The sequence below is a fragment of the Eleutherodactylus coqui genome, chromosome 5 (assembly GCF_035609145.1).
Source record: "Eleutherodactylus coqui strain aEleCoq1 chromosome 5, aEleCoq1.hap1, whole genome shotgun sequence".
NCBI lineage: Eukaryota > Metazoa > Chordata > Amphibia > Anura > Eleutherodactylidae > Eleutherodactylus > Eleutherodactylus coqui.
In genome coordinates, this window is record NC_089841.1 from 34,817,494 (window position 1) to 34,961,672 (window position 144,179).

Genomic DNA, 144,179 nt, shown 5'->3' on the forward strand with positions numbered 1-144,179 from the left:
GGGGCCCATCTGCTCTGTTAGGTGCAGACTGAACACTGAAGGTCTTCTACCCTGAACCCCAAGATGTCACCTCTACTCACCTGAAGCACAAGACAAGTCACAGCAATATGGCCAAAACCAGATAGATAAGCCACAGGAGAGACCGTCATGTCTGCTGTGAGGAGGCTGAAGCTCGGAGGGCATCGGACCCTCCAACAGGACAGCAATCCCCAGCAGACCTCAGAGCCCCCCAAGGCTCGGTGCCAGAAGACGTCCTGGAGGTTCTGGAGATCTTCTTATAACTCTGGAAGAGATGAGACTAATCGGAGCAGAAGTAGAGCTGCCAGCAGGAGGCGGAGAGAACCCCGAGGGGGCTTGTGTTACCCAAACCAGACTGATGCTCCCCTTAATTCAGGATTAAATAAAAGCCAAAGGTCCATCTGGTGCCGACCGACATATAAGGCCTCTTTACACATAACAATTATCGCTCAAAATTAGTTCAGTTGAATTCAGCGAATTTGAGCAATAATTGTTCAGTGTGAATGCGGGGTTAAAAAAAATTGCTAACTTGTTCACATTTTTTTAAGTTTATTTTTCTGTCAACTTTAAAAAAACCTCATTAGTAGAGATGAGCGAGTACCAAAGGTGCTCGTTACTCAAGTCAAGCTTTTCGTAATGCTTGAGAGCTCATTTCGAGTAACGAACCCCATTGAAGTAAATGGGAGACTCTAGCATTTTTCTAGGTAACCCATGCTCTGCATAGGGGAGGTTGTGTGAATCACCTGAAAACATCAAAAAGTCACGGAAACACCACAGAAACAGATAGGGGATGGCAGGGGCAGCATCTAAGGCTCCCGGGTCGCACTAATAAGCCAAATCGGGGGCAAGAGCCTGGCGTCACCCCCCTAACAATTTACTTGGGGCCGACCATAAGCAGCAAGGCACACGCGCTGGCACATCTTAGCTAAGCACCACACTAGGTACAATGAAGGCCAATCACCGCCTGCAGATGACACCGCTGCCTCTTCTCCTGGGTTACATACTGGCATTGCTGTCCAAGTCTCCGCACGAGCCTGCGTCCACAGTGCACACAAAATTTTCCCTGCGCAGCGTTCAGCTGCCCTCATACCACACGCTGGCTTGATAGCCACACCACCCTCATGTCTATTTATAAGTGCGTCTTGGATGGGGAGGAACCAGAGACACCCACTGCAGAGGGTTGGCAGGGCCTGGCAGCGACCCTCTTCAAAAGTGTGGGTGATAGCCCACAATGCTAATGAAAAATGATGATAGATTGACGTACGTCACAAAATTGTCAGGAGCCACAAACATTGGCATAAAGGGGACTCAGATGCCAGCACTTCTACACATCTCCACAATGCAGCAGCGCATACTAACACCAAAGATTGGTTTGAAGCAGGAGTTGTCGCAAAAGTAGCTACCACAGGTATACAGTGACCCTGTGAAAGTCTCATTAAATCAGCTCCAACGACTGGATGTACCATGAAGAAGTTCCACAGGCCAAACCTGGCACAATTGCATTCCCTTCCCCCCCAGGACCTCGGCCTCTGCCCCCACCTTCAACAATCATGGGCATAAAGTGGACTCGGATGCTAGTACTGCTGTGAACGTCTCATTAATTCAGTTACGCTTCTTCGGATGGGTCCAAATCAGTGTCTCAGATAACTGTGGTAACGCAAGAGCAAATACATGTCAACCAGCGCTGATCCCCAGACCCCAAGCAGGAGAGGGAGGTGGCATAATAAGCCCAAGAAACCGTGACCGAGGCAGGACCCACCATCCTATGTGTGGGAAGTACATGAGCGGGTCCAGGGTCAGGCTCGGTCCCAGCCCCTACCTTGTATGACCCAGCTGCACACCACGATGGGAAAGCCGACTGCACCCTACCCAAGTCATTCAGTGTATTTGTACCAGACAGCTGAACACCGCTATGGAAAACCTTTGTGCACCCACAGTATAGGCGAGCCCATGAAACCCAAGGCCAGTATTAAAAATGAAGAAATGAGAGTGCCCAAACATGGCAGAGCTTCACCCCGCCCAGGACTTCGGCCTCTGCCGACACTTCTGCCCAATTCATTCTGTTTATGTGCCAGACAGCTGAACACCGCAATGGAAAAGCCGAACCCCTGAAACATTTATGTAGCAAGAGTACAGGCGAACTCCTCAAACATTTCTGTAGCAAGTGTATCGGCGAACCCCTGAAAAATGCCTGTACCTACAGTATAGGTGAACCCCTCAAACCTTTATGTAGCAAGGGTATAGGTGAACCCCTGAAACATTTCTGTACCAAGAGTATAGGCAAACCCCTGAAACATAGGTGTACGAAGACTATAGGCAAACCCCTGAAACATTTGTGTACCAAGAGTATAGGCAAACCCCTGAAACATTTCTGTATCAAGCGTATAGGCGAACCCCTCAAACATTTCTGTAGCAAGCGTATAGGTGAAACCCTGAAACCTTTCTGTAGCAATAGTATAGGCGAACCCCTGAAACATTTCTGTAGCAAGAGTATAGGCGAAACCCTGAAACCTTGCTGTAAGTGTAAAGGCGAACCCCTGAAACATTTCTGTAGCAAGAGTATAGGCGAACTCCTCAAACATTTCTGTAGCAAGTGTATCGGCGAACCCCTTAAACATTTCTATACCCACAGTATAGGCGAACCTCTCAAACCTTTATGTAGCAAGTGTACAGGCGAACCCCTGAAACATTTGTGCACCAAGAGTATGGGCGAACCCCTGAAACATTGGTGTACCAAGAGTATAGGCGAAACCCTGAAACATTTGTGTACCAAGAGTATAGCTAAACCCCTAAAACATTGGTGTGCCAAGATTATAGGCAAACCCCTTAAAAATTGGTGTACCAAGAGTATAGGCGAACCCCTGAAACATTTCTGCAGCAAGAGTATAGGCGAAACCCTGAAACATTTCTGTACCAAGAGTATAGGCGAAACCCTGAAACATTTCTGTACCAAGAGTATAGGCGAACCGCTGAAACATTTCTGTAGGAAGCGTATGGGCAAACCCCCCAAACATTTCTGTAGCAAGAGTATAGGCGAAACCCTGAAACCTTTCTCTAGCAAGAGTATAGGTGAACTCCTTAAACATTTCTGTAGCAAGTGTATCGGCAAATCACTGAAAAATTTCTGTACCCACAGTATAGGCGAACCCCTCAAACCTTTATGTAGCAAGCGTATAGGCGAACCCCTGAAACATTTGTGTACCAAAAGTATAGGCGAACCCCTGAAACATTGGTGTACCAGGAGTATAGGCAAACCCCTGAAACATTGGTGTACCAAGAGTATAGGCAAACCCCTGAAACATTGGTGTACCAAGAGTATAGGCAAACCCCTGAAACATTGGTGTACCAAGAGTATGGGCGAACCCCTAAAACATTGGTGTACCAAGATTATTTTAGCGAACCCCTAAAAAATTTATGTACCAAGAGTATAGGTGAACCCCTGAAACATTGGTGTACCAAGAATATAGGCGAACCCCCTGAAACATTGGTGTACCAAGAGTATAGTTGAACACTTGAAACATTGGTGTACCAAGACTATAGGCGAACCCCTGAAACATTTCTGTAGCAAGAGTATAGGCGAAACCCTGAAACATTTCTGTACCAAGAGTATAGGCGAACCGCTGAAACATTTCTGTAGGAAGTGTATGGGCAAACCCCCCAAACATTTCTGTAGCAAGAGTATAGGCGAACCCCTGAAACATTTCTGTAGCAAGAGTATAGGCGAACCCCTGAAACATTTCTGTAGCAAGAGTATAGGCGAACTCCTCAAACATTTCTGTAGCAAGTGTATCGGCGAACCACTGAAAGATTTCTGTACCTACAGTATAGGCGAACCCCTCAAACCTTTATGTAGCAAGCGTATAGGCGAACCCCTGAAACATTTGTGTACCAAAAGTATAGGCGAACCCCTGAAACATTGGTGTACCAGGTGTATAGGCAAAGCCCCGGAAACATTGGTGTACCAAGAGTATAGGCAAACCCCTGAAACATTGGTGTACCAAGAGTATAGGCGAACCCCTGAAACATTGGTGTACCAAGAGTATAGGCGAACACCTGAAAAAAATTGTGTACCAAGAGTATAGGCGAACCCCTGAAACATTGGTGTACCAAGAGTATAGACGAATACTTGAAAAAATTTGTGTACCAAGAGTATAGGTGAACCCCTGAAACATTGGTGTACCAAGAGTATAGGCGAACACTAGAAAAAATTTGCTTACCAAGAGTATAGGCGAAGCCTGACAAAATTAGTTTGCGAAGAATATAGGCGACGGACTGAAAAATTGGTGTACCAAAAATATAAGTGTACCGCTAAAAAATTGGTTTACCCAGAGGGCAGGTGAAACCCATAAACATTTTTTAAGATAGAGCTCATTGTTGCTTAATTCGCAACAGAGCCTGGAGGCAGCCCTCCAAAAAAAATGGTTTTAACAGAGCCTTTTGGCCCGCAGAAAAATTGGCAGTTCAGCATGATTACATGCTGTTTTAAGAGGAGGAGGAGTAAGTTCCGAGAGGGATAGACCAAGCTACTTCTCCCCTTTTTTGGGCTGATAGAGGATGCATATTTCTCCTGTTGCAGCTAAAAAATCTTATGATCCGCTGCTTTCCACTGGTGGAGAAGAGAAGTCTGGGGAAATCCTGCATTTGTTCATCTTAATGAGTGTATGCATGTCGGTGCTGTCAGTTGACAGGCAGGTACGCTTATCCGTGATGATCCCCCCAGCAACACTAAACACCCTCTCTGATAACACGCTAGCGGCAGGGCAGGCCAGCACCTCCAGTGTGTACAGTGAAAGTTTGTGCCACGTGTCCAGCTTTCACACCCAATAGTTGTATGGAGCAGAGGGATCGCGGAGGACGGTGGTAAGATCAGCTATGTACTCCCTCACCATCTTTTTACAGTGCTCCCTCCGACTCAGCCTTGACTGGGGAGTGGTGACACAGTCTTGCTGGGGAGCCATAAAGCTGGCAAAGGCCTTGGAGAGTGTTCCCCTGCCTGCGCTGGACATGCTGCCTGATCCCCACGGCTCCCCTGCTAGTTGGCCCTCTGAACTACGTCTTCTATTGCTAGCGCTGGCAGATGGGAACATTAGCATCATTTTTCCCCCAGGGCCCTGTGGTATTACATCACTCTCGTACTCCTTTCCTCTTGGGAATGAGAGTGGAAAGGTTCTCCTTATACAGTGGGTCGAGAAGGGTGTACACCCAGTAATCCGTGTTGGCCAGAATGCATCTAACGTGAGGGTCCCGGGAAAGGCAGCCTAACATGAAGTCAGCCATGTCTGCCAGAATCCCAGTACACAATACATCGCTGTCCTTACTAGAAGGATGAATTTCATGATCCTCCTCCTCCTCCTCTTCAGCCCATACACGCTAAACAGATGAGAGGGAAGCACCATGGGTACCCTCTGCAATGTGGCCAGCAGTCTCTTTCCCCTCCTCCTCCTCCAAAATGCACTGAGATACAGACGTGAGGGTGATCTGGCTATAAAGCGACATACTGTCATCCCCCATCTCCTGTTCTAACCACAAAGTGTCAGCCTTAAAGCTTAGCAGCGAACTTCTCAGCAGGCAAAGCAGCGGGATGGTAACGCTAATAAAGACCGCATCGCCACTCACCATTTGTGTAGACTTCTCAAAGTTTCTGAGGACCTGGCAGATGTCGGCCATCCATGCCCACTCCTCTGTGAAGAACTGCGGAGTCTGACTACCACTCTGCCGTCCATGCTGCAGCTGGTATTCTACAATTGCTCTACGCTGCTCATAAACTCTGGCCAACATGTGCAGCGTAGAATTCCAGCGCGTGGGCACGTCGCACAGCAGTTGGTGCTCTGGCAGCTGAAAGCGATGTTGCAATGTCCTGGCTGCATCCGTGGTGGACTTGCGGAAATGTGCGCTCACGTGGCGCACCTTGCCGAGCAGGTCAGACAAGTGGGGGTAGTTTTTCAGAAACCGCTGAACCACCAGATTGAACATGTGGGGCAGGCATTGCACGTGTGTGAGGCTGCCAAGCTGCAGAGCCGCCACCAGGTTATGGCCATTGTCACACACGACCATGCCCGGTTGGAGAAAGCCAGAGATTGGTCTGCTTCGTCAGACCCTGTAACAGCTCGGGGTGGTGTGCCTCTTGTCTCCTAAGCTGATTAGTTTCAGTACGGCTTGCTGACACTTCCCCACCGCAGTGCTGCCGCACCGCGTGCTACCGACTGCTGGTGACGTGCCCACACTTCTTAATTGAGAGGTGGAGGTGGCAGAGGAGGAAGAGTGATAATACGACGGAGAAACCATCGCCGAGGTAGGACCCGCTATTCTCGGTGTGGGTAGCACATGAGCGGTCCCAGGCTCTGACTCGGTCCCAGCCTCCACCAAGTTCACCCAATGTGCCTTCAGGGAGATGTAGTGTCCCTGCCCGCCAGCACTTGTCCACGTGTCCATCGTTAAGTAGACCTTCGCAGTAACAGCGTTGGTGGGGGCACGGTTTATGTTGCGGGAGACGTGCTGGCGTAGGGCGGGGATGGCGCACCAGGAAAAATTGTAGTGGCTGGAGACCGCCACCGCCATCATGGTTTTGAAAGCCTCAGTTTCGACTAGCCTGTATGGCAGCATCTCCAGGCTTAGTAATTTTGCAATGTGCACGTTTAAAGATTGTGCATGCGTGTGGGTGGTGGCGTATTCCCGCTTTCACTCCAACACTTGTGTTAGTGACAGGTGAACGTTGTGCTAGGAGACATTGCTGGAGGCAATAGAGGACCATGGAGGTGAGGGTGTGGGTGCAGGCCAGGAGGCGCTCGTGCTTGCATCCCGAGAGGGGGATTGGATCTGTGTGCCAGGTTGTGGCACAAGGGAAGAGGCAGTGGTGTTACCCGGAGGCTATGAATGGCCTTCGTTCCACCTTGTGGGGTGCTTGGCCATCATACACCTACGCATGTTGGTGGTGGTGAGGCTGGTAGTGGTGGCTCCCGACTGATCTTAGTGCAGCACAGCACAGCTCACTAAAAAACATTCACACCTTTGAACACCTAGCCCTCTGCACGGAGGTATGCTGCAAGGAGGTGCTGTGGGAAACAGTTGGGGGATTATTTGCTCTGGCCCTGTCTCTCCCCCTGGCCACCCCACTGCCTCTTCCAGTGGCCCTGTCCTGCTGCTGCACTTGCCTCCCCCTCTGAAGCTTAGCAAGCCAGGTGGGGTCAGTCACCTCATCGTCCAGCAGCTCTTCCTCTGAATCCTCTGTCTGCTCCTCCCTTGGACTTACTGCCCTTAAAACAACCTCACTGACAAAGACAACTGTGTTTTATCCTCCTCTTCCACAAAAAGCTCTTGAGACAGTTGCCGGAAGTGCCCAGCCTCATCACCCGGACTCAGGGAAATTTCAAAATGTTGGGCATCGGTCACAAGAAACTCGGGTGAGGAACCGTTTTTTCCGACTTAGGGCAGGGACCCGAGAACAGTTCCTGGAAGTCTGCCTGCTCAGAATCTCTCCTTTTCCCGGAGTGACGAGGCTGGGAGGAAGGAGGAGCAGCAGCCATTGGATTCAGAGTTGCAGTCCCTAGGCCGGGAGTAGTGGACTGCGGAGAAGATTGTGTGGTCGACACATTGCTGGACGTGTTTTCTGCCATCCATGACAGGACCTGCTCACACTGCTCTGTTTGTAATAAAGGTCTACCACGTTGACCCGTAAATTATGATATGAAGCTAGGGAGCCTAGAAACTTGCCCCTCTCCTAATCCCGCAGCAGCCGGCTGTGATTCACCATGCCCAGAAACACGGCCTATGCCCACACCCTCACTTGGACGTCCGCATCCTCAACCCTTACCCCTACTCCTCATCATGGCGGATTAAGGATAGAGCAGGGGCCAAATAAGTTACCCCACTGTACAGCACTGACAACTGTGGCTTAATTCACCGTACGCAGAGACTTGTAGATAGCGGAGGCTCTATGCTGTGACTTGAAAAAATTAACCCGTTGTCTTGCGCTAATACCTAGGGGTAATTTACTGCTCGCAGAGACTTGTAGATAATAGAGGCTTTGTGGAGTGAGAGAAGACTCTAAAGCCAGTGGATAGTGCTGGTAACTGCGGCTATCTCAACCCCACCAAGAAAAGGGTATTGTGAGATGCTCTGCACAGTGGCAGAGCTGAAATACGTTGCAGTGGCCCAGGAAATATTACAGTTCTGTTTACCGGTGAGACCTGAATCTTTGACTTTTTAAAAAATGTATGCGCCGATTGCATTGCCGGAGGGTTGGGGGCACCCCACGGCCCCCCATGACAGCTCCATGTTGTCATCTACCTCTTGGCACTGACAGCATGGAGCTGTCATGTCCATAGGCCACGCGGTTTTAATTCCCACAGGAAGCTGGTTTTTACGTCCTCGGGGATAAAAAGCGCATTTAACTAGGATGTAGAAACATTATGGGCTGGTCACTAAGGGGTTAAAGGCCGTCTAACCCGAGTCTGCTTAATGTCCTTCTATTGGAGGAAAAACTAATATTCTTATAACTCCTCCCATTTCTAGTTTTTTTCCCCCACATTTAATAATATCAGGCTTTGAGTTCAGATTTTCATACTTTTTTTATTTTTCGATACATATTGAACTCTATTTGCATGTGAAATCATATTGCACAGAATGAGTCTTTATTATCTTTATTCCATCGTTGTTTTTAAAGTTTTTTTTTTTAAATTGAAAATTTTTTTATAGAATGTAAAAATAAGCAAAACAAAAAAACGTCACATTGGTTTACTATGTGAAGGGAAAACGCTTAAAAAGTACATATCGCATTTCCTGAAAATAAAGGGTTCAAAAAGTTGCATGTATCCCAAAATGCTTGCAATAAAAAAATACATACTGACCCCTAAAAAACAAGCCAGCACTAAGCTAAATTGATAGAAAAATAAAAATGTTCTAACATATTAATGCTAACTATTAGAGATGAGCGAGCGTACTCGGAAAAGCACTACTCGCTCGAGTAATTTGCTTTATCTGAGTATCGCTGTGCTCGTCCCTGAAGATTCGGGTGCCGCTGCGGCTGACAGGTGAGTCGCAGCGGGGAGCAGGGGAGAGCGGGCGGGAGAGAGGGAGAGAAAGATCTCCCCTCCGTTCCTCCCCGCTCTCCCCTGCAGCTCCCCGCTCCGTGCCGGCACCCGAATCTTTAGCCCCGAGCACAGCGATACTCGGATAAAGCCAATTACTCGAGCGAGTAGTGCTTTTCCGAGTACGCTCGCTCATCTCTACTAATTATCTTTAATGAGAAATGCTTTTATTGTACACAAGTATATAGGTTTCAGGACATAATAAACATCTGGTTATAGGCAGATCTTAACATCAGGTACATATAACCTCAGATGAAGAACACATGACAAATTACACCGAGTCATTAAGAGAACGTAGGGCAAAATGCAGAAGCAGTGTGTGAAAAATTAAAACCACCTTTACGGCTTCCATAGGAAGTAAGAGGGAAAGTAGCAACCAGATGCCAAATGCTCTTGAGTAGTTGACCCTATTCACCTAATTGTAAGACCTTCTAAAAACCAGATTTATTTTTCTTATCTCCATATAAATCTATAGAATCTAAAGAGGGCGTGGAGTGCCCAGTTTTTCCCAGGAATACATTATAGATATAGATAAAATAGATATAAAAACATCTCCATAAAAAAATGCAGCCTCCATGGCAATTAAAACTTTTTTCGTTATTACACCAGTTAAATGGGTGTGTCCTGACTTTTGCCTCACCCTATTTTTATATAACTCTAAACACATGGTATTGCAGTAACTGCACTCACCTGCAGAATGAAGACTACTCGTTAGTTATGTCACAGACAGAGGGCTTATTTACACGTCCGTATATCGGCCGGGTTTTCACGCCCGGCAGATATACGGTGTCTCTTTCTGCAGGGGGAGGAGCAGTGCACTGAGCATCCGCCCATTCTCCACCCCTATTTCCAATGGGATGGGGCGGAGTGAAACTCAGCTCCGCCCCCACCCCTCCTATTGCACTGCTCCCGGCTTGCCTCCTCTTCCTGCAGATAGAGACACCGTATATAGGCCGGGCGTGAAAACCCGGCCGATATACGGATGTGTGTTATCCGAGTATCTCCCCGCTCGTCCTGAAAGATTCGGGGAGCGCCGCGGAGCGGGGAGCTGCAGGGGAGAGCGGGGAGGAACGGAGGGGAGATCTCTCTCTCCTTCTCTCCCGCCCGCTCTCCCCTGCTCCCCGCCGCAACTCACCTGTCAGCAGCGGCGCTCCCCGAATCTTTCAGGACGAGCGGGGAGATACTCGGATAAAGCACATTACTCGGACGAGTAGTGCTTTACCGAGTACGTTCGCTCATCTCTAGAGAAGACCCTTCTGCGCGAGCGCGTCTAATCAGGAGATTAGACGCTGAAATTAGACGGCACCATGGAGACGGGGACGCCAGCAACGGAGCAGGTAAGTGAATAACTTCTGTATGGCTTATATTTAATGTACGATGCAATATTACAAAGTGCATTAATATGGCCATACAGAAGTGTATAAACCCACTTGCTATCGCGGGACAACCCCTTTAATGACCTTTAGTTAACATCCAATCGTAGCAGTTTTTGCTTGTTTTAGAGAATTTGCTAATCAGAGGAGTTTAACAAAAAAATAGTCACTTTTCTGTGTGAGTACTTGGATATTTAAAAACCGGTGATTTCCTAGTGAACATCAATAAGCCTTCTCTTCTGTGTGACCTTTTTGATGTTTAACAAGATTTGATTTCAGAGTAAAATGTTTCCCACATTCTGAACATGAAAATGGCTTTTCTCCTGTGTGACTTATCTGATGTATAACCAGATTTGCGTTGCTAGCAAAACCTTTGCCACAATCTGAACATGAAAATGGCTTCTCCCCTGTGTGAATTTTCTGGTGTGTTACAAGATTTGATTTGCTAGTAAGACATTTCCCACATTCTGAACATGAAAATGGCTTCTCCCCTGTGTGAATTTTCTGGTGTGTTACAAGATATGCTTTGCTAGTAAAACATTTGTCACAATCTGAACATGAAAATGGCTTCCGCCCTGTGTGAATTTTCTGGTGCGTTACAAAATTTGATTTGCTAGTAAAATATTTCCCACATTCTGAACATAAAAATGGCTTTTCTCCTGTGTGACTTCTCTGATGTATAACCAGATTTGCTTTATGAATAAAACATTTGCCACATTCTGAGCAAGAAAATGTCTTCTCCCCTGTGTGAATTCTCTGATGTATAACCAGATTTGCTTTGTGAGCAAAACCTTTGCCACAATCTGAACATGAAAATGGCTTCTCCCCTGTGTGAATTTTCTGGTGTGTTACAAGATTTGATTTGCTAGTAAAACCTTTGCCACAATCTGAACATGAAAATGGCTTCTCCCCTGTGTGAATTTTCTGATGCGTTACAAGATTTGATTTGCTAGTAAAATATTTCCCACATTCTGAACATAAAAATGGGTTTTCTCCTGTGTGAGTTCTCTGATGTGCAACAAGATTTGCTTTATGAATAAAACATTTGCCACATTCTGAGCAAGAAAATGGCTTCTCCCCTGTGTGACTTCTCTGATGTATAACAAGATTTGCTTTGATAGTAAAACACTTCCCACATTCTGAACATGAATACAGCTTCTCCCCTCTGTGAGCTCTTTGATGTTCTCCTCTTCTGTAACTTTTCTTCTGCTTAACAGTCTGTGATGGATCAGAAGATGGGGCCTGTATAAAAGCACTAGATGATGGATCTTTGCTATGAAGGGCTGAAGGTATATTTGGGATAATGGCAGGTTCTTCATATGCATCTTGTCTACCATTATCATCCAATTCAAAATCTACAGATATCAGACGTACCTCTGAGCTCCTGGTACTATCACCTGCCAAGTATAAAGCTGATTTTACCATTATTGAAGAAAAATGATATTGACATTTCTATATAAATTACAGGTCACATAGCAAAATGCAATTAGACAGAAATAAGCAATTAGATAACAATCTAACAGTTGACCTCAGAGAGAGGACCAGTAGATCTTGATGTTCTGACACCAAGGTGTTATCTTTCTCTCTCTCCACATCTCCATGACAACCAATGTGCAAGAGAACATTTCATTGGGAGAGTAATAGAGTTTACTTAGTTCTAAAATTGGGAAGATATTCTTATCTTAATAGTACTGACAGCAAACGATGAAGGAATCGGCCTCGTTCACATACATATATTATATATCAGGACTACAGATGGATTTTACACTCATCTATTTCAAAACATTTATTCTTCTAAATAATGGATACAATACATAAGATAATCGCGTCATTATTACGATGTGGTGCCCATAATTACACCCATATTATAGATGCCCATCATGTGTTAGCGCCTAGAACGGTATCACATGTCATCCACATTTAGCTTGTACTCTGGCTGAATGGGGGAACATCCAGCGGAAACTGACAGATCCCAGAGCTTATGAATCTACAGAACTATCTGCAGCCGCTGACCGAGGAGAATCGGTGACTCCTCTCTGCTGTATTTAGTGGTTACTACTCACCTGGGCGGTTACCTGTAGGAATCTCCTCTTCAAACTCCTCTTTGACCATCACAATTGTCTCTGTAGTATTAATATCAGTCAGATCTTCATCCTGATACAAAAGCTGTGAGACAAATATTGTAAAAGTCAGCAGACGGTTGGAGAAGTCATATGAAATGATCATTAATCATCATGAAAACCCCAAATGACCTGACCGGAGTAGTTATCTGAGCCACATAGCTGCAGGTCTAGAAGCCGGACATAGATATTAGATGACGGGTCAATGACCCCCCAGGAACCTCATACACATGTATATCTGGCATGGCTAGACACGCTGCATGTTGTCTCAGTGGAGGAGATCGGCGTCTACCAGATATATCCACTGTTTGTCTTGGGGGAAATGAAGGAGCAGATAGATATAAATCCAACCTGTTGGCTCCTTATTCCCACCACCAGTCTCCACCGCCAGAAAACTGGGAGAAGATCCAGACAACATGTAATGTCTCTGGTCAGCGGTAATCCTGTCATCTCCACCGGCCTCATCACACAAGGAGAAGACATCTAATAAGACTAAAGACAAGAGCTTCACAGCCTCCTACAGATCAGAGGGACATCTCCATCTACCTGATGGTCCTGTGGAAGAAGAGGACGGGGACATCTCTCTGGTGGGCTTCTCTTACTGGATGGAACTGGAGGAAACACAGACATACACTGAAGTCATTCTTTACATACAGATAATAAAGTCCCCGTGTATTTAGTCCTGTCTATTACCTGGTGATGGGAGCGGCTCCTTGTACAGATCCTTGTGTCCTTCTAAATACTCCCACTCCTCCATGGAGAAATAGACAGCAACATCCTGACACCTTATAGGAACCTGACAACACAATATACAGTCATTACCCAGAAGCCTCCAGTGCTGTTACTGTATAATGTCCCAGCATTCCCTGCACCATCACCTCTCCAGTCAGCAGCTCAATCATCTTCTTGGTGAGTTCTAGAATCTTCTGTACATTGATGCCCTCATGTATCAGGGGGTGAGGTGGGGGCCCCGTGATTGGGCTCAGGGGTCTTCCCCATCCATCACATATGGGGGTCCAACAGCCATCACTAGAGGTCTTCTTCACTACTGTGTAATCCTGTATATTGAGAGACATTGATTAATATCACTACAGACCAGGGGCGTAATTAAAGGCTCAGGGGCCCGGATGCAAAAAGTTCAGCTCTGCCCCACCCCAGTACCCATACCTAAACCATGCTGCATACAGCTGCAAAACAAATTTCCATACATGATCTGCCCCTTGGTGTAATCATTCCAAACATGACTCATTTCTTACACTATATGACAATTTGTTTGTAGCCCTGTAGGCCACTCTCAGACACACAGACCGCTTTTTACCGCTAACAGTGCAGCGTCCTGAGCACCATATTAACCTCGGTAGATCGCTCTGGTTGATTTTAATGGGGTTACTCAGACCTGAGCTGGAACGCACGTTTTTTAATGCTATGATTCTCAAAAGCTGTCTGTTCTATATTTGTGGCTTCACGTTTTTTAACGCACCTCCTCACCCATCACAATGATGGGGTGCATTAATAAACGCTGTTAAACACTGTACCACGAGTTCAAAAATCACCACAAAAGAAGCAAAAATCTTCCCCGCGCTCCAAGGGTTAAACCAAAAGATGAAGACCACAGGTCCGTAAATGACCAATACTATTTATTTTGCTACGCGTTTCAGCAACATATACAAACACATTAACAAAAATCTGTCTTATATACACACAAAATATAACACAGTCCTAAAACTGACCCGTGTGGTAGTCGCAGCGAACGCCATCAGAATGTCCGTCCTCCCTAGGGAGGTGATCCGATCATGTGACCTAGTCATGTGTCCATGATCACATGACTAGAATTCTCTACATGTGGAATGCATAATGCGTTCCACTCGCACTTCCTAAAACCATCTGCAATTAAGCCATATTTAACATATAACATATGGTAACTCCATCTGTATCAATCCACCTCATCAATATCAAAACGCTCATTAAACTATAGAAAAATAAGAATAATAAACTCATTTATATATTTTCTCATTAAAAAAATGTCTAGCTAATATCTCCTGTAAAATTTTTTGATTATTTTTTTAAAAATCTCAAACTATATATTTCTCCTTTTCCTCAAAAGGTTTTTGTATATAACTATATTTCAAAAATAATGACCATTATTCTTTATAATAAATTTTTTTTAAAAACTAAAACTGTTTTAGCTATATAAAGATACACACACACACACACACACACACACACACACACACACACACACACATATATATATATATATATATATAAAAGATATAAACAGATTTAATACCATTATTAAAATTACATTTTTTCTAAAACCTCATTCAGACCAGCTGGTATTGGTGTATTTAAGTCTAGAACATTTCTTTTCTTCTCAGTTGACTAATGGAATGGGACGGTATACGCTCTAGTGGAGTGACTTTGAGACATGTCGTCTGATGATTATGGACCTCCGAAAAATGACAGGATACACTATGTTTATTGACTTCCCTTCTAATATTAAACTTAAGGTGCATTCCCACGAATGTATATCGGCTCGTTTTCACGCCGAGCTGATATACGTTGTCCTCGTGTGCAGAGGGGGAGGATGGAAGAGCCAGGAGCAGGAACTGAGCTCCCGCCCCCTCTCTGCCTCCTCTCCACCCCTCTGCACTATTTTCAATGAAAGTAGGTGGGACGGGAGCGGGGCTAAGTTCCGAGAATTAGCCTCGACCCCATCCCACCTCTCCCCATTGCAAATAGTGCAGAGGGGTGGAGAGGAGGCAGAGAGGGGGCGGAGGCTCAGTTCCTGCTCCTGGCTCTTCCATCCCCCCCCCCCCCCCTGCAGAGAGAGAGACGACGTATATCGGCTCGGCGTGAAAACCGAGCCGATATACGTTCGTGTGAATGCACCCTTATGGCTACAAACCTGACCTCTAAGTACATTTTTTGACATATTTCAAGCCACAAGAGCATTCTAATAAATAAACAGCAAATGTAGTGTCACAGCTCAATCTCTATCTAGAGAAAATTGTTTTTTTCCTCCCCCCATTTCAATACATTTTCTATTCTATATAATATCCGGACGACATTTACAGTTTTTCTTCTTTCACTTAAATATCCCCGCCCCCAGATCACTACTATGTGTCATATTACTCTACAGCCAGGATGTTCTGTATCGTTTTATTTCTTCTAAACACTAATTTGGGATTCTTAAAACGGATTCAGTGAGGATCGGCTCATCACCCAAAATACTCCAATTCTTGGTAATAATTTTCCTAATTGGTGGCTACAAGACGTAGTGATAAAACACGGTCCCATATTTTTCACTTTATCCCTTTTTATGTCCCCTTTTCTCCATCATGCTTGGCCCTATTAATAGATACTTTCTCTCCTACTTCTTTTTCTTCTAATATTCTACCATAGGCGGAATCAATTAATTTTCTGGATATTTCTTTTCTAAAAAGCGCTTCTTCAGATCCTGGGCTTGATTTCTAAAATCTTCATCCCCAGAACAGTTCCTGCGTATTCTTTTTAATTGTCCAAATGGATTATTTATAGAGATGAGCGAGCGTACTCGGAAAAGCACTACTCGCTCGAGTAATGTGCTTTATCCGAGTATCGCTGTGCTCGGGTCTGAAGATTCGGGTGCCGCTGCGGCTGACAGGTGAGTCACAGCGGGGAGCAGGGGAGAGCGGGTGGGAGAGAGGGAGAGAAAGATCTCCCCTCCGTTCCTCCCCGCTCTCCCCTGCAGCTCCCCGCTCCGTGCCGGCACCCGAATCTTTAGGGACGAGCACAGCGATACTCGGATAAAGCACATTACTCGAGCGAGTAGTGCTTATCCAAGTACGCTCGCTCATCCCTAATTATTTACCTTCCAATGTCGCGCATGACAGCTATAGAAGTCAACATAACTGCTGCTATTGACCTTCTTAAAATGGGTTTTAGTGATCATTTTATGTGAATCATGACTAAGTTCCAGGTCCAGAAATACTATTTGGCTTGAATTAATATTATCAGTAAATCTAAGATTATAATTATTGCTATTAAAGGGGTTGTCCCGCAGAAACAAGTGGGGTTATACACTTCTGTATGGCCATATTAATGCACTTTGTAATATACATCGTGCATTAAATATTGGCCATACAGAAGTTATACACTTACCCCCTCTGGAGCTGGCGTCCCCGTCTCCATGGTGACGACTGAAGCCTTCTTCTCTGGTCGCTGCAACAGTCGGGCTTGCGCAAAGAAGAATCATCTCCTGGTGGCTCCGGGCTCACGAGCTGCGTCCTGGCTCCTCCCCCTTCTCAGCATCATCGCGTAGCCCCGCCCCCATCACGTGGTGCCGATCAGCCAATGAGGTGGCTGTAATCGGCAGTGGAGCTCAGACTGGAGAAGAACATCCATGGTGCACTATGGGAGAAGACCCGCAGTGCACCATGGGAGAAGACCAGCGGTGTACCTTGAGAAATGACGGCGGCCATCTTGGAAGAAGATTTTTATAACTTCATGAAACAGCTTCAAGGTGAGTAGAAACGCTCTAAAAAAACGATTTACATGGGTAGTTTGTGATGCTTGCTTAACATGGGGGACTGGGGTGTGAAAATGTTTTCGTTTTGGCCGTGGGACAACCCCTTTAAGTTCGCTAACCAAATTCCCTAATTCATCCTGGTTCCCTTCCCATATAATGATAATATCGTCAATAATCTCTTGTGACACTTGATTCTACTATCATTAAAAAACTCTTCTTCAAATGTACCCATATACAGGTTTGCGTACGCGGGGGTGAATTTCGCTCCCATCGCCGTTCCCTGTTGGTGAATTTCGCTCCCATCGCCGTTCCCTGTTGGTGAATTTCGCTCCCATCGCCGTTCCCTGTTGGTGAATTTCGCTCCCATCACCGTTTCCTGTTGCTGTTTATAGAATTTTTTATTGTAGGTAAAATATTTGTTCTTAAGAATGAACGATAAAGATTCCTTAATGAATGAAGCCTGGTTCTTGGGCATGAGAGGATCTTCATGAAGAATCTTTTCAATTGCCCCGATCCCTTTCTTGTGTGGGATGCTGGAATAAAGGGCCTTTAAATACACTAATACCAGCTGGTTCGGGTGAGGTTTTAGAGGAAATTAAATTTTAATGGTATTAAATCTGTTTTCATATAATATATATATTATATATTATACATATGTATCCATCTTTATATAGCTTAAATAGTTTTAGTTTTTAGAACAAAATTATTATAAAGAATAATGGTCATTATTCTTGAAATATAGTTATATATAAAAACATTTTGAGGAAAAGGAGAAATATATCGTTTGAGATTTTTTACAAAAATAATCAAAAAAATAATTCAAATTTTTTTTTTTACATAAATCCTATTTTATAGGAGACATTAGCAAGTTATTTTTTTAATGAGAAAAAAATATATATATGTTTATTATTCTTATTTTTCTATAGTTTAATGAGCGTTTTGATATTGATGAGGTGGATTGATACAGATGGAGTTACCATATGTTATATGTTAAATATGGCTTAATTGCAGATGGTTTTAGGAAGTGCGAGTGGAACGCATTATGCATTCCACATGTAGAGAATTCTAGTCATGTGATCATGGACACATGACTAGGTCACATGATCAGATCTCCTCCCTAGGGAGGGCGGACATTCTGATGGCGTTCGCTGCGACTACCACACGGGTCAGTTTTAGGACTGTGTTATATTTTGTGTGTATATAAGACAGATTTTTGTTAATGTGTTTGTATATGTTGCTTGAAAAAGGCATATTTTGAACGCTGAAACGCGTAGCAAAAGAAATAGTATTGGTAATTTACGGACCCGTGGTCTGTATTTTTTGGTTTAACCCTTGGAGCGCGGGGAAGATTTTTGCTTTTTTTGTGGTGATCTGTGTTAAGCCCTTGTTATCCAGTGTGCTTACCTTCCCATGCGGCTTCTTGAATTATCAGAGACCAAGGATTTAGGAGGATGAAAGGCAATCAAGCATACTAGGTGCCGGGGGATATTCCTGAGGGGGTAATATACTGAGCACCACGTGAGTGCTATTTATTACTTATTGGAGGCATACATTGGAGAATGATGTTTCCTATGATGAGGCGGTGATTTATGTCCCCTTTTGCTATTTCCATGAGTTCAAAAATGCAGCTTGAAACTGCTGCAAAAATGCCACGATATCGACCTGCGTTTTCTGGATGCATCTGTAAGTGGCCTTAGGGTGGTTCATGTTTATTGTTGTTCTTTTGAACCACAATTAAGAAAAACATCTAAGAAAAAACTGCATGCAGTATTCAGGCCTCATGTCCACGGGCAAAAGAAGAATTAAAATCCGCAGCGGATTTGAACTCTTCTCCCGCGCGCGGATCCGCACCCCATAGGGATGCATTGACCACCCGCGGGTAGATAAATACCCGCGGATGGTCAATAAAAGGGATTTTTAAAAAAATGGAGCATGAAAAAATCTGGACCATGCTCCAGTTTCGTGCGGGTCTCCGCGGGCTTCTAATTGAAGCCTATGGAAGCCGTCCGGATCCGCGGGAGACCTAAAATAGGAATTTAAAAGAATTTACTCATCCGGAGCGGACCGGGAAGGTCTTCTATTCCTCACGGCCTGATCTTTCTTGCTTCAGCTCGGCAGATGTGCCCGGCGCATGCGCGTGGCACGTCGGCGACGTGCCGCCGGCGTGACGAGTCCATCCGCTGGCCGAAAAAGAAGATCCGTCTGTGAGGAAGAGAAGACCTTCCCGGTCCGCTCCGGATGGGTAAATTCTTTTAAATTCCTATTTTCAGCGCTCATGTCCGCGGGGCAGGAGGGACCTGCTGCAGATTCTCCATGTAGAATCCATAGCGGGCCTGATTTTCCCCGTGGACATGAGGCCTTAAAGACCACATACGTTTTTAAGAAACTGCATACACTATTATAAACTGCATGTGTTTTTGATGCATTTTTTAATTGTGTGGAAAGTCTGCAATTGTATACAGTATATAAAGAGAGATGTATATCAGCAACAGATAGATAGATATGAGAGAGGGATAGATATGAGAAAGAGATAGATATGAGAGAGGGATAGATGTGAGAAAGAGAGATAGATGTGAGAAACAGAGATAGATGTGAGAAACAGAGATAGATGTGAGAAACAGAGATAGATGTGAGAAACAGAGATAGATGTGAGAAACAGAGAGATGGAGAGATAGATAGATAGATAGATAGATAGATAGATAGATAGATAGATAGATAGATAGATAGATAGATAGATAGATAGATAGATAGATAGATAGATAGATAGTGTAGTAGAGTGAGAGGTGAAGTGTGGGACGGAAGGTACATATCATGGAGACTACTAGCATCCGGGTTGTAAACCCAATCTGTTCCTCACTCCAGTACTGAGTTCCACCTTGCCCAGACAGGTGAGGTGTATAAATGGGTGCAGGTTGCAGTGTGAAGGGGGAGTTCAGAGCTGCCTGGTGTGAAAGACACAGACGCAAAGCAAGCTGAACTGGAGACACCACAACACACTGCAACTGAGGTTTGCTGGGCCTTTGCCACCCTGATTTAAGGACTTGTATGTTTTGCTTTGTTGGACTGTTGGCTTGAAGAAGGACGTTTTCTTCCTGTTTTCTGTTATCTGGAGATTACGAGTGCATTTATGTTATGTTCAGCCCGTAAATAAAGAAAAAAACGTGGACAATATTCTGGTTGTGGCCTCAAGTGTGTCCCCCTGCGTTGCTACAATAGACACATGCATACCCCGGGCCGGACCACTTCTCTGTGTGAGGAGAGCAGCAGGGCAGGCAGATGTGGCCGCTGTACACTGTGTATGCAGGAGCAGCAGGGTGATGACATCATCACCCCGCTCCTCTCACTCAGTACGATGTCTGCATCCCTTTTCCTTTTTTCAGCTTTCTCTCAGGCTAGTCGCACTGCTGGCTGCGTGTTTCGTGCGGTGCGGCTGACAGTGCAACCAGCCGGTAATGCACTGAATGTGCATTTGTATATGGCAGAAGGTGGCCTCTGGGCTCCCTCAGCGCAGAGTCTTGGTCACCACTGTGACTCTTAACAGTATGCCGATGCTACAGACATTTCTAGATTCCATCACCTCTCCAGTGACATAATTTGCTTTTACCATAGATTAGAATGATGTAATGTGACATCATCAGAATCGCTCACCTCTCCAGTAAGCTGGAAGAGTATCTCTAGGGTGACTCTTAATACACTTTCTGCCATCTTCTTTCTGTCTTCCTCCATCATTAATGAATCAATCATGTAGGGTCCTGAATGGAGAAAATATAAACAAATATAAAAACCACAAAAACCAACAACATAAAAATACATTTACTGGTGATAATAATAGGAAACATTTAACCACTTACGGACATGGCCTTTTATTTCGCTTTCGTTTTTTCCTCCCCCCCTTTTAAAAAAATTGTAACTCCTTTATTTATTCATCGACGTCGCTGTATGAGGGCTTGTTTTTTGCAGGACGAGTTGTAGTTTTCAATGCTTTTATTTAATGTACCATATAATATACTGAAAAACTGTAAAAAAAATCTAAGTGTAGTAAAAGGGAAAAAAAAAATGACATTCCAACATTTTTCGGTGCGTCTTGTTTCTACGGCAACAAAAATGACATGATAATTTAATCATACGGGTCAGTACAATTAATATGATACAAAACTTTTTTTTTTTTGGCCATACTAGTTTTATTGGTTTTCACATATTGTACATTTAATTTTTTTAAATTATTTTCTGCCGTCATCTTCTGCGCCCAATAACATTTTTATTTTTTCCATAGTTGTGTGAGGGCTCATTTTTTGCAGGACATCCTGTAGTTTCTGTTGGTACTATTTTGTAATACATACGACTTTTTAATAGCTTTTTATTTCATTGTTTCTTGGAGACACGATGACCAAAAAAAAGCATTTCTGGTGTTATTTTTTTTTCTGATGACGTTCACCGTGCGGGGTAAATAAGGCATTAATTTGATAGATCAGACTTTTATGCAGCGATACCAAATATGTATTTTTAATTTATGATTTAGATTCCTTTATTATAAATATGGCAAAACGGTGGTGATTTAAACTTTAATTGCTTTTTTTTTCTACAATTAGTAAAACTTTATTGATCTTGTTTTTACTTTATCTTTAGTCCCCATAGGGGACAACAACCTGCCATAGCCTTACATCATACTGCGTTCGCCAGGCAGTCTATCAGGCTATCCTATGGGGACAGCTTCATGGGCATTCTGCCATGACACCTGTACAGCTCCCTGCAATCTCACAATTGACAGCGGCATTTAAAGGGTTAGCAGCTTTAATCAGCTGGCTGTCAGAAACAGCCGGCACCCGGGAGATGGGAGATTGCCACACGATGTTCTGCCATACATACCCCAATGCTTAAGAACATAAATGTTTTCCCTGCAGCGGGAAGGAGTTATCCCAATACTTAAAATTACTTACAAACCCCTGTGTACTTCCTGGTTGCTGCTGACCAGGACATGTGACTGCTGCAGCCAATCACTGACTATAAAAGCTCACTGCTGTGGCCAGTGATTGGCTGCCACAGTCACATGTCCTGGTCAGCAGCAACCAAGGATGATAGAATGATAGTTAAGCACATTATGGGAAAACCCCTTTAAGTAGGTATTAAAGGGAACCTATTAGGAGTTTTATGAAGCCTGAAATATATGCAACAAAAAACCTCCCTTTTCCATCCTAAGGGTGCCTGCCGACCCACTAGCGATATTTTTTTTTTGCGCTGTGAGAGCGAGCAAAAATACACGTCTTACTGCGCATAGAAAACTCTGCGATTTCACTAAATGCTTTCAATGGGGCCGGCAGCAGCAACACCAGCCCCATTGAAAACATAATGAGTATTCGCAGGCTTCTGCCACAGCTATGGCAGAGGTTTCCTTCATCTCGGCGGTCACTGTGGGGATGAAGGAGTCCTCTATCACAGCTGTGGCAGAAGTCCAGGATGCTATCCCATTGATTTCAATGGGATCAGCGCTGCTGCGGCCCCATTGAAAGCAGTGGTTTTTCAGGCAACCCCCGCAACAATAATTTTTGTGGAATGGCTTGAAAATCATCCCTAGCTGAAAATCACCTCTCTCTGCAAATCATCCTTGGCTGGTGAAAAAAAGAAAAACTATTTACTTACCTCTCCGCCGCTCTGGCGCTTCCTCCGGCTGGCTCCCCGGGACTGCTGGGAAGCCCATTCAGCAGGCAGGGATTTAAAAATCCCAGCCTACTGAATGGACTGTGCTAATTGGCTGAGCGCTCAGCTAATCACAAGCAGCGCACAGCCATTCATCAATGGGGAGCCAGACGGAGGACACGACTGAGCGGCAAAGAGGTGAGTATATAATTATTTTTTTTTTGCCAGCTAGTTTTTTTGTCACTCCCTAATAAAGCTTCCCATTGAATGACAAATGGAAATTAAATATATTGCAGTCATTGTTTCAAGTGTCCTGCAACATGTATCCCCATATATTTACACACTACAATAATAATCATATTACACTACACCTACATCACAGTAATATACTGATCCCACTACACCTACACTACACTAATATACTGATCCCACTACACCTACACTACACTAACATACTGATCCCACTACACCTACACTACACTAATATACTGATCCCACTACACCTACACTACACTAATATACTGATCACACTACACCTGCACTACACTAATATACTGATCACACTACACCTACACTACACTAATATACTGATCACACTACACCTGCACTACACTAATATATTGATCCCACTACACCTACACTACACTAATATACTGATCCCACTACACCTACACTACACTAATATACTGATCCCACTACACCTACACTACACTAATATACTGATCCCACTACACCTACACTACACTAATATACTGATCCCACTACACCTACACTGCACTAATATACTGATCCCACTACACCTACACTACACTAATATACTGATCCCACTACACCTACACTGCACTAATATACTGATCCCACTACACCTACACTGCACTAATATACTGATCCCACTACACCTACACTGCACTAATATACTGATCCCACTACACCTCCACTACACTAATATACTGATCCCACTACACCTACACTACACTAATATACTGATCCCACTACACCTACACTACACTAATCTACTGATCCCACTACACCTACACTACACTAATATACTGATCCCACTACACCTACACTACACTAATATACTGATCCCACTACACCTACACTACACTAATATACTGATCACACTACACCTGCACTACACTAATATACTGATCCCACTACACCTACACTACACTAATATACTGATCCCACTACACCTACACTACACTAATATACTGATCACATTACAACTACACTACACTAATATACTGATCCCACTACACCTACACTACACTAATATACTGATCCTACTAAACCTACACTACACTAATATACTGATCCTACTAAACCTACACTACACTAATATACTGATCACATAACAACTACACTACACTAATCCCACTACACCTACACTACACTAATATACTGATCCCACTACACCTACACTACACTAATATACTGATCACACTACACCTGCACTACACTAATATACAGATCACACTACACCTACACTACACTAATATACTGATCCCACTACACCTACACTACACTAATATACTGATCCCACTACACCCACACTACACTAATATACAGATCACACTACACCTACACTACACTAATATACTGATCCCACTACACCTACACTACGCTAATATACTGATCCCACTACACCTACACTACACTAATATACTGATCCCATTACACCCACACTACACTAATATACTGATCCCACTACGCCTACACTGCACTACTATACTGATCCCACTACACCTACACTACACTAATATACTGATCCCACTACAACTACACTACACTAATATACTGATCCCACTACACCTACACTACACTAATATACTGATCCCACTACACCTACACTACACTAATATACTGATCCCACTACACCTACACTACACTAATATACTGATCCCACTACACCTACATTACACTAATATACTGATCACACTACACCTACACTACACTAATGTACTGATCCCACTACACCCACACTACACTAATATACTGATCCCACTACACCCACACTACACTAATATACTGATCCCACTACACCTACACTACACTAATATACTGATCCCACTACACCTACACTACACTAATATACTGATCCCACTACACCTACACTACACTAATATACTGATCCCACTACACCTACACTACACTAATATACTTATAACACTACACTAATATAGGCTCTGTCCTAGATCCCTATCTCTGTGAGTTCTGCACTCCCAGAGCTACTCGGCCTTTCAGAAGAGAAGTGCTGGGAGAAATCTGAACTTACAAATGGCAAAGATAATGATTGAAGGATGGTGGCTGATTATAGATGGAGCCATATGAGATGCTTCACCAGCCGGCCTACCGGGTCCCGGACCCTGGGTTTGGTGTCTCCTGCAGTGGGGTCCGTCACTGTATAATAGGATTGTCCCTCTCTCTAAGCCCCCGAAAACTGAAGTCCATATTACTTGCCGGTTAGTATCTTCAGGCCAAAGTGTGATTGTTCCCAGCAAGAGAAACCAATTAATCTTGTAGATATGATACCTTTACATTGGCTAACAAAAATACATGATGTTACAGCAAGCTTTCAAGCTTCTCAGGGTTCTTCCTCAGGCATGATAATATAGATCCGAAGAGGCATGTGTATGTATATATATATATATATATATATATATATATATACACACGCACACACACATATATCTATATAACAAGGCACAGACATGGTGTGATTAAATTGCACTTAAAACAATTCCAGAACAGGATGGGTAGAGAAATAAATAAATACTTCAATAGTCTACTGATTAAGGCCGCCTGCAGACGGGGGGATTTGCATTGCAAAAACCGCAGCACACTATGGCAATACGCAATTTCATGTCCACAAGCGGAAATCGATTTTGTGCGGTCTCCCCACGGACGGCTTCCTTGAAGACAATGAAAGCCGTCAATCCTGCAATCATCATTGCAGCAATGGTTCTGAGATCAGCGCCATCACCCAGCAACGGCGTGGTGTAGTCTATACTGTGCATGAGCGCCGGCCGGCACATCCGCAGAACCGAATAGAAGACGCTGGACAGGTAAGCAGGCGTCACTGAAGGAGCACAGGGAGCAGAGCCGCGCATGCGACCTACATGGGGCAGAGCTACACTATAAGGACATGGCAGAAAGGGGGCGCTATCACCGGCTGCACAAGATCCCTGAGGAGGAAGATGGTCAAAAGGGGTTAATCCTCCCCCAGCGGTCCTGAAGGGGTTCTTCCCCACTGACCTGACATGAGGGGACACACAGACCTCCAGCTTCCAGGACCTGTGATGATGTCACCGTCATGTGATCACCTGTGTGGGAGGAGTCAGGGGTCACATGACCAGGGGGTAATCTGCTATGCTGGCTGTGATCTCTGCTGGGTGAGCTGAAGGGATGTGTGGGGTCAGGATGGATGTAGCAGAGCCGTGTGTGTGATGTACATGGAGCAGAGCTGCACTACTTGGACACGGCAGAAAGTGGAGAAGGAAGATGGTCAATAATCCCTGAATGACTGCAAACCCCCTGCAGCAAGATGTGATGGCTGAAGCACTGAGGGGCCCATCTGCTCTGTTAGGTGCAGACTGAACACTGAAGGTCTTCTATACTGAACCCCAAGATGTCACCTCTACTGACCGAAGCACAAGACAAGTCACCACAATATGGCCAAAACCAGATAGATAAGCCACAGGAGAGACCGTCATGTCTGCTGTGAGGAGGCTGAAGCTGGGGGGGCATCGGACCCTCCAACAGGACAGCTATCCCCAGCAGACCTCAGAGCCCCCCAAGGCTCGGTGCCAGAAGACGTCCTGGAGGTTCTGGAGATCTTCTTATAACCCTGGAAGAGATGAGACTAACCGGAGCAGAAGTAGAGCTGCCAGCAGGAGACGGAGAGAACCCAGAGGGGGCTTGTGTTACCCAAACCAGACTGATGCTCCCCTTAATTCAGGATTAAATAAAAGCCAAAGGTCCATATGGTGCCGACCGACATATAAGGCCTCTTTACACATAACAATTATCGCTCAAAATTAGTTCAGTCGAATTCAGCAAATTCGAGCAATAATTGTTCAGTGTGAATGCGGGGTAAAAAAAAATTGCTAACTTGTTCACATTTTTTTAAGTTTATTTTTCTGTCAACTTTAAAAAAACCTCATTAGTAGAGATGAGCGAGTACCAAAGGTGCTCGTTACTCAAGTCGAGCTTTTCGTAATGCTTGAGAGCTCATTTCGAGTAACGAACCCCACTGAAGTAAATGGGAGACTCTAGAATTTTTCAAGGTAACCCATGCTCTGCATAGGGGAGGTTGTGTGAATCACCTGAAAACATCAAAAAGTCACGGAAACACCACAGAAACAGATAAGGGATGGTAGGGGCAGCATCTAAGGCTCCCGGGTCGCACTAATAAGCCAAATTGGGGGCAAGAGCCTGGCGTCACCCCCCTAACAATTTACTTGGGGCCGACCATAAGCAGCAAGGCACACGCGCTGGCACATCTTAGCTAAGCACCACACTAGGTGCAATGAAGGCCAATCACCGCCTGCGGATGACACCGCTGCCTCTTCTCCTGGGTTACATACTGGCATTGCTGTCCAAGTCTCTGCACGAGCCTGCGTCCACAGTGCACACAAAAATTTCCCTGCGCAGCGTTCAGCTGCCCTCATACCACACGCTGGCTTGATAGCCACACCTCATGTCTATTTATAAGTGCGTCTTGGAAGGGGAGGACCAGAGACACCCACTGCAGAGGGTTGGCAGGGCCTGGCAGCGACCCTCTTCGAAATTGTGGGTGATAGCCCACAATGCTAATGAGAAATGATGATAGATTGACGTACGATCATCATTCCAATACAGTGCCACCTCCGTCACAAAATTGTCAGGAGCCACAAACATTGGCATAAAGGGGACTCAGATGCCAGCACTTCTACACATCTCCACAATGCAGCAGCGCATACTAACACCAAAGATTGGTTTGAAGCAGGAGTTGTCACAAAAGTAGCTACCACAGGTATACAGTGATCCTGTGAACGTCTCATTAAATCAGTTGCGGTTGCTTTCATCGCTCCAAAGACTGGATGTACCATGAAGAAGTTCCACAGGCCAAACCTGGCACAATTGCATTCTCTTCCCCCCCCAGGACCTCGGCCTCTGCCCACACCCTCAACAATCGTGGGCATAAAGTGGACTCGGATGCTAGTACTGCTGTGAACGTCTCATTAATTCAGTTACGCTTCTTCGGATTGGTCCAAATCAGTGTCTCAGATAACTGTGGTAACACGACAGCAAATACATGTCAACCAGCGCTGATCCCCAGACCCCAAGCAGGAGAGGGAGGTGGCATAATAAGCCCAAGAAACCATGACCGAGGCAGGACCCTCCATCCTATGTGTGGGAAGTACATGAGCGGGCCCAGGGTCAGGCTCGGTCCCAGGCCCTACCTTGTATGACCCAGCTGCACACCACGATGGGAAAGCCGACTGCACCCTACCCAAGTCATTCAGTGTATTTGTACCAGACAGCTGAACACCGCTATGGAAAACCTTTGTACACCCACAGCATAGGCGAGCCCATGAAACCCAAGGCCAGTATTAAACATGAAGAAATGAGAGTGCCCAAACATGGCAGAGCTTCACCCCACCCAGGACCTCGGCCTCTGCCCACACTTCTGCCCAATTCATTCTGTTTATGTGCCAGACAGCTGAATACCGCAATGGAAAAGCCGAACCCCTGAAACATTTATGTAGCAAGAGTACAGGCGAACTCCTCAAACATTTCTGTAGCAAGTGTATCGGCGAACCCCTGAAAAATTTCTTTACCTACAGTATAGGCGAACCCCTCAAACCTTTATGTAGCAAGGGTATAGGTGAACCCCTGAAACATTTCTGTACCAAGAGTATAGGCAAACCCCTGAAACATTGGTGTACCAAGAGTATAGGCGAACCCCTGAAACATTTGTGTACCAAGAGTATAGGCAAACCCCTGAAACATTTCTGTAGCAAGTGTATAGGCGAACCCCTCAAACATTTCTGTAGCAAGCGTATAGGCTAAACCCTGAAACCTTTCTGTAGCAATAGTATAGGCGAACCTCTCAAACCTTTATGTAGCAAGTGTACAAGCGAACCCCTGAAACATTTGTGCACCAAGAGTATAGGCGAACTCCTCAAACATTTCTGTAGCAAGTGTATCGGCGAACCCCTTAAACATTTCTATACCCACAGTAGAGGCGAACCTCTCAAACCTTTATGTAGCAAGTGTACAGGCGAACCCCTGAAACATTTGTGCACCAAGAGTATGGGCGAACCCCTGAAACATTGGTATACCAAGAGTATAGGCGAAACCCTGAAACATTTGTGTACCAAGAGTATAGGCGAACCCCTAAAACATTGGTGTACCAAGATTATAGGCGAACCCCTAAAAAATTTGTGTACCAAGATTATAGGTGAACCCCTGAAACATTGGTGTACTAAGAATATAGGCGAACCCCCTGAAACATTGGTGTACCAAGAGTATAGTCGAACCCTTGAAACATTGGTGTACCAAGAGTATAGGCGAACCCCTGAAACCTTTCTCTAGCAATAGTATAGGCGAACCCCTGAAACATTTCTGTAGCAAGAGTATAGGCGAAACCCTGAAACCTTGCTGTAGCAAGTGTAAAGGCGAACCCCTGAAACATTTCTGTAGCAAGAGTATAAGCGAACTCCTCAAACATTTCTGTAGCAAGTGTATCGGCGAACCACTGAAGGATTTCTGTACCCACAGTATAGGCGAACCACTCAAACCTTTATGTAGCAAGCGTATAGGCGAACCCCTGAAACATTTGTGTACCAAAAGTATGGGCGAACCCCTGAAACATTGGTGTACCAAGAGTATAGGCAAACCCCTGAAACATTGGTGTACCAAGAGTATAGGCGAACACCTGAAACATTGGTGTACCAAGAGTATAGGCAAACCCCTGAAACATTGGTGTACCAAGAGTATAGGCGAACACCTGAAAAAAATTGTGTACCAAGAGTATAGGCGAACCCCTGAAACATTGGTGTACCAAGAGTATAGGCGAACCCCTGAAAAAAATTGTGTACCAAGAGTATAGGTGAACCCCTGAAACATTGGTGTACCAAGAGTATAGGCGAATACCTGAAAAAATTTGTGTACCAAGAGTATAGGCGAACCCCTGAAACATTGGTGTACCAAGAGTATAGGCGAACACCAGAAAAAATTTGTTTACCAAGAGTATAGGGGAAGCCTGGAAAAATTAGTTTGCGAAGAGTATAGGCGAAGGCCTGAAAAATTGGTGTACCAAAAATATAAGTGTACCGCTAAAAAATTGGTTTACCCGGAGGGCAGGTGAAACCCATAAACATTTTTTAAAGATAGAGCTCATTGTTGCTTAATTCGCAACAGAGCCTGGAGGCAGCCCTCCAAAAAAAATTGGTTTTAACAGAGCCTTTTGGCCCGCAGAAAAATTGGCAGTTCAGCATGATTACATGCTGTTTTAAGAGGAGGAGGAGTAAGTTCCGAGAGGGATAGACCAAGCTACTTCTACCCTTTTTTGGGATGATAGAGGATGCATATTTCTCCTGTTGCAGCTAAAAAATCTTATGATCCGCTGCTTTCCACTGGTGGAGAAGAGAAGTCTGGGGAAATCCTGCATTTGTTCATCTTAATGAGTGTAAGCATGTCGGTGCTGTCAGTTGACAGGTAGGTACGCTTATCCGTGATGATCCCCCCAGCAACACTAAACACCCTCTCTGATAACACGCTAGCGGCAGGGCAGGCCAGAACCTCCAGTGTGTACAGCGAAAGTTTGTGCCACGTGTCCAGCTTTCACACCCAATAGTTGTATGGAGCAGAGGGATCGCGGACGACGGTGGTACGATTAGCTATGTACTCCCTCACCCTCCCTCTTTTTACAGTGCTCCCTCCGACTCAGCCTTGACTGGGGAGTGGTGACACAGTCTTGCTGGGAGCCATAAAGCTGGCAAAGGCCTTGGAGAGTGTTCCCCTGCCTGCGCTGGACATGCTGCCTGATCCCCACGGCTCCCCTGCTAGTTGGCCCTCTAAACTACATCTTCTACTGCTAGCGATGGCAGATGGGAACATTAGCATCATTTTTTCCCCCAGGGCCCTGTGGTATTACATCACTCTCGTACTCCTTTCCTCTTCGGGAATGAGAGTAGAAAGGTTCTCCTTATACAGTGGGTTGAGAAGGGTGTACACCCAGTAATCCGTGTTGGCCATAATGCATCTAACGTGAGGGTCACGGGAAAGGCAGCCTAACATGAAGTCAGCCATGTGTGCCAGAATCACAGTACGCAACACATCGCTGTCCTTACTAGAAGGATGAATTTCATGATCCTCCTCCTCTTCAGCCCATACACGCTGAACAGATGAGAGGGAAGCATCATGGGTACCCTCTGCAGTGTGCCCAGCAGTCTCTTCCCCCTCCTCCTCCTCCAAAATGCACTGAGATACAGACGTGAGGGTGATCTGGCTATAAAGCGACATACTGTCATCCCCCATCTCCTGTTCTAACCACAAAGTGTCAGCCTTAAAGCTTAGCAGCGAACTTCTCAGCAGGCAAAGCAGCGGGATGGTAACACTAATAAAGACCGCATCGCCACTCACCATTTGTGTAGACTGCTCAAAGTTTCCGAGGACCTGGCAGATGTCGGCCATCCATGCCCACTCCTCTGTGAAGAACAGCGGAGTCTGACTACCACTCTGCCGGCCATGCTGCAGCTGGTATTCTACAATTGCTCTACGCTGCTCATAAACTCTGGCCAACATATGCAGCGTAGAATTCCAGCGCGTGGGCACGTCGCACAGCAGTTGGTGCTCTGGCAGCTGAAAGTGATGTTGCAATGTCCTGGCTGCATCCGTGGTGGACTTGCGGAAATGTGCGCTCACGTGGCGCACCTTGCCGAGCAGGTCAGACAAGTGGGGTAGTTTTTCAGAAACCGCTGAACCACCAGATTGAACATGTGGGCCAGGCATTGCACGTGTGTGAGGCTGCCAAGCTGCAGAGCCGCCACCAGGTTATGGCCATTGTCACACACGACCATGCCCGGTTGGAGAAAGCCAGAGATCGGTCTGCTCCGTCAGACCCTGTAACAGCTCGGGGGTGGTGTGCCTCTTGTCACCTAAGCTGATTAGTTTCAGCACGGCTTGCTGACACTTCCCCACTGCAGTGCTGCCGCAACGCGCGCTACCGACTGCTGGTGACATGCTCACACTTCTTAATTGAGAGGTGGAGGTGGCAGAGGAGGAAGAGTGATAATACGACGGAGAAACCATAGCCAAGGTAGGACCCGTTATTCTCGGTGTGGGTAGCACGTGAGCGGTCCCAGGCTCTGACTTGGTCCCAGCCTCCACCAAGTTCACCCAATGTGCCTTCAGGGAGATGTACTGTCCCTGCCCGCCAGCACTTGTCCACGTGTCCATCGTAGACCTTCCCAGTAACAGCGTTGGTGGAGGCACGGTTTATGTTGCGGGAGACATGCTGGTGTAGGGCAGGGATGGCGCACCAGGAAAAATTTTAGTGGCTGGGGACCGCCACCGCCATCATGTTTTTGAAAGCCTCAGTTTCGACTAGCCTGTATGGCAGCATCTACAGGCTTCGTAATTTTGCAATGTGCACGTTTAAAGATTGTGCATGCGTGTGGGTGGTGGCGTATTCCCGCTTTCACTCCAACACTTGTGTTAGCGACAGGTGAACGTTGTGCTGGGAGACATTGCTGGAGGACCATGAAGGTGAGGGTGTGGGTGCAGGCCAGGAGGCGCTCGTGCTTGCATCCTGAGAGGGGGATTGGATCTGTGTGCCAGGTTGTGGCACAAGGGAAGAGGCAGTAGTGTTACCCGGAGGCTATGAATGGCCTTTGTTCCACCTTGTTGGGTGCTTGGCCATCATACGCCTACGCATGTTGGTGGTGGTGAGGCTGGTAGTGGTGGCTCCCGACTGATCTTAATGCAGCACAGGTTGCACACCACTGTTCATCGGACGGCCGCGCTCTCACTAAAAAACATTCACACCTTTGAACACCTAGCCCTCTGCACGGAGGATTGCTGCGAGTAGGTGCTGTGGGAAACAGTTGGGGGATTATTTGCTCTGGCCCTGTCTCTCCCCCTGGCCACCCCACTGCCTCTTCCAGTGGCCCTGTCCTGCTGCTGCACTTGCCTTCCCCTCTGAAGCTTAGCAAGCTAGGTGGGGTCAGTCACCTCATCATCCAGCAGCTCTTCCTCTGAATCCTCTGTCTGCTCCTCGCTTGGACTTACTGCCCTTACAACAACCTCACTGAAAGACAACTGTGTTTCATCCTCCTCTTCCACAAAAAGCTCTTGAGACAGTAGCTGGAAGTGCCCAGCCTCATCACCCGGACTCAGGGAAATTTCCAAATGTTGGGCATCGGTCACAAGAAACTCGGGTGAGGAACCGTTTTTTCCGACTTAGGGCAGGGACCCGAGAACAGTTCCTGGGAGTCTGCCTGCTCAGAATCTCTCCTTTTCCTGGAGTGAGGAGGCTGGGAGGAAGGAGGAGCAGCAGCCATTGGATTCAGAGTTGCAGTCCCTAGGCCGAGAGTAGTGGACTGCGGAGAAGATTGTGTGGTCGATACATTTCTGGACGCGTTTTCTGCCATCCATGAAAGGACCTGCTCACACTGCTGTGTTTGTAATAAAGGTCTACCACATGGACCCATAAATTGTGATATGAAGCTAGGGAGCCCAGAAACTTGCCCCTCTCCTAATCCCTCAGCAGCCATCTGTGATTCACCACGCACAGAAACTCGGCCTGTGCCCACACCCTCACTTGGACGTCCACATCCTCGACCCTTACCCCTACTCCTCATCATGGTGGATTAAGGATAGAGCAGGGCTCAAATAAATTACCCCACTGTACAGCACTGACAACTGTGGCTTAAATCACCGCACACAGAGACTTGTAGATAGCGGAGGCTCTATGCTGTGACTTGAAAAAATTAACCCGCTGTCTTGCGCTGATACCTAGGGGTAATTTACCACTCACAGAGACTTGTAGATAAGAGAGGCTGTATGGAGGGGGAGAAGACTCTAAAGCCAGTGGATAGTGCTGGTAACTGCGGCTATCTCAACCCCACCAAGGAAAGGGTATTGTGAGACGCTCTGCACAGCAGCAGAGCTGAAATACTTTGCAGTGGCCCAGAAAATATTACAGTACTGTTTAGCGGTGAGACCTCTGTCTAAGGCACTGTAGACACAGAATGGTAGTTTGCAGTAGGCTAGGAAATATTAGAGAGCAGTTTCACGGTGAGAGCTGGTTGTACGGCACTGCAGCCTGAGAACGCTATTACTGAAAGGCTGGGAACAGGCCTAGATGCGTAATACAAAAATTGATGCATGACTGCTCCCAGCCAGCCACAACTATAATGCACACGGTGAGATGTAGCCCTAGGTAGGAGCGTTGGGTTTCTTGTACAGAGGATCAGGAGGACTGTATAACTTTCCCTATATAAGTAGCTGTGTCCCTAGACTCTGTTTTATGCACTGCAGACACAGAATGGTATAACTGAGGTAGTTTGCAGTAGGCTAGGACATGTTAGAGAGCAGTTTCACGGTGAGAGCTGGTTGTACGGCACTGCAGGCTGAGAAAGCTATTACTGAAAGGCTGAGAACAGGCCTAGATGCGTAATACAAAAATGGATGCACTACTGCTCCCAGCCAGCCACAACTATAATGCACACGGTAAGATGTAGCCCTAAGAAGGAGCGTTGGAGTTCTTGTATGGAGGACTGTATAACTTTCCCTATATAAGTAGCTCTGTCCCTACACTCTGCCTTATGCACAGCACACACAGAACAGTATAGCTGAAATGGCCTGCACAGCTCGGGATGCTTAAAAAAAATAAATGGTGCACTAGTGCTTCCAGCCAGCCACAACTATAATGCACACGGTAAGATGTAGCCCTAAGAAGGAGCGTTGGAGTTCTTGTATGGAGGACTGTATAACTTTCCCTATATAAGTAGCTCTGTCCCTACACTCTGCCTTATGCACAGCACACACAGAACAGTATAGCTGAAATGGCCTGCACAGCTCGGGATGCTTAAAAAAAATAAATGGTGCACTAGTGCTTCCAGCCAGCCACAACTATAATGCACACGGTAAGATGTAGCCCTAAGAAGGAGCGTTGGAGTTCTTGTATGGAGGACTGTATAACTTTCCCTATATAAGTAGCTCTGTCCCTACACTCTGCCTTATGCACAGCACACACAGAACAGTATAGCTGAAATGGCCTGCACAGCCCGGGATGCTTAAAAAAACAAATTGGTGCACTAGTGCTTCCAGCCAGCCACAACTATAATGCACACGATGAGGAGTAGCCCTAAGAAGGACCGTTGGGGTTCTTGAAGACAGGATCCTACGCTAACACTTTCCCTGTATAAGCAGCAGCACTTCCCCTAACCTCTGCCAGCATGCATCTGAGGCGAGCCGCGGGCGGGACCACTTTAAGTACTCGGTGGTCACCTGATCGGCCCAGCCACTCACTACTGGGGGGAAGAGAGGGCTGGCACATCACAGCAGGAAGTGGTAATGCCTTCCCCCCATGTCTATTGGCTAGAAAATGGCGCTAAACATGCGGGGAAGGAAATGCAATTGACTCGAGTAACACGTGGTGTTCGTCTCGAGTAATGAACATCTCGAGTACCCTAATACTCGAACGAGCATCAAGCTCGGACGAATGTGCTCGCTCATCTCTAATTCCAATAGTAAACCTTGAGCAAGTGTGTGAATTTCACAGTGCCACATCACTTATACGTTCCATATAGTAATGGTGAACAAAAATAGGAAAGGCATAAAAACATAACAAATATGATATTATATTGAGACTCCATATGTCAGAATTACAGCACCATACCAGATCCAAAATAACGCCTGTGCCATATTATAATGATACGCATGAGGATTCTGCAATGCAGTATTCTAACCGTTGCAATGGCATTATAATGGAACTAGACATGTGACCTTTCCAACGATACATCTCACCAAGGATACTACACGTCCCATATTACGAGTATAATGTTACTACAAAGAATGGAGAAGGTGAAACGGGACCCCAACTATGAATATAAAGAGTTCACACACCAGACGTTATCACATCATTATCTATACGGTGTTACAGATTCCAACATTACATCATAAATCCCAAATTTGTCCTTTTCAACATCATTTTTAACAGATTCCCTAAGCAGAGATGGAGTGTTTGTCCATATTAACCCTTTCTACCCCAGTACTCTGCACCAGACCTACTACAGATCCAGGGGCTAGGGCATACCAGGGTCAATATCATCATCATCCTCATCCTTTGAGTTTGACTCAGATAGGCCGACCTTTTTGGCCAGAATGTTGGGATTAGTAGTGCATGGACTGTTATACTGCGGAGCACATAGCCTGTCCTGACACTCCTTCTGTGTGAAATCTCTAATTAATCAAATTTTACAACAAGATGACGGTAATTATGTTACTTATTGTTTATTCTTGACCTTTTCACCACAATGTTAATTACAATTAGCAGATGTAAATGACATAGCATGTACCTAATTAGGGAAACTCTCTTTTTTCATCATTCTGTGTATTCTGTGTACAAACGCAGTAGTGGAACTACTGATAAAAAAAAGACAAACTGAGGGTGCGTTCACACGAACGTATATCGGCTCGGTTTTCACGCCGAGCCGATATACGTTGTCCTCGTTTGCAGGGGGGGGATGGAAGAGCCAGGAGCAGGAACTGAGCTCCCGCCCCCCTCTCTGCCTCCTCTCCGCCCCTCTGCACTATTCGCAATGGGGAGAGGCGGGGCAGGGCGGGGCTAAGTGGTGCGGATTGGCCACGCCCCGCCTCTCCCCATTGCAAATAATGCAGAGGGGCGGAGAGGAGGCAAAGAGGGGGCGGGAGCTCAGTTCCTGCTCTAAGGCTCTTCCATCCTCCCCCCTGCACACGAGTACAACGTATATCGGCTCGGCGTGAAAACCGAGCCGATATACGTTCATGTGAATTCACCCTAAGGCTTCTTTCACAAGAGCGCATATTGGCCGGCTGTTTTCACAGCCAGCCAATATACGCTTCGTTGTAAGTGAAAGATTGGGTGAACGGGCACACAACTCAAACGTTTGTGCGCCCGTTTATATAGCCTGGTAAGGACGGCGCAATCTCCCATTTCCAGGCCATCTCCCGTTTCCCCTCCCTCCTCACTGCAGGCTTGCCTGTCTTCCTCCCCTTTCGTTCTGTGCAATGGGAGGGGCCATCCCGCCTCTTGTCCATAACATCAATGTCCATTGCACAGAACTAAAGGGGGGGGGGAGAGGTAAGCCTGCACGAGTGGGGGGGAGAACAGAGGGAGGAAGTTTAGCAGCCATGCTGCTAAACTCCCTCCCACCTACGGCCGCAGCCATGGGCTCCCATAGGAGCTTGTGCAGCGGCTAGATGTATTCCGGCCAAAACATAGTTCTTGAACTATGTTTTGGCTCCGACATAAAAACGCCTGGCGCTATATTGGCTTGGCTGGGCGTTTTTACGCCTCACCAATACGCCCATGTGATCTGATGCATTGGAATCCATTGCATCAGATCATAGCACATATCGTCCGGCCGTGAAAACGCCAGCCGATATGCGCTCATGTAAAAGAAGCCTAAAATATATGCCTCGTTTCTAAGAATAAAATCCAGGGTACTTTTCATGACACCATACCTTTGTATGTGAGATTACGGGAGTTAGAAAGATAGTTGTCCCGTGTAAACGCATGCAGAAAACTGAATTACTAGCTGTAGTGTAAATAGCAGTCAATCAGTTCTGAACAACTGTCTGCTTACAGTGAGTGGAGGCGGGTGGGGTGAGAACAGGGGCAATAAAACCTGGTATCCCCTCTTCCTCCCATGCTTTTTTTGGGGGTATTTCTTGACCCCAGCGGCAGGGATGGGGTGTAAAAAGTGGTGCTCTGTGAGGCTTCATAAGCTTGATGAGGTGCGACAGTCTCACACAGAAGGCGCTCAACAAGCTGCTCCTGGAACTGCAGGAAGGCGAGCGTTCCCAAGGCTTCTTGTAAATTACGTACTACAGGTAGCGGTCTCAATAACGCCCGGCTCATACGGCCGGATGTGGGATCTGCTTGCAGAGGCCCACAGCAGATCCCAGCTGTGAACCTGGCTGTGGCCCTGCGTACGGCCACGTAATGTACTGCGCATAACTGCATATTCACACAGGCGGTCATGCGCAGTACACCTTTTTTTGTTTATATTCCCCCCCCCCATCCTCCGTCGCACAGTGATGACGTGGGTAACGGCGATCACAGACTCGGGCACCGCTCACCGCAGTATCCCGGTGACATCTCCTGCCTCCCGGCTACCTTCAGGAGCTGGCAGCCAGGAGATTTCAAATTTGCCAAGGCTTATGGCCTTCTGTGCATGCGGCTGACATATGATGCCTGTCACACATGCAGAGAAAGCGGCGTCAGGTGCTGGAGGACCAAATCACCACAGGATGGCATGGAAGACCAGGGTGAGTAATCTCAGCTGCCCCATAGATCCAATCCATGAGGGCAGCTGAATCTTTGACTTTTTAAAAATTTTATGCGCCGATTGCATTGCCGGAGGGTTGGGGGCTCCCCACGGCTCCCCATGACAGCTCCATGTTGTTATCTACCTCTTGGCACTGACAGCATGGAGCTGTCATGTCCATAGGCCACGTGGTTTTAATTCCCACGGGAAGCATGTTTTTACGTCCTTGGGGATAAAAAGCCCATTTAGCTAGGATGTAGAAACATTATGGGCTGGTCACTAAGGGGTTAAAGGCCGTCTAACCCGGGTCTGCTTAATGTCATTCTATTGGAGGAAAAACTAATATTCTTATAACTCCTCCCATTTCTAGTTTTTTTTCCCATATTTAATAATATAAGGCTTTGAGTTCAGATTTTCATACTTTTTTTTATTTTTCGATACATATTGAACTCTATTTGCATATGAAATCATATTGCACAGAATGAGTCTTTATTATCTTTACTCCATCGTTGTTTTTAAAAAGTTTTTTTTTTTAAATTGAAAAAAATTTAATAGAATGTAAAAATAAGCAAAACAAAAAAACGTCACATTGGTTTACTATGTGAAGGAAAAACGCTTAAAAAGTACATATCGCATTTCCTGAAAATAAAGGGTTCAAAAAGTAGCATGTATCCCAAAATGCTTGCAATAAAAAAATACATACTGCCCCCCAAAAAACAAGCCAGCACTAAGCTAAACTGATAGAAAAATAAAAATGTTCTAACATATTAATGCTAACTATTAGAGATGAGCGAGCGTACTCGGAAAAGCACTACTCGCTCGAGTAATTTGCTTTATCTGAGTATCGCTGTGCTCGTCCCTGAAGATTTGGGTGCCGCTGCGGCTGACAGGTGAGTCGCAGCGGGGAGCAGGGGAGAGCGGGCGGGAGAGAGGGAGAGAAAGATCTCCCCTCCGTTCCTCCCCGCTCTCCCCTGCAGCTCCCCGCTCCGTGCCGGCACCCGAATCTTTAGCCCCGAGCACAGCGATACTCGGATAAAGCCAATTACTCGAGCGAGTAGTGCTTTTCCGAGTACGCTCGCTCATCTCTACTAATTATCTTTAATGAGAAATGCTTTTATTGTACACAAGTATATAGGTTTCAGGACATAATAAACATCTGGTTATAGGCAGATCTTAACATCAGGTAAATATAACCTCAGATGAAGAACACATGACAAATTACACCGAGTCATTAAGAGAACGTAGGGCAAAATGCAGAAGTGTGTGAAAAATTAAAAACACCTTTACGACTTCCATAGGAAGTAAGAGGGAAAGTAGCAACCAGATGCCAAATGCTCTTGAGTAGTTGACCCTATTCACCTAATTGTAAGACCTTCTAAAAACCAGATTTATTTTTCTTATCTCCATATAAATCTATAGAATCTAAAGAGGGCGTGGAGTGCCCAGTTTTTCCCAGGAATACATTATAGATATAGATAAAATAGATATAAAAACATCTCCATAAAAAAAATGCAGCCTCCCTCCCAATTAAAACTTTTTTCGTTATTACACCAGTTAAATGGGTGTGTCCTGACTTTTGCCTCACGCTATTTTTATATAACTCTAAACACATGGTATTGCAGTAACTGCACTCACCTGCAGAATGAAGATTACTCGTTAGTTATGTCACAGACAGAGGGCTTATTTACACGTCCGTATATCGGCCGGGTTTTCACGCCCGGCAGATATACGGTGCCTCTTTCTGCAGGGGGAGGAGCAGTGCACTGAGCATCCGCCCATTCTCCGCCACTATTTCCAATGGGAGGGGGCGGGTTGAAACTTAGCTCCGCCCCCACCCCTCCTATTGCACTGCTCCCGGCCCGGCTTGCCTCCTCTCCCTGCAGATAGAGACACCGTATATAGGCCGGGCGTGAAAACAAGGCCAATATACGGACGTATGAATAAGCCCTGAATGGTAGAAAATATAAGTTATTATACCCCAAAATGTTGCCATTAAATAAACAGAACTCCTAACCATCCCTCACGGTCGTGGAGCCAAAAATAAAATAGAGATAACTTGGAAACAACCTTTCGATTATTTTTATCCCCATCATTTTGTCCTGGAGACTATTTGCCTTTTCTCTTGTATGACGTGGTTTCTCCTTTAGGCCGGTTTGATACGGCCGAGAAGACTCCACCAGATTTGTGCGCTGTGAGTCATACACATGAGCAATGCTTTCCTGCATACCACCGCAATGCGATGCTCTGCAGGCAACAAATCAAAGCGTATCGGCAGCAGCGCCGCCCTGTTGAAAGCTATGGCAGAGCTTTGCGATTCCCTTCATCCCTGCAGTGATGCGAGGTTTGTTTCACATGAAAACGCCTCACATCTCTGGGACATTCACATGGCTGATTCACGGCTCGATATTGCCCTCGCCCATGTGAAACTATCTTTAGGGCTCATTCACACGAGTGTAAGCATGTAACGCTGCGAGTATCCCATGCATTGTATGCATCGCAGATAGGGATGAGCGAGTATACTCGCTAAGGCACTACTCGCTCGAGTAATGTGCCTTAGCCGAGTATCTCCCCGCTCGTCCCTAAAGATTCGGGGGCCGGCGCGGGGCGGGGAGCTGCGGGGAGGAATGGAGGGGAGATCTCTCTCTCCCACCCGCTCTCCCCGGCTCCCCGCCGCAACTCACCTGTCAGCTGCGGCGGCCCCCGAATCTTTAGGGACGAGCAGGGAGATACTCGGCTAAGGCACATTACTCGAGCGAGTAGTGCCTTAGCGAGTATACTCGCTCATCCCTAATCGCAGACCTTTCGTTCTGCTGTTCGGGACTGAGTAGCAGTGTGGTTTATGTTTTTTTCAAATTCCCCCACTCTGCGGGGAATTGCTGCCCCTTCGCAATGCCTGCATACGAACAGCCCTTTAAGGGCCACATATGATATGTGGAGAAATAGAGCATGTTCAATTTATTTCTCCTGCGTACCACATGCAGTGTCCACACGCAGGCGCGTAACAAGATTTGATAGTAAAAATATTTCCTACAATCTGAACATGAAAAACACTTTTCTCCTGTATGACTTCCCTGATGTAAAAAAAATCACTCATGTAAATGACCCCATTCAAAAGAATTGAGTTCATATGCATGCCAGATTTGTGCATCTCACACCGCACAAAAATCGCACGATTTTCTGGGTCACGTGAAAGGGGCCTAAGAATGAACCCATTGAAATCAATGGACTGTATGCTATGCGTTTTGCGCGGAAATATGGTCGTGTGCAGCTGCCTTAGTAAAATAGCTATTAGAAAAAAGCCAGAATAAGAAGTTCCAAACCTTCGCCCTGTTGCGGTTGTAAAAAAAGGCACTGTTTACAGCAGATCTAAAAAAGTCCTTAATGACCTTTAGTTAACATCCAATCGTAGCAGTTTTTGCTTGTTTTGGAGCATTTGCTAATCAGAGGAGTTTAACAAAAAAAATAGTCACTTTTCTGTGTGAGTACTTGGATATTTAAAAACTGGTGATTTCCTAGTGAACATCAATAAGCCTTCTCTTCTGTGTGACCTTTTTGATGTTTAACAAGATTTGATTTCAGAGTAAAACATTTCCCACATTCTGAACATGAAAATGGCTTTTCTCCTGTGTGACTTCTCTGATGTATAAGCAGATTTGCGTTGCTAGCAAAACCTTTGCCATAATCTGAACATGAAAATGGCTTCTCCCCTGTGTGAATTTTCTGGTGTGTTACAAGATTTGATTTGCTAGTAAAATATTTGCCACATTCTGAGCAAGAAAATGGCTTCTCCCCTGTGTGAATTCTCTGATGTATAACAAGATATTCTTTGGTAGTAAAGCATTTCCCACATTCTGAACATGAAAATGGCTTCTCTCCTGTGTGAATTTTCTGGTGTGTTACAAGATATGTTTTGCTAGTAAAACATTTCCCACATTCTGAACATGAAAATTGCTTCTCCCCTGTGTGAATTTTCTGGTGTGTTACAAGATTTGATTTGCTAGTAAAACATTTGCCACATTCTGAGCAAGAAAATGGCTTCTCCCCTGTGTGAATTTTCTGGTGTGTTACAAGATATGCTTTGCTAGTAACACATTTGCCACATTCTGAACATGAAAATGGCTGCTCCCCTGTGTGAATTTTCTGGTGTGTTACAAGATATGCTTTGCTAGTAAAACATTTGCCACATTCTGAACATGAAAATGGCTTCTCCCCTGTGTGAATTTTCTGGTGTGCAACAAGATTTGATTTGCTAGTAAAACATTTGCCACATTCTGAACATGAAAATGGCTTCTCCCCTGTGTGAATTTTCTGGTGTGTTACAAGATATGCTTTGCTAGTAAAACATTTCCCACATTCTGAACATGAAAATGGCTTCTCCCCTGTGTGAATTTTCTGGTGTGTTACAAGATTTGCTTTGCTAGTAAAACATTTGTCACATTCTGAACATGAAAATGGCTTCTGCCCTGTGTGAATTCTCTGGTGCTTTACAAAATTTGATTTGCTAGTAAAATATTTGCCACATTCTGAGCAAGAAAATGGCTTCTCCCCTGTGTGAATTCTCTGATGTATAACAAGATATTCTTTGGTAGTAAAGCATTTCCCACATTCTGAACATGAAAATGGCTTTTCTCCTGTGTGACTTCTCTGATGTATAACCAGATTTGCGTTGCTAGCAAAACCTTTGCCATAATCTGAACATGAAAATGGCTTCTCTCCTGTGTGAATTGTCTGGTGTGTTACAAGATTTGATTTGCTAGTAAAACATTTGCCACATTCTGAGCAAGAAAATGGCTTCTCCCCTGTGTGAATTCTCTGATGTATAACAAGATATTCTTTGGTAGTAAAGCATTTCCCACATTCTGAACATGAAAATGGCTTCTCCCCTGTGTGACTTCTCTGATGTATAACCAGATTTACTTTATAAGCAAAACCTTTGCCACAATCTGAACATGAAAATGGCTTCTCCCCTGTGTGAATTTTCTGGTGTGTTACAAGATTTGATTTGCTAGTAAAACCTTTGCCACAATCTGAACATGAAAATGGCTTCTCCCCTGTGTGAATTTTCTGGTGCGTTACAAGATTTGATTTGCTAGTAAAATATTTCCCACATTCTGAACATAAAAATGGCGTTTCTCCTGTGTGAGTTCTCTGATGTGCAACAAGATATGCTTTATGAATAAAACATTTGCCACATTCTGAACATGAAAATGGCTTCTCCCCTGTGTGAATTTTCTGGTGTGTTACAAGATATGCTTTGCTAGTAAAACATTTCCCACATTCTGAACATGAAAATGGCTTCTCCCCTGTGTGAATTTTCTGGTGTGTTACAAGATTTGCTTTGCTAGTAAAACAATTCCCACATTCTGAACATGAAAACGGCTTCTCTCCTGTGTGGGTTCTCTGATGCTTTACAAAATTTGATTTGCTAGTAAAACATTTCCCACATTCCGAACATGAAAATGGCTTCTCCCCGGTGTGAATTCTCTGATGTATAACAAGATATTCTTTGGTAGTAAAGCATTTCCCACATTCCGAACATGAAAATGGCTTCTCCCCTGTGTGAGCTCTTTGATGTTCTCCTCTTCTGTAACTTTTCTTCTGCTTAACAGTCTGTGATGGATCAGAGGATGGGGCCTGTATAAAAGCACTAGATGATGGATCTTTGCTATGAAGGGCTGAAGGTATATTTGGGATAATGGCAGGTTCTTCATATGCATCTTGTCTACCATTATCATCCAATTCAAAATCTACAGATATCAGACGTCCCTCTGAGCTCCTGGTAACGTCACCTGCCAAGAATAAAGCTGATTTTACCATTATTGAACATAAGAAAAATGATATTGACATTTCTATATAAATTACAGGTCACATAGCAAAATGCAATTAGACAGAAATAAGCAATTAGATCACAATCTAATAGTAGACCTCAGAGAGAGGACCAGTAGATCTTGATGTTCTGACACCAAGGTGTTATCTTCCTCCCTCTCCACATCTCCATGACAACCAATGTGCAAGAGAACATTTCATTAGGAGAGTAATAGAGTTTACTTAGTTCTAAAATTGGGAAGATATTCTTATCTCAATAGTACTGACAGCAAACAATGAAGGAATCGGCCTCGTTCACATAGATATATTATATATCCGGACTACAGATGGATTTTACACTCATCTATTTCAAAACATTTATTCTTCTAAATAATGGATACAATACACAAGATAATCGGGTCATTATTATGATGTGGTGCACATAATTACACCCATATTATAGATGCCCATCATGTGTTAGCGCCTAGAATGGTATCACATGTCAGCCACATTTAGTTTGTACTTTGGATGAATGGGGGAACATCCAGCGGAAACTGACAGATCCCAGAGCTTATGAATCTACATAACTATCTGCAGCCGCTGACCGAGGAGAATCGGTGACTCCTCTCTGCTGTATTTAGTGGTTACTACTCACCTGGGCGGTTACCTATAGGAATCTCCTCTTCAAACTCCTCTTTGACCATCACAATTGTCTCTGTAGTATTAATATCAGTCAGATCTTCATCCTGATCCAAAAGCTGTGAGACAAATATTGTAAAAGTCAGCAGACGGTTAGAGAAGTCGTGTGAAATGATCATTAATCATCATGAAAACTCCAAATGACCTGACTGGAGTAGTTATCTGAGCCACATAGCTGCAGGTCTAGAAGCCGGACATAGATATTAGATGACGGGTCAATGACCCCCCAGGAACCTCATACACATGTATATCTGGCATGGCTAGACACGCTGCACGTTGTCTCAGTGGAGGAGATCAGCGTCTACCAGATACATCCACTGTTTGTCTCGGGGGAAATGAAGGAGCAGATAGATATAAATCCAACCTGTTGGCTCCTTATTCCCACCAGCAGTCTCCACCGCCAGAAAACTGGGAGAAGATCCAGACAACATGTAATGTCTCTGGTCAGCGGTAATCCTGCCATCTCCACCGGCCTCATCACACAAGGAGAAGACATCTAATAAGACTGAAGACAAGAGCTTCACAGCCTTCTACAGTTTAGAGGGACATCTCCATCTACCTGATGGTCCTGTGGAAGAAGAGGACAGGGACATCTCTCTGGTGGGCTTCTCTTACTGGATGGAACTGGAGGAAACACAGACAGACACTGAAGTCATTCTTTACATACAGATAATAAAGTCCCCGTGTATTTAGTCCTGTCTATTACCTGGTGATGGGAGCGGCTGGTGGTCCTCCATCATGGCCTCCTTGTACAGATCCTTGTGTCCTTCTAAATACTCCCACTCCTCCATGGAGAAATAGACAGCGACATCCTGACACCTTATAGGAACCTGACAACACAATATACAGTCATCACCCAGAAGCCTCCAGTGCTTTTACTGTATAATGTCCCAGCATTCCCTGCACCATCACCTCTCCAGTCAGCAGCTCAATCATCTTCTTGGTGAGTTCTAGATTCTGTACATTGATGTCCTCATGTATCAGGGGGTGAGGTGGGGGCCTTGTGATTGGGCTCAGGGGTCTTCCCCATCCATCACATATGGGGGCCCAACAGCCATCACTAGAGGTCTTCTTCACTACTGTGTAATCCTGTATATTGAGAGACATTGATTAATATCACTACAGACCAGGGGCGTAATTAAAGGCCCAGGGGCCCGGATGCAAAAAGTTCAGCTCTGCCCCACCCCAGTACCCATACCTAAACCATGCTGCATACAGCTGCAAAACAAATTTCCATACATGATCTGCCCCTTGGTGTAATCATTCCAAACATGACTCATTTCTTACACTATATGACAATTTGTTTGTAGCCCTGTAGGCCACTCTCAGACACACAGACCGCTTTTTACCGCTAACAGTGCAGCGTCCTGAGCACCATATTAACTGCGGTAGATCGCTCTGGTTGATTTTAATGGGGTTACTCAGACCTGAGCTGGAATGCACGTTTTTTAATGTTATGATTCTCAAAAGCTGTCTGTTCTATATTTGTGGCTTCACGTTTTTTAACGCACCTCCTTACCCATCACAATGATGGGGTGCATTAATAAACACTGTTAAACACTGTACCACGAGTTCAAAAATCACCACAAAAGAAGCAAAAATCTTCCCCGCGCTCCAAGGGTTAAACCAAAAGATGAAGACCACAGGTCCGTAAATTACCAATACTATTTATTTTGCTACGCGTTTCAGCAACATATACAAACACATTAACAAAAATCTGTCTTATATACACACAAAATATTATAACACAGTCCTAAAACTGACCCGTGTGGTAGTCGCAGCGAACGCCATCAGAATGTCCGCCCTCCCTAGGGAGGTGATCCGAACATGTGACCTAGTCATGTGTCCATGATCACATGACTAGGATTCTCTACATGTGGAATGCATAATGCGTTCCACTCGCACTTCCTAAAACCATCTGCAATTAAGCCATATTTAACATATAACATATGGTAACTCCATCTGTATAAATCCACCTCATCAATATCAAAACGCTCATTAAACTATAGAAAAATAAGAATAATATTCATATATATATATATATATATTTTCTCATTAAAAAAATGTCTAGCTAATATCTCCTGTAAAATAGGATTTATGTAAAAAAAATAATTTTGGAATAATTTTTTTGATTATTTTTTTAAAAATCTCAAACTATATATTTCTCCTTTTCCTCTAAATGTTTTTGTATATAAATATATTTCAAAAATAATGACCATTATTCTTTATAATAAATTTTTTTTTTTAAACTAAAACAGTTTTAGCTATATAAAGATGCATACACATACACACACATATAAATATATATATATATATTATATATATATATATAAAAAAGATATAAACAGATTTTTATTTTTTTATAAATCAATCTTTATTGAGTTTTATATTTTTTCCAACATTAAACCCAGAGGGTCTAGACATAGTAGCACATTAATATGACGAACTTCAATGGAATGGAATACATCAAAATCTCGCCTTTGCCATCCGCTATTGTACGACTATAAGTCAGTATGTCTGAACCTCTATTAACACATCTATATCTGCGAAACAATAGTGTTCTAAACATTTGTAAATAAAGAACAGGGGTGGGGGTAAGGGAAACTCACAGGGCGAGGGGTTGGGGGGGGAAGGGAGGGGGGAGGGGGTAAATGCTCCTACCTTCTATCTTCCATCTCCAGTCTCTTTGTTTGTTTCAAAGGGTTCCGGGGGCTCTCCCATCCGACCTGCTTGGTATGATTAATATCCACTTCGTCCGTCCATCCTCTGTCCGGGGCATCTCCGTGTTCGGCAACCACATGTGAAGAGGTGGGGTCTCTACCCTCTTTCCTATCTTTATGACCCGTTGGGCTTTCTGATAGCGTATTCGTTATGTTATGTTTGAATGCTTCTTTTTAAGGTATCCGCTTCCAGGGTGTCCACATTTCCACAAAAACGTCCCGCCTCCCGCTTTTCCAGCTGGAGAGTTCCTCTAGGTTGCAAATTAAGTCAACCTTCTCTTTCCACTGTGCGATTGAGGGAGGAGATTTTTGTAGCCACATTAAAGGAATCAGTGCTTTCGCTGCGTCAATAAGAATTGCAATTAATCGGTCTTTGAGCGGATGGAAATCCGCAGATGTTTTCCACAGGAAAACTTTTTCTGCTGTTAGGACCAAACCCGGTTTTATAGTCCTCAGTGTATTCTCCACCTTTCTCCAGAAGGTAAGTAGTTTTGTGCAGTCCCACCAGATATGTCGAAAGGATCCCGTCGTGATGTCACACCTCCAGCACCTGTCGTGGGGCGCTAATTTGTATGCGTGTAGCCATTGAGGGGTTTTGTACCACCTCGATGGTAGTTTGTAATGTCCCTCTTGAAGAAGGACACACGGAGAGAGGCCGAAGGATAGCTTAAGGGTGAGTTTTACCTCTGCTTCTGATAGGGATATGTTCAGCTCCTTCTCCCATGAGTTAATAAAACCTGGTCTAGAGGTTGTTGATGCTGAGATAAATTTCCTGTGGATGTGTGAGATTATTTTATGGCGCGGGAATCCCTTTTCTATTGCTTTTTCAAATGTAGTTGTTGGTCTAGTTGATTTGTAAGACTTAAGAAAGTTCTCTAGAGTCTTTATCACGTGTGCTTTCTGTAGAAATGGGAGTTGGACATCCGGGCATAGTGTTTGTAGGATTTCACCAGCTTCTTTGTGTGCTAGTACCTGGATGTCCCCCACTCTTAGCTCCGGCAAACGCTTCCAAATCCCTCTAGTCACAGGGTCTGTGGGGATGTTCATTAGTTTGCATAGGGTTCCTATTGGGGCCACTGGGGATGGGTCTGGGGCTAGTGTGTTTTTCAGTTTATCCCAGGCCTCACAGGGGCCCTTCAGCAAAGGGTGGAAATTCTTGGAATTATATTGGGTCCTTCTTGGGAGCCAGAGATCTTCTATCAGGGTCTCTCCGTATGTGCTCCCTGCTAATTGTTGCAGCATTGGGTCTCTTACGGTGCTCACCAGCTCCAGCCAGTAGCTCAGCTGTGAGGCTCTATATACCTCGTAAACGCATGGCATGTCAATCCCCCCCTCCCATCTCCTCTTGATCAGCGTGTTATGGGCTAAGCGGGGTCTTTTCTGTTTCCATACGTAGCTGGAGAATGTCATGCGTATGTTTTTGAAAAATACATTGGGTATATGGATAGGGAGCATGCGTATTTTGTAGGTAATGGTTGGCATAACATAAGATTTTATGATATTTTTTCTACCAAACCAAGAGATATATGGAATATCAAATGAGCGGAGCAGATTCTTGACCTGTATGAGGAGTGGTTGAAAGTTCACGGCGAAGAGGTTTTCGGCTTTTTTAGTAATCTTTATGCCTAGGTAATCTATGGAGGATTCGGACCACACGAATGGTGTATTAGCTTTTAATGATTCACTGCTGGCCTTTGGGACTGAGACGTTTAGTATGTTGGATTTGGAGTAGTTGACCTTAAAATCTGAGATTTCTCCAAATTTCTCTAAAAGTGATATTAGGTTCGAGATCCCTTTTTCCGGTTCCGTGAGCAGGAACATAATATCGTCCGCAAACGCGGCCAGCTGGAGCGAGTGCGGCCCGACAGAGATCCCTTTTATTCCTGGGTGAGATCTCACTTTTTGTAGAAGGGGTTCCAAAGCTAGCACGAACAGCGTCGGGGAAAGTGGACACCCTTGGCAGGTGCCATTCCGAATGTCAAAGGTGGGGGAGAGGGTATTGTTAATACTCAATCTTGCATGCGGGTTACTATATAATGCAAATATTGCAGATATGAATGCTGGGGGGAAATTAAATTTCTCTAGAGCGATCTTCATATACAACCAGTTGACCCGGTCGAACGCTTTTTCAGCGTCTGTTCCTATCAATAACATTGGGATCTTTTTTGATTGTGCGTATCTGACCGCATGAAGCAGTCTGTAGCAGTTTTCTTTTCCTTCCCTGCCTCTAATGAAACCTGTCTGCTCCCTATTTATCAGAGAAGGGATAAGGTCCTCCATTCTCTTAGATAAAAATTTGGCCCACAGTTTTACGTCCAAATTAATTAAAGAAATGGGTCTGTAACTAGCGCATGCTTCTGGATCCTTGTTGTCCTTATGGATGAGTATTATGTGGGCTTCCTGTGCTTGTGTGGGTAATCTACTTCCTTGTAGTAGGGAGTTAAATAGTTCTTTTAGTCTTGGGGCTAGTGATGTTTTGAAGGTTTTGTAATAAGCCGATGATAGGCCATCAGGCCCTGGGGATTTACCCTGGGGATTTACCCGACGGACTCGAAGTGATTAAATCTTCAACTTCCTGATCTGTCGCTTGGGACAGCAGGGTCTGTGAGACCTCATCCCCTAATTTTGGTAATTTGACTGTGCTCAAGAATAGATCAATTCTCTTTTTGAGGGCCCCTTGCTCGGTCGCTCCTTCCCCTCCTCTTAGATTGTATAGTTGCGAATAAAAGTGCTGGAAAGCTTTAGCTATTTCCTGGGATGAGGTAACCTTGGTTCCTGTTTGGTTTTTGACCGAGCTAATGAAATTCCGTGACCTTGATTTTTTGAGCATGGCTGTCATAAACCTGCTCCCCTTATTTCCATGAAAATACACAGTCTGCTTCAGGAAGAGGTGTCTCTTGTTGAACCTTACCTCCAATAGACGTTTAAGGTCTCGTCTCTTGGAAGTCAGTTCCTCCTGTACCTTTATGGTATGTGACAATTTTGATGTTTGCTCCAATTTTGCTATCTGCGATAATAGGCTATCAATCTCCCTCTGTTGAAGTTTTTTCAGTCTGGCCTCAAGTGTGTCCCCCTGCGTTGCTACAATAGATACATGCATACCCTGGCCAGACCACTTCTCTGTGTGAGGAGAGCAGCAGGGCAGGCAGATGTGGCCGCTGTACAATGTGTATGCAGGAGCAGCAGGGTGATGACATCATCACCCCGCTCCGCTCACTCAGTACGGTGTCTGCCTCCCTTTTCCTCTTTTCCAGCTTTCTCTCAGGCTAGTCGCACTGCTGACTGCGTGTTTCCTGCGGTGCGGCCGACAGTGCAACCAGCCGGTAATGCACTGAATGTGCATTTGTATATGGCAGAAGGTGGCCTCTGGGCTCCCTCAGCGCAGAGTCTTGGTCACCACTGTGACTCTTAACAGTATGCCGATGCTACAGACATTTCTAGATTCCATCTCCTCTCCAGTGACATAAATTGCTATTACCATAGATTAGAATGAAGTAATGTGACATCATCAGAATCGCTCACCTCTCCAGTAAGCTGGAAGAGTATCTCTAAGGTGACTCTTAATACACTTTCTGCCATCTTCTTTCTGTCTTCCTCCATCTTTAATGAATTCACACATAGGGTCCTGAATGGAGAAAATATGAACAAATATAAAAACCACAAAAAACAGCAACATAAAAATACATTTACTGGTGATAATAATAGGAAACATTTAACCACATACGGACATGGCCTTTTTTTCCGCTTTCATTTTTTCCTCCCCCCCCCCCCCCCCTTTAAAAAAAATTGTAACTCCTTTATTTATCCATGGACGTCGCTGTATGAGGGCTTGTTTTTTGCGGGACGAGTTGTAGTTTTCAATGCTTCTATTTAATGTACCATATAATGTACTGAAAAACTGTAAAAAAAATCTAAGTGTAGTAAAATGGAAAAAAAAAATGACATTCCAACATTTTTCGGTGCGTCTTGTTTCTACGGCATTAAAAATGACATGATAATTTAATCATATAGGTCAGTACAATTACTATGATACAAAACTTTTTTTTTTTGCCGTACTACTTTTATTGGTTTTCACATATTGTACATTTAATTTTTTTAAATTATTTTCTGCCGTCATCTTCTGCGCCCAATAACATTTTTATTTTTCCATCAACATAGTTGTGCGAGGGCTCATTTTTTGCAGGACATCCTGTAGTTTCTGTTGGTACTATTTTGTAATACATACGACTTTTTAATAGCTTTTTATTTCATTGTTTCTTGGAGACACGATGACCAAAAAAAAGCATTCCTGGTGTTATTTTTTTTTCTGATGACGTTCACCGTGCGGGGTAAATAAGGCATTAATTTGATAGATCAGACTTTTATGCAGCGATACCAAATATGTATTTTTAATTTATGATTTAGATTCCTTTATTATAAATATGGCAAAACGGTGGTGATTTAAACTTTAATTGCTTTTTTTTTCTACAATTAGTAAAACTTTATTGATCTTGTTTTTACTTTATCTTTAGTCCCCATAGGGGACAACAACCTGCCATAGCCTTACATCATACTGCGTTCGCCAGGCAGTCTATCAGGCTATCCTATGGGGACAGCTTCATGGGCATTCTGCCATGACACCTGTACAGCTCCCTGCAATCTCACAATTGACAGCGGCATTTAAAGGGTTAGCAGCTTTAATCAGCTGGCTGTCAGAAACAGCCGGCACCCGGGAGATGGGAGATTGCCACACGATGTCCTTCCATACATACCCCAATGCTTAAGAACATAAATGTTTGCCCTGTAGCGGGAAGGAGTTATCCCATTACTTAAAATTACTTACAAACCCCTGTGTACTTCCTGGTTGCTGCTGACCAGGACATGTGACTGCTGCAGCCAATCACTGACTATAAAAGCTCACTGCTGTGGCCAGTGATTGGCTGCCACAGTCACATGTCCTCGTCAGCAGCAACCAAGGATGATAGAATGATAGTTAAGCACATTATGGGAAAACCCCTTTAAGTAGATATTGAAGGGAACCTATTAGGAGTTTTATGAAGCCTTAAATACATGCAACAAAAAACCTCCCTTTTCCATCCTAAGGGTGCCGACCCACTAGCGATATTTTTTTGACGCTGTGAGAGCGAGCAAAAATACACGTCTTACTGCGCATAGAAAACTCTGCAATATCACTAAATGCTTTCAATGGGGCCGGCAGCAGCAACACCAGCCCCATTGAAAACATAATGAGTATTCGCAGACTTCTGCCACAGCTATGGCAGAGGTTTCCTTCATCTCTGCGGTCACTGTGGGGATGAAGGAGTCCTCTATCACAGCTGTGGCAGAAGTCCAGGATGCTATCCCATTGCTTTCAATGGGATCAGCGCTGCTGCGGCCCCATCGAAAGCAGTGGTTTTTCAGGCAACCCCCGCAACAATAATTTTTGGAGAATGGCTTGAAAATCATCCCTAGCTGAATATCACCTCTCTCTGAAAATCATCCCTGGCTGGTGAAAAAAAGAAAAACTATTTACTTACCTCTCCGCCGTTCTGGCGCTTCCTCCGGCTGGCTCCCCGGGACTGCTGTGAAGCCCATTCAGCAGGCAGGGATTTAAAAATCCCTGCCTACTGAATGGACTGTGCTAATTGGCTGAGCGCTCAGCCAATCACAGGCAGCGCACAGCCATTCATCAATGGGGAGCCAGACGGAGGACACGACTGAGCGGCAAAGAGGTGAGTATATAATTATATTTTTTTGACAGCTAGTTTTTTTGTTACTCCCTAATAAAGCTTCCCTTTGAATGACAAATGGAAATTAAATATATTGCAGTCATTGTTTCACAAGTGTCCTGCAACATGTATCCCCATATATCTACACACTACAATAATAATCATATTACACTACACCTACATCACAGTAATATACTGATCCCACTACACCAACACTACACTAATATACTGATCCCACTACACTAATATACTGATCACAGTACACCTACACTAATATACTGATCTCACTACACCTACACTACACTAATATACTGATCCCACTACACCTACACTACACTAATATACTGATCACAATACACCTACACTACACTAATATACTGATCACACTACACCTACAATACACTAATATACTGATCACAGTACACCTACACTACATTAATACACTGATCCCACTACACCTACAATACACTAATATACTGATCCCACTACACCTACACTACACTAATATACTGATCACAGTATACCTACACTACACTAATATACTGATCCCACTGCACCTACACTACACTAATATACTGATCCCACTACACCTACACTACACTAATATACTGATCACACTACACTAATATACTGATCACACTACACTAATACACTGATCCCACTACACCTACACTACACTAATATACTGATCACACTACACCTACACTACACTAATATACTGATCACACTATACCTACACTACACTAATATACTGATCACACTATACCTACACTACACTAATATACTGATCCCACTACACCTACACTACACTAATATACTGATCCCACTACACCTACACTACACTAATATACTGATCACACTATACCTACACTACACTAATATACTGATCACACTATACCTACACTACACTAATATACTGATCACACTACACCTACACTACACTAATATACTGATCCCACTGCACCTACACTACACTAATATACTAATCCCACTGCACCTACACTACACTAATATACTGATCCCACTACACCCACACTACACTAATATACTGATCCCACTACACCTACACTACAGTAATATACTGATCCCGCTAAACCTACACTACACTAATATACTGATCCCGCTACACCTACACTACACTAATATACTGATCCCACTGCACCTACACTACACTAATATACTGATCCCACTGCACCTACATTACACTAATATACTGATCGCACTACACCTACACTACACTAATATACTGATCCCACCACACCTACACTCCACTAATACACTGATCACAATACACCTACACTACACTAATATACTGATAATAATCACACTACACTAATACACTGATCACACTACACCTACACTAATATACTGATCACACTACACCTATACCATCCTAATATAGTGATCCCACTACACCTACACTACACTAATATACTGATCTCACTACAGCTAGACTACACTAATATACTGATCCCACTACTCCTACACTACACTAATGTAATGATCACACTATACCTACACTACACTAATATACTGATCACACTATACCTACAATACACTAATACACTGATCACAATATACCTACACTACACTAATATACTGATCACACTATACCTACACTACACTAATATACTGATCCCACTATACCTACACTACACTAATATACTGATCCCACTACACCTACACTACACTAATATACTGATCACACTATACCTACACTACACTAATATACTGATCACACTATACCTACACTACACTAATATACTGATCCCACTGCAACTACACTACACTAATATACTGATCCCACTACACCTACACTACACTTATATACTGATCACACTACACCTACACTACACTAAAATACTGATCCCACTACGCCTACACTACACTCATATACTGATCCCACTACGCCTACATTACACTAATATACTGATCTCACTACACCTACACTACACTAATATACTGATCCCACTACACCTACACTACACTAATATACTGATCCCACTACACCTACACTACACTAATATGCTGATCCCACTACACCTACACTACACTAATATACTGATCCCACTACACCTAAACTACACTAATATACTGATCCCACTACACCTACACTACACTAATATACTGATCCCACTACACCTACACTACACTAATATACTGATCCCACTACACCTACACTACACTAATATACTGATCCGACTACACCTACACTACACTAATATACTGATCACAGTACACCTACACTACACTAATATACTGATCACACTACACCTACACTACACTAATATACTGATCCCACTACACCTACACTACACTAATATACTGATCCCACTACACCTACACTACACTAATATACTGATCACACTATACCTACACTACACTAATATACTGATCTCACTATACCTACACTACACTAATATACTGATCACACTATACCTACACTACACTAATATTCTGATCCCACTACACCTACACTACACTAATATACTGATCCCACTACACCTATACTATCCTAATACACTGATCCCTCTACACCTACACTACACTAATATACTGATCCCACTACACCTACACTACACTAATATACTGATCCATTACAACTACAATACACTAATATACTGATCACACTACACCTACATTACACTAATATACTGAACACACTACACCTACAATACATTAATATACTGATCAAAGATACATCTACACTACACTAATATACTGATCACACTATACCTACACTACACTAATATACTGATCACACTATACCTACACTACACTAATATACTGATCCCACTACACCTACAATACATTAATATACTGATCAAAGATACATCTACACTACACTAATATACTGATCACACTATACCTACACTACACTAATATACTGATCCCACTACACCTACACTACACTAATATACTGATCCCACTACACCTTCACTAAACTAATATACTGATCACACTATACCTACACTACACTAATATACTGATCACACTATACCTACACTACACTAATATACTGATCCCACTACACCTACACTACAGTAATATACTGATCCCACTACACCTACACTACAGTAATATACTGATCGCACTACACCTACACTACACTAATATACTGATCCCACTACACCTACACTACACTAATATACTGATCCAACTACACCTACACTACACTAATATACTGATCCCACTACATCTACACTCCACTAATATACTGATCCCACCACCCCTACACTCCACTAATATACTGATCCCACCACCCCTACACTCCACTAATATACTGATCCCACACCTACACTACACTAATATACTGATCCCACACCTACACTACACTAATATACTGATCCCACTACACCTTCACTAATATACTGATCCCACCACACCTACACTGCACTAATACACTGATCACAATACACCTACACTACACTAATATACTGATCCCACTACACCTACACTACACTAATACACTGATCACAATACACCTACACTGCACTAATATACTGATCACACTACACCTACACTACACTAATATACTGATCACACTACACTAATATACTGATCCCACTACACCTACACTACACTAATATACTGATCCCACACCTACACTACACTAATACACTGATCCCACACCTACACTACACTAATAAACTGATCCCACTCCTACACTACACTAATAAACTGATCCCACTACACCTTCACTAATATACTGATCCCACCACACCTACACTCCACTAATACACTGATCACAATACACCTACACTACCCTAATACACTGATCACACTACACTAATATACTGATCCCACTACACTAATATACTGATCCCACTACACCTACACTACACTAATATACTGATCCCACTACACCTACACTACACTAATATACTGTTCCCACTACACCTACACTACACTAATATACTGATCCCACTACACCTACACTACACTAATATACTGATCCCACTACACCTACACTACACTAATATACTGATCACACTACACCTACACTACACTAATATACTAATCCCACTACACCTACACTACACTAATATACTGATCCCACTACACCTACACTACACTAATATACTGATCCCACTACACCTACACTACACTAATATACTGATCCCACTACACCTACACTACACTAATATATTGATCCCACTACACCCATACTACACTAATATACTGATCCCACTACACCCACACTACACTAATATACTGATCCCACTACACCTACACTACACTAATATACTGATCACACTACACCTACACTCCACTAATATACTGATCCCACTACACCTACACTCCACTAATATACTGATCCCACTACACCTACACTACACTAATATACTGATCCCACTACACCTACACTACACTAATATACTGATCACACTACACCTACACTACACTAATATGCTGATCCCACTACACTTACACAACAATAATATACTGATCCCACTTCACCTACACTACACTAATATACTGATCCCACCACACCTACACTCCACTAATATACTGATCCCACTACACCTACACTACACTAATATACTGATCCCACTACACCTTCACTAATATACTGATCCCACTACACCTACACTAATATACTGATGCCACTACACCTACACTACACTAATATACTGATCACACTATACCTACACTACATTAATATACTGATCCCTCTACACCTACACTACATTAATATACTGATCCCACTACACCTACACTACATTAATATACTGATCCCACTACACCTACACTACAATAATGTGCTGATCACACTACACCTACACAACACTAATGTGCTGATCACACTACACCTACACTACACTAATATACTGATCCCACTACACCTACACTACACTAATATACTGATCTCACTACACTAATATACTGATCCCACTGCACCTACACTACACTAATATACTAATCCCACTACACCTACACTACACTAATATACTGATCCCACTACACCCACACTACACGAATATACTGATTACACTACACTAACATACTGATCCCACTACACCTACACTACACTAATATACTGATCCCACTACACCTACACTACACTAATATACTGATCCCACTACACCTACACTACACTAATATACTGATCCCACTACACCTACACTACACTGATATACTTGTTAGCGCAAAATTCGCTATCTTAGATATACTGTGCGTTTCCAAATTAAGATAATATGTACAGGCCTGGAGAGCCTTTCAAAGAAACACACGGCTACATCATGTGCCCCAAAAAGCAAACTCTGTCTTTATTCAGCGCGGGTAAACTTAAATAATCTTAACACAGGAAATGAAGTAATTTAGCAGTTACAGTGAGCTGATAGGCTACTTCTCAGAGGGAGGTATTTGTGAGGTAGCTTGTGATCTCATCCATCTGGGAGGAACTTCAGTGAGCACGCTCAGTTCATTCTTGAATTTAGCTTCATGAGAGAAACATCCTGTGTTTCTCCTCTCTGTTGTCCAAGACAAAGAACTCCTAGATAGCTTTCTGCCAGTTAGAACCGGTTTTTCCAGTTCTTGAGCACACGGCACTAGCTGTGGAGGTGGGGGGGCGATGTTCCTTCTCCCAGAGGTTTAAAACATTATAGAAAATACATTATATTCACAGTTGATAACAGAAAATATATACAAAATGGTGAACATATAGGATATCTCCCACAATTCCCTCCTTTGTTGTGCGTATTTTCATTCTCCTGGATGGTTTTTCCTTCCTATTTGTGTTCTCGGGCCTTTCCCTACCACCTACAGGGGACCCTAGCTGTCACCTCCGCCATGTGGCTGCCTCCTGCCTTATCCCTTCCTGCTGCTGGGTGATATCCAGGATATGGAAAATACCACACAACACGTTACAGTTTTCCCAACGGTATTTTAGATGGATGGCTCCTGAAAGATTGATCTTTATTCCACATTTTCTGCATAAGCCACCTTGTTCATAGTTTAAATGACATACAACATGTTGAATGTGACTGGCTTTCCAAGTGTGTTCTCAGGTTATATTGTTTGTTACATGTTAACATTGGTCTGATTACACAATATGGCTGAAACATTGGTACACTTACTGCTACCTTATTGTATCTGTTGACATTTTTGTCCTATTTTATACACTAAAACTTGCTAGGTCATACCCAAGCTTTGTAAACCAAGATGTTATCAGTCTGAGACCCCCCACCATCTGAAGTAGCCAGTTTCATTGATCAAAGGTTCAGAATCAACAACTCAATTCCCTAGACAATGCTGATGGTATCACAGGATTATCAAGACAACAGATTCCTGGCCATACAATGTATATGGACAGAGCTCAAACAAACCTATACAAATGGAATTGTAGTAAAAGCAGGTAGCATTGTTCTGTCACATTTCAGTTACATCAAAGCTTCCTACACCAAACAGGGTTGAAGGCCACATGAATGTTCATAGCTATTCGTATGTAAAATACAAAATGGAGAATAAAGGAAAATACAAAATGGAGGATGAAGGACAAAATGGAGGGCTACAAATAGCCAATTATATTTGCACCACAACGCAATATTCCTAGATTTGTTATAATCCTCTTCATCAGTAGTTATATATTTACCACATCCCTTATGAGGAAGAAGAGAAATGACAGCCCAATGACCGCAGGGGTCCTACATATAACAAAGGATTATGGGCCACATTTGTCTCCTTCCTTGATTATCTTTATTCAATGTCTGACATGAACCCAAATTAGCTTTTCTTGAAGTTTCACTGAGACCGTAGTGGTTAACAGCACTTGAAAGGATTCTTTGCATTTTGATCTGGAAACACGGAGAATACACATTTATGAGTGACAGATGATATAACTCCTGATGTTAGGCACTCACATGGGAGGTAAGGCCCTCCTTTGTGGCCTGGAATAGGCATAGGCCTATTACAGCAGCATTACCAACCAAAACCTTCATAGGGACTCAACTTAGTCTTATATTTAGGCGTGGTTCTAACCAAGTAGATGACTAATAAAATGTTTACCTTTATTATTTATTATTACTTCTGCTGTACCCAAATATTCAAAATTACTTTCATAAAACATATTCTTAGGTCATATTTTTGGCGTGTTAAAAATTATTTTTATTTTATTTATTTATTTATTTTTTTTTCTCAAGCCACGCCTCCAAATAACATGAAAAGAGGTCTATGCAAACCAACAACTCCAAACACCTACCTGTGGTAGCTGTATGCTATCATCCTGCAGTCACTGATACAGATTGTCTGGCTCGCACCGAGAAGGTACCTTGACCAATTGGCCTGGATTGTAACGGGCGCATATCATGCATCCCTGTACAAACCCTATTGCAGCAGTGCTGAACCCTGGGGTAAGCCAAGCAGAAGACACTATACCACACATTACCTCCTTGGATGAATGGGTTAGCTCAGGGATCAGGTGTTGACATCATGGAGTACAGCGTGCAGGGGAGGCACAGGCTTTTACCTTTCTGCCAGACCCCAGTAGCATTCCGCTCGCTTTTTCACTCCTCCTTTTTCTTCTTTTGAGGCCTGTTCCTGTAATTCAAGCAACAGAGAAATATCTACACCTGTTTCAGGTGCAAGCAGGTTACCAGCCGTTACCTCATTCAAGGGAAGTCAGGCTGCTGCGGTGCCTGCTCTCTGGTTCCTTCCAGCCTCAGTGGTTGTCTCTGTGGCATAAGCCTGGACTCTGATGATAAGTCACCTGTGCGGAAAGAGCTAAAACCTGGTAGAACAAAGACACTGCTTCTGCATTCTGGATTGGCTTACTCAAGGACCCCATGAAACTTCCACTGTGCCCCATAAGATGTGAAATCGTGTACGATTCCCAATGTGTACCTTAAGTCGGTGCAGACACAAACTGTCTTACCTGCAGCCAGCTTACATATTTCAGTGAGCGCCATCACTTCTATTTCCTGAGTAACTGAGTCTCTCAGGAGGGAAAGAGTGGTTTTTGTATAATTACCTCTTTCTGTCAGTTACCATTGCATAGCCTGTTTTGCTTGTCCATTTTCACAATATTTGGAACCATCTATGGGTAAAACTCAAGATTTACATTAATCATGGCAGTTACAACATTATTGTTAGGACCCTATTTTCCCTTTTCATTCGTGTTTCTACAACCATACAATCATGTGCTTGCTATTTAATGTCATGGTCTGCGCCTGCTGCCCCTTCCTCTCAACCTTCTAAATTCAGTAAAAGACATGAAACCTCATTTGGAACTATACCCCACTTGATTGTGATATGTGAGGGTGCTAGCAGGGCAGTCTCATACATAGTTAGTCTGGAAGCTGAAAGATGTTTAGTTTGTACTCTGTGCAGTATTTTATGACCCCTTGAGGAAGCATGATATTAAAGGGGCCCCACACCATCTCCGGTACCTGTACGAAACATACTGCAAACAGGAGAGGAAATATTGTTATTACAAACTACAACCATAACAACTGCACCAATGATGGTTAACTACTGGTTTACTAAGGGACTCGTACCCCTGATACCATTTGGGATATACTCAAATTCTGTCATTAAAAATTTACTTATTTTTCAAATGTAACTATTTTCATGTAAAATATTGTTGTTAATTGAAAATGAGATACTCTCTAAAATAGAACTTTTGTTATTAATTTGACTAAAGTACTTATCAGATGTCTCAAGTACACAATTATCTCATTTTCGTATCTCAATTTTCTAATATTCAAATTAACACAACTCAATATTTTTAAATTCTCCCCATACTCCATGAACCTATATATATATATATATAAATATACTGTGGTAACCCTGGACTATTATCTCACACAACTACCCTCAGAAATAAATTAGATGCCCCTCCTTTGGCCACCTACATTTGTTCAAGTGAGAGACTTACATGGAGTCTAAGAGTGACCTCCCCTTTTACATTACCACAATATACATATATATATACACGAACATCCACTTAAATGGAGACACACTTCTCTCCTAGGCTGGTCTGTGTGGAGGGTGGAGCAGGACCTCTTCCTATTGTTCTTCCCTCCCATCTCCTTACATCACCTAGCTCCACCCCCTGTGGTCTGGCTCAGCGTTTGGTCTTTCTTTCCTCATTTCATTTCTAGCCACCGAACAGTATACACACCATATAACACAATCTAACTCTCATACGGGCCCTTCATTTATACCCACAAATTCACACTCACTGGGGTTTTAATTCACTCATATATACAGACTGCTAAGTATCTCATGTGAAGTAGAAACTGGGATTGTATTTACTGTTCATAGAACTTCCCATATTGAACAAAGTATATATATAAGAAAACTCTTATGTACCGCGGTTTTTACATATTTTGTTCAGAATAGGCTATCCAATGACAAACACAATACAACTTATGCCCATTTCCACCCACATACTTATATTCACCACTCCAGATAGCAGCCATTTTCACCGTTCATTGTTAAACCTTCTACCTTTCCTTAACTCATTGACTTGCTTTTTCCTTTCCCATTTTTGTGTGTCCAGTTATGTTTACAAACATCATCTCACTGAATTTGCTTGCGAGTCATATTTACGATTTTTCCCACAACTCACGACACAGGTCTGGCTTACCACTAATAAGCACTTACAATTTCACCCCTGCCCATCTTGTCGTAATTGGAAAAATCCTTAATTAATTGAGACTCTCTACTCCTGCACCTCATGGCACAGATCTGCACTTTTGGCACCACATTGTGGAACCTCAACAGCCTGCTTGGCCTGCCATAATCGGAGCAGAATCTCTGGCTAGCCTACATCTTTACTCCAAGCCCAAATTCCCTTGAGTTGAGGTATGCCAACATGGCAAATACAAGCATTCCATGTGCACCCCTCCCCCCACATAACAAAGGGAGACCTCTTCAGCCACATGTTGAACAATGGAAACTCACCGCATGGACACTCTCAGCAACTTTTCTCACTACTATAACCTTCAGCTAAAATTGCTTACATCAACTTTCCTTTTTGCTTTCTTTTTAACAAGTTATACTACACATTCTTTGTTCCTTATTAACCTGCACAGTCTGTTCACACCATTCACTACTACAGAGAATATATATAAACCCCCATAGCTCACACCTTCTTTCACTCAGGACATTTTCTTCACAGACAACATAAAAACAACACAGTATATCTATTTCATAGTTCGTTAGATACAGACTTATCATATTTCAACTCACCCGGCCTGGGGCGGATCATAGCAGAGAGGGAGAGATGGGACAGGTACAAGAATAACTTATTACCTTGTTTGAGCTCATTATCTGTCCGTCTCTGCTTCAAAGTCCCCTTGTGTCCGGATAACGATGAAATATCTTCATATCTCTGTATCTTCATTATCCCAGCGGTGCCTCCAAATTTGTTAGCGCAAAATTCGCTATCTTAGATATACTGTGCGTTTCCAAATTAAGATAATATGTACAGGCCTGGAGAGCCTTTCAAAGAAACACACGGCTACATCATGTGCCCCAAAAAGCAAACTCTGTCTTTATTCAGCGCGGGTAAACTTAAATAATCTTAACACAGGAAATGAAGTAATTTAGCAGTTACAGTGAGCTGATAGGCTACTTCTCAGAGGGAGGTATTTGTGAGGTAGCTTGTGATCTCATCCATCTGGGAGGAACTTCAGTGAGCACGCTCAGTTCATTCTTGAATTTAGCTTCATGAGAGAAACATCCTGTGTTTCTCCTCTCTGTTGTCCAAGACAAAGAACTCCTAGATAGCTTTCTGCCAGTTAGAACCGGTTTTTCCAGTTCTTGAGCACACGGCACTAGCTGTGGAGGTGGGGGGGCGATGTTCCTTCTCCCAGAGGTTTAAAACATTATAGAAAATACATTATATTCACAGTTGATAACAGAAAATATATACAAAATGGTGAACATATAGGATATCTCCCACATACTGATCCCACTGCACCTGCACTACACTAATATACTGATCTTACTGCACCTACACTACACTAATATACTGATCCCACTACACCCACACTACATTAATACACTGATCCCACTACACCTACACTACACTAATATACTGATCCCACTACACCTACACTACACTAATATAGTGATCCCACTACACCTACACTACACTAATATAGTGATCCCACTACACCTACACTACACTAATATAGTGATCCCACTACACCTACACTACACTAATATACTGATCCCACTACACCTACACTACACTAATATACTGATCCCACTGCACCTACACTACACTAATATACTGATCCCACTACACCTACACTACACTAATATACTGATTACAGTACACTAATATACTGATCACACTACACCTACACACTACACTAATATACTGATCACACTACACCTACACTACACTAATATACTGATCACACTACACCTACACTAAGCTAATATACTGATCACACTACACCTACACTACACTAATATACAGATCACAATACACCTACACTACACTAATATGCAGATCACACTACACCTACACTAATATACTGATCGCACTACACCTACACTACACTAATATACTGATCCCACTACACCTACACTACACTAATATACTGATCCCACTACACCTACACTACACTAATATACTGATCCCACTACACCTACACTACACTAATATACTGTTCACACTACACCTATACTATCCTAATACACTGATCCCTCTACACCTACACTACACTAATATACTGATCCCACTACACCTACACTACACTAATATACTGATCACATTACACCTACAATACACTAATATACTGATCCCACTACACCTACACTACACTAATATACTGATCCCACTACACCTACACTAATATACTGATCCCACTACACCTACACTAATATACTGATCCCACTACACCTACACTACACTAATATACTGATCCCACTACACGTACACTACACTAATATACTGATCACACTACACCTACACTACACTAATATACTGATCACACTACACCTACACTATACTAATATACTGATCCCACTACACCTACACTACACTAATATACTGATCCCACTACACCTACACTATACTAATATACTGATCCCACTACACCTACACTACACTAATATACTGATCCCACTACACCTACACTACACTAATATACTGATCCCACTACACTAATATACTGATCCCACTACACCTACACTACCCCACTACACCTACACTACACTAATATACTGATCACATTACACCTACACTACACTAATATACTGATCCCACTACACCTACACTACACTAATATACTGATCCCACTACACCTACACTACACTAATATACTGATCCCACTACACCTACACTACACTAATATACTGATCCCACTACACCTACACTACACTAATATACTGATCCCACTACACCTACACTACGCTAATATACTGATCCCACTACACCTACACTACACTAATATACTGATCACATTACACTAATATACTGATCCCACTACACCTACACTACACTGATATACTGATCCCACACCTACACTACACTAATATACTGATCCCACACCTACACTACACTAATAAACTGATCCCACTCCTACACTACACTAATAAACTGATCCCACTACACCTTCACTAATATACTGATCCCACCACACCTACACTCCACTAATACACTGATCACAATACACCTACACTACCCTAATACACTGATCACACTACACTAATATACTGATCCCACTACACTAATATACTGATCCCACTACACCTACACTACACTAATATACTGATCCCACTACACCTACACTACACTAATATACTGATCCCACTACACCTACACTACACTAATATACTGATCCCACTACACCTACACTACACTAATATACTGATCCCACTACACCTACACTACACTAATATACTGATCCCACTACACCTACACTACACTAATATACTAATCCCACTACACCTACACTACACTAATATACTGATCCCACTACACCTACACTACACTAATATACTGATCCCACTACACCTACACTACACTAATATACTGATCCCACTACACCTACACTACACTAATATATTGATCCCACTACACCCATACTACACTAATATACTGATCCCACTACACCCACACTACACTAATATACTGATCCCACTACACCTACACTACACTAATATACTGATCACACTACACCTACACTACACTAATATACTGATCACACTACACCTACACTCCACTAATATACTGATCCCACTACACCTACACTCCACTAATATACTGATCCCACCACACCTACACTCCACTAATATACTGATCCCACTACACCTACACTACACTAATATACTGATCCCACTACACCTTTACTAATATACTGATCCCACTACACCTACACTACACTAATATACTGATCCCACTACACCTATACTACACTAATATACTGATCACACTACACCTACACTACACTAATATGCTGATCCCACTACACTTACACAACAATATACTGATCCCACTACACCTACACTACACTAATATACTGATCCCACCACACCTACACTACACTAATATACTGATCCCACTACACCTACACTAATATACTGATCCCACTACACCTACACTACACTAATATACTGATCACACTATACCTACACTACATTAATATACTGATCCCACTACACCTACACTACATTAATATACTGATCCCACTACACCTACACTACAATAATGTGCTGATCACACTACACCTACACAACACTAATGTGCTGATCACACTACACCTACACTACACTAATATGCTGATCCCACTACACCTACACTTCACTAATATACTGATCCCACTACACCTACACTACACTAATCTACTGATCTCACTACACTAATATACTGATCCCACTGCACCTACACTACACTAATATACTAATCCCACTACACCTACACTACACTAATATACTGATCCCACTACACCCACACTACACTAATATACTGATTACACTACACTAACATACTGATCCCACTACACCTACACTACACTAATATACTGATCCCACTACACCTACACTACACTAATATACTGATCCCACTACACCTACACTACACTGATATACTGATCCCACTACACCTACATTACACTGATATACTGATCCCACTGCACCTGCACTACACTAATATACTGATCTTACTGCACCTACACTACACTAATATACTGATCCCACTACACCCACACTACATTAATACACTGATCCCACTACACCTACACTACACTAATATACTGATCCCACTACACCTACACTACACTAATATAGTGATCCCACTACACCTACACTACACTAATATAGTGATCCCACTACACCTACACTACACTAATATAGTGATCCCACTACACCTACACTACACTAATATAGTGATCCCACTACACCTACACTACACTAATATAGTGATCCCACTACACCTACACTACACTAATATAGTGATCCCACTACACCTACACTACACTAATATACTGATCCCACTACACCTACACTACACTAATATACTGATCCCACTACACCTACACTACACTAATATACTGATCCCACTACACCTACACTACACTAATATACTGATGCCACTGCACCTACACTACACTAATATACTGATCCCACTACACCTACACTACACTAATATACTGATTACAGTACACTAATATACTGATCACACTACACCTACACACTACACTAATATACTGATCACACTACACCTACACTACACTAATATACTGATCACACTACACCTACACTAAGCTAATATACTGATCACACTACACCTACACTACACTAATATACAGATCACAATACACCTACACTACACTAATATGCAGATCACACTACACCTACACTAATATACTGATCGCACTACACCTACACTACACTAATATACTGATCCCACTACACCTACACTACACTAATATACTGATCCCACTACACCTACACTACACTAATATACTGATCCCACTACACCTACACTACACTAATATACTGTTCACACTACACCTATACTATCCTCATACACTGATCCCTCTACACCTACACTACACTAATATACTGATCCCACTACACCTACACTAATATACTGATCCCACTACACCTACACTAATATACTGATCCCACTACACCTACACTACACTAATATACTGATCCCACTACACGTACACTACACTAATATACTGATCACACTACACCTACACTACACTAATATACTGATCACACTACACCTACACTATACTAATATACTGATCCCACTACACCTACACTACACTAATATACTGATCCCACTACACCTACACTAATATACTGATCCCACTACACCTACACTACACTAATATACTGATCCCACTACACGTACACTACACTAATATACTGATCACACTACACCTACACTACACTAATATACTGATCCCACTACACCTACACTATACTAATATACTGATCCCACTACACCTACACTACACTAATATACTGATCCCACTACACTAATATACTGATCCCACTACACCTACACTACACTAATATACTGATCACACTACACTAATATACTGATCACACTACACTAATGTACTGATCCCACTACACCTACACTACACTAATATACTGATCACATTACACCTACACTACACTAATATACTGATCACATTACACCTACACTACACTAATATACTGATCCCACTACACCTACACTACACTAATATACTGATCCCACTACACCTACACTACACTAATATACTGATCCCACTACACCTACACTACGCTAATATACTGATCCCACTACACCTACACTACACTAATATACTGATCACATTACACTAATATACTGATCCCACTACACCTACACTACACTAATATACTGATCCCACTACACCTACACTACACTAATATACTGATCCCACTACACCTACACTACACTAATATACTGATCCCACTACACCTACACTACACTAATATACTGATCCCACTACACCTACACTACACTAATATACTGTTCACACTACACCTATACTATCCTAATACACTGATCCCTCTACACCTACACTACACTAATATACTGATCCCACTACACCTACACTACACTAATATACTGATCACATTACACCTACAATACACTAATATACTGATCCCACTACACCTACACTACACTAATATACTGATCCCACTACACCTACACTAATATACTGATCCCACTACACCTACACTAATATACTGATCCCACTACACCTACACTACACTAATATACTGATCCCACTACACGTACACTACACTAATATACTGATCACACTACACCTACACTACACTAATATACTGATCACACTACACCTACACTATACTAATATACTGATCCCACTACACCTACACTACACTAATATGCAGATCACACTACACCTACACTAATATACTGATCGCACTACACCTACACTACACTAATATACTGATCCCACTACACCTACACTACACTAATATACTGATCCCACTACACCTACACTACACTAATATACTGATCCCACTACACCTACACTACACTAATATACTGTTCACACTACACCTATACTATCCTAATACACTGATCCCTCTACACCTACACTACACTAATATACTGATCCCACTACACCTACACTACACTAATATACTGATCACATTACACCTACAATACACTAATATACTGATCCCACTACACCTACACTACACTAATATACTGATCCCACTACACCTACACTAATATACTGATCCCACTACACCTACACTAATATACTGATCCCACTACACCTACACTACACTAATATACTGATCCCACTACACGTACACTACACTAATATACTGATCACACTACACCTACACTACACTAATATACTGATCACACTACACCTACACTATACTAATATACTGATCCCACTACACCTACACTACACTAATATACTGATCCCACTACACCTACACTATACTAATATACTGATCCCACTACACCTACACTACACTAATATACTGATCCCACTACACCTACACTACACTAATATACTGATCCCACTACACTAATATACTGATCCCACTACACCTACACTACACTAATATACTGATCACACTACACTAATATACTGATCACACTACACTAATGTACTGATCCCACTACACCTACACTACACTAATACACTGATCACACTACACCTACACTACACTAATATACTGATCACATTACACCTACACTACACTAATATACTGATCCCACTACACCTACACTACACTAATATACTGATCCCACTACACCTACACTACACTAATATACTGATCCCACTACACCTACACTACACTAATATACTGATCCCACTACACCTACACTACACTAATATACTGATCACATTACACTAATATACTGATCCCACTACACCTACACTACACTAATATACTGATCCCACTACACCTACACTACACTAATACACTGATCCCACTAGACCTACACTACACTAATATACTGATCACACTATACCTACACTACACTAATATACTGATCCCACTATACCTACACTACACTAATATACTGATCCCACTACACCTACACTACACTAATATACTGATCACACTATACCTACACTACACTAATGTACTGATCCCACTACACCTACACTACACTAATATACTGATCACATTACACCTACACTACACTAATATACTGATCACATTACACCTACACTACACTAATATACTGATCCCACTACACCTACACTACACTAATATACTGATCCCACTACACCTACACTACACTAATATACTGATCCCACTACACCTACACTACACTAATATACTGATCCCACTACACCTACACTACACTAATATACTGATCCCACTACACCTACACTACACTAATATACTGATCCCACTACACCTACACTACACTAATATACTGATCCCACTACACCTACACTATACTAATATACTGATCCCACTACACCTACACTACACTAATATACTGATCCCACTACACCTACACTACGCTAATATACTGATCCCACTACACCTACACTACACTAATATACTGATCACATTACACTAATATACTGATCCCACTACACCTACACTACACTAATATACTGATCCCACACCTACACTACACTAATATACTGATCCCACACCTACACTACACTAATAAACTGATCCCACTCCTACACTACACTAATAAACTGATCCCACTACACCTTCACTAATATACTGATCCCACCACACCTACACTCCACTAATACACTGATCACAATACACCTACACTACCCTAATACACTGATCCCACTACACTAATATACTGATCCCACTACACTAATATACTGATCCCACTACACCTACACTACACTAATATACTGATCCCACTACACCTACACTACACTAATATACTGATCCCACTACACCTACACTACACTAATATACTGATCCCACTACACCTACACTACACTAATATACTGATCCCACTACACCTACACTACACTAATATACTGATCACACTACACCTACACTACACTAATATACTAATCCCACTACACCTACACTACACTAATATACTGATCCCACTACACCTACACTACACTAATATACTGATCCCACTACACCTACACTACGCTAATATACTGATCCCACTACACCTACACTACGCTAATATACTGATCCCACTACACCTACACTACACTAATGTACTGATCACACTACACCTACACTACACTAATATACTGATCCCACTACACCTACACTACACTAATATACTGATCCCACTACACCTACACTACACTAATATACTGATCCCACTACACCTACACTACACTAATATACTGATCACACTACACCTACACTATACTAATATACTGATCCCACTACACCTACACTACACTAATATGCAGATCACACTACACCTACACTAATATACTGATCGCACTACACCTACACTACACTAATATACTGATCCCACTACACCTACACTACACTAATATACTGATCCCACTACACCTACACTACACTAATATACTGATCCCACTACACCTACACTACACTAATATACTGTTCACACTACACCTATACTATCCTAATACACTGATCCCTCTACACCTACACTACACTAATATACTGATCCCACTACACCTACACTACACTAATATACTGATCACATTACACCTACAATACACTAATATACTGATCCCACTACACCTACACTACACTAATATACTGATCCCACTACACCTACACTAATATACTGATCCCACTACACCTACACTAATATACTGATCCCACTACACCTACACTACACTAATATACTGATCCCACTACACGTACACTACACTAATATACTGATCACACTACACCTACACTACACTAATATACTGATCACACTACACCTACACTATACTAATATACTGATCCCACTACACCTACACTACACTAATATACTGATCCCACTACACCTACACTATACTAATATACTGATCCCACTACACCTACACTACACTAATATACTGATCCCACTACACCTACACTACACTAATATACTGATCCCACTACACTAATATACTGATCCCACTACACCTACACTACACTAATATACTGATCACACTACACTAATATACTGATCACACTACACTAATGTACTGATCCCACTACACCTACACTACACTAATACACTGATCACACTACACCTACACTACACTAATATACTGATCACATTACACCTACACTACACTAATATACTGATCCCACTACACCTACACTACACTAATATACTGATCCCACTACACCTACACTACACTAATATACTGATCCCACTACACCTACACTACACTAATATACTGATCCCACTACACCTACACTACACTAATATACTGATCACATTACACTAATATACTGATCCCACTACACCTACACTACACTAATATACTGATCCCACTACACCTACACTACACTAATACACTGATCCCACTAGACCTACACTACACTAATATACTGATCACACTATACCTACACTACACTAATATACTGATCCCACTATACCTACACTACACTAATATACTGATCCCACTACACCTACACTACACTAATATACTGATCCCACTACACCTACACTACACTAATATGCTGATCACACTATACCTACACTACACTAATATACTGATCCCACTACACCTACACTATACTAATATACTGATCCCACTACACCTACACTACACTAATATACTGATCCCACTACACCTACACTACACTAATATACTGATCCCACTACACTAATATACTGATCACACTACACTAATGTACTGATCCCACTACACCTACACTACACTAATATACTGATCACATTACACCTACACTACACTAATATACTGATCACATTACACCTACACTACACTAATATACTGATCCCACTACACCTACACTACACTAATATACTGATCCCACTACACCTACACTACACTAATATACTGATCCCACTACACCTACACTACACTAATATACTGATCCCACTACACCTACACTACACTAATATACTGATCCCACTACACCTACACTACACTAATATACTGATCCCACTACACCTACACTACACTAATATACTGATCCCACTACACCTACACTACACTAATATACTGATCCCACTACACCTACACTACACTAATATACTGATCCCACTACACCTACACTACACTAATATACTGATCCCACTACACCTACACTACGCTAATATACTGATCCCACTACACCTACACTACACTAATATACTGATCACATTACACTAATATACTGATCCCACTACACCTACACTACACTAATATACTGATCCCACACCTACACTACACTAATATACTGATCCCACACCTACACTACACTAATAAACTGATCCCACTCCTACACTACACTAATAAACTGATCCCACTACACCTTCACTAATATACTGATCCCACCACACCTACACTCCACTAATACACTGATCACAATACACCTACACTACCCTAATACACTGATCCCACTACACTAATATACTGATCCCACTACACTAATATACTGATCCCACTACACCTACACTACACTAATATACTGATCCCACTACACCTACACTACACTAATATACTGATCCCACTACACCTACACTACACTAATATACTGATCCCACTACACCTACACTACACTAATATACTGATCCCACTACACCTACACTACACTAATATACTGATCACACTACACCTACACTACACTAATATACTAATCCCACTACACCTACACTACACTAATATACTGATCCCACTACACCTACACTACACTAATATACTGATCCCACTACACCTACACTACGCTAATATACTGATCCCACTACACCTACACTACGCTAATATACTGATCCCACTACACCTACACTACACTAATGTACTGATCACACTACACCTACACTACACTAATATACTGATCCCACTACACCTACACTACACTAATATACTGATCCCACTACACCTACACTACACTAATATACTGATCCCACTACACCTACACTACACTAATACACTGATCCCACTACACTACACTAATATACTGATCCCACTACACCTACACTACACTAATATACTGATCACATTACACTAATATACTGATCCCACTACACCTACACTACACTAATATACTGATCCCACTACACCTACACTACACTAATACACTGATCCCACTACACTACACTAATATACTGATCCCACTACACCTACACTACACTAATATACTGATCACATTACACTAATATACTGATCCCACTACACCTACACTACACTAATATACTGATCCCACTACACCTACACTACACTAATATACTGATCCCACTACACCTACACTACACTAATATGCTGATCACACTATACCTACACTACACTAATATATTGATTCCACTACACCCATACTACACCTACACTACGCTAATATACTGATCACACTATACCTACATTACACTAATATACTGATCCCACTACACCTACACTACGCTAATATACTGATCCCACTATACCTACACTACACTAATATAGGCTCTGTCCTAGATTCCTATCTCTGTGAGTTCTGCACTCCCAGAGCCACCTGGCCTTTCAGTGCTGGGAGAAATCTGAACTTACAAATGGCAAAGATAATGATTGAAGGATGGTGGCTGATTATAGATGGAGCCATATGAGATGCTCACCAGCCGGCCTACCGGGTCCCGGACCCTGGGTTTGGTGTCTCCTGCAGTGGGGTCCGTCACTGTATAATAGGATTGTCCCTCTCCCTAAGACCCCGAAAACTGAAGTCCATATTACTTGCCGGTTAGTATCTTCAGGCCAAAGTGTGATTGTTCCCAGCAAGAGAAAACAAGTAATCTTGTAGATATGATACCTTTAAATTGGCTAACAAAAATGCATGATGTTACAGGAAGCTTTCAAGCCTCTCAGGGTTCTTCCTCAGGCATGATAATATAGATCCGAAGAGGCATGCATATATATACACGCACACACATATATCTATATAACAAGGCACAGACATGGTGTGATTAAATTGCACTTAAAACAATACCAGAACAGGATGGGTAGAGAAATAAATACTTCAATAGTCTACTGATTAAGGCCGCCTGCAGACGGGGGGATTTACATTGCAAAAACCGCAGCAGACTATGTCAATACGCAATTTCATGTCCACAAGCGGAAATCGATTTTGTGCGGTCTCCCCACGGACGGCTTCCTTGAAGACAATGAAAGCCATCAATCCTGCAATCATCATTGCAGCAATGGTTGTGAGATCAGCGCCATCACCTAGCAACGGCGTGGCGTATTCTATACTGTGCATGAGCGCCGGCCGGCACATCCGCAGAACCGAATAGAAGACGCTGGACAGGTAAGCAGGCATCACTGAAGGAGCACAGGGAGCAGAGCCGCGCATGAGACCTACATGGGGCAGAGCTACACTATAAGGACACGGCAGAAAGGGGGCGCTATCACCGGCTGCACAAGATCCCTGAGGAGGAAGATGGTCAAAAGGGGTTAATCCTCCCCCAGCGGTCCTGAAGGGGTTAATACTCTTCTTCCCCACTGACCTGACATGAGGGGACACACAGACCTCCAGCTGTAGAGTCGGACAGCAGCTTCCAGGACCTGTGATGATGTCACTGTCATGTGATCAACTATGTGGGAGGAGTCAGGGGTCACATGACCAGGGGATATTCTGCTGTGCTGGCTGTGATCACTGCTGGGTGAGCTGAAGGGATGTGTGGGGTCAGGATGGATGTAGCAGAGCCGTGTTCATGTGATGCACATGCAGCAGTGCTGCATTACTTGGACACGGCAGAAAGGGGGCGCTATCACCGGCTGCACAAGATCCCTGAGGAGGAAGTTGGTCAATAATCCCTGAATGACTGCAAACCCCCTGCAGCGAGATCTGGTGGCCGCAGCACTGAAGGGCCCATCTGTTCTGTTAGATGCGGACTGAACACTGAAGGTCTTCTACCCTGAACCCCAAGATGTCACCCGAAGCACAAGACAAGTCACCCCAATATGGCCAAAACCAGATAGATAAGCCACAGGAGAGACCGTCATGTCTGCTGTGAGGAGGCTGAAGCTCGGGGGGCATCGGACCCTCCAACAGGACAGCAATCCCCAGCAGACCTCAGAGCCCCCCAAGGCTCGGTGCCAGAAGACGTCCTGGAGGTTCTGGAGATCTTCTTATAACTCTGGAAGAGATGAGACTAATCGGAGCAGAAGTAGAGCTGCCAGCAGGAGGCGGAGAGAACCCCGAGGGGGCCTGTGTTACCCAAACCAGACTGATACCACCCTTAATTCAGGATTAAATAAAAGCCAAAGATCCATATGGTGCCGACCGACATATAAGGCCTCTTTACACATAACAATTATCGCCCAAAATTAGTTCAGTCGAATAAGCGAATTCAGCAAATTTGAGCAATAATTGTTCAGTGTGAATGCGGGGTAAAAAAAGATTGCTAACTTTTTTTTTAAGTTTATTTTTCTGTCAACTTTAAAAAAACCTCATTAGTAGAGATGAGCGAGTATCAAAGGTGCTCGTTACTCAAGTCGAGCTTTTCGTAATGCTTGAGAGCTCATTTTGAGTAACGAACCCCATTGAAGTAAATGGGAGACTCTAGCATTTTTCAAGGTAACACATGCTCTGCATAGGGGAGGTTGTGTGAATCACCTAAAAAACATCAAAAAGTCACGTAAACGCCACAGAAATGGATAGGGGATGGCAGGGGCAGCATCTAAGGCTCCCAGGTCGCACTAATAAGCCAAATTGGGGGTAAGAGCCTGGCGTCACCCCCCTAACAATTTACTTGGGGCCGACCATAAGCAGCAAGGCACACGCGCTGGCACATCTTAGCTAAGCACCACACTAGGTGCAATGAAGGCCAATCACCGCCTGCGGATGACACCGCTGCCTCTTCTCCTGGGTTACATACTGGCATTGCTGTCCAAGTCTCCGCACGAGCCTGCGTCCACAGTGCACACAAAATTTTCCCTGCGCAGCGTTCAGCTGCCCTCATACCACACGCTGGCTTGATAGCCACACCACCCTCATGTCTATTTATAAGTGCGTCTTGCATGGGGAGGAACCAGAGACACCCACTGCAGAGGGTTGGCAGGGCCTGGCAGCGACCCTCTTCGAAAGTGTGGGTGATAGCCTACAATGCTAATGAGAAATGATGATAGATTGACGTACGATCATCATTCCAATACAGTGCCACCTCCGTCACAAAATTGTCAGGAGCCACAAACATTGGCATAAAGGGGACTCAGATGCCAGCACTTCTACACATCTCCACAATGCAGCAACGCATATTAACACCAAAGATTGGTTTGAAGCAGGAGTTGTCGCAAAAGTAGCTACCACAGGTATACAGTGATCCTGTGAATGTCTCATTAAATCAGTTACGGTTGCTTTCATTGCTCCAAAGACTGGATGTACCATGAAGAAGTTCCACAGGCCAAACCTGGCACAATTGCATTCCCTCCCCCCCCCAGGACCTCGGCCTCTGCCCACACCCTCTACAATCATGGGCATAAAGTGGACTTGGATGCTAGTACTGCTGTGAACGTCTCATTCATTCAGTTACACTTCTTCAGATTGGTCCAAATCAGTGTCTCAGATAACTGTGGTAACACAAGAGCAAATACATGTCAACCAGTGCTGATCCCCAGACCCCAAGCAGGAGAGGGAGGTGGCATAATAAGCCCAAGAAACCGTGACCGAGGCAGGACCCACCATCCTATGTGTGGGAAGTACATGAGTGGGCCCAGGGTCAGGCTCGGTCCCAGCCCCTACCTTGTATGACCCAGCTGCACACCACGATGGGAAAGCCGACTGCACCCTACCCAAGTCATTCAGTGTATTTGTACCAGACAGCTGAACACCGCCATTGAAAACTTTTGTGCACCCACAGCATAGGCGAGCCCATGAAACCCAAGGCCAGTATTAAACATGAAGAAATGAGAGTGCCCAAACATGGCAGAGCTTCACCCCGCCCAGGACCTCGGCCTCTGCCCACACTTCTGCCCAATTTATTCTGTTTATGTGCCAGACAGCTGAACACCGCAATGGAAAAGCCGAACCCCTGAAACATTTATGTAGCAAGAGTACAGGCGAACTCCTCAAACATTTCTGTAGTAGGTGTATTGCGAACCCCTGAAAATTTCTGTACCTACAGTATAGGCGAACCCCTCAAACCTTTATGTAGTAAGGGTATAGGTGAACCCCTGAAACATTTCTGTACCAAGAGTATAGGCAAACCCCTGAAACATTGGTGTACCAAGAGTATAGGCGAACCCCTGAAACATTTGTGTACCAAGAGTATAGGCGAACACCTGAAACATTTCTATAGCAAGCGTATAGGCGAACCCCTCAAACATTTCTGTAGCAAGCGTATAGGCGAAACCCTAAAACCTTTCTGTAGCAATAGTATAGGCGAACCCCTGAAACATTTCTGTAGCAAGAGTATAGGCGAAACCCTGAAACCTTGCTGTAGCAAGTGTGGAGGCGAACCCCTGAATCATTTCTGTAGCAAGAGTATAGGCGAACTCCTCAAACATTTCTGTAGCAAGTGTATCGGCCAACCCCTTAAACATTTCTATACCCACAGTATAGGCAAACCTCTCAAACCTTTATGTAGCAAGTGTACAGGCGAACCCCTGAAACATTTGTGCACCAAGAGTATGGGCGAGCCCCTGAAACATTGGTGTACCAAGAGTATAGGCGAAACCCTGAAACATTTGTGTACCAAGAGTATAGGCGAACCCCTAAAACATTGGTGTACCAGGATTATAGGCGAACCCCTAAAAAATTTGTGTACCAAGAGTTTAGGTGAACCCCTGAAACATTGGTGTACCAAGAATATAGGCGAACCCCCTGAAACATTGGTGTACCAAGAGTATAGTCGAACCCTTGAAACATTGGTGTACCAAGAGTATAGGCGAACCCCTGAAACATTTCTGTAGCAAGAGTATAGGCGAAACCCTGAAACATTTCTGTACCAAGAGTATAGCCGAACACCTGAAACATTTCTGTAGCAAGCGTATGGGCAAACCCCCCAAACATTTCTGTAGCAAGAGTATAGGCGAAACCCTGAAACCTTTCTCTAGCAATAGTATAGGCGAACCCCTGAAACATTTCTGTAGCAAGAGTATAGGCAAAACCCTGAAACCTTGCTGTAGCAAGTGTAAAGGTGAATCCCTGAAACATTTATGTAGCAAGAGTATAGGCGAACTCCTCAAACATTTCTGTAGCAAGTGTATCCGCGAACCATTGAAAGATTTCTGTACCCACAGACTAGGCGAACCCCTCAAACCTTTATGTAGCAAGCGTATAGGTGAACCCCTGAAACATTTGTGTACCAATAGTATAGGCGAACCCCTGAAACATTGGTGTACCAAGAGTATAGGCAAACCCCTGAAACATTGGTGTACCAAGAGTATAGGCGAACACCTGAAAAAAAATTGTGTACCAAGAGTATAGGCGAACCCCTGAAACATTGGTGTACCAAGAGTATAGGCGAACCCCTGAAACATTGGTGTACCAAGAGTATAGGCGAACCCCTGAAACATTGGTGTACCAAGAGTATAGGCGAACACCTGAAAACAATTGTGTACCAAGAGTATAGGTGAACCCCTGAAACATTGGTGTACCAAGAGTATAGGCGAATACCTAAAAAAATTTGTGTACCAAGAGTATAGGCGAACCCCTGAAACATTGGTGTACCAAGAGTATAGGCGAACACCAGAAAAAACTAGTTTACCAAGAGTATAGGCGAAGCCTGGAAAAATTAGTTTGCCAAGAGTATAAGCGAAGGCCTGAAAAATTGGTGTACTAAAAATATAAGTGTACCGCTAAAAAATTGGTTTACCCGGAGGGCAGGTGAAACCCATAAACATTTTTTAAAGATAGAGCTCATTGTTGCTTAATTCGCAACAGAGCCTGGAGGCAGCCCTCCGAAAAAATTGGTTTTAACAGAGCCTTTTGGCCCGCAGAAACATTGGCAGTTCAGCATGATTACATGCTGTTTTAAGAGGAGGAGGAGTAAGTTCCGAGAGGGATAGACCAAGCTACTTCTCCCTTTTTTTGGGGTGATAGAGGATGCATATTTCTCCTGTTGCAGCTAAAAAATCTTATGATCCGCTGCTTTCCACTGGTGGAGAAGAGAAGTCTGGGGAAATCCTGCATTTGTTCATCTTAATGAGTGTAAGCATGTCGGTGCTGTCAGTTGACAGGCAGGTACGCTTATCCGTGATGATCCCCCCAGCAACACTAAACACCCTCTCTAATAACACGCTAGCGGCAGGGCAGGCCAGCACCTTCAGTGTGTACAGCGAAAGTTTGTGCCACGTGTCCAGCTTTCACACCCAATAGTTGTATGGAGCAGAGGGATCGCGGAGTATGGTGGTACGATCAGCTATGTACTCCCTCACCATCTTTTTACAGTGCTCCCTCCGACTCAGCCTTGACTGGGGAGTGGTGACACAGTCATGCTGGGGAGCCATAAAGCTGGCAAAGGCCTTGGAGAGTGTTCCCCTGCCTGCGCTGGACATGCTGCTTGATCCCCACGGCTCCCCTGCTAGTTGGCCCTCTGAACTACGTCTTCTATTGCTAGCGCTGGCAGATGTGAACATTAGCATCATTTTTTCCCCCAGGGCCCTGTGGTATTACATCACTCTCGTACTCCTTTCCTCTTCGGGAATGAGAGTGGAAAGGTTCTCCTTATACAGTGGGTTGAGAAGGGTGTACACCCAGTAATCCGTGTTGGCCAGAATGAATCTAACGTGAGGGTCACAGGAAAGGCAGCCTAACATGAAGTCAGCCATGTGTGCCAGAATCACAGTACGCAACACATCGCTGTCCTTACTAGAAGGATGAATTTCATGATCCTCCTCCTCTTCAGCCCATACACGCTGAACAGATGAGAGGGAAGCACCATGGGTACCCTCTGCAGTGTGGCCAGCAGTCTCTAACCCATCCTCCTCCTCCAAAATGCACTGAGATACAGACGTGAGGGTGATCTGGCTATAAAGCAACATACTGTCATCCCCCATCTCCTGTTCTAACCACAAAGTGTCAGCCTTAAAGCTTAGCAGCGAACTTCTCAGCAGGCAAAGCAGCGGGATGGTAACGCTAATAAAGACCACATCGCCACTCACCATTTGTGTAGACTCCTCAAAGTTTCTGAGGACCTGGCAGATGTCGGCCATCCATGCCCACTCCTCTGTGAAGAACTGCGGAGGCTGACTACCACTCTGCCGGCTATGCTGCAGCTGGTATTCTACAATTGCTCTACGCTGCTCATAAACTCTGGCCAACATGTGCAGCGTAGAATTCCAGCGCGTGGGCACGTCGCACAGCAGTTGGTGCTCTGGCAGCTGAAAGCGATGTTGCAATGTCCTGGCTGCATCCATGGTGGACTTGCGGAAATGTACGCTCACGTGGCGCACCTTGCCGAGCAGGTCAGACAAGGGGGCGTACTTTTTCAGAAACCGCTGAACCACCAGATTGAACATGTGGGCCAGGCTTTGCACGTGTGTGAGGCTGCCAAGCTGCAGAGCCGCCACCAGGTTATGGCCATTGTCACACACGACCATGCCTGGTTGGAGAAAGCCAGAGATCGGTCTGCTCCGTCAGACCCTGTAACAGCTTGGGGGTGGTGTGCCTCTTGTCACCTAAGCTGATTAGTTTCAGCACGGCTTGCTGACACTTCCCCACCGCAGTGCTGCCGCACCGCGCGCTACTGACTGCTGGTGATGTGCTCACACTTCTTAATTGAGAGGTGGAGGTGGCAGAGGAGGAAGAGTGATAATACGACGGAGTAACCATCGCCGAGGTAGGACCTGCTATTCTCGGTGTGGGTAGCACATGAGCAGTTCCAGGCTCTGACTCGGTCCCAGCCTCCACCAAGTTCACCCAATATGCCTTCAGGGAGATGTAGTGTCCCTGCCCGCCAGCACTTGTCCACGTGTCCATCGTTAAGTAGACCTTCCCAGTAACAGCGTTGGTGGGGGCACGGTTTATGTTGCAGGAGACATGCTGGTGTAGGGCGGGGATGGCGCACCAGGAAGAATTGTAGTGGCTGGAGACCGCCACTGCATTCATGTTTTTGAAAGCCTCAGTTTCGACTAGCCTGTATGGCATCATCTCCAGGCATAGTAATTTTGCAATGTGCACGTTTAAAGATTGTGCATGCGTGTGGGTGGTGGCGTATTCCCGCTTTCACTCCAACACTTGTGTTAGCGACAGGTGAACGTTCTGCTGGGAGACATTGCTGGAGGCAGTGGAGGACCATGGAGGTGAGGGTTTGGGTGCAGGCCAGGAGGTGCTTGTGCTTGCATCCTGAGAGGGGGATTGGATCTGTGTGCCAGGTTGTGGCACAAGGGAAGAGGCAGTGGTGTTACCCGGAGGCCATGAATGGCCTTCGTTCCACCTTGTGGGGTGCTTGGCCATCATACGCCTACGCATGTTGGTGGTGGTGAGGCTGGTAGTGGTGGCTCCCGACTGATCTTAGTGCAGCACAGGTTGCACACCACTGTTCATTGGACGTCCGCGCTCTCACTAAAAAACATTCATACCTCTGAACACCTAGCCCTCTGCACGGAGGCTTGCTGTGAGGAGGTGCTGTGGGAAACAGTTGGGGGATTATTTGCTCTGGCCCTGTCTCTCCCCCTGACCACCCCACTGCCTCTTCCAGTGGCCCTGTCCTGCTGCTGCACTTGCCTCCCCCTCTGAAGCTTAGCAAGCCAGGTGGGGTCAGTCACCTCATCGTCCAGCAGCTCTTCCTCTGAATCCTCTGTCTGCACCTCCCTTGGACTTACTGCCCTTACAACAACCTCACTGACAGACAACTGTGTTTCATCCTCCTCTTCCACAAAAAGCTCTTGAGACAGTTGCCGGAAGTGCCCAGCCTCATCACCCGGACTCAGGGAAATTTCCAAATGTTGGGCATCGGTCACAAGAAACTCGGGTGAGGAACCGTTTTTTCCGACTTAGGGCAGGGACCCGAGAACAGTTCCTGGGAGTCTGCCTGCTCAGAGTCTCTCCTTTTCCTGGAGTGACGAGGCTGGGAGGAAGGAGGAGTAGCAGCCATTGGATTCAGAGTTGCAGTGCCTAGGCCGGGAGTAGTGGACTGCGGAGAAGATTGTGTGGTCGACACATTGCTGGACGCGTTTTCTTCCATCCATGACAGGACCTGCTCATGCTGCTCTGTTTGTAATAAAGGTCTACCACGTTGACCCGTAAATTGTGATATGAAGCTAGGGAGCCCAGAAACTTGCCTCTCTCCTAATCCCGCAGCAGCCGGCTGTGATTTACCACGCCCAGAAACTCGGCCTATGCCCACACCCTCACTTGGACATCCGCATCCTTGACCCTTACCGCTACTCCTCATCATGGCGGATTAAGGATAGAGCAGGGCCCAAATAAATTACCCCACTGTACAGCACTGACAACTGGGCCTTAATTCAGCGCACACATAGACTTGTAGATAGCGGAGGCTCTATGCTGTGACTTGAAAAAATTAACCCGCTGTCTTGCGCTAATACCTAGGGGTAATTTACTGCTCGCAGAGACTTGTAGATAAGAGAGGGTGTATGGAGTGGGAGAAGACTCTAAAGCCAGTGGATAGTGCTGGTAACTGTGGCTATCTCAACCCCACCAAGGAAAGGGTATTGTGAGACGCTCTGCATAGCGGCAGAGCTGAAATACGTTGCAGTGGCCCAGGAAATATTACAGTACTGTTTACCGGTGAGACCTCTGTCTAATGCACTGCAGACATAGAACGGTAGTTTGCAGTAGGCTAGGAAATATTAGAGTGCAGTTTCACGGTGAGAGCTGGTTGTACGGCACTGCAGGCTGAGAAAGCTATTACTGAAAGGCTGGGAACAGGCCTAGATGCGTAATACAAAAATGGATGCATGACTGCTCCCAGCCAGCCACAACTATAATGCACAAGGTGAGATGTAGCCCTAAGAAGGACCATTGTGGTTCTTGTATGGAGGATCAGGAGGACTGTATAACTTTCCCTATATAAGTAGCTCTGTCCCTACACTCTGCCTTATGCACAGCACACACAGAACAGTATAGCTGAAATGGCCTGCACAGCTCGGGATGCTTAAAAAAAATAAATGGTGCACTAGTGCTTCCAGCCAGCCACAACTATAATGCACACGATGAGGAGTAGCCCTAAGAAGGACCGTTGGGGTTCTTGAAGACAGGATCCTATGCTAACACTTTCCCTGTATAAGCAGCAGCACTTCCCCTAACCTCTGCCAGCATGCATCTGAGGCGAGCCGCGGGCGGGACCAGTTTAAGTACCCGGCGGTCACCTGATCGGCCCAGCCACTCACTACTGGGGGGAAGAGAGGGCTGGCACGTCACAGCAGGAAGTGGTAATGCCTTCCCCCCATGTCTATTGGCTAGAAAATGGCGCTAAACATGCGGGGAAGGAAATGCAATTGACTCGAGTACCGCGTGGTGTTCGTCTCGAGTAACGAACATCTCGAGTACCCTAATACTCGAACGAGCATCAAGCTCGGACGAATGTGCTCGCTCATCTCTAATTCCAATAGTAAACCTTGAGCAAGTGTGTGAATTTCACAGTGCCACATCACTTATACGTTCCATATAGTAATGGTGAACAAAAATAGGAAAGGCATAAAAACATAACAAATATGATATTATATTGAGACTCCATATGTCAGAATTACAGCACCATACCAGATCCAAAATAACGCCTGGGCCATATTATAATGATACGCATGAGGATTCTGCAATGCAGTATTCTAACCGTTGCAATGGCATTATAATGGAACTAGACATGTGACCTTTCCAATGATACATCTCACCAAGGATACTACACGTCCCATATTACGAGTATAATGTTACTACAAAGAATGGAGAAGGTGAAACGGGACCCCAACTATGAATATAAAGAGTTCACACACCAGACGTTATCACATCATTATCTATACAGTGTTACAGATTCCAACATTACATCATAAATCCCAAATTTGTCCTTTTCAACATCATTTTTAACAGATTCCCTAAGCAGAGATGGAGTGTTTGGCCATATTAACCCTTTCTACCCCAGTACTCTGCACCAGACCTACTACAGATCCAGGGGCTAGGGCATACCAGATAAGTATCATCATCATCCTCATCCTTTGAGTTTGACTCAGATAGCCCGACCTTTTTGGCCAGAATGTTGGGATTAGTAGTGCATGGACTGTTGTACTGCGGAGCACATAGCCTGTCCTGACACTCCTTCTGTGTGAAATCTCTAATTAATCAGATTTTACAACAAGATGTCGGTAATTATGTTACTTATTGTTTATTCTTGACCTTTTGACCACAATGTTAATTACAATTAGCAGATGTAAATGACATAGCATGTAACTAATTAGGGAAATTCCCTTTTTTCATCATTCTGTGTATTCTGTGTACAAACGCAGTAGTGGAACTACTGATAAAAAAAAGACAAACTGAGGGTGCGTTCACACGAACGTATATCGGCTCGGTTTTCACGCCGAGCCGATATACGTTGTCCTCGTGTGCAGGGGGGGGATGGAAGAGCCAGGAGCAGGAACTGAGCTCCCGCCCCCCTCTCTGCCTCCTCTCCGCCCCTCTGCACTATTCGCAATGGGGAGAGGCGGGGCAGGGCGGGGCTAAGTGGTGCGAATTGGCCCTGCCCCCGCCCCGTCTCTCCCCATTGCAAATAATGCAGAGGGGCGGAGAGGAGGCAAAGAGGGGGCGGGAGCTCTGTTCCTGCTCTAAGGCTCTTCCATCCTCCCCCCCCTGCACACGAGTACAACGTATATCGGCTCGGCGTGAAAACCGAGCCGATATACGTTCATGTGAATTCACCCTAAGGCTTCTTTCACAAGAGCGCATATTGGCCGGCTGTTTTCACAGCCAGCCAATATACGCTTCGTTGTAAGTGAAAGATTGGGTGAACGGGCGCACAACTCAAACGTTTGTGCGCCCGTTTATATAGCCTGGTAAGGACGGCGCAATCTCCCATTTCCAGGCCATCTCCCATTTCCCCTCCCTCCTCATTGCAGGCTTACCTGTCTTCCTCCCCTTTCGTTCTGTGCAATGGGAGGGGCCATCCCGCCTCTTGTCCATAACATCAATGTCCATTGCACAGAACTAAGGGGGGGGGGGGGAGAGGTAAGCCTGCACGAGTGGGGGGGAGAACAGAGGGAGGAAGTTAACTCCCTCCCACCTACGGCCGCTGCCATGGGCTCCCATAGGAGCTTGTGCAGCGGCTAGATGTATTCCGGCCAAAACATAGTATCCCCTCTTCCTCCCATGCTTTTTTGGGGGTTATTTCTTGACCCCAGCGGCAGGGATGGGGTGTAAAAAGTGGTGCTCTGTGAGGCTTCGTAAGCTTGATGAGGTGCGACAGTCTCACACAGAAGGCGCTCAACAAGCTGCTCCTGGAACTGCAGGAAGGCGAGCGTTCCCAAGGCTTCTTGTAAATTACGTACTACAGGTAGCGGTCTCAATAACGCCCGGCTCATACGGCCGGATGTGGGATCTGCTTGCAGAGGCCCACAGCAGATCCCAGCTGTGAACCTGGCTGTGGCCCTGCGTACGGCCACGTAATGTACTGCGCATAACTGCATATTCACACAGGCGGTCATGCGCAGTACACCTTTTTTTGTTTATATTCCCCCCCATCCCCCGTCGCACAGTGATGACGTGGGTAACGGCGATCACAGACTCGGGCACCGCTCACCGCAGTATCCCGGTGACATCTCCTGCCTCCCGGCTACCTTCAGGAGCTGGCAGCCAGGAGATTTCAAATTTGCCAAGGCTTATGGCCTTCTGTGCATGCGGCTGACATATGATGCCTGTCACACATGCAGAGAAAGCGGCGTCAGGTGCTGGAGGACCAAATCACCACAGGATGGCATGGAAGACCAGGGTGAGTAATCTCAGCTGCCCCATAGATTCAATCCATGAGGGCAGCTGAATCTTTGCGCCGATTGCATTGCCGGAGGGTGGGGGACTCCCCAAGGCCCCCCATGACAGCTCCATGTTGTCATCATCTACCTCTTGGCACTGACAGCATGGAGCTGTCATGTCCATAGGCCACGCGGTTTTAATTCCCACAGGAAGCTGGTTTTTACGTCCTCGGGGATAAAAAGCGCATTTAACTAGGATGTAGAAACATTATGGGCTGGTCACTAAGGGGTAAAAAGGCCATCTAACCCGAGTCTGCTTAATGTCCTTCTATTGGGGGAAAAACTAATATTCTTATAACTCCTCCCATTTCTAGTTTTTTCCCCCCACATTTAATAATATCAGGCTTTGAGTTCAGATTTTCATACTTTTTTTTATTTTTCGATACATATTGAACTCTATTTGCATGTGAAATCATATTGCACAGAATGAGTCTTTATTATCTTTACTCCATCGTTGTTTTTAAAAAGTTTTTTTTTTTTAAATTGAAAAAAATTTAATAGAATGTAAAAATAAGCAAAACAAAAAAAACGTCACATTGGTTTACTATGTGAAGGAAAAACGCTTAAAAAGTACATATCGCATTTCCTGAAAATAAAGGGTTCAAAAAGTTGCATGTATCCCAAAATGCTTGCAATAAAAAAAATACATACTGCCCCCCAAAAAACAAGCCAGCACTAAGCTAAACTGATAGAAAAATAAAAATGTTCTAACATATTAATGCTAACTATCTTTAATGAGAAATGCTTTTATTGTACACAAGTATATAGGTTTCAGGACATAATAAACATCTGGTTATAGGCAGATCTTAACATCAGGTAAATATAACCTCAGATGAAGAACACATGACAAATTACACCGAGTCATTAAGAGAACGTAGGGCAAAATGCAGAAGCAGTGTGTGAAAAATTAAAACCACCTTTACGGCTTCCATAGGAAGTAAGAGGGAAAGTAGCAACCAGATGCCAAATGCTCTTGAGTAGTTGACCCTATTCACCTAATTGTAAGACCTTCTAAAAACCAGATTTATTTTTCTTATCTCCATATAAATCTATAGAATCTAAAGAGGGCGTGGAGTGCCCAGTTTTTCCCAGGAATACATTATAGATATAGATAAAATAGATATAAAAACATCTCCATAAAAAAAATGCAGCCTCCCTCCCAATTAAAACTTTTTTCGTTATTACACCAGTTAAATGGGTGTGTCCTGACTTTTGCCTCACGCTATTTTTATATAACTCTAACAAATGGTATTGCAGTAACTGCACTCACCTGCAGAATGAAGATTACTCGTTAGTTATGTCACAGACAGAGGGCTTATTTACACGTCCGTATATCGTCCAGGTTTTCACGCCCGGCAGATATACGGTGTCTCTTTCTGCAGGGGGAGGAGCAGTGCACTGAGCATCCGCCCATTCTCCGCCACTATTTCCAATGGGAGGGGGTGGGTTGAAACTTAGCTCCGCCCCCACCCCTCCTATTGCACTGCTCCCGGCCCGGCTTGCCTCCTCTCCCTGCAGATAGAGACACCGTATATAGGCCGGGCGTGAAAACAAGGCCAATATACGGACGTATGAATAAGCCCTGAATGGTAGAAAATATAAGTTATCATACCCCAAAATGTTGCCATTAAATAAACAGAACTCCTAACCATCCCTCACGGTCGTGGAGCCAAAAATAAAATAGAGATCAGTTGGAAACAACCTTTCGATTATTTTTATCCCCATCATTTTGCCCTGGAGACTATTTGCCTTTTCTCTTGTATGACGTGGTTTCTCCGTTAGGCCGGTTTGATACGGCCGAGAAGACTGAACCAGATTTGTGCGTTGTGAGTCATACACATGAGCAATGCTTTCCTGCATACCACCGCAATGCGATGCTCTGCAGGCAACAAATCAAAGCGTATCGGCAGCAGCGCCGCCCCGTTGAAAGCTATGGCAGAGCTTTGCGATTCCCTTCATCCCTGCAGTGATGCGAGGTTTGTTTCACATGAAAACGCCTCACATCTCTGGGACATTCACATGGATGATTCACGGCCCGATATTGCCCTCGCCCATGTGAAACTATCTTTAGGGCTCATTCACACGAGTGTAAGCATGTAACGCTGCGAGTATCCCATGCATTGTATGCATCGCAGACCTTTCGTTCTGCTGTTAGGGACTGCGTAGGGCTGTGAGTGGCCTTGCGCATGCCCAGGATCCTGACGTCAGGGACATGCGCAGTGTGGTTTATGTTTTTTCAAATTCCCCCTCTCTGCTGCCCCTTTGCAATGCCTGCATACGAACAGCCCATTAAGGGCCACATATGATATGCGGAGAAATAGAGCATGTTCAATTTATTTCTCCTGCGTACCACATGCAGTGTCCACACGCAGGCGCGTAACAAGATTTGATTTGCTAGTAAAAATATTTCCTACAATCTGAACATGAAAAACACTTTTCTCCTGTATGACTTCCCTGATGTAAAAAAAAATCACTCATGTAAATGACCCCATTCAAAAGAATTGCGTTCATATGCATGCCAGATTTGTGCATCTCACACCGCAGAAAAATCACACGATTTTCTGGGTCACGTGAAATCAATGGACTGTATTCTCTGTGTTTTGCGCGGAAATATGGTCGTGTGCAGCTGCCTTAGTAAAATAGCTATTAGAAAAAAGCCAGAATAAGAAGTTCTAAACCTTCGCCCTGTTGCGGTTGTAAAAAAAGGCACTGTTTACAGCAAATCTAAAAAAACTCCTTAATGACCTTTAGTTAACATCCAATCGTAGCAGTTTTTGCTTGTTTTGGAGCATTTGCTAATCAGAGGAGTTTAACAAAAAAAAAATAGTCACTTTTCTGTGTGAGTACTTGGATATTTAAAAACTGGTGATTTCCTAGTGAACATCAATAAGCCTTCTCTTCTGTGTGACCTTTTTGATGTTTAATAAGATTTGATTTCAGAGTAAAATGTTTCCCACATTCTGAACATGAAAATGGCTTTTCCCCTGTGTGACTTCTCTGATGTATAACCAGATTTGCGTTGCTAGCAAAACCTTTGCCATAATCTGAACATGAAAATGGCTGCTCCCCTGTGTGAATTCTCTGATGTGTAACAAGATATTTTTTGGTAGTAAAGCATTTCCCACATTCTGAACATGAAAATGGCTTCTCCCCTGTGTGAATTTTCTGGTGTGTTACAAGATTTGATTTGCTAGCAAAATATTTCCCACATTCTGAACATGAAAATGGCTTTTCCCCTGTGTGACTTCTCTGATGTCTAACCAGATTTGCTTTGTGAGCAAAACCTTTGCCACAATCTGAACATGAAAATGGCTTCTCCCCTGTGTGAATTTTCTGGTGCGTTACAAAACTTGATTTGCTAGCAAAATATTTCCCACATTCTGAACATGAAAATGGCTTTTCCCCTGTGTGACTTCTCTCATGTCTAACCAGATTTGCTTTGTGAGCAAAACCTTTGCCACAATCTGAACATGAAAATGGCTTCTCCCCTGTGTGAATTTTCTGGTGTGTTACAAGATTTGATTTGCTAGTAAAACATTTGCCACAATCTGAGCAAGAAAATGGCTTCTGCCCTGTGTGAATTCTCTGATGGTTGACGAGATGTGGTTTGCTAGTAAACCATTGGTCACATTCTGAACATGAAAATGGCTTCTCCCCTGTGTGAATTCTTTGATGTATGACAAGATATGCTTTGCTAGTAAAACACTTCCCACATTCTGAACATGAAAATGGCTTCTGCCCTGTGTGAATTCTCTGATGTATAACCAGATTTGCTTTGTGAGCAAAACCTTTGCCACATTCTGAACATGAAACTGGCTTCTCCCCTGTGTGAATTTTCTGGTGCGTTACAAAACTTGATTTGCTAGTAAAATATTTCCCACATTCTGAACATAAAAATGGCTTTTCTCCTGTGTGACTTCTCTGATGTATAACCAGATTTGCGTTGCTAGCAAAACCTTTGCCACAATCTGAACATGAAAATGGCTTCTCCCCTGTGTGAATTTTCTGGTGCGTTACAAGATTTGATTTGCTAGTAAAATATTTCCCACATTCTGAACATAAAAACGGCTTCTCTCCTGTGTGAGTTCTCTGATGTGCAACAAGATTTGCTTTATGAATAAAACACTTCCCACATTCCGAACATGAAAATGGCTTCTCCCCTGTGTGAATTCTCTGATGTATAACAAGATATTCTTTGGTAGTAAAGCATTTCCCACATTCCGAACATGAAAATGGCTTCTCCCCTGTGTGAGCTCTTTGATGTTCTCCTCTTCTGTAACTTTTCTTCTGCTTAACAGTCTGTGATGGATCAGAGGATGGGGCCTGTATAAAAGCACTAGATGATGGATCTTTGCTATGAAGGGCTGAAGGTATATTTGGGATAATGGCAGGTTCTTCATATGCATCTTGTCTACCATTATCATCCAATTCAAAATCTACAGATATCAGACGTTCCTCTGAGCTCCTGGTACCGTCACCTGCCAAGAATAAAGCTGATTTTACCATTATTGAACATAAGAAAAATGATATTGACATTTCTATATAAATTACAGGTCACATAGCAAAATGTAATTAGACAGAAATAAGCAATTAGATCACAATCTAATAGTAGACCTCAGAGAGAGGACCAGTAGATCTTGATGTTCTGACACCAAGGTGTTATCTTCCTCCCTCTCCACATCTCCATGACAACCAATGTGCAAGAGAACATTTCATTAGGAGATAGAGTAATAGGGTTTACTTAGTTCTAAAATTGGGAAGATATTCTTCTCTCAATAGTACTGACAGCAAACAATGAAGGAATCGGCCTCGTTCACATAGATATATTATATATCCGGACTACAGATGGATTTTACACTCATCTATTTCAAAACATTTATTCTTCTAAATAATGGATACAATACACAAGATAATCGCAACATTATTATGATGTGGTGCCCATAATTACACCCATATTATAGATGCCCATCATGTGTTAGTGCCTAGAACGGTATCACATGTCATCCACATTTAGTTTGTACTTTGGATGAATGGGGGAACATCCAGCGGAAACTGTCAGATCCCAGAGCTTATAAATCTACATAACTATCTGCAGCCGCTGACCGAGGAGAATCTGTGACTCTTCTCTGCTGTATTTAGTGGTTACTACTCACCTGGGCGGTTACCTGTAGGAATCCCCTCTTTACACCGCTGATCATCCGTCCCATTTGTCTCTGTAGTATAAAAATCGGTCAGATCTTCATCCTGATACAAAAGCTGTGAGACAAATATTATAAAAGTCAGCAGACGGTTGGAGAAGTCATGTGAAAAGATCATTAATCATCATTATTACCAAAAATGACCTGACAGGAGTAGTTATCTGAGCCACATAGCTGCAGGTCTAGAAGCCGGACATAGATATTAGATGGTGGCTCAATGACCCCTCAGGAACCTCATACGCATATATATCCAGCATGGCTAGACACGCTGCACGTTGTCTCAGTGGAGGAGATCAGCGTCTACCAGATACATCCGCTGTTTGTCTCGGGGGAAATAAAGGAGCAGATAGATATAAATCCAACCTGTTGGCTCCTTATTCCCACCAGCAGTCTCCACCGCCAGAAAACTGGGAGAAGATCCAGACAACATGTAATGTCTCCGGTCAGCGGTAATCCTGCCATCTCCACCGGCCTCATCACACAAGGAGAAGACATCTAATAAGACTGAAGACAAGAGCTTCACAGCCTTCTACAGATCAGAGGGACATCTCCATCTACCTGATGGTCCTGTGGAAGAAGAGGACGGGGACATCTCTCTGGTGGGCTTCTCTCACTGGATGGAACTGGAGGAAACACAGACAGACACTGAAGTCCTTCTTTACATACAGATAATAAAGTCCCCGTGTATTTAGTCCTGTCTATTACCTGGTGATGGGAGCTGCTGGCGGGTCTCCATCATGGCCTCCTTGTACAGATCCTTGTGTCCTTCTAAATACTCCCACTCCTCCATGGAGAAATAGACAGCGACATCCTGACACCTTATAGGAACCTGACAACACAATATACAGTCATTACCCAGAAGCCTCCAGTGCTGTTACTGTATAATGTCCCAGCATTCCCTGCAGCATCACCTCTCCAGTCAGCAGCTCAATCATCTTCTTGGTGAGTTCTAGAATCTTCTGTACATTGATGTCCTCATGTATCAGGGGGTGAGGTGGGGGCCTTGTGATTGGGCTCAGGGGTCTTCCCCATCCATCACATATGGGGGCCCGACAGCCATCACTAGAGGTCTTCTTCACTACTGTGTAATCCTGTATATTGAGAGACATTGATTAATATCACTACAGACCAGGGGCGTAATTAAAGGCTCAGGGGCCCAGATGCAAAAAGTTCAGCTCTGCCCCACCCCAGTACCCATACCTAAACCATGCTGCATACAGCTGCAAAACAAATTTCCATACATGATCTGCCCCTTGGTGTAATCATTCCAAACATGACTCATTTCTTACACTATATGACAATTTGTTTGTAGCCCTGTAGGCCACTCTCAGACACACAGACCGCCTTTTACCGCTAACAGTGCAGCGTCCTGAGCACCATATTAACCTCGGTAGATCGCTCTGGTTGATTTTAATGGGGTTACTCAGACCTGAGCTGGAACGCACGTTTTTTAATGCTATGATTCTCAAAAGCTGTCTGTTCTATATTTGTGGCTTCACGTTTTTTAACGCACCTCCTCACCCATCACAATGATGGGGTGCATTAATAAACGCTGTTAAACACTGTACCACAAGTTCAAAAATCACCACAAAAGAAGCAAAAATCTTCCCCGCGCTCCAAGGGTTAAACCAAAAGATACAGACCACGGGTCCGTAAATTACCAATACTATTTATTTTGCTACGCGTTTCAGCAACATATACAAACACATTAACAAAAATCTGTCTTATATACACACAAAATATAACACAGTCCTAAAACTGACCCGTGTGGTAGTCGCAGCGGACGCCATCAGAATGTCCGTCCTCCCTAGGGAGGTGATCCGAACATGTGACCTAGTCATGTGTCCATGATCACATGACTAGGATTCTCTACATGTGGAATGCATAATGTGTTCCACTCGCACTTCCTAAAACCATCTGCAATTAAGCCATATTTAACATATAACATATGGTAACTCCATCTGTATCAATCCACCTCATCAATATCAAAACGCTCATTAAACTATAGAAAAATAAGAATAATATACATATATATATTTTTTTTTCATTAAAAAAAAATAACTTGGTAATGTCTCCTATAAAATAGGATTTATGTAAAAAAAAAAATTGAATTTTTTTAAATTATTTTTGTAAAAAATCTCAAACGATATATTTCTCCTTTTCCTCAAAATGTTTTTATGTATAAATATATTTCAAGAATAATGACCGTTATTCTTTATAATAATTTTTTTTTTTAAACTAAAACTATTTAAGCTATATAAAGATGGATACATATGTATAATATATATTATATAAAAACAGATTTAATTTAATTTCCTCTAAAACCTCATCCGAACCAGCTGGTATTCGTGTATTTAAAGGCCCTTTATTCCAGCATCCCACACAAGAAAGGGATCGGGGCAACTGAAAAGATTCTTCATGAAGATCCTCTCATGCCCAAGAACCAGGCTTCATTCATTAAGGAATCTTTATCGTTCATTCTTAAGAACAATTATTTTACCTATAATAAAAAATTCTATAAACAGCAACAGGAAACGGCGATGGGAGCGAAATTCACCCCCCCGTACGCAAACCTGTATATGGGTACATTTGAAGAAGAGTTTTTTAATGATAGTAGAATCAAGTTCCACTAGAGATTATTGACGATATTATCATTATATGGGAAGGGAACAGGATGACAACTATTTTAGCTATATAAAAATGGATGTGTGTATATATATATATATATATATGATATAAACAGATTTAATACCATTATTAAAATTACATTTTTTCTAAAACCTCATTCAGACCAGCTGGTATTGGTGTATTTAAGTCTAGAACATTTCTTTTCTTCTCAGTTGACTAATGGAATGGGACGGTATACGCTCTAGTGGAGTGACTTTGAGACATGTCGTCTGATGATTATGGACCTCCGAAAAATGACAGGATACACTATGTTTATTGACTTCCCTTCTAATATTAAACTTAAGGTGCATTCCCACGAACGTATATCGGCTCGGTTTTCACGCCGAGCTGATATACGTTGTCCTTGTGTGCAGGGGGGGAGGATGGAAGAGCCAGGAGCAGGAACTGAGCTCCCGCCCCCTCTCTGCCTCCTCTCCACCCCTCTGCACTATTTTCAATGAAAGTAGGTGGGACGGGGGCGGGGCTAATTAGCCTCGACCCCGTCCCACCTCTCCCCATTGCAAATAGTGCAGAGGGGTGGAGAGGAGGCAGAGAGGGGGCGGAGGCTCAGTTCCTGCTCCTGGCTCTTCCATCCCCCCCCTCCCTGCAGAGAGAGAGACGACGTATATCGGCTCGGCGTGAAAACCGAGCCGATATACGTTCGTGTGAATGCACCCTTATGGCTACAAACCTGACCTCTAAGTACATTTTTTGACATATTTCAAGCCACAAGAGCATTCTAATAAATAAACAGCAAATGTAGTGTCACAGCTCAATCTCTATCTAGAGAAAATTGGTTTTTTTCCTCCCCCCATTTCAATACATTTTCTATTCTGTATAATATCCGGACGACATTTACAGTTTTTCTTCTTTCACTTAAATATCCCCGCCCCCAGATCACTACTATGTGTCATATTACTCTACAGCCAGGATGTTCTGTATCGTTTTATTTCTTCTAAACACTAATTTGGGATTCTTACTAACGGATTCAGTGAGGATCGGCTCATCACCCAAAATACTCCAATTCTTGGTAATAATTTTCCTAATTGGTGGCTACAAGATGTAGTGATAAAACACGGTCCCATATTTTTCACTTTATCCCTTTTTATGTCCCCTTTTTCTCCATCATGCTTGGCCCTATTAATAGATACTTTCTCTCCTACTTCTTTTTCTTCTAATATTCTACCATAGGCGGAATCAATTAATTTTCTGGATATTTCTTTTCTAAAAAGCGCTTCTTCAGATCCTGGGCTTGATTTCTAAAATCTTCATCCCTAGAACAGTTCCTGCGTATTCTTTTTAATTGTCCAAATGGATTATTTATAGAGATGAGCGAGCGTACTCGGAAAAGCACTACTCGCTCGAGTAATGTGCTTTATCCGAGTATCGCTGTGCTCGGGTCTGAAGATTCGGGTGCCACTGCGGCTGACAGGTGAGTCGCAGCGGGGAGCAGGGGAGAGCGGGTGGGAGAGAGGGAGAGAAAGATCTCCCCTCCGTTCCTCCCCGCTCTCCCCTGCAGCTCCCCGCTCCGTAATCCGTAATCTTCAGGGACGAGCACAGCGATACTCGGATAAAGCACATTACTCGAGCGAGTAGTGCTTATCCAAGTACGCTCGCTCATCCCTAATTATTTACCTTCCAATGTCGCGCATGACAGCTATAGAAGTCAACATAACTGCTGCTATTGACCTTCTTAAAATGGGTTTTAGTGATCATTTTATGTGAATCATGACTAAGTTCCAGGTCCAGAAATACTATTTGGCTTGAATTAATATTATCAGTAAATCTAAGATTATAATTATTGCTATTAAAGGGGTTGTCCCGCAGAAACAAGTGGGGTTAAGCACTTCTGTATGGCCATATTAATGCACTTTGTAATATACATTGTGCATTAAATATTGGCCATACAGAAGTTATACACTTACCCCCTCCGGAGCTGGCGTCCCCGTCTCCATGGCGACGACTGAAGCCTTCTTCTCTGGTCGCTGCAACAGTCGCTCCTGGTGGCTCCGGGCTCACGAGCTGCATCCTGGCTCCTCCCCCTTCTCAGCGTCATCGCGTAGCCCCGCCCCCATCACGTGGTGCCGATCAGCCAATGAGGTGGCTGTAATCGGCAGTGGAGCTCAGACTGGAGAAGAACATCCATGGTGCACTATGGGAGAAGACCCGCAGTGCACCATGGGAGAAGACCAGCGGTGTACCTTGGGAAATGACGGCGGCCATCTTGGAAGAAGATTTTTATAACTTCATGAAACAGCTTCAAGGTGAGTAGAAACGCTCTAAAAAAACGATTTACATGGGTAGTTTGTGATGCTTGCTTAACATGGGGGACTGGGGTGTGAACATTTTTTCGTTTTGGCCGCGGGACAACCCCTTTAAGTTCTCTAACAAAATTCCCTAATTCATCCTGGTTCCCTTCCCATATAATGATAATATCGTCAATAATCTCTTGTGACACTTGATTCTACTATCATTAAAAAACTCTTCTTCGAATGTACCCATATACAGGTTTGCGTATGGGGGGGTGAATTTCGCTCCCATCGCCGTTCCCTGTTGGTGAATTTCGCTCCCATCGCCGTTCCCTGTTGGTGAATTTCGCTCCCATCGCCGTTTCCTGTTGCTGTTTATAGAATTTTTTATTGTAGGTAAAATATTTGTTCTTAAGAATGAACGATAAAGATTCCTTAATGAATGAAGCCTGGTTCTTGGGCATGAGAGGATCTTCATGAAGAATCTTTTCAGTTGCCCCGATCCCTTTCTTGTGTGGGATGCTGGAATAAAGGGCCTTTAAATACACTAATACCAGCTGGTTCGGATGAGGTTTTAGAGGAAATTAAATTTTAATGGTATTAAATCTGTTTTCATATATTATATATTATACATATGTATCCATCTTTATATAGCTTAAATAGTTTTAGTTTTTAGAACAAAATTATTATAAAGAATAATGGTCATTATTCTTGAAATATAGTTATATATAAAAACATTTTGAGGAAAAGGAGAAATATATCGTTTGAGATTTTTTACAAAAATAATCAAAAAAATAATTCAAATTTTTTTTTTTTTACATAAATCCTATTTTATAGGAGACATTAGCAAGTTATTTTTTTAATGAGAAAAAAAAAATATATGTTTATTATTCTTATTTTTCTATAGTTTAATGAGAGTTTTGATATTGATGAGGTGGATTGATACAGATGGAGTTACCATATGTTATATGTTAAATATGGCTTAATTGCAGATGGTTTTAGGAAGTGCGAGTGGAACGCATTATGCATTCCACATGTAGAGAATCCTAGTCATGTGATCATGGACACATGACTAGGTCACATGATCAGATCTCCTCCCTAGGGAGGGCGGACATTCTGATGGCGTCCGCTGCGACTACCACACGGGTCAGTTTTAGGACTGTTATATTTTGTGTGTATATAAGACAGATTTTTGTTAATGTGTTTGTATATGTTGCTTGAAAAAGGCGTATTTTGAACGCTGAAACGCGTAGCAAAAGAAATAGTATTGGTAATTTACGGACCCGTGGTCTGTATTTTTTGGTTTAACCCTTGGAGCGCGGGGAAGATTTTTGCTTTTTTTGTGGTGATCTGTGTTAAGCCCTTGTTATCCAGTGTGCTTACCTTCCCATGCGGCTTCTTGAATTATCAGAGACCAAGGATTTAGGAGGATGAAAGGCAATCAAGCATACTAGGTGCCGGGGGATATTCCTGAGGGGGTAATATACTGAGCACCACGTGAGTGCTATTTATTACTTATTGGAGGCATACATTGGAGAATGATGTTTCCTATGATGAGGCGGTGATTTATGTCCCCTTTTGCTATTTCCATGAGTTCAAAAATGCAGCTTGAAACTGCTGCAAAAATGCCACGATATCGACCTGCGTTTTCTGGATGCATCTGTAAGTGGCCTTAGGGTGGTTCATGTTTATTGTTGTTCTTTTGAACCACAATTAAGAAAAACATCTAAGAAAAAACTGCATGCAGTATTCAAAGACCACATGCGTTTTTAAGAAACTGCCTACACTATTATAAACTGCATGTGTTTTCGATGCGTTTTTTTAATTGTGTGGAAAGTCTGCAATTATATTCAGTAAATCCAGGGAGATGTATATCAGCGATAGATAGATAGATAGATAGATAGATGTGAGATAGATAGATAGATAGATAGATAGATAGATGAGAAAGAGATAGATATGAGAGATAGATGTGAGAAAGAGAGATAGATGTGAGAAAGAGATATGTGAGAACGAGAGAAATAGATATTTGAGAGAGATGGCGAGATAGATAGATAGATAGATAGATAGATAGATAGAGTAGTAGAGTGAGAGGTGAAGTGTGGGACGGAAGGTACATATCACAGAGACTACTAGCATCCGTGATGTAAACCCGATCCGTTCCTCACTCCAGTACTGAGTTCCACCTGGCCCAGACAGGTGAGGTGCATAAATGGGTGCAGGTTGCAGTGTGAAGGGGGAGTTCAGAGCTGCCTGGTGTGAGAGACACAGACTGAAAGCAAGCTGAACTGAAGACACCACAACACACTGCAACTGAGGTTTGCTGGGCCTTTGCCACCCAGATTTAGGACTTGTATGTTTTGCTTTGCTGGACTGTTGGCTTTAAAAAAAAGAACGTTTTCTTCCTGTTTTCTGTTATCTGGAGATTACCAGTGCATTTATGTTATGTTCAGCCCGTAAATAAAAAGAAACATGGACAGTATTCTGGTTGTGGCCTCAAGTGTGTCCCCCTGCGTTGCTACAATAGATACATGCAAACCCTGGCCAGAGCACTTCTCTGTGTGAGGAGAGCAGCAGGGCAGGCAGATGTGGCCGCTGTACACTGTGTATGCAGGAGCAGCAGGGTGATGACATCATCACCCGGCTCCTCTCACTCAGTACGGTGTCTGCCTCCCTTTTCCTTTTTTCAGCTTTCTCTCAGGCTAGTCGCAATGCTGGCTGCGTGTTTCGTGCGGTGCGGCCGACAGTGCAACCAGCCGGTAATGCACTGAATGTGCATTTGTATATGGCAGAAGGTGGCCTCTGGGCTCCCTCAGCGCAGGGGCCTGGTCACCACTGTGACTCTTAACAGTATGCCTATGCTACAGACATTTCTAGATTCCATCACCTCTCCAGTGACATCATCTGTTATTACCATAGATTAGAATGATGTAATGTGACATCATCAGAATCTCTCACCTCTCCAGTAAGCTGGAAGAGTATCTCTAAGGTGACTCTTAATACACTTTCTGCCATCTTCTTTCTGTCTTCCTCCATCTTTAATGAATTTATCACATAGGGTCCTGAATGGAGAAAATATGAACAAATATAAAAACCACAAAAAACAGCAACATAAAAATACATTTACTGGTGATAATAATAGGAAACATTTAACCACTTACGGACATGGCCTTTTATTCCGCTTTCGTTTTTTCCTCCCCCCCTTTTAAAAAAATTGTAACTCCTTTATTTATCCATCGACGTCGCTGTATGAGGGCTTGTTTTTTGCAGGACGAGTTGTAGTTTTCAATGCTTTTATTTAATGTACCATATAATGTACTGAAAAACTGTAAAAAAAATCTAAGTGTAGTAAAAGGGAAAAAAAAAAATGACATTCCAACATTTTTCGGTGCGTCTTGTTTCTACGGCAACAAAAATGACATGATAATTTAATCATACGGGTCAGTACAATTAATATGATACAAAACTTTTTTTTTTTTGGCCATACTAGTTTTATTGGTTTTCACATATTGTACATTTAATTTTTTAAAATTATTTTCTGCCGTCCTCTTCTGCGCCCAATAACATTTTTATTTTTTTCATAGTTGTGCGAGGGCTCATTTTTTGCAGGACATCCTGTAGTTTCTGTTGGTACTATTTTGTAATACATACGACTTTTTAATAGCTTTTTATTTCATTGTTTCTTGGAGACACGATGACCAAAAAAAAGCATTTCTGGTGTTATTTTTTTTTCTGATGACGTTCACCGTGCGGGGTAAATAAGGCATTAATTTGATAGATCAGACTTTTATGCAGCGATACCAAATATGTATTTTTAATTTATGATTTAGATTCCTTTATTATAAATATGGCAAAACGGTGGTGATTTAAACTTTAATTGCTTTTTTTTCTACAATTAGTAAAACTTTATTGATCTTGTTTTTACTTTATCTTTAGTCCCCATAGGGGACAACAACCTGCCATAGCCTTACATCATACTGCGTTCGCCAGACAGTCTATCAGGCTATCCTATGGGGACAGCTTCATGGGCATTCTGCCATGACACCTGTACAGCTCCCTGCAATCTCACAATTGACAGCGGCATTTAAAGGGTTAGCAGCTTTAATCAGCTGGCTGTCAGAAACAGCCGGCACCCGGGAGATGGGAGATTGCCACACGATGTTCTGCCATACATACCCCAATGCTTAAGAACATAAATGTTTTCCCTGCAGCGGGAAGGAGTTATCCCATTACTTAAAATTACTTACAAACCCCTGTGTACTTCCTGGTTGCTGCTGACCAGGAGATGTGACTGCTGCAGCCAATCACTGACTATAAAAGCTCACTGCTGTGGCCAGTGATTCGCTGCCACAGTCACATGTCCTGGTCAGCAGCAACCAAGGATGATAGAATGATAGTTAAGCACATTTTGGGAAAACCCCTTTGAGTAGATATTAAAGAGAACCTATTAGGAGTTTTATGAAGCCTGAAATACATGCAACAAAAAACCTCCCTTTTCCATCCTAAGGGTGCCGACCCACTAGCGATATTTTTTTTTTGCGCAGTGAGAGCGAGTAAAAATACACGACTTACTGCGCATAGAAAACTCTGCAATATCACTAAATGCTTTCAATGGGGCCGGCAGCAGTAACACCAGCCCCATTGAAAACATAATGAGTATTCGCAGACTTCTGCCACAGCTATGGCAGAGGTTTCCTTCATCTCTGCGGTCACTGTGGGGATGAAGGAGACCTCTATCACAGCTGTGGCAGAAGTCCAGGATGCTATCCCATTGATTTCAATGGGATCAGCGCTGCTGCAGCCCCATTGAAAGCAGTGGTTTTTCAGGCAACCCCCGCAACAATAATTTTTGGGGAAATGGCTTGAAAATCATCCCTAGCTGAAAATCACCTCTCTCTGAAAATCATCCCTGGCTGGTGAAAAAAAGAAAAACTATTTACTTACCTCTCCGCCGCTCTGGCGCTTCCTCCGGCTGGCTCCCCGGGACTGCTGTGAAGCCCATTCAGCAGGCAGGGATTTAAAAATCCCAGCCTACTGAATGGACTGTGCTAATTGGCTGAGCGCTCAGCTAATCACAAGCAGCGTACAGCCATTCATCAATGGGGAGCCAGACGGAGGACACGACTGAGCGGCAAAGAGGTGAGTATATAATTATTTTTTTTTTGCCAGCTAGTTTTTTTGTCACTCCCTAATAAAGCTTCCCATTGAATGACAAATGGAAATTAAATATATTGCAGTCATTGTTTCAAGTGTCCTGCAACATGTATCCCCATATATCTACACACTACAATAATAATCATATTACACTACACCTACACTACACTAATATACTGATCCCACTACAGCTACACTACACTAATATACTGATCCCACTACACTAATATACTGATCGCACTACACCTACACTACACTAATATACTGATCCCACTACACCTACACTACACTAATATACTGATCCCACTACAGCTACACTACACTAATATACTGATCCCACTACACCTACACTACACTAATATACTGATCACACTACACCTACACTACACTAATATACTCATCCCACTACAGCTACACTACACTAATATACTGATCCCACTACACCTACACTACACTAATATACTGATCCCACTACACCTACACTACACTAATATACTGATCCCACTACACCTACACTACACTAATATACTGATCACACTACACTAATATACTGATCACATTACACCTACACTACACTAATATACTGATCCCACTACGCCTACACTACACTAATATACTGATCGCACTACACCTACACTACACTAATATACTGATCCCACTACACCTACACTACACTAATATACTGATCCCACTACACCTACACTACACTAATATACTGATCCCACTACACCTACACTACACTAATATACTTATAACACTACACTAATATAGGCTCTGTCCCTGATCCCTATCTCTGTGAGTTCTGCACTCCCAGAGCTTCTTGGCCTTTCAGAAGAGAAGTGCTGGGAGAAATCTGAACTTACAAATGGCAAAGATAATGATTGAAGGATGGTGGCTGAATATAGATGGAGCCATATGAGATGCTTCACCAGCCGGCCTACCGGGTCCCGGACCCTGGGTTTGGTGTCTCCTGCAGTGGGGTCCGTCACTGTATAATAGGATTGTCCCTCTCTCTAAGCCCCCGAAAACTGAAGTACATATTACTTGCCGGTTAGTATCTTCAGGCCAAAGTGTGATTGTTCCCAGCAAGTGAAACCAAGTAATCTTGTAGATATGATACCTTTACATTGGCTAACAAAAATACATGATGTTACAGCAAGCTTTCAAGCCTCTCAGGATTCTTCCTCAGGCATGATAATATAGATCCGAAGAGGCATGTGTATGTATATATATATATATATATATACACACACATATACATACACACACAAGCACACACACATATCTATGACAAGGCACAGACATGGTGTGATTAAATTGCACTTAAAACAATACCAGAACAGGATGGGTAGAGAAATAAATACTTAAATAGTCTACTGATCAAGGCCGCCTGCAGACGGGGGGATTTGAATTGCAAAAACCGGAAAGCTCAGACGCCCCTGGGTTCCGCAGCACGTTATGGCAATGCGCAATTTCATGTCCACAAGCGGAAACCGATTTTGTGCGGTCTCCCCACGGACGGCTTCCTTGAAGACAATGAAAGCCATCAATCCTGCAATCATCATTGCAGCAATGGTTGTGAGATCAGCGCCATCGCCCAGCAACGGCGTGGCATATTCTATACTGCGCATGAGCGCCGGCCGGCCCATCCACAGAACCGAATAGAAGACGCTGGACAAGTAAGCAGGCGTCACTGAAGGAGCACAGGGAGCAGAGCCGCGCATGAGACCTACATGGGGCAGAGTTACACTATAAGGACACGGCAGAAAGGGGGCGCTATCACCGGCTGCACAAGATCCCTGAGGAGGAAGATGGTCAAAAGGGGTTAATCCTCCCCCAGCGGTCCTGAAGGGGTTAATCCTCTTCTTCCCCACTGACCTGACATGAGGGGACACACAGACCTCCAGCTGTAGAGTTGGACAGCAGCTTCCAGGACCTGTGATGATGTCACCGTCATGTGATCACCTGTGTGGGAGGAGTCAGGGGTCACATGACCAGGGGGGTAATCTGCTATGCTGGCTGTGATCTCTGCTGGGTGAGCTGAAGGGATGTGTGGGGTCAGGATGGATGTAGCAGAGCCGTGTGTGTGTGATGTACATGGAGCAGAGCTGCACTACTTGGGCACAGCAGAAAGGGGGCGCTATCACCGGCTGCACAAGATCCCTGAGGAGGAAGATGGTCAATAATCCCTGAATGACTGCAAACCCCCTGCAGCAAGATGTGATGGCTGAAGCACTGAGGGGCCCATCTGCTCTGTTAGGTGCAGACTGAACACTGAAGGTCTTCTATACTGAACCCCAAGATGTCACCTCTACTGACCGAAGCACAAGACAAGTCACCACAATATGGCCAAAACCAGATAGATAAGCCACGGGGGAGACCGTCATGTCTGCTGTGAGGAGGCTGAAGCTCGGGGGCATCGGACCCTCCAACAGGACAGCTATCCCCAGCAGACCTCAGAGCCCCCCAAGGCTCGGTGCCAGAAGACGTCCTGGAGGTTCTGGAGATCTTCTTATAACCCTGGAAGAGATGAGACTAACCGGAGCAGAAGTAGAGCTGCCAGCAGGAGACGGAGAGAACCCAGAGGGGGCTTGTGTTACCCAAACCAGACTGATGCTCCCCTTAATTCAGGATTAAATAAAAGCCAAAGGTCCATCTGGTGCCGACCGACATATAAGGCCTCTTTACACATAACAATTATCGCTCAAAATTAGTTCAGTCGAATTCAGCAAATTCGAGCAATAATTGTTCAGTGTGAATGCGGGGTAAAAAAAAATTGCTACCTTGTTCACATTTTTTTAAGTTTATTTTTCTGTCAACTTTAAAAAAACACCTCATTAGTAGAGACGAGCGAGTACCAAAGGTGCTCGTTACTCAAGTCGAGCTTTTCGTAATGCTTGAGAGCTCATTTCGAGTAACGAACCCCACTGAAGTAAATGGGAGACTCTAGCATTTTTCAAGGTAGCCCATGCTCTGCATAGGGGAGGTTGTGTGAATCACCTGAAAACATCAAAAAGTCACGGAAACACCACAGAAACAGATAAGGGATGGTAGGGGCAGCATCTAAGGCTCCCGGGTCGCACTAATAAGCCAAATTGGGGGCAATCACCCCCCTGGCGTCACCCCCCTAACAATTTACTTGGGGCCGACCATAAGCAGCAAGGCACACGCGCTGGCACATCTTAGCTAAGCACCACACTAGGTGCAATGAAGGCCAATCACCGCCTGCGGATGACACCGCTGCCTCTTCTCCTGGGTTACATACTGGCATTGCTGTCCAAGTCTCTGCACGAGCCTGCGTCCACAGTGCACACAAAAATTTCCCTGCGCAGCGTTCAGCTGCCCTCATACCACACGCTGGCTTGATAGCCACACCTCATGTCTATTTATAAGTGCGTCTTGGAAGGGGAGGACCAGAGACACCCACTGCAGAGGGTTGGCAGGGCCTGGCAGCGACCCTCTTCGAAATTGTGGGTGATAGCCCACAATGCTAATGAGAAATGATGATAGATTGACGTACGATCATCATTCCAATACAGTGCCACCTCCGTCACAAAATTGTCAGGAGCCACAAACATTGGCATAAAGAGGACTCAGATGCCAGCACTTCTACACATCTCCACAATGCAGCAGCGCATACTAACACCAAAGATTGGTTTGAAGCAGGAGTTGTCACAAAAGTAGCTACCACAGGTATACAGTGATCCTGTGAACGTCTCATTAAATCAGTTGCGGTTGCTTTCATCGCTCCTAAGACTGGATGTACCATGAAGAAGTTCCACAGGCCAAACCTGGCACAATTGCATTCCCTTCCCCCCCAGGACCTCGGCCTCTGCCCATACCCTCAACAATCGTGGGCATAAAGTGGACTCGGATGCTAGTACTGCTGTGAACGTCTCATTAATTCAGTTACGCTTCTTCGGATTGGTCCAAATCAGTGTCTCAGATAACTGTGGTAACACGACAGCAAATACATGTCAACCAGCGCTGATCCCCAGACCCCAAGCAGGAGAGGGAGGTGGCATAATAAGCCCAAGAAACCATGACCGAGGCAGGACCCTCCATCCTATGTGTGGGAAGTACATGAGCGGGCCCAGGGTCAGGCTCGGTCCCAGGCCCTACCTTGTATGACCCAGCTGCACACCACGATGGGAAAGCCGACTGCACCCTACCCAAGTCATTCAGTGTATTTGTACCAGACAGCTGAACACCGCTATGGAAAACCTTTGTGCACCCACAGCATAGGCAAGCCCATGAAACCCAAGGCCAGTATTAAACATGAAGAAATGAGAGTGCCCAAACATGGCAGAGCTTCACCCCGCCCAGGACCTCGGCCTCTGCCCACACTTCTGCCCAATTCATTCTGTTTATGTGCCAGACAGCTGAATACCGCAATGGAAAAGCCGAACCCCTGAAACATTTATGTAGCAAGAGTACAGGCGAACTCCTCAAACATTTCTGTAGCAAGTGTATCGGCGAACCCCTGAAAAATTTCTTTACCTACAGTATAGGCGAACCCCTCAAACCTTTATGTAGCAAGGGTATAGGTGAACCCCTGAAACATTTCTGTACCAAGAGTATAGGCAAACCCCTGAAACATTGGTGTACCAAGAGTATAGGCGAACCCCTGAAACATTTGTGTACCAAGAGTATAGGCAAACCCCTGAAACATTTCTGTAGCAAGTGTATAGGCGAACCCCTCAAACATTTCTGTAGCAAGCGTATAGGCTAAACCCTGAAACCTTTCTGTAGCAATAGTATAGGCGAACCTCTCAAACCTTTATGTAGCAAGTGTACAAGCGAACCCCTGAAACATTTGTGCACCAAGAGTATAGGCGAACTCCTCAAACATTTCTGTAGCAAGTGTATCGGCGAACCCCTTAAACATTTCTATACCCACAGTAGAGGCGAACCTCTCAAACCTTTATGTAGCAAGTGTACAGGCGAACCCCTGAAACATTTGTGCACCAAGAGTATGGGCGAACCCCTGAAACATTGGTGTACCAAGAGTATAGGCGAAACCCTGAAACATTTGTGTACCAAGAGTATAGGCGAACCCCTAAAACATTGGTGTACCAAGATTATAGGCGAACCCCTAAAAAATTTGTGTACCAAGATTATAGGTGAACCCCTGAAACATTGGTGTACTAAGAATATAGGCGAACCCCCTGAAACATTGGTGTACCAAGAGTATAGTCGAACCCTTGAAACATTGGTGTACCAAGAGTATAGGCGAACCCCTGAAACCTTTCTCTAGCAATAGTATAGGCGAACCCCTGAAACATTTCTGTAGCAAGAGTATAGGCGAAACCCTGAAACCTTGCTGTAGCAAGTGTAAAGGCGAACCCCTGAAACATTTCTGTAGCAAGAGTATAGGCGAACTCCTCAAACATTTCTGTAGCAAGTGTATCGGCGAACCACTGAAGGATTTCTGTACCCACAGTATAGGCGAACCACTCAAACCTTTATGTAGCAAGCGTATAGGCGAACCCCTGAAACATTTGTGTACCAAAACTATGGGCGAACCCCTGAAACATTGGTGTACCAAGAGTATAGGCAAACCCCTGAAACATTGGTGTACCAAGAGTATAGGCGAACACCTGAAACATTGGTGTACCAAGAGTATAGGCGAACACCTGAAAAAAATTGTGTACCAAGAGTATAGGCGAACCCCTGAAACATTGGTGTACCAAGAGTATAGGCGAACCCCTGAAAAAAATTGTGTACCAAGAGTATAGGTGAACCCCTGAAACATTGGTGTACCAAGAGTATAGGCGAACACCAGAAAAAATTTGTTTACCAAGACTATAGGGGAAGCCTGGAAAAATTAGTTTGCGAAGAGTATAGGCGAAGGCCTGAAAAATTGGTGTACCAAAAATATAAGTGTACCGCTAAAAAATTGGTTTACCCGGAGGGCAGGTGAAACCCATAAACATTTTTTAAAGATAGAGCTCATTGTTGCTTAATTCGCAACAGAGCCTGGAGGCAGCCCTCCAAAAAAAATTGGTTTTAACAGAGCCTTTTGGCCCGCAGAAAAATTGGCAGTTCAGCATGATTACATGCTGTTTTAAGAGGAGGAGGAGTAAGTTCCGAGAGGGATAGACCAAGCTACTTCTACCCTTTTTTGGGATGATAGAGGATGCATATTTCTCCTGTTGCAGCTAAAAAATCTTATGATCCGCTGCTTTCCACTGGTGGAGAAGAGAAGTCTGGGGAAATCCTGCATTTGTTCATCTTAATGAGTGTAAGCATGTCGGTGCTGTCAGTTGACAGGTAGGTACGCTTATCCGTGATGATCCCCCCAGCAACACTAAACACCCTCTCTGATAACACGCTAGCGGCAGGGCAGGCCAGAACCTCCAGTGTGTACAGCGAAAGTTTGTGCCACGTGTCCAGCTTTCACACCCAATAGTTGTATGGAGCAGAGGGATCGTGGACGACGGTGGTACGATTAGCTATGTACTCCCTCACCCTCCCTCTTTTTACAGTGCTCCCTCCGACTCAGCCTTGACTGGGGAGTGGTGACACAGTCTTGCTGGGAGCCATAAAGCTGGCAAAGGCCTTGGAGAGTGTTCCCCTGCCTGCGCTGGACATGCTGCCTGATCCCCACGGCTCCCCTGCTAGTTGGCCCTCTAAACTACATCTTCTACTGCTAGCGATGGCAGATGGGAACATTAGCATCATTTTTTCCCCCAGGGCCCTGTGGTATTACATCACTCTCGTACTCCTTTCCTCTTCGGGAATGAGAGTAGAAAGGTTCTCCTTATACAGTGGGTTGAGAAGGGTGTACACCCAGTAATCCGTGTTGGCCATAATGCATCTAACGTGAGGGTCACGGGAAAGGCAGCCTAACATGAAGTCAGCCATGTGTGCCAGAATCACAGTATGCAACACATCGCTGTCCTTACTAGAAGGATGAATTTCATGATCCTCCTCCTCTTCAGCCCATACACGCTGAACAGATGAGAGGGAAGCATCATGGGTACCCTCTGCAGTGTGCCCAGCAGTCTCTTCCCCCTCCTCCTCCTCCAAAATGCACTGAGATACAGACGTGAGGGTGATCTGGCTATAAAGCGACATACTGTCATCCCCCATCTCCTGTTCTAACCACAAAGTGTCAGCCTTAAAGCTTAGCAGCGAACTTCTCAGCAGGCAAAGCAGCGGGATGGTAACACTAATAAAGACCGCATCGCCACTCACCATTTGTGTAGACTCCTCAAAGTTTCCGAGGACCTGGCAGATGTCGGCCATCCATGCCCACTCCTCTGTGAAGAACAGCGGAGTCTGACTACCACTCTGCCGGCCATGCTGCAGCTGGTATTCTACAATTGCTCTACGCTGCTCATAAACTCTGGCCAACATATGCAGCGTAGAATTCCAGCGCGTGGGCACGTCGCACAGCAGTTGGTGCTCTGGCAGCTGAAAGTGATGTTGCAATGTCCTGGCTGCATCCGTGGTGGACTTGCGGAAATGTGCGCTCACGTGGCGCACCTTGCCGAGCAGGTCAGACAAGTGGGGTAGTTTTTCAGAAACCGCTGAACCACCAGATTGAACATGTGGGCCAGGCATTGCACGTGTGTGAGGCTGCCAAGCTGCAGAGCCGCCACCAGGTTATGGCCATTGTCACACACGACCATGCCCGGTTGGAGAAAGCCAGAGATCGGTCTGCTCCGTCAGACCCTGTAACAGCTCGGGGGTGGTGTGCCTCTTGTCACCTAAGCTGATTAGTTTCAGCACGGCTTGCTGACACTTCCCCACTGCAGTGCTGCCGCAACGCGCGCTACCGACTGCTGGTGACATGCTCACACTTCTTAATTGAGAGGTGGAGGTGGCAGAGGAGGAAGAGTGATAATACGACGGAGAAACCATAGCTGAGGTAGGACCCGCTATTCTCGGTGTGGGTAGCACGTGAGCGGTCCCAGGCTCTGACTTGGTCCCAGCCTCCACCAAGTTCACCCAATGTGCCTTCAGGGAGATGTAGTGTCCCTGCCCGCCAGCACTTGTCCACGTGTCCATCGTAGACCTTCCCAGTAACAGCGTTGGTGGAGGCACGGTTTATGTTGCGGGAGACATGCTGGTGTAGGGCAGGGATGGCGCACCAGGAAAAATTTTAGTGGCTGGAGACAGCCACCGCCATCATGTTTTTGAAAGCCTCAGTTTCGACTAGCCTGTATGGCAGCATCTACAGGCTTCGTAATTTTGCAATGTGCACGTTTAAAGATTGTGCATGCGTGTGGGTGGTGGCGTATTCCCGCTTTCACTCCAACACTTGTGTTAGCGACAGGTGAACGTTGTGCTGGGAGACATTGCTGGAGGACCATGAAGGTGAGGGTGTGGGTGCAGGCCAGGAGGCGCTCGTGCTTGCATCCTGAGAGGGGGATTGGATCTGTGTGCCAGGTTGTGGCACAAGGGAAGAGGCAGTAGTGTTACCCGGAGGCTATGAATGGCCTTCGTTCCACCTTGTTGGGTGCTTGGCCATCATACGCCTACGCATGTTGGTGGTGGTGAGGCTGGTAGTGGTGGCTCCCGACTGATCTTAATGCAGCACAGGTTGCACACCACTGTTCATCGGACGGCCGCGCTCTCACTAAAAAACATTCACACCTTTGAACACCTAGCCCTCTGCACGGAGGATTGCTGCGAGTAGGTGCTGTGGGAAACAGTTGGCGGATTATTTGCTCTGGCCCTGTCTCTCCCCCTGGCCACCCCACTGCCTCTTCCAGTGGCCCTGTCCTGCTGCTGCACTTGCCTTCCCCTCTGAAGCTTAGCAAGCCAGGTGGGGTCAGTCACCTCATCATCCAGCAGCTCTTCCTCTGAATCCTCTGTCTGCTCCTCGCTTGGACTTACTGCCCTTACAACAACCTCACTGAAAGACAACTGTGTTTCATCCTCCTCTTCCACAAAAAGCTCTTGAGACAGTAGCTGGAAGTGCCCAGCCTCATCACCCGGACTCAGGGAAATTTCCAAATGTTGGGCATCGGTCACAAGAAACTCGGGTGAGGAACCGTTTTTTCCGACTTAGGGCAGGGACCCGAGAACAGTTCCTGGGAGTCTGCCTGCTCAGAATCTCTCCTTTTCCTGGAGTGAGGAGGCTGGGAGGAAGGAGGAGCAGCAGCCATTGGATTCAGAGTTGCAGTCCCTAGGCCGAGAGTAGTGGACTGCGGAGAAGATTGTGTGGTCGATACATTTCTGGACGCATTTTCTGCCATCCATGAAAGGACCTGCTCACACTGCTGTGTTTGTAATAAAGGTCTACCACATGGACCCATAAATTGTGATATGAAGCTAGGGAGCCCAGAAACTTGCCCCTCTCCTAATCCCTCAGCAGCCATCTGTGATTCACCACGCACAGAAACTCGGCCTGTGCCCACACCCTCACTTGGACGTCCACATCCTCGACCCTTACCCCTACTCCTCATCATGGTGGATTAAGGATAGAGCAGGGCTCAAATAAATTACCCCACTGTACAGCACTGACAACTGTGGCTAATTCACCGCACACAGAGACTTGTAGATAGCGGAGGCTCTATGCTGTGACTTGAAAAAATTAACCCGCTGTCTTGTGCTGATACCTAGGGGTAATTTACCACTCACAGAGACTTGTAGATAAGAGAGGCTGTATGGAGGGGGAGAAGACTATAAAGCCAGTGGATAGTGCTGGTAACTGCGGCTATCTCAACCCCACCAAGGAAAGGGTATTGTGAGACGCTCTGCACAGCAGCAGAGCTGAAATACTTTGCAGTGGCCCAGAAAATATTACAGTACTGTTTAGCGGTGAGACCTCTGTCTAAGGCACTGTAGACACAGAATGGTAGTTTGCAGTAGGCTAGGAAATATTAGAGAGCAGTTTCACGGTGAGAGCTGGTTGTACGGCACTGCAGCCTGAGAACGCTATTACTGAAAGGCTGGGAACAGGCCTAGATGCGTAATACAAAAATTGATGCATGACTGCTCCCAGCCAGCCACAACTATAATGCACACGGTGAGATGTAGCCCTAAGTAGGAGCGTTGGGTTTCTTGTACAGAGGATCAGGAGGACTGTATAACTTTCCCTATATAAATAGCTGTGTCCCTAGACTCTGTTTTATGCACTGCAGACACAGAATGGTATAACTGAGGTACTTTGCAGTAGGCTAGGACATGTTAGAGAGCAGTTTCACGGTGAGAGCTGGTTGTATGGCACTGCAGGCTGAGAAAGCTATTACTGAAAGGCTGAGAACAGGCCTAGATGCGTAATACAAAAATGGATGCACTACTGCTCCCAGCCAGCCACAACTATAATGCACACGGTAAGATGTAGCCCTAAGAAGGAGCGTTGGAGTTCTTGTATGGAGGACTGTATAACTTTCCCTATATAAGTAGCTCTGTCCCTACACTCTGCCTTATGCACTGCAGACACAGAACAGTATAGCTGAAATGGCCTGCACAGCCCGGGATGCTTAAAAAAACAAATTGGTGCACTAGTGCTTCCAGCCAGCCACAACTATAATGCACACGATGAGGAGTAGCCCTAAGAAGGACCGTTGGGGTTCTTGAAGACAGGATCCTACGCTAACACTTTCCCTGTATAAGCAGCAGCACTTCCCCTAACCTCTGCCAGCATGCGTCTGAGGCGAGCCGCGTGCGGGACCAGTTTAAGTACTCGGCGGTCACCTGATCGGCCCAGCCACTCACTACTGGGGGGAAGAGAGGGCTGGCACATCACAGCAGGAAGTGGTAATGCCTTCCCCCATGTCTATTGGCTAGAAAATGGCGCTAAACATGCGGGGAAGGAAATGCAATTGACTCGAGTACCGCGTGGTGTTCGTCTCGAGTAACGAACATCTCGAGTACCCTAATACTCGAACGAGCATCAAGCTCGGACGAATGTGCTCGCTCATCTCTAATTCCAATAGTAAACCTTGAGCAAGTGTGTGAATTTCACAGTGCCACATCACTTATACGTTCCATATAGTAATGGTGAACAAAAATAGGAAAGGCATAAAAACATAACAAATATGATATTATATTGAGACTCCATATGTCAGAATTACAGCACCATACCAGATCCAAAATAACGCCTGGGCCATATTATAATGATACGCATGAGGATTCTGCAATGCAGTATTCTAACCGTTGCAATGGCATTATAATGGAACTAGACATGTGACCTTTCCAACGATACATCTCACCAAGGATACTACACGTCCCATATTACGAGTATACTGTTAGTACAAAGAATGGAGAAGGTGAAACGGGACCCCAACTATGAATATAAAGAGTTCACACACCAGACGTTATCACATCATTATCTATACAGTGTTACAGATTCCAACATTACATCATAAATCCCAAATTTGTCCTTTTCAACATCATTTTTAACAGATTCCCTAAGCAGAGATGGAGTGTTTGGCCATATTAACCCTTTCTACCCCAGTACTCTGCACCAGACCTACTACAGATCCAGGGGCTAGGGCATACCAGGGTCAATATCATCATCATCCTCATCCTTTGAGTTTGACTCAGATAGGCCGACCTTTTTGGCCAGAATGTTGGGATTAGTAGTGCATGGACTGTTGTACTGCGGAGCACATAGCCTGTCCTGACACTCCTTCTGTGTGAAATCTCTAATTAATCAGATTTTACAACAAGATGTCGGTAATTATGTTACTTATTGTTTATTCTTGACCTTTTGACCACAATGTTAATTACAATTAGCAGATGTAAATGACATAGCATGTAACTAATTAGGGAAATTCCCTTTTTTCATCATTCTGTGTATTCTGTGTACAAACGCAGTAGTGGAACTACTGATAAAAAAAAGACAAACTGAGGGTGCGTTCACACGAACGTATATCGGCTCGGTTTTCACGCCGAGCCGATATACGTTGTCCTCGTGTGCAGGGGGGGGATGGAAGAGCCAGGAGCAGGAACTGAGCTCCCGCCCCCCTCTCTGCCTCCTCTCCGCCCCTCTGCACTATTCGCAATGGGGAGAGGCGGGGCAGGGCGGGGCTAAGTGGTGCGAATTGGCCCTGCCCCCGCCCCGTCTCTCCCCATTGCAAATAATGCAGAGGGGCGGAGAGGAGGCAAAGAGGGGGCGGGAGCTCAGTTCCTGCTCTAAGGCTCTTCCATCCTCCCCCCCCTGCACACGAGTACAACGTATATCGGCTCGGCGTGAAAACCGAGCCGATATACGTTCATGTGAATTCACCCTAAGGCTTCTTTCACAAGAGCGCATATTGGCCGGCTGTTTTCACAGCCAGCCAATATACGCTTCGTTGTAAGTGAAAGATTGGGTGAACGGGCGCACAACTCAAACGTTTGTGCGCCCGTTTATATAGCCTGGTAAGGACGGCGCAATCTCCCATTTCCAGGCCATCTCCCATTTCCCCTCCCTCCTCATTGCAGGCTTACCTGTCTTCCTCCCCTTTCGTTCTGTGCAATGGGAGGGGCCATCCCGCCTCTTGTCCATAACATCAATGTCCATTGCACAGAACTAAAGGGGGGGGGGGGAGAGGTAAGCCTGCACGAGTGGGGGGGGAGAACAGAGGGAGGAAGTTTAGCAGCCATGCTGCTAAACTCCCTCCCACCTACGGCCGCTGCCATGGGCTCCCATAGGAGCTTGTGCAGCGGCTAGATGTATTCCGGCCAAAACAATAGTATCCCCTCTTCCTCCCATGCTTTTTTGGGGGTTATTTCTTGACCCCAGCGGCAGGGATGGGGTGTAAAAAGTGGTGTTCTGTGAGTCTCCGTAAGCTTGATGAGGTGCGACGGTCTCACACAGAAGGCGCTCAACAAGCTGCTCCTGGAACTGCAGGAAGGCGAGCGTTCCCAAGGCTTCTTGTAAATTACGTACTACAGGTAGCGGTCTCAATAACGCCCGGCTCATACGGCCGGATGTGGGATCTGCTTGCAGAGGCCCACAGCAGATCCCAGCTGTGAACCTGGCTGTGGCCCTGCGTACGGCCACGTAATGTACTGCGCATAACTGCATATTCACACAGGCGGTCATGCGCAGTACACCTTTTTTTGTTTATATTCCCCCCCATCCCCCGTCGCACAGTGATGACGTGGGTAACGGCGATCACAGACTCGGGCACCGCTCACCGCAGTATCCCGGTGACATCTCCTGCCTCCCGGCTACCTTCAGGAGCTGGCAGCCAGGAGATTTCAAATTTGCCAAGGCTTATGGCCTTCTGTGCATGCGGCTGACATATGATGCCTGTCACACATGCAGAGAAAGCGGCGTCAGGTGCTGGAGGACCAAATCACCACAGGATGGCATGGAAGACCAGGGTGAGTAATCTCAGCTGCCCCATAGATTCAATCCATGAGGGCAGCTGAATCTTTGCGCCGATTGCATTGCCGGAGGGTGGGGGACTCCCCAAGGCCCCCCATGACAGCTCCATGTTGTCATCATCTACCTCTTGGCACTGACAGCATGGAGCTGTCATGTCCATAGGCCACGCGGTTTTAATTCCCACAGGAAGCTGGTTTTTACGTCCTCGGGGATAAAAAGCGCATTTAACTAGGATGTAGAAACATTATGGGCTGGTCACTAAGGGGTAAAAAGGCCGTCTAACCTGAGTCTGCTTAATGTCCTTCTATTGGAGGAAAAACTAATATTCTTATAACTCCTCCCATTTCTAGTTTTTTTCCCCCACATTTAATAATATCAGGCTTTGAGTTCAGATTTTCATACTTTTTTTTATTTTTCGATACATATTGGACTCTATTTGCATGTGAAATCATATTGCACAGAATGAGTCTTTATTATCTTTACTCCATCGTTGTTTTTAAAAAGTTTTTTTTTTTTAAATTGAAAAAAATTTAATAGAATGTAAAAATAAGCAAAACAAAAAAACGTCACATTGGTTTACTATGTGAAGGAAAACCGCTTAAAAAGTACATATCGCATTTCCTGAAAATGAAGGGTTCAAAAAGTAGCATGTATCCCAAAATGCTTGCAATAAAAAAATACATACTGCCCCCCAAAAAACAAGCCAGCACTAAGCTAAACTGATAGAAAAATAAAAATGTTCTAACATATTAATGCTAACTATCTTTAATGAGAAATGCTTTTATTGTACACAAGTATATAGGTTTCAGGACATAATAAACATCTGGTTATAGGCAGATCTTAACATCAGGTAAATATAACCTCAGATGAAGAACACATGACAAATTACACCGAGTCATTAAGAGAACGTAGGGCAAAATGCAGAAGCAGTGTGTGAAAAATTAAAACCACCTTTACGGCTTCCATAGGAAGTAAGAGGGAAAGTAGCAACCAGATGCCAAATGCTCTTGAGTAGTTGACCCTATTCACCTAATTGTAAGACCTTCTAAAAACCAGATTTATTTTTCTTATCTCCATATAAATCTATAGAATCTAAAGAGGGCGTGGAGTGCCCAGTTTTTCCCAGGAATACATTATAGATATAGATAAAATAGATATAAAAACATCTCCATAAAAAAAATGCAGCCTCCCTCCCAATTAAAACTTTTTTCGTTATTACACCAGTTAAATGGGTGTGTCCTGACTTTTGCCTCACGCTATTTTTATATAACTCTAAACACATGGTATTGCAGTAACTGCACTCACCTGCAGAATGAAGATTACTCGTTAGTTATGTCACAGACAGAGGGCTTATTTACACGTCCGTATATCGGCCGGGTTTTCACGCCCGGCAGATATACGGTGTCTCTTTCTGCAGGGGGAGGAGCAGTGCACTGAGCATCCGCCCATTCTCCGCCACTATTTCCAATGGGAGGGGGCGGGTTGAAACTTAGCTCCGCCCCCACCCCTCCTATTGCACTGCTCCCGGCCCGGCTTGCCTCCTCTCCCTGCAGATAGAGACACCGTATATAGGCCGGGCGTGAAAACAAGGCCAATATACGGACGTATGAATAAGCCCTGAATGGTAGAAAATATAAGTTATCATACCCCAAGATGTTGCCACTACATAAACAGAACTCCTAACCATCCCTCACGGTCGTGGAGCCAAAAATAAAATAGGGATCAGTTGGAAACAATCTTTCGATTATTTTTATCCCCATCATTTTGCCCTGGAGACTATTTGCCTTTTCTCTTGTATGACGTGGTTTCTCCGTTAGGCCGGTTTGATACGGCCGAGAAGACTGCACCAGATTTGTGCGCTGTGAGTCATACACATGAGCAATGCTTTCCTGCATACCACCGCAATGCGATGCTCTGCAGGCAACAAATCAAAGCGTATCGGCAGCAGCACCGCCCCGTTAAAAGCTATGGCAGAGCTTTGCGATTCCCTTCATCCCTGCAGTGATGCGAGGTTTGTTTCACATGAAAACGCCTCACATCTCTGGGACATTCACATGGGTGATTCACGGCCCGATATTGCCCTCGCCCATGTGAAACTATCTTTAGGGCTCATTCACACGAGTGTAAGCATGTAACGCTGCGAGTATCCCATGCATTGTATGCATCGCAGATAGGGATGAGCGAGTATACTCGCTAAGGCACTACTCGCTCGAGTAATGTGCCTTAGCCGAGTATCTCCCCGCTCGTCCCTAAAGATTCGGGGGCGCGGGGCGGGGAGCTGCGGGGAGGAATGGAGGGGAGATCTCTCTCTCCCACCCGCTCTCCCCTGCTCCCCGCTGCAACTCACCTGTCAGCTGCGGCGGCCCCCGAATCTTTAGGGACGAGCGGGGAGATACTCGGCTAAGGCACATTACTCGAGCGAGTAGTGCCTTAGCGAGTATACTCGCTCATCCCTAATCGCAGACCTTTCGTTCTGCTGTTCGGGACTGAGTAGCAGTGTGGTTTATGTTTTTTCAAATTCCCCCACTCTGCGGGGAATTGCTGCCCCTTCGCAATTCCTGCATACGAACAGCCCTTTAAGGGCCACATATGATATGTGGAGAAATAGAGCATGTTCAATTTATTTCTCCTGCGTACCACATGCAGTGTCCACACGCAGGCGCGTAACAAGATTTGATAGTAAAAATATTTCCTACAATCTGAACATGAAAAACACTTTTCTCCTGTATGACTTCCCTGATGTAAAAAAAATCACTCATGTAAATGACCCCATTCAAAACAATTGCGTTCATATGCATGCCAGATTTGTGCATCTCACACCGCACAAAAATCGCACGATTTTCTGGGTCACGTGAAAGGGGCCCAAGAATGAACCCATTGAAATCAATGGACTGTATGCTATGCGTTTTGCGCAGAAATATGGTCGTGTGCAGCTGCCTTAGTAAAATAGCTATTAGAAAAAAGCCAGAATAAGAAGTTCCAAACCTTCGCCCTGTTGCAGTTGTAAAAAAAGGCACTGTTTACAGCAGATCTAAAAAAGTCCTTAATGACCTTTAGTTAACATCCAATCGTAGCAGTTTTTGCTTGTTTTGGAGCATTTGCTAATCAGAGGAGTTTAACAAAAAAATAGTCACTTTTCTGTGTGAGTACTTGGATATTTAAAAACTCGTGATTTCCTAGTGAACATCAATAAGCCTTCTCTTCTGTGTGACCTTTTTGATGTTTAACAAGATTTGATTTCAGAGTAAAATGTTTCCCACATTCTGAACATGAAAATGGCTTTTCTCCTGTGTGACTTCTCTGATGTATAACCAGATATGCTTTGTGAGCAAAACCTTTGCCACATTCTGAACATGAAAATAGCTTCTCCCCTGTGTGAATTTTCTGGTGTGTTACAAGATATGCTTTGCTAGTAAAACATTTGTCACATTCTGAACATGAAAATGGCTTTTCCCCTGTGTGACTTCTCTGATGTATAACCAGATATGCTTTGTGAGTAAAACCTTTGCCACAATCTGAACATGAAACTGGCTTCTCCCCTGTGTGAATTTTCTGGTGTGTTACAAGATATGCTTTGCTAGTAAAACATTTGTCACATTCTGAACATGAAAATGGCTTTTCCCCTGTGTGACTTCTCTGATGTATAACCAGATTTGCTTTGTGAGTAAAACCTTTGCCACAATCTGAACATGAAACTGGCTTCTCCCCTGTGTGAATTTTCTGGTGCGTTACAAGATTTGATTTGCTAGTAAAATATTTCCCACATTCTGAACATAAAAATGGCTTCTCCCCTGTGTGAGTTCTCTGATGTGCAACAAGATATGCTTTATGAATAAAACATTTGCCACATTCTGAGCAAGAAAATGGCTGCTCTCCTGTGTGACTTCTCTGATGTATAACAAGATTTGCTTTGCTAGTATAACAATTCCCACATTCTGAACATGAAAACAGTTTCTCTCCTGTGTGGGTTCTCTGATGTATAACAAGATATTCTTTGGTAGTAAAGCATTTCCCACATTCTGAACATAAAAATGGCTTCTCTCCTGTGTGGGTTCTCTGATGTATAACAAGATATTCTTTGGTAGTAAAGCATTTCCCACATTCTGAACATAAAAATGGCTGCTCTCCTGTGTGACTTCTTTGATGTATAACAAGATTTGCTTTGCTAGTAAAACAATTCCCACATTCTGAACATGAAAACGGCTTCTCTCCTGTGTGGGTTCTCTGATGTACAAAAAGATTTGCTTTATAAGTAAAACATTTCCCACATTCCGAACATGAAAATGGCTTCTCCCCTGTGTGAATTCTCTGATGTATAACAAGATATTCTTTGGTAGTAAAGCATTTCCCACATTCCGAACATGAAAATGGCTTCTCCCCTGTGTGAGCTCTTTGATGTTCTCCTCTTCTGTAACTTTTCTTCTGCTTAACAGTCTGTGATGGATCAGAGGATGGGGCCTGTATAAAAGCACTAGATGATGGATCTTTGCTATGAAGGGCTGAAGGTATATTTGGGATAATGGCAGGTTCTTCATATGCATCTTGTCTACCATTATCATCCAATTCAAAATCTACAGATATCAGACGTCCCTCTGAGCTCCTGGTACCGTCACCTGCCAAGAATAAAGCTGATTTTACCATTATTGAACATAAGAAAAATGATATTGATGTTTCTATATAAATTACAGGTCACATAGCAAAATGCAATTAGACAGAAATAAGCAATTAGATCACAATCTAACAGTAGACCTCAGAGAGAGGACCAGTAGATCTTGATGTTCTGACACCAAGGTGTTATCTTCCTCCCTCTCCACATCTCCATGACAACCAATGTGCAGGAGAACATTTCATTAGGAGATAGAGTAATAGGGTTTACTTAGTTCTAAAATTGGGAAGATATTCTTCTCTCAATAGTACTGACAGCAAACAATGAAGGAATCGGCCTCGTTCACATAGATATATTATATATCAGGACTACAGATGGATTTTACACTCATCTATTTCAAAACATTTATTCTTCTAAATAATGGATACAATACACAAGATAATCGGGTCATTATTATGATGTGGTGCACATAATTACACCCATATTATAGATGCCCATCATGTGTTAGCGCCTAGAACGGTATCACATGTCATCCACATTTAGTTTGTACTTTGGATGAATGGGGGAACATCCAGCGGAAACTGACAGATCCCAGAGCTTATGAATCTACAGAACTATCTGCAGCCGCTGACCGAGGAGAATCGGTGACTCCTCTCTGCTGTATTTAGTGGTTACTACTCACCTGGGCGGTTACCTGTAGGAATCTCCTCTTCAAACTCCTCTTTGACCATCACAATTGTCTCTGTAGTATTAATATCAGTCAGATCTTCATCCTGATCCAAAAGCTGTGAGACAAATATTGTAAAAGTCAGCAGACGGTTGGAGAAGTCGTGTGAAATGATCATTAATCATCATGAAAACTCCAAATGACCTGACTGGAGTAGTTATCTGAGCCACATAGCTGCAGGTCTAGAAGCCGGACATAGATATTAGATGACGGGTCAATGACCCCCCAGGAACCTCATACACATGTATATCTGGCATGGCTAGACACGCTGCACGTTGTCTCAGTGGAGGAGATCAGCATCTACCAGATACATCCACTGTTTGTCTCGGGGGAAATGAAGGAGCAGATAGATATAAATCCAACCTGTTGGCTCCTTATTCCCACCAGCAGTCTCCACCGCCAGAAAACTGGGAGAAGATCCAGACAACATGTAATGTCTCTGGTCAGCGGTAATCCTGCCATCTCCACCGGCCTCATCACACAAGGAGAAGACATCTAATAAGACTGAAGACAAGAGCTTCACAGCCTTCTACAGTTTAGAGGGACATCTCCATCTACCTGATGGTCCTGTGGAAGAAGAGGACGGGGACATATCTCTGGTGGGCTTCTCTTACTGGATGGAACTGGAGGAAACACAGACAGACACTGAAGTCATTCTTTACATACAGATAATAAAGTCCCCGTGTATTTAGTCCCGTCTATTACCTGGTGATGGGAGCGGCTGGTGGTCCTCCATCATGGCCTCCTTGTACAGATCCTTGTGTCCTTCTAAATACTCCCACTCCTCCATGGAGAAATAGACAGCAACATTCTGACACCTTATAGGAACCTGACAACACAATATACAGTCATCACCCAGAAGCCTCCAGTGCTGTTACTGTATAATGTCCCAGCATTCCCTGCACCATCACCTCTCCAGTCAGCAGCTCAATCATCTTCTTGGTGAGTTCTAGAATCTTCTGTACATTGATGTCCTCATGTATCAGGGGGTGAGGTGGGGGCCTTGTGATTGGGCTCAGGGGTCTTCCCCATCCATCACATATGGGGGCCCAACAGCCATCACTAGAGGTCTTCTTCACTACTGTGTAATCCTGTATATTGAGAGACATTGATTAATATCACTACAGACCAGGGGCGTAATTAAAGGCCCAGGGGCCCGGATGCAAAAAGTTCAGCTCTGCCCCACCCCAGTACCCATACCTTAACCATGCTGCATACAGCTGCAAAACAAATTTCCATACATGATCTGCCCCTTGGTGTAATCATTCCAAACATGACTCATTTCTTACACTATATGACAATTTGTTTGTAGCCCTGTAGGCCACTCTCAGACACACAGACCGCTTTTTACCGCTAACAGTGCAGCGTCCTGAGCACCATATTAACTGCGGTAGATCGCTCTGGTTGATTTTAATGGGGTTACTCAGACCTGAGCTGGAACGCACGTTTTTTAATGCTATGATTCTCAAAAGCTGTCTGTTCTATATTTGTGGCTTCACGTTTTTTAACGCACCTCCTTACCCATCACAATGATGGGGTGCATTAATAAACACTGTTAAACACTGTACCACGAGTTCAAAAATCACCACAAAAGAAGCAAAAATCTTCCCCGCGCTCCAAGGGTTAAACCAAAAGATACAGACCACAGGTCCGTAAATTACCAATACTATTTATTTTGCTACGCGTTTCAGCAACATATAGAAACACATTAACAAAAATCTGTCTTATATACACACAAAATATAACACACTCCTAAAACTGACCCGTGTGGTAGTCGCAGCGGACGCCATCAGAATGTCCGTCCTCCCTAGGGAGGTGATCCGAACATGTGACCTAGTCATGTGTCCATGATCACATGACTAGGATTCTCTACATGTGGAATGCATAATGCGTTCCACTCGCACTTCCTAAAACCATCTGCAATTAAGCCATATTTAACATATAAGGTGGTAACTCCATCTGTATAAATCCACCTCATCAATATCAAAACGCTCATTAAACTATAGAAAAATAAGAATAATATACATATATATTTTTTTTTTTCATTAAAAAAAAATAACTTGCTAATGTCTCCTATAAAATAGGATTTATGTAAAAAAAAAATTGAATTTTTTAAAATTATTTTTGTAAAAAATCTCAAACGATATATTTCTCCTTTTCCTCAAAATGTTTTTATGTATAAATATATTTCAAGAATAATGACCGTTATTCTTTATAATAATTTTTTTTTTTAAACTAAAACTATTTAAGCTATATAAAGATGGATACATATGTATAATATATATTATATAAAAACAGATTTAATTTAATTTCCTCTAAAACCTCATCCGAACCAGCTGGTATTCGTGTATTTAAAGGCCCTTTATTCCAGCATCCCACACGGGAAAAGGATCGGGGCAATTGAAAAGATTCTTCATGAAGATCCTCTCATGCCCAAGAACCAGGCTTCATTCATTAAGGAATCTTTATCGTTCATTCTTAAGAACAATTATTTTACCTACAATAAAAAATTCTATAAACAGCAACAGGAAACGGCGATGGGAGCGAAATTCACCCCCGCGTACGCAAACCTGTATATGGGTACATTTGAAGAAGAGTTTTTTAATGATAGTAGAATCAAGTTCCACAAGAGATTATTGACGATATTATCATTATATGGGAAGGGAACCAGGATGACAACTATTTTAGCTATATAAAAATGGATGTGTGTATATATATATATATATATATATATATATATATATATATATATATATATATATATATGATATAAACAGATTTAATACCATTATTAAAATTACATTTTTTCTAAAACCTCATTCAGACCAGCTGGTATTGGTGTATTTAAGTCTAGAACATTTCTTTTCTTCTCAGTTGACTAATGGAATGGGACGGTATACGCTCTAGTGGAGTGACTTTGAGACATGTCGTCTGATGATTATGGACCTCCGAAAAATGACAGGATACACCATGTTTATTGACTTCCCTTCTAATATTAAACTTAAGGTGCATTCCCACGAACGTATATCGGCTCGGTTTTCACGCCGAGCTGATATACGTTGTCCTTGTGTGCAGGGGGGGGGGGAGGATGGAAGAGCCAGGAGCAGGAACTGAGCTCCCGCCCCCTCTCTGCCTCCTCTCCACCCCTCTGCACTATTTTCAATGAAAGTAGGTGGGACGGGGGCGGGGCTAATTAGCCTCGACCCCGTCCCACCTCTCCCCATTGCAAATAGTGCAGAGGGGTGGAGAGGAGGCAGAGAGGGGGCGGGGGGTTAGTTCCTGCTCCTGGCTCTTCCATCCCCCCCCCCCCCCTGCAGAGAGAGAGACGACGTATATCGGCTCGGCGTGAAAACCGAGCCGATATACGTTCGTGTGAATGCACCCTTATGACTACAAACCTGACCTCTAAGTACATTTTTTGACATATTTCAAGCCAGAAGAGCATTCTAATAAATAAACAGCAAATGTAGTGTCACAGCTCAATCTCTATCTAGAGAAAATTGGTTTTTTCCTCCCCCCATTTCAATACATTTTCTATTCTGTATAATATCCGGACGACATTTACAGTTTTTCTTCTTTCACTTAAATATCCCCGCCCCCAGATCACTACTATGTGTCATATTACTCTACAGCCAGGATGTTCTGTATCGTTTTATTTCTTCTAAACACCAATTTGGGATTCTTACTGACGGATTCAGTGAGGATCGGCTCATCACCCAAAATACTCCAATTCTTGGTAATAATTTTTCTAATTGGTGGCTACAAGATGTAGTGATAAAACACGGTCCCATATTTTTCACTTTATCCCTTTTTATGTCCCTTTTTCTCCATCATGCTTGGCCCTATTAATAGATACTTTCTCTCCTACTTCTTTTTCTTCTAATATTCTACCATAGGCGGAATCAATTAATTTTCTGGATATTTCTTTTCTAAAAAGCGCTTCTTCAGATCCTGGGCTTGATTTCTAAAATCTTCATCCCTAGAACAGTTCCTGCGTATTCTTTTTAATTGTCCAAATGGATTATTTATAGAGATGAGCGAGCGTACTCGGAAAAGCACTACTCGCTCGAGTAATGTGCTTTATCCGAGTATCGCTGTGCTCGGGTCTGAAGATTCGGGTGCCGCTGCGGCTGACAGGTGAGTCGCAGCGGGGAGCAGGGGAGAGCGGGCGGGAGAGAAAGATCTCCCCTCCGTTCCTCCCCGCTCTCCCCTGCAGCTCCCCGCTCCGTAATCCGTAATCTTCAGGGACGAGCACAGCGATACTCGGATAAAGCACATTACTCGAGCGAGTAGTGCTTTTCCGAGTACGCTCGCTCATCCCTAATTATTTACCTTCCAATGTCGCGCATGACAGCTATAGAAGTCAACATAACTGCTGCTATTGACCTTCTTAAAATGGGTTTTAGTGATCATTTTATGTGAATCATGACTAAGTTCCAGGTCCAGAAATACTATTTGGCTTGAATTAATATTATCAGTAAATCTAAGATTATAATTATTGCTATTAAAGGGGTTGTCCCGCAGAAACAAGTGGGGTTAAGCACTTCCGTATGGCCATATTAATGCACTTTGTAATATATATCGTGCATTAAATATTGGCCATACAGAAGTTATACACTTACCCCCTCCGGAGCTGGCGTCCCCGTCTCCATGGCGACGACTGAAGCCTTCTTCTCTGGTCGCTGCAACAGTCGCTCCTGGTGGCTCCGGGCTCACGAGCTGCGTCCTGGCTCCTCCCCCTTCTCAGCGTCATCGCGTAGCCCCGCCCCCATCACGTGGTGCCGATCAGCCAATGAGGTGGCTGTAATCGGCAGTGGAGCTCAGACTGGAGAAGAACATCCATGGTGCACTATGGGAGAAGACCCGCAGTGCACCATGGGAGAAGACCAGCGGTGCACCTTGGGAAATGACGGCAGCCATCTTGGAAGAAGATTTTTATAACTTCATGAAACAGCTTCAAGGTGAGTAGAAACGCTCTAAAAAAAACGATTTACATGGGTAGTTTGTGATGCTTGCTTAACATGGGGGACTGGGGTGTGAAAATTTTTTTCGTTTTGGCCGTGGGACAACCCCTTTAAGTTCTCTAACAAAATTTCCTAATTCATCCTGGTTCCCTTCCCATATAATGATAATACCGTCAATAAATCTCTAGTGGAACTTGATTCTACTATCATTAAAAAACTCTTCTTCAAATGTACCCATATATAGGTTTGCGTACGCGGGGGTGAATTTCGCTCCCATCGCCGTTTCCTGTTGCTGTTTATAGAATTTTTTATTATAGGTAAAATAATTGTTCTTAAGAATGAACGATAAAGATTCCTTAATGAATGAAGCCTGGTTCTTGGGCATGAGAGGATCTTCATGAAGAATCTTTTCAATTGCCCCGATCCCTTTCTTGTGTGGGATGCTGGAATAAAGGGCCTTTAAATACACTAATACCAGCTGGTTCGGATGAGGTTTTAGAGGAAATTAAATTTTAATGGTATTAAATCTGTTTTTATATATTATATATTATACATATGTATCCATCTTTATATAGCTTAAATAGTTTTAGTTAAAAAAAAAAAATATTATAAAGAATAATGGTCATTATTAGAGATGAGCGAGCACCAAAATGCTCGGGTGCTCGTTACTCGGGACGAAATTATCGCGATGCTCGAGGGTTCGTTTCAAATAACGAACCCCATTGAAGTCAATGGGCGACCCAAGCATTTTTGTATTTCGCCGATGCTCGCTAAGGTTTTCATGTGTGAAAATCTGGGCAATTCAAGAAAGTGATGGGAACGACACAGCAACGGATAGGGCAGGCGAGGGGCTACATGTTGGGCTGCATCTCAAGTTCCCAGGTCCCACTATTAAGCCACAATACCGGCAAGAGTGGGCTCCCCCCCCCTCCCAACAACTTTTACTTCTGAAAAGCCCTCATTAGCAATGCATACCTTAGCTAAGCACCACACTACCTCCAACAAAGCACAATCACTGCCTGCATGACACTCCGCTGCCACTTCTCCTGGGTTACATGCTGACCCCCCCCCCCCACACCGCACACCAAAGTGTCCCTGCGCAGCCTTCAGCTGCCCTCATGCCACACCACCTTCATGTCTATTTATAAGTGCGTCTGCCATGACGAGGAACCGCAGGCACACACTGCAGAGGGTTGGCACGGCTAGGCAGCGACCCTCTTTAAAAGGGGCCGGGCGATAGCCCACAATGCTGTACAGAAGCAATGAGAAATATAATCCTGTGCCACCGCCATCAGGAGCTGCACACGTGGGCATAGCAATGGGGAACCTATGTGCCACACACTATTCATTCTGTCAAGGTGTCTGCATGCCCCAGTCAGACCGCGGTTTTTTATAAATAGTCACAGGCAGGTACAACTCTGCAATGGGAATTCCGTGTGCACCCACAGCATGGGTGGCTCCCTGGAACCCACCAGCGGTACATAAAAATATCCCATTGCATTGCCCAACACAGCTGAGGTAGTAATGTTGTGCTTAATGCAGGTGGGCTTCGGCCCACACTGCATGCCCCAGTCAGACTGGGGTTCTTTACAAGTGGAAACAGATGCATTTACAAGTCCCTGTGGACCGACAGCATGGGTGGGTGCCAGGAAGCCACCGGCGGTACATAAAAATATCCCATTGCATTGCCCAACACAGCTGAGGTAGTAATGTCGTGCTTAATGCAGGTGGGCTTCGGCCCACACTGCATGCCCCAGTCAGACTGGGGTTCTTTACAAGTGGAAACAGATGCATTTACATGTCCCTGTGGACCGACAGCATGGGTGGGTGCCAGGAAGCCACCGGCGGTACATAAAAATATCCCATTGCATTGCCCAACACAGCTGAGGTAGTAATGTCGTGCTTAATGCAGGTGGGTTTCGGCCCACACTGCATGCCCTAGTCAGACTTGGGTTCTTTAGAAGTGGAAACAGATGCATTTATAATTCCCTGTGGACCCACAGCATGGGTGGCTCCCTGGAACCCACCGGCGGTACATAAAAATATCCCATTGCATTGCCCAACACAGCTGAGGTAGTAATGTCGTGCTTAATGCAGGTGGGCTTCGGCCCACACTGCATGCCCCTGTCTGACTGGGGTTCTTTAGATGTGCTTTCAGATGCATTTATAATTCTCTGTGGACCCACAGCATGGGTGGGTGCCAGGAAGCCACCGGCGGTACATAAAAATATCCCATTGCATTGCCCAACACAGCTGAGGTAGTAATGTCGTGCTTAATGCAGGTGGGCTTCGGCCCACACTGCATGCCCCAGTCAGACTGGTAATATGTACCTTAACAGTAACCGCGTTGGTGGTAATGTGTTGGTGACTGCGGACCTAGTAGCGCGGTTTTATTTTGTTGGTTTTCGGAATGTGGCCAGGATTAAGTGGGCTGTGGCGGGGGATGTTTTTGAGGCACAATGTGTCCTCTCCACGTGTCCGTGGTTATATGCACCTTAACAGTAACAGCGTTGGTGGGAAATGGCCTCGCCGCCATCATGTCTTTGGGAAGCCTCTGTTTCCACACCCCAGAGACATACCATTAGCAGCGGTATAGGCAGAGCCCATAATTAGTAACATTTCAGCCGTAGCATTAGGACAGGCCCCACTAACATATCACTAGCAGCATTATAGGGGGAGCACAGTATGCGTTCCATTTCAGTAATAGTAGCACTCAAGACAGGCCCCAGTAACAATTCCGAAGCAGCAGTATAGTGGGAGCGCAGTCTTCGTTCCATTTCAGTAGCTGCAGTATAGACAAGGCACAAGTTACATTTATGTAGCTAAAGTGTAGGCCAACCCCACACACCTTTCTGTACCATGAGTGCAGGCGAAGAACATAGAAATTGCTATGATTACACTGTAGGCGAGGGCCACAAAAATTGCTGTATCAACAGTACTAATGTACATCCAAAAAATTGGCCATGGCCAACCAAGAGGGCAGGTGAAACCTATTAATCGCTTTGGTTAATGTGGCTTAAGTGGTAACTAGGCCTGGAGGCAGCCCAGTTTAACGAAAAATTGGTTCAAGTTAAAGTTTCAACGCTTTTAAGAGCATTGAAACGTATAAAAATTGTTTAGAAAAATTATATGAGTGAGCCTTGTGGCCCTAAGAAAAATTGCCCGTTCGGCGTGATTACGTCAGGTTTCAGGAGGAGGAGCAGGAGGAGGAGGAGGAGGAATATTATACACAGATTGATGAAGCAGAAATGTCCCCATTTTGGATGGTGAGAGAGAACGTAGCTTCCATCCGCGGGTGCATAATACGTATTGCTTAGGTATCGCTGCTGTCCGCTGGTGCAGAAGAGAAGTCTGGGGAAATCCAGGCTTTGTTCATCTTGATGAGTGTAAGCCTGTCGGCACTGTCGGTTGACAGGTGGGTACGCTTATCCGTGATGATTCCCCCAGCCACACTAAACACACTCTCTGACAAGACGCTAGCCGCAGGACAAGCAAGCACCTCCAGGGCATACAGCGCGAGTTCAGGCCACGTGTCCAGCTTCGACACCCAGTAGTTGTAGGGGGCAGAGACGTCACGGAGGACGGTCGTGCGATCGGCTACGTACTCCCTCACCATCCTTTTACAGTGCTCCCGCAGACTCAGCCTTGACTGGGGAGCGGTGACACAGTCTTGCTGGGGAGCCATAAAGCTGGCAAAGGCCTTGGAGAATGTTCCCCTGCCTGCGCTGTACATGCTGCATGATCTCTGCGCCTCCCCTGCTACCTGGCCCTCGGAACTGCGCCTTCTGCCACTAGCGCTGTCGGATGGGAAGTTTACCATCAGTTTGTCCACCAGCGCCCTGTGGTATAGCATCATTCTCGAACCCCTTTCCTCTTCGGGAATGAGAGTGCAAAGGCTCTCCTTATACCGTGGGTCGAGCAGTGTGTACACCCAGTAATCCGTAGTGGCCAGAATGCGTGTAACGCGAGGGTCACGAGAAAGGCATCCTAACATGAAGTCAGCCATGTGTGTCAGGGTACCTGTACGCAACACATGGCTGTCTTCACTAGGAAGATCACTTTCAGGATCCTCCTCCTCCTCCTCTTGCTCCTCCTCAGGCCATACACGCTGAAAGGATGACAGGCAAGCAGCATGGGTACCCTCAGCAGTGGGCCAAGCTGTCTCTTCCCCCTCCTCCTCATCCTCCTCATGCTCCTCCTCCTCCTCCTGAACGCGCTGAGATATAGACAGGAGGGTGCTCTGACTATCCAGCGACATACTGTCTTCCCCCGGCTCTGTTTCCGAGCGCAAAGCGTCTGCCTTTATGCTTTGCAGGGAACTTCTCAAGATGCATAGCAGAGGAATGGTGACGCTAATGATTGCAGCATCGCCGCTCACCACCTGGGTAGACTCCTCAAATTTTCCAAGGACCTGGCAGATGGCTGCCAACCAGGCCCACTCTTCTGTAAATAATTGAGGAGGCTGACTCACACTGCGCCGCGCAAGTTGGAGTTGGTATTCCACTTTAGCTCTACGCTGCTCATAGAGTCTGGCCAACATGTGGAGCGTAGAGTTCCACTGTGTGGGCACGTCGCACAGCAGTCGGTGCACTGGCAGATTAAACCGATGTTGCAGTGTCCGCAGGGTGGCAGCGTGCGTGTGGGATTTGCGGAAATGTGCGCAGAGCTGGCGCACCTTTCCGAGCAGGTATGACAAGTGGGGGTAGCTTTTCAGAAAGCGCTGAACCACCAAATTAAAGACATGGGCCAGGCATGGCACGTGCGTGAGGCTGCTGAGCTGCAGAGCCGCCACCAGCTTACGGCCGCTGTCACACACGACCATGCCCGGTTGGAGGCTCAGTGGCGCAAGCCAGCGGTCGGTCTGCTCTGTCAGACCCTGCAGCAGTTCGTGGGCCGTGTGCCTCTTCTCTCCTAAGCTGAGTAGTTTCAGCACGGCCTGCTGACGCTTGCCCACCGCTGTGCTGCCACGCCGCGTGACACAGACTGCTGGCGACGTGCTGCTGACACATCTTGATTGCGAGACAGAGGTTGCGTTGGAGGAGGAGGAGGAAGGTGCTTTAGTGGAGGAAGCATACACCGCCGCAGATACCACCACCGAGCTGTGGCCCGCAATTCTGGGGGTGGGTAGGACGTGAGCGGTCCCAGGCTCTGACTCTGTCCCAGCCTCCACTAAATTCACCCAATGTGCCGTCAGCGAGATATAGTGGCCCTGCCCGCCTGTGCTTGTCCACGTGTCTGTTGTTAAGTGGACCTTGGCAGTAACCGCGTTGGTGAGGGAGCGTACAATGTTGCGGGAGCCGTGGTCGTGCAGGCCTGGGACGGCACATCGGGAAAAGTAGTGGCGACTGGGAACCGAGTAGCGCGGGGCAGCCGCCGCCATCATGCTTTTGAAAGCCTCCGTTTCCACAAGCCTATACGGCAGCATCTCTAGGCTGATCAATTTTGCAATGTGCACGTTTAACGCTTGAGCGTGCGGGTGCGTGGCGTCGTACTTGCGCTTGCGCTCAAACTGTGGCGCTAGCGACGTCTGGACGCTACGCTGACAGATATTGCTGGATGGGGCCGAGGACAGCGGAGGTGAGGGTGTGGGTGCAGGCCAGGAGACGGTAGTGCCTGTGTCCTCAGAGGGGGGTTGGATCTCAGTGGCAGGTTGGGGCACAGGGGGAGAGGCAGTGGTGCAAACCGGAGGCGGTGAACGGGCATCGTCCCACCTTGTGGGGTGCTTGGCCATCATATGCCTGCGCATGCTGTTGGTGGTGCCTCCCCAGCTGATCTTGGCGCGACAAAGGTTGCACACCACTGTTCGTCGGTCGTCAGGCATCTCTGTGAAAAACTGCCACACCGTAGAGCACCTTGACCTGTGCAGGGTGGCATGGCGCGAGGGGGCGCTTTGGGAAACAGTTGGTGGATTATTCGGTCTGGCCCTGCCTCTACCCCTGGCCACCGCACTGGCTCGGCCTGTGCCCACACCCTGACTTGGGCCTCCGCGTCCTCGCCCGCGTCCACGTCCTATAGGCCTACCCCTACCCCTCAGCATGGTGTATTACCAGTGATTTGATTTCCCAGGCAGGAAAGAAAGTGGCGCAAGCCTGCAGCCAAAATAGAATTTTTTCCCTTGTTTTTCAAAGGACAAGCCACACTGCGTGTATTCAATGAATACTACTAAGTTTAATAACTGTGTTGTGGCCCTGCAAATGTGTCAGAGAACTGCAGTGATGCAAAGTTATTCGCTACAGCAGATCAGGGATTTCCCATGCAGGAAAAAAATTGGCGCAAGCCTGCAGTAAAATGTAGCTGGCTGCGTCTGATTTTTTTTAACGTTCTGCATGCAGCACACACGTACCCAGAGCCCTGAGGACTGTCAGAGGCAGGCGAAATAGAATTTTTTCCCTTGTTTTTCAAAGGAAAAGCCACACTGCGTCTATTCAATGAATAATGTATGTCTTCTGGCCCTGCCTACACAATTCTATCCCTGTAGTATTAATGCCGGGTGCAATGCTCTGCACAGCCGGTTTTGAGAAAAAAAAATAAAAATGCAACACTGCTAACAGCAGCCTGGACAGTACTGCACACGGATAGATGTGGCCCTAGAAAGGACCGTTGGGGTTCTTGAAGCCTACACTCACTGCTAACACTCTCCCTGCCTAACCACCACTTCTGCCCCTATTGCAGGGCGCAATGCTCTGCAGATCCAATTTTGAAAAAAAAAAAAAAAATACAGTGCTAACACAGTACTGCACACTATTAGATGTGGCCCTGAGAAGGACCGTTGGGGTTCTTGAAGCCTACACTCACTCCTAACGCTCTCCCTACAGCAGCTCCACCGATATAGCACTTTCCCTCAGCTAACTCACAAGGCATGTGTGGCGAGCCGCGGGAGGGGCCGATTTTTATACTCAGGTGACACCTGATCTCGCCAGCCACTCACTGCAGGGGGGTGGTATAGGGCTTGAACGTCGCAGGGGGAAGTTGTAATGCCTTCCCTGTCTTTCAATTGGCCAGAAAAGCGCGCTAACGTCTCAGAGAGGAAACTGAAAGTAACCGGAACACTGCGTGGTACTCGTTACGAGTAACGAGCATCCCGAACACGCTAATATTCGCCCGAGCATCAAGCTCGGACGAGTGTGTTCGCTCATCTCTAGTCATTATTCTTGAAATATATTTATATATAAAAACATTTTGAGGAAAAGGAGAAATATATCGTTTGAGATTTTTTACAAAAAATAATCAAAAATAATTCAAATTTTTTTTTTTTACATAAATCCTATTTTATAGGAGACATTAGCAAGTTATTTTTTTAATGAGAAAAAAATATATATATGTATATTATTCTTATTTTTCTATAGTTTAATGAGCGTTTTGATATTGATGAGGTGGATTGATACAGATGGAGTTACCATATGTTATATGTTAAATATGGCTTAATTGCAGATGGTTTTAGGAAGTGCGAGTGGAACACATTATGCGTTCCACATGTAGAGAATCCTAGTCATGTGATCATGGACACATGACTAGGTCACATGATCGGATCTCCTCCCTAGGGAGGACAGACATTCTGATGGCGTCCGCTGCGACTACCACACGGGTCAGTTTTAGGAGTGTGTTATATTTTGTGTGTATATAAGACAGATTTTTGTTAATGTGTTTGTATATGTTGCTTGAAAAAGGCGTATTTTGAACGCTGAAACGCGTAGAAAAAGAAATAGTATTGGTAATTTACGGACCCGTGGTCTGTATCTTTTGGTTTAACCCTTGGAGCGCGGGGAAGATTTTTGCTTTTTTTGTGGTGATCTGTGTTAAGCCCTTGTTATCCAATGTGCTTTCCTTCCCATGCGGCTTCTTGCATTAACAGAGACCAAGGATTTAGGAGGATGAAAGGCAATCAAGCATACTAGGTGCCGGGGGATATTCCTGAGGGGGTAATATACTGAGCACCACGTGAGTGCTATTTATTACTTATTGGAGGCATACATTGGAGAATGATGTTTCCTATGATGAGGCGCTGATTTATGTCCCCTTTTGCTATTTCCGTGAGTTCAAAAATGCAGCTTGAAATTGCTGCAAAAATGCCACGATATCGACCTGCGTTTTCTGGATGCATCTGTAAGTGGCCTTAAAGGGGTTGTCTCACGGCAGCAAGTGGGGTTATACACTTCTGTATGGCCATATTAATGCACTTTGTAATATACATCGTGCATTAATTATGAGCCATACAGAAGTTATTCACTTACCTGCTCCGTTGCTAGCGTCCCCGTCGCCATGGATCCGTCTAAATTCACTGTCTTCTGGCGTTTTTAGATGCGCTTGCGCAGTCCGGTCTTCTGCCTTGTGAATGGGGCCGCTCGTGCCGGAGAGCTGGTCCCGCGCCGTCATCGTAGCTCCGCCCCGTCACGTGTGCCGATTCCAGCCAATCAGGAGGCTGGAATCGGCAATGGACCGCACAGAGCCCACGGTGCACCATGGGAGAAGACCCGCGGTGCATCGTGGGTGAAGATCCCGGCGGCCATCTTGGAGAAGGAAGAAAGAAGTCGTCGCAGAGCGGGGATTCGGGTAAGTAATATATCTTTTTTTTTTTTTAACCCATCCTTTGGGTTTGTCTCGCGCCGAACGGGGGCCTATTGAAAAAAAAAAAAAACCCTGTTTCGGCGCGAGACAACCCCTTTAAGGTGGTTCATGTTTATTGTTGTTCTTTTGAACCACAATTAAGAAAAACATCTAAGAAAAAACTGCATGCAGTATTTAAAGACCACATGCATTTTTAAGAAACTGCCTACACTATTATAAACTGCATGTGTTTTCGATGCGTTTTTTAATTCTGTGGAAAGTCTGCAATTGTATTCAGTAAATCCAGGGAGATGTATATCAGCGATAGATAGATAGATAGATAGATAGATAGATAGATAGATAGATAGATAGATAGATAGATAGATATCAGAAAGAAATATATATGAGAGATAGATAGATGTGAGAAAGAGAGATAGATGTGAGAAAGAGAGAGATAGATATCTGAGAGAGATGGAGAGATAGATAGATAGATAGAGTAGTACAGTGAGAGGTGAAGTGTGGGACGGAAGGTACATATCATGGAGACTACTTGCATCCGGGTTGTAAACCCAATCTGTTCCTCACTCCAGTACTGAGTTCCACCTGGCCCAGACAGGTGAGGTGTATAAATGGGTGCAGGTTGCAGTGTGAAGGGGGAGTTCAGAGCTGCCTGGTGTGAGAGACACAGACGCAAAGCAAGCTGAACTGGAGACACCACAACACACTGCAACTGAGGTTTGCTGGGCCTTTGCCACCCTGATTTAAGGACTTGTATGTTTTGCTTTGTTGGACTGTTGGCTTGAAGAAGGACGTTTTCTTCCTGTTTTCTGTTATCTGGAGATTACGAGTGCATTTATGTTATGTTCAGCCCGTAAATTAAAAAAAAACGCGGACAATATTCTGGTTGTGGCCTGCAGTGTGTCCCCCTGCGTTGCTACAATAGACACATGCATACCCTGGGGCGGACCACTTCTCTGTGTGAGGAGAGCAGCAGGGCAGGCAGATGTGGCCACTGTACAATGTGTATGCAGGAGCAGCAGGGTGATGACATCATCACCCCGCTCCGCTCACTCAGTACGGTGTCTGCCTCCCTTTTCCTCTTTTCTTCTTCAGCTTTCTCTCAGGCTAGTCGCACTGCTGGCTGCGTGATTTGTGCGGTGCGGCCGACAACCAGTGCAACCAGCCGGTAATGGACTGAATGTGCATTTGTATATGGCAGAAGGTGGCCTCTGGGCTCCCTCAGCGCAGAGTCTTGGTCACCACTGTGACCCTTAACAGTATGCCTATGCTACAGACATTTCTAGAGTCCATCACCTCTCCAGTGACATCTTCTGTTATTACCATAGATTAGAATGATACAATGTGACATCATCAGAATCGCTCACCTCTCCAGTAAGCTGGAAGAGTATCTCTAAGGTGACTCTTAATACACTTTCTGCCATCTTCTTTCTGTCTTCCTCCATCTTTAATGAATTAATCATGTAGGGTCCTGAATGGAGAAAATATGAACCAATATAAAAACCAACAACATAAAAATACATTTACTGGTGATAATAATAAGAAACATTTAACCCCTAAAGGACATGCATGGCCTTTTTTTCCACTTTTTCCACTAAGGCATTAATTTGATAGATCAGACTTTTATGCAGCGATACCAAATATGTATTTTTAATTTATGATTTAGATTCCTTTATTATAAATATGGCAAAACGGTGGTGATTTAAACTTTAATTGCTTTTTTTTTCTACAATTAGTAAAACTTTATTGATCTTGTTTTTACTTTATCTTTAGTCCCCATAGGGGACAACAACCTGCCATAGCCTTACATCATACTGCGTTCGCCAGGCAGTCTATCAGGCTATCCTATGGGGACAGCTTCATGGGCATTCTGCTATGACACCTGTACAGCTCCCTGCAATCTCACAATTGACAGCGGCATTTAAAGGGTTAGCCGCTTTAATCAGCTGGCTGTCAGAAACAGCCGGCACCCGGGAGATGGGAGATTGCCACACGATGTTCTGCCATACATACCCCAATGCTTAAGAACATAAATGTTTGCCCTGTAGCGGGAAGGAGTTATCCCATTACTTAAAATTACTTACAAACCCCTGTGTACTTCCTGGTTGCTGCTGACCAGGACATGTGACTGCTGCAGCCAATCACTGACTATAAAAGCTCACTGCTGTGGCCAGTGATTGGCTGCCACAGTCACATGTCCTGATCAGCAGCAACCAAGGATGATAGAATGATAGCTAAGCACATTATGGGAAAACCCCTTTAAGTAGATATTAAAGGGAACCTATTAGGAGTTTTATGAAGCCTTAAATACATGCAACAAAAAACCTCCCTTTTCCATCCTAAGGGTGCCGACCCACTAGCGAGATTTTTTTTTTTGCGCTGTGAGCGAGTAAAAATACACGCCTTACCGCGCAACACCAGCCCCATTGAAAACATAATGAGTATTCGCAGACTTCTGCCACAGCTATGGCAGAGGTTTCCTTCATCTCGGCGGTCACTGTGGGGATGAAGGAGTCCTCTATCACAGCTGTGGCTTGAAAATCATCCCTAGCTGAAAATCACCTCTCTCTGAAAATCATCCCTGGCTGTTGAAAAAAAAAAATTTTTTTACTTACCTCTCCGCCGCTCTGGCGTGTCCTCCGGCTGGCTCCCCGGTACTGCTGTGAAGCCCATTCAGCAGGCAGGGATTTAAAAATCCCTGCCTACTGAATAGACTATGCTAATTGGCAGAGCGCTCAGCTAATCACAAGCAGCGTACAGCCATTCATCAATGGGGAGCCAGACGGAGGACACGACTGAGCAGCAAAGAGGGGAGAATATAATAATTTTTTTTTGCCAGCTAGTTTTTTTGTAACTTCCTAATAACTTTCCTATTGAATGAAGAATGGAAATTAAATATATTGCCGTCATTGTTTCACAAGTGTCCTGCAACATGCATCCCCATATATCTACACACTACAATAATAATCATATTACACTACACCTACATCACAGTAATATACTGATCCCACTACACCTACACTACACTAATATACTGATCACACTACACTAATATACTGATCCCACTACACTAATATACTGATCCCACTACACCTACACTACACTAATATACTGATCACACTATACCTACACTACACCAATATTCTGATCCCACTACACCTACACTACACTAATATACTGATCACACTACACCTACACTACACCAATATACTGATCACACTACACCTACACTACACTAATATACTGATCACACTGCACCTACACTACACTAATGTACTGATCCCACTATACCTACACTACACTAATATAGTGATCCCAAAACACCTACACTACACTAATATACTGATCACACTACACCTTACCTACACTAATATACTGATCCCACTACACCTACACTACACTAATATACTGATCACATTACATCTACACTACACTAATATACTGATCACATTACATCTACACCACACTAATCTACTGATCACACTACACCTACACTAATATAATGATCACACTACACCTACACTACACTAATATAATGATCACCCTACACCTACACTAATATGCTGATCCCATTACACCTACACTAAACTAATATACTGATCCCACTACACCTATACTACACTAAGATACTGATTCCATTACATCTACACTACACTAATATACTGATCATGCTCCACCTACACTACACTAATATACTGATCGCACTATATCTACACTACACTAATATACTGATCCCACTCCACCTACACTACACTAATATACTGATCACACTATATCTACACTACACTAATATACTGATCACACTATATCTACACTACACTAATATACTGATCCCACTACACCTACACTACACTAATATACTGATCACACTACACCTACACTACACCTACACTACACTAATAAACTGATCACACCACACCTACACTACACAAATATACTGATCACACTACACCTAGAGTACACTAATACACTGATCACACTACACCTACACTACACTAATGTACTGATCCCACTACACATACACTACACTAATACACTGATCACACTACACCTACACTACACTAATGTACTGATCACACTACACCTACACTACACTAATGTACTGATCACACTACACCTACACTACACTAATGTACTGATCCCACTACACTAATACACTGATCCCACTACACCTACACTACACTAATGTACTGATCCCACTACACATACACTACACTAATGTACTGATCACACTACACCTACACTACACTAATGTACTGATCACACTTCACTAATATATTGATCACACTACACCTACACTACACTAATACACTGATCACACTACACCTACACTACACTAATGTACTGATCACACTACACCTACACTACACTAATGTACTGATCACACTACACCTACACTACACTAATGTACTGATCACACTTCACTAATATACTGATCCCACTACACATACACTACACTAATACACTGATCACACTACACCTACACTACATTAATATACTGATCCTACTACACCAATGCACTGAGCACACTACACCTACACTAATATACTGTTCACACTACACTAATATAGTGATCCCACTACACTAATATACTGATCACATTACACCTACACTACACTAATATACTGATCCCACTACACCTACACTACACTAATATACTGATCATATCTACACTACACTAATATACTGATCCCACTACACCTACACTACACTAATATACTGTTCCCACTAAACCTACACTACACTAATATTTTGATCACACTACACCTCCACTCTACTAATATACTGATCACACTACACCTACACTACACTAATATGCTGATCCCACTACACCTACACTACACTAATATACTGATCCCATTACACCTACACTACACTAATATACTGATCCTACTACACTAATATAGTGATCACACTATATCTACACTACACTAAAATACTGATCACACTACATCTACATTAGACTAATATACTGATCCCACTACACCTTCACTAATATACTGATCCTACTACACTAATATACTGATCACACTATATCTACACTACACTAACCTACTGATCACACTACACCTACATTACACTAAAATACTGATCCCACTACACCTACACTACATCAATATAATGATCCCACTACTCCTACACTACACTAATATACTGATCACACTACACCTACACTACACTAATATACTGATCACACTACACCTACACTACACTAATATACTGATTCCACTACACCTACACTACCCTAATATACTGATCCCACTACACCTACACTACACTAATATACTGATCCCACTACACCAATGCACTGATCCCACTACACCAATATACTGATCCCACTACACCTACACTACACTAATATACTGATCCCACTACACCTACACTACACTAATATACTGATCCCAATACACCTACACTATACCTACACTACACTAATATACTTATCCCAATACACCTACACTAAACTAATATACTGATCCCATTACATCTACACTAATATACTGATCACACTACACCTACACTACACTAATATACTGATCCCACTACACTACACTACACTAATATACTGATCCCATTACATCTACACTAATATAAGGATCCCTCTACACCTACACTACACTAATATACTGATCCCATTACACCTACACTACACTAATATACTGATCCTACTACACTAATATAGTGATCACACTATATCTACACTACACTAAAATACTGATCACACTACATCTACATTAGACTAATATACTGATCCCACTACACCTTCACTAATATACTGATCCTACTACACTAATATACTGATCACACTATATCTACACTACACTAACCTACTGATCACACTACACCTACATTACACTAAAATACTGATCCCACTACACCTACACTACATCAATATAATGATCCCACTACTCCTACACTACACTAATATACTGATCACACTACACCTACACTACACTAATATACTGATCACACTACACCTACACTACACTAATATACTGATTCCACTACACCTACACTACCCTAATATACTGATCCCACTACACCTACACTACACTAATATACTGATCCCACTACACCAATGCACTGATCCCACTACACCAATATACTGATCCCACTACACCTACACTACACTAATATACTGATCCCACTACACCTACACTACACTAATATACTGATCCCAATACACCTACACTATACCTACACTACACTAATATACTTATCCCAATACACCTACACTAAACTAATATACTGATCCCATTACATCTACACTAATATACTGATCACACTACACCTACACTACACTAATATACTGATCCCACTACACTACACTACACTAATATACTGATCCCATTACATCTACACTAATATAAGGATCCCTCTACACCTACACTACACTAATATACTTATCACACTACACCTACACTACCGTAATATACTGATCCCACTCCAACAATATACTATTCACACTAAACCTACACTGCACTAACATACCGGCACATCCGCAGTACAGAATAGAAGACGCTGGACAGGTACGCAGGCGTCAGTGGAAGGGCACAGGGTTGGGTTATGTCTGAAGCAAGTAGGGCAGAGCCGCGCGCTTGCGACCTACGTGGGGCAGAGCCGCGCGGCTGCGACCTACGTGGGGCAGAGCCGCGCGCCTGCGACCTACGTGGGGCAGAGCCGCGCGCCTGCGACCTACGTGGGGCAGAGCCGCGCGCCTGCGACCTACGTGGGGCAGAGCCGCGCACTTGTGACCTACCAGGGGCAGAGCCACGCGACTGCGACCTGCCTGGGACAGAGCTACACTATAAGGACACAGCAGAAAGATGGCGCTATCATCGGCTGCCAGAAGATTCCTGAGGAGGAAGATGGTGGTATTAATAATTACCTCACCAAGCAGCCCTGAAGCGGTTAATCCTCCCTTCCTCCAATGACCTGACATGAGGGGACATACAGACCTCCACTGGCAGAGTCGGACAGCAAGTACAGCAAGTGATCCCACTACACCTACACTACACTAATATACTGATCCCACTACACCTACACTACACTAATATACAGATCACACTACACCTACACTACACTAATATACTGAACCCACTACACCTACACTACACTAATATACTGATCACATAACACCTACACTAATATACTGATCACACTACACCTACCCTACAATATACTGATCACACTACACCTACACTACACTAATATACTAATCACACTACACATACACTACACTAATATACTAATCACACTACACTTACACTACACTAATATACTGATCCCACTACACCTACACTAATATACTGATCCCACTACATCTACACCAATATACTGATCCCACTACATCTACACTAATATACTGATCCCACTACACCTACACTACACTAATATACTGATCACATTACACCTACACTACACTTACACTACACTAATATACTGATCCCACTACACCTACACTAATATATTTATCCCACTACATCTACACTACACTAATATACTGATCCCACTACACCTACACTACACTAATATACTGATCACACAACACCTACTCTACACTAATATACTGATTCCACTACACCTTCACTACACTAATATACTGATTACACTACACCTACACTACACTAATATACTGATCACATTACATCGACACTAATATACTGATCTCACTACACCTACACTAATATACTGATCCCACTACACCTACACTAATATACTGATCCCACTACACCTACACTACACTAATATACTGATCCCACTACACCTACACTACACTAATATACTGATCCCACTATACCTACACTACACTAATATACTGATCCCACTACACCTACACTACACTAATATACTGATCCCACTACACCTACACTATACTAATATACTGATCCCACTACACCTACACTATACTAATATACTGATCCCACTACACCTACACTATACTAACATACTGATCCCACTACACCTACACTACTCTAATATACTGATCCCACTACACCTACACTACACTAATACACTGATCCCAGTACACCTTCACTACACTAATATACTGATCCCACTACACCTACTCTACACTAATATACTGATCCCACTACACCTACACTACAATAATTTACTGATCCCACTACACCTTCACTACACTAATATAGTGATCACACTACACCTACACTACACTGATATACTGATCACATTACATCTACACTACACTAATATACTGATCTCACTACACCTACACTATACTAATATACTGGTCCCACTACACCTACACTACACTAATATACTGATCCCACTACACCTACACTACACTAATATACTGATCCCACTTTACCTACACTACACTAATATACTGATCCCACTACACCTACACTACACTAATAAACTGATCCCACTACACCTACACTACACTAATGTACTGATCCCACTACACCTAAACTACACTAATGTACTGATCCAACTACACCTACACTACACTTATGTACTGATCCCACTACACCTACACTACACTAATATACTGATCCCACTATACCTACACTACACTAATATACTGATCCCACTACACCTACACTACAATAATATACTGATCACACTACACCTACACTACATTAATATACTGATCACACTACACCTACACTACATTAATATACTGATCACACTACACCTACACTACACTAATATACTGATCACACTACACCTCCACTACACTAATATACTGATCCCACTACAGCTACACTACACTAATATAAGGATCCCTCTACACCTACACTACACTAATATACTGATCCCACTACAGCTACACTACACTAATATGCTGATCCCACTACACCTTCTCTACACTAATATACTGATCCCACTACACCTACACTACACTAATACACTGATCCCACTACACCTTCACTACCCTAATATACTGATCCCATTACACTTACTCTACACTAATATACTGATCCCACTACACCTACACAACAATAATATACTGATCCCACTACACTAATATACTGATCACACTACACCTACACTACACTAATATACTGATCACATTACATCTACACTACACTAATATACTCATCTCACTACACCTACACTACATTAATATACTGATCTCACTACACCTACACTACACTAATATACTGATCCTA

The 144,179-nt window shown here is 44.1% G+C and overlaps 1 protein-coding gene across 1 annotated transcript; it reads right to left on the minus strand.

The window, feature by feature from the left end:
* Positions 1-10,263: 10,263 nt before the first annotated feature.
* LOC136629217 (zinc finger protein 850-like) lies at positions 10,264-93,665 on the minus strand. Its single transcript, XM_066605397.1, has 6 exons — positions 93,543-93,665; positions 93,396-93,460; positions 92,793-92,895; positions 90,733-92,117; positions 41,940-43,863; positions 10,264-11,448 (listed from the first exon to the last, which is right to left on the minus strand). Exons 1-6 carry the CDS (start codon positions 93,625-93,627, stop codon positions 10,700-10,702), a joined length of 4,311 nt encoding a protein of 1,436 aa, XP_066461494.1. The 5' UTR covers positions 93,628-93,665; the 3' UTR covers positions 10,264-10,699.
* Positions 93,666-144,179: the final 50,514 nt, after the last annotated feature.

What these genes read in the sequence shown, in the direction of transcription:
- LOC136629217 (XM_066605397.1), bottom strand. Translation starts at nt 93,627, where the DNA reads ATGGAGGAGTGGGAGTATTTAGAAGGACACAAGGATCTGTACAAGGAG. An exon ending in TTCTTCCACAGGACCATCAG is followed by an intron (nt 92,896 to 93,395) that starts GTAGATGGAGAT and finishes TTTGTCTCACAG; the next exon opens with CTTTTGTATCAGGATGAAGA. An exon ending in TCCTACAGGTAACCGCCCAG is followed by an intron (nt 92,118 to 92,792) that starts GTGAGTAGTAAC and finishes TATTCTTGGCAG; the next exon opens with GTGACGGTACCAGGAGCTCA.